Below are 133,831 nucleotides of genomic sequence, written 5' to 3' on the forward strand. Positions count from 1 at the left end.
GGGAGTGCGGCCACTAGATGCGGCTTGAAGTGGGATGTGGCACACTGCTGAGAAGAGTAGGATGTAGGCTTCACCCAAGTTCTGCATTCTCAAGTTACAATCCCCAAACCCCACTGTAAGGGCCTCTGGGGCTGCGTCAGAGAAACAGGAGGGCCCAAGCAGGTTTCCATAGACAGGGTCTCCGAAATGATAGTCCTGCCCAGTATGGCACATACAGGAACATGAGGAGGAAGGGCAGGCAGCTTGCCCAGGGCAGCGAGCGAGTAGGCGTGGGGGTCTCTCTCAATCCTGTCACCTCCAGTGCAGATTAAGGATGAATGTCCACAGATCCACTTTTCTGTCCACAGCAGCCATCAGATTCTACATGGGTGCAAAACTACAGAAAAGTGGAGTGGGTAAAGGGGCTGGGCCACAAACTGCGTGTGGTAGCACACCTGACAGGGTCCCAGCTTCTCCGCCCTTCCCCACCCCCAGGGAGAAGGCTGTTGGCCTCAGGGCATCCGGTAGGCCTTTTCCAGTGGTAGCACCCTGGTTTCCAACAGATGAAGGATCCTGCTGGCCTGACCCAGGGACAGAGAGAAAGCCCAGCAAGCCCCTGGAGCTACTGAGACGAGCTCGCCCCTAACTGTGCCCCAAGGGTCCCACACAAAGCCAGGCCTGAAGGTCTATGGCCTCGTTCGGGGCTGGAGGACATTTCTGGTGAGACAGGCAGGCTCTGCCCTTGGGTTCAAATTGTGGGTGTCGGCCAGGCAGGGGTCTTCCATGCTTCCACAGACTCCACAAGGTCCCATGTGGCTCTCACGGGCCAGTGATAGACTGACTGAACACAACAGCAAAGGGTGAAAATTAATCGAGATATTTAATAGACAGTGCAAACCATAATTTCATCTGAATATAAATGTGGGCATGTTTCCAATGAGTGATCTATCAGTTATCACAAACAGCAACAAGGACCTTCGACCTATGTTAGAAAGAGAATAGCAGAGACCAAGCTCTAACCACTGTGTCCGACCCGAGGGGAAGTCATCCATTTCCATCAGTCAGTGGTAGGAGGGGCAGCCGGGGCAGGGCGGAGAACATGGATGGTGGGCGGAATCCAGACCACCAGGAAACCAACCTCAGCTGCATCGCAGCGAAGGGGAAGGAAGGACAAGCCCATGGCTTAAGATCGGCGTCCCAGCCAGCCCACACAAGTCTTACAGAGAGTGTGCGTGTGACACCGGTCGGCGGGCTTCCAGGGTCATAGGCTACGCTTGTCCATCATTTCGACAGCCTCCGGTCAACCCCTTCCATTGCGGGTTCAGCAGTGGCGTTAGCGTAGTCCAGAAGCTCAAGGTTGGATTTGCAAATACAATTTATTTTACAGAAATTCAACATTATAAACAGCAGGCACCTCCCACCCCGCCGCCCGCCCCCCTCCCCACCCGCCCCGCTGGGTGCAGGCCATGCGATGCAGAGTGAGCAGTGATGTGGCGTGGGAGCGCAATTCAGAGCGATGGCAACCTGCCTGCACCATGTCCTGCCTGCCCTGCACACACATGCGCCTGCCCGCTGCCGCAGGCCACCAGTCTGTCTGGGCCTAGCCCGGGGCTGGACCGGTTACATGGACCCAGCCCAGGACTCCAATTCCTTCATGTCGTCATCTTCCTCTTCCTTCTTCTTGGCTGTGGAGAGGAGCAGAGGGTCATTCAGGAGGGCTGGAGGCTGTGCGCCCACCGCGTCCTGGCTGGGTGCCCGGGGCTGTGCGACATGGTGCTGACAAACTCATCCCGCCCCAGCCCCAGGTTGCACTTCTGGGCCCCAGCAGCCTCTGCTTTCCTGCAGCCTGCCCTTCCATCAGGACCATGCATGACCAGAAAGCTGCCTGAGAAAGGCAGGCAGATTTACAGAGCCCTCGCCTCCTTGGCGCCTCAGCCTGGGGGGGAAGGGAGAGCCCCAGGAGAGTCCGTCCGTGACAAGCCCCCAGACTCCACCCCCTGCTTCACAAGCCCAAGCTGCCCATGCATTGCTCCAGTGGTCGCCTCCCTATGCAGATGGGAGAATGTGTGACCACCACCTGGTCACCGACTCTCTCTCCACACCAAAGCACAGCTCCACCTCATCTAGAAGTTCTATGTCAGCGGTTCTCAACCTGTGGGTCGAAGGACGCCCGATTCATAACCGTAGCAAAATGACAGTGATGAAGTAACAATGAAAATCATGTTATGTGATGTATGTATATGTATGGATTGTGATAAGCGTTGTATGAGCCCCTAATAAAATGTTTTTTAAAAAAAGAAGAAAATAATTAGGGCAAAGAATGTACAGATGTGCTTTATACAATTGATATATGTATATGTATGGATTTTGATAAGAGTTGTATGAGCCCCTAATAAAATGTTGAAAAGAAAATCATGTTATGGTTGGGGGTCACCACACATGAGGAACTGTATGAAAGGGGAGAGGCACAGGAAGGTTGAGAACCATGGTTCTATGTGGAATATGTGTTCAGGGGTGGGGTAGGGAGGGGGAGGTTGAGGGAGAAGGTGAGAGGAAACGAGGAGGAAGAGATGAAAGTTCTGTTCTCTCAACAATGTCTATTTGCTAGTCTCTGAAGGGAGCCAACACGTCACAGCACCAAGCCTCCCTTTCTCAGTGGCCTCTACAGGCATGCACAGGGCAGCTGCTGGAGAAAGGGACAACCAAGCGCTATCCGAAGGGGGACTCTTACACACGCACACACAGACCCATAATATCTGGCAATTTCTGGAGAGTTTCTGGAAGGAAGAGTGTGTGACGAGCATCCAGTTGGTAGAAGCCAAGGATGCTCTAACACATCACAAGATAACCCCCACCCACACCACCCAAACGAAGAATTACCGGTTTCCCAAATGTCACTTGTGTCGAGGTTAAGAAACTCTGTTCTAGAGCGGGACTAAGGGCAGGTGGCATCAGCTACATGGCTATCACACCAGATCCTGCCCAGTCCTCAACCCCAAGCAAACTCAGGACTCAAATGGAAGCCAGCTGACCACCAGCTCGCTCGGCAGGGGGCAGTGGCATGGGCTGGACGCACAGTACTCACTTTGTTTCGATGGGAGGGTGACGGGAACATTTGGTAGGGGGACTGTTTCGGGTCCACTGATTTCCAGCAAATTCTTATCTAGTTCCTCCTGTTCTAGTTCCTCTAATTCTGCCATGAGTTCATCCTGTGAAAGGAAGCACAGAGTGAGGTCCACGCCGGTGAGGGCCAGCCCCTGCTGTGCTCCCGCACTGCCGGGACCTGCAGATGTCCTTCTGGGAAGATGAGAGTGGGAGGGAGGCAAACTTCAGGAGCTACGTTCTGTGGCTCCACCATGCTGGGGACGGCAGCACGCCTCTGAGCAACTGTCTGCAGGGACCTACAGACAGGGTCCTGCAATGATCTGATCCGTCCCATCTTACAAGCGGGCCCATGAGACCCAGGAAGCTGGAGCAACTGGCTTGGGGCGTCCTGAGAATGGTGGCAGCAGCAGAGCGGGGACCCAGGCTGGGTTCTGTCTGCTGTGGTTGGGCACAGGCATGTGCCGCTGTCGTGAGCATCTAGGGGAGGGACTGTGGTTTCCACCGTTTCAGAGACTCAGAGCGGGGCCGCAAGAGTAAGCACTCAGGAGCGCCTGCTGACGGGCAGCTCAATTGCTCAGTCCGCCAGACTGCAGACTCACGACAGAAAACCCTGTGCTGGGAGCCCAGGACAGGTCCCAGCTGCATTCTCAGCTACCCGATGTGAAGCCACAAACACAAGTTCAGCTCAGGGCAGAGGGCTGATCATTGGTGGACCCTCAACGAAGGCAGAATGAAATAAAGGCCTCCATCGCAGTCCCTGTATTTTATAAACCTGAGACTCACGTCGTGCCCAACTGCCACAGAACCCGGCAGGTGACTGAGACCCAGCCTGGTCCCTGGGGGGTCGGGCCATACGTTCCGTTGCCTGTGGGCAGACCCTGTCTGCCTTTCTAGGGTTCGGCATGGAACAGTGAGGGTAACTACTGACCTTTGTAGGGGTCTCAATAAAGGTGTCCTTGCTCCCCACAAGCATCCGCTTCAAACGAGGAAGAAACTCCTCAAAATCCGGACTGCATGGGGGTTCATACCCCTCCCTGTCCCAGTCTCTGGAGGGTGCGAGGTGGCGATGAGGCCAGCCCACAGGCCCGTCGGGAGGAGGCTCGGAAGTTTAGGCATGCTCCCTGCACAGCCACTCACCTCGTCAAACTCCTCTCCGAAGCCGACGGGCTTGGAAATCGCTGTTGAGATCTCCTCTGCAAGTTCCTGCTGGTCAGCAATGTCCTGCATCAACTCATCTACCTTATCGATGTCCCTAGAAACAGAATGGGCAGGGGTCACATGGCCGATCGAGCTCCCTAAGGGAGGTCTGCCAGGCAGAGGCCCACAGCCCCACGAAGAACCGGCTTCCCAGCCCCAGTCCTACAGTTACTTCCTGGGAGGGATAACCATATATGCTCGTGTATATAACGAGTTTTTCAGCACATTTTTAATACAGTTTTTGTGGTAAAATTAGGTGCCTCCGCTGATACTTGAGTATATACAGTACATCTTTTTCATCACTGCCTTCTGCCCCGATTTTAAAATACAGAAGCACAACATGAAGGCAGTGGTCAGACCCTTGGACATTACTTAGCCCAGAACCCTAAAGTAAGGCTTAGCAAAGTTAGGGCCAACAAAAAACCAAAGCCGCTACCATGGAGTCAATGCCGACTCAGCGGCCCTATTAGGAAAGGACCCTAGAACCGCCCCTGTGGGTGTCCAAGACTTGTAACTCATGATGGGCGTAGAAAGCCCTGTCTTTGCAAGTCAATAAACAGGGTAGGTGAGACCGTGGGGCTTTAACTCCTCTTTAATTACTTACGCCACCCTCGGCAGCTGAGTGTCTCTGATTCACCGAGACCCACAGGGCAGAGCAGAACTGCAACGCAGGGTCTCCAAGGTTGCACATCTTCATGGGAGAAGATGGCCTCATCTTTCTCCTAGGGAGCGGCTGGTGAGTTCAAACTACTGCCCTTGCATCAGCAGCCCAATACAAACCCATACCACCATCAGGGCTACTGTGAGCTCGTTTCTGAGGCCACTGCAAATGAGCAGCAGCCACGTGGAGGAGGAAGCACTGCTGAGGGAAAGGATACTGGCAACGGGACAGCCAAAGCCAGAGAGTCAAAGAGGAGCGAAGACCAGAGTGCCCCGAGGCCTTCAGCTCGGCATCAGGAGTCCTGGGCACGGACTCAAGTCCCACCTCTGTCCGAGCTCTCTGGGACTTTGCTTGCCCACTTAGATTATCAGAGGCCTGGGGGAGAGGACTTTCTAAGGACCTTTCTGCCTTGACACTCTCGGCTCATCACAGTAACCCGGAAATGAGTTTCATTCCAGGAGCTCTGCTTCTGAAGACAGCAAGGCAGAATCCACTTTAGAAAAAGAGTCCCACAAAACGAATGCCTATGAAACAAACTCAGGGGGCTGACTGGATATGCCTGACGGTCCACCCAAGGCCACGGCCTGGGCACAAGGTATTCCAGGGCCAGCAGGGCCCTCCCAGGCAGGTCCCATCCCCTCCCCCACCAGTGGGGGGCCACATACATGTTGTCGTGGGCAGCCTTCATGGCCTTGGCAGCGTAGCCCATGTTCTTGAGCACCTCGGTGTTGGTGTTGGCGTTCTCCAGGGCCTCCCGCTGGAACTCGATGGTGGACAGCGTGCCATCGATCTGCGCCAGCTGCTTCTCGTACCTCTTCTTGCGCTTGAGCGCCTGCAGGGCGGCTGCATAGAGAAGAGAGTGAGGGTTCAGAGCCCAGAGCAGGCATGAACCACGTCTGGGCTTCGTCTGCGCCCCAGTGGACCGGCCGCACCTCACTGTCACGGGTCATTGTCACTCCTGAGCAACCGACTGGCCCTGAGCCAATCCCACTCATGGCCACCCTGCAGGACAGAGCAGACCTGAGTCTGTAAAAAAGTCAAACTGCCTGCCTGCTCCCTTAGATTGTGAGGATTCAAAGAGACGGCGGGGCTTCACAAAGTGTGCGGGGAAATTCCAGGGTCTTTTCATTTCCCTTTTGCACACATTGTTGACACCCCTTCGTATGTCGTCGCCAAGCACAACATGAAGACGTGGAAAACCAAAACCAGCAGCTGTAACAATCACACAACTTTGAAAGACTACTTATTGTCTGCCAAAATGTAAAACTAATAATGGATGTGTTATCAAAGAGCAGGTCACCCAGGTGACACAGCTACCTCACAGCTCTGTAAACAGCTGAAATTGCCGTGAACAATATGATGACAACGCGTGGCAACGATGTCCCCGTCCTCCACCCCAGTATAAGTGCCCGTCAGTGTTCTTATTCAGGCTCCGCCCAGGCCCTGACACAGACACAGACGCATGCACGCACAGTGTCCCATCCCAGAGCTCCTGGCATAGACACACGCACGCCCCTCCCCCAGGAGCGTGGATTCTCCTTATGCCGCAGGAATGGGCCCGCCCGTGCTTCCTCCACTCACAGAAGCCAGCCTGGAACCCTGCCCCAGGGGAAAGCGGCCTTGGCCCACTCGTAAGCAGCCACATTTCCAAAACAGCAGGCAAAACACCAGGACAATTCCCGTGCCCACCCCCACCCCCCAACAAGTTAAAGAGGAAACAGAGCACACAGGGGTGCACGTTCAACTACGTCATTCTCTCTCTTCTGCAAAGAGCCCCAGCAGTTCCTATGCCTCCGTGGGGCGTAAGGAAAGTGCCCTGCAAGTCTTGGAGAGGGTCAGCCCCCAGCCCTTGACGCCGCCCCACCTGAGGCACGGTGTCACTAGGGCCGGTCTCGAGAACAGACTCTCAGATGACAGGCCCGCCTTGCTTTCCAGTGCGCCAACACACTGAAGGAGCCTGATCAAACGTTCATGAAAACATTTTACACCGTTGGCTACATTTACATTTTTAGACTGTCATCAATTCAGAATGACTTGCTTTTTCTCATACATGTTTTCATTCTCTGACCTTCATCTTACTTCAAAATCTTCCAGGCAACCCATGATCTAGAAGCGAGCCCCTAACCAGACCAGGGAGGCAAGCAAGAGCCCCTCACAGATGATAGACCAGTATCTGGCACAGTACCTGCCACCCCGCAAGTGCTTCATATATATTAAATTGACTCTCCAACCGGATCCATTCTGTGAGGTTTTCATACGCTCTATGCAGGTATGTATCTCCTACGCACCTGACTCAAGCGGAAGCAGCAACTCCTCGTTGAACACAGGCTGGAACAAGCATTTGGCAGGAAGCCCTTCCGGCATTCCTCTTGACCCATAAAGCACCTTTCCCCCACTCCAGTCTCACCACAGGAGCCCTAGTGGCGCCGTGGGTGAGGCACTGTGCTGCTAACTGCAAATCTGGCAGCTCAAACCCACCAGGAGCTCCCCGGGAGCAAGATGAGGCTGCCTGCTCCTGTCCAGAGTCACAGCCTCCAACTCCCACTGGGAGTCCGTGTCATTCGGAACCACTCTGATGACCGTGGGTTTGGGTCTTTTATTCTTGCCCTAAGATGTTCCACCTCAGCGACTGGGAAAATCCTGAGTAGACCTGCCAGGCCCTCTCTCTGTCGGTGACCGGCAAACTCCCTACAGGATGGGTCTGGCAGGGGAAGCTGATTTTTTTAAACTCTGCTCTCACTCCTGCATGAATTTCTCAACAAGTTGAGCACAGAGGCCCCCAATTAATTTTCTTCTGTAGAAATCCCTAAATATGACTCATGAATAACGTAGCCTTGAAAATAGGCCTGGGGTCGGCATGTGGGCTATGTAGTACTAATATAGGACTGATTACAGAAATATCCGCCCTTGAACCAGTCTGGGTCTTACGGACGTGAGACACTGTGGTGCACTGTACGTAATTAAACTCAAACCTCAATGCCTTCGAATCGATGCTGACTCATAGCAACCCTGTAAGACCCGGACAGACTGCTCTTGGGAGTTTCCAAGAATGTAATTCTTTAAAGGAGTAGGAAGTGTCCGTCTCTCTCCTGTGGAGAGTGGCTGGTGGTTTTGAACTGCTAACCTTATGGTTAGTTAGCAGCCCAACATGTGGGCACTACGCCACCAGGGCTCCTACAGTGTAACTTAGGCTCACACACGAAAGACTGGGAGGGATCAGCGTGATTCAACAAGTCAAGCGTCCACTCGTCCTGCAAGTTGTGACGCTTGTTGAATCCTCCCTTCCTGACCTTATTTCAGATCACTGACATCTGCTTCCTAGGCTGCCAGAGTCCAAAGAGCCAAGCCCATGTTTACATCGATTCTTACTGTTCCTAATGTCATTCCTTACACAAAACCACTGCACTGACTTGATCCTGATGCTCAGTGACATTACCCAGGACTTCCAAGTCTCTAACTCTTTATAGGAGCGCAAAGCCTCTTCTTTCTCCCAAGGAGCAGCTAGTGCACTTGAACCACCGACCTTAAGGCTTAGCAATCCAGGGTTTATCCCACAGCACCCCCAGGGCTCCTTTAATGTTGTGCCTTACATTCTGCACATGGCTAAATCTTCTTTAAGTGTAGGTTAACAAGGAGCTCACCTAAACCAAACATTCAATGAAGAAGTGCCCAAAGAAACCCCTTTCCTGTGAGGGAACTCTGTGTCACTCACACATGCAGTGGTTTACAATCTGAAATCTAATCTAGGCCAATAGAAGCTTAAAAGGTTGCTTTTAGATGGGGGGAAAATAGTCCTTGGAATCTCCATATTTAATTATGCCTTTGCTGGTTCCAAGAGAGTAATTACAGCAGCAATTACAGAATCTAATAACCAGCTTTATTGGCTCTGAAAGCTGAAGCAAAAACAACTCCAACCATGTTGAAATAAACATCGGTCTCCAGACAGTTGCTTCCTTAGATCCTCCAAACAGCTCTTCAGAGCAGAGACACAGCAGACGCCCTCAGAAGCACAGGGACCAGCAGTTCACCACGGAGAAACCATTTTCAGAGAACACATCAGTTCAATGCAACTAGATCGGAGGTTTCTTTCTCCTGGGCAAAGGCAGGCTCCACTTCTCTCTGAAGAGTTGCGGAGGATTTGCAATGTAAGAGAACATCACAATAAAAGCTCACTGCTATTGAGTCAATTCCAACTCACAGCAGGCCTATAAGGCAGAGCAGAACAGCCCCTGTGGGTTTTCAGACTGCCAAGCTACGGAAGTAGAAAGCCTCATTTTTCTCTTACAGAGCAGCTAGTGGTTTTGAACTGCTAACTGCAAGGTAACTCATTACACAACACCAGGGCTAGAGCAGTGGTTCTCAACCTTCCTAACGCTGAGACCCTTTAATACAGTTCCTCAGGTTGTGGTGACCCCCCCAATCATAACATTATTTTCGTTGCTACTTTGTAACTCTCATTTTGCTTCTGTGATGAATCAGGCGACCCCTGTGAAAGGGTCGTTCGACCCCCAGGTTGAGAACTGCTGCTCTAGAACATCTCAGTAGGTCCTACGCGGTCCTGATTGTGTTCACCCATTATTAAAGGCCCGGAATCGAGCACTGGGGGGAGGAGAGGGGCTCAGTCACACGCTCTCACTAAATGAATGTTAGGTGTCCTGGTGATGCGGTGGTTAAGCACTCAGCTATTAATCTCAAGGTCGGCGGTTTGAAGCCACCAGTCGCTCCTCTGGAGGAAGATGTGGCCGTCTGCTTTTGTCCAGATGGGAAACCTAAGGGACAGTTCTGCTAGGTCCTGTAGGGTCACTCTGAGTTGGAATCGACTCTAGAGCAACAGGTGTGTGGAGGTTGGTATCTAGTCCTTTCAGAACCAAGATTTCACAAGTGAGTTCATCTAGCAAAAGGGCTATTTTGGAGGAGGCAGGAGAAGAGTGGCCATGTTTGCTCACTCTCAGTGTGCTCCCCCACAAGCACAGATCCACTCCCGAGGGCACGCCACACAATGCACAACCAGGGCGCCCGGCTTTGCCAGCGTCCCGCTGCATGCACGGGAGGAACACCAGAGGGTCAGGGGACCTTCAGGCAGGAGAACCACACCAGACCCACAAGCTACTCACAAGCCACTTGGCTGGACCAGTGGGGGCCATCTGTCACCCGTTCTGTGTATGGGAGCAAGAAAAATTGCCCAAGTAAAAATGAGAGTTTACCACAATGCAGACAGTTATTAGTAACGGTTCCCTGCACCACATGACTTAAGAGATAGCTCCAAATGTTAACTCGCTAAGCGTCACAATCTGTTTCAGTGTCGCAGCCCTGGCAGCATTCTGTGCAATGGAGAGGTTGAGCCAGGGGCTGCTGAGCCTGCGGAGATGCAACTGCACTGAGCTGCAGCAGAGGCTGCTGCTGGAGAGCCTGGCCCTGAGAAGGAAGTGGCCCAAAACCTTCTGGACACTCAGGAGGTGGCGCCCCGGGCGTGGCTGAGGGGCAGCAGCTGGAAGCGGGGTTGCACAAAGCAAGCCAGGAGGACAGCACACCTGCTGAAGGTCAGCCTCCTGCAGCTCACCCCGAAGCTGGAGACAAGTGGACGAAGACACGACAGTCCCATCCCTTCAGCTGTGTACGTGGTGCAACTCTATCACCAGACCCATAAAACCAAGTGGGACCACCATTAAGAACCAGGTGCTCAATGGCACCCACCGCAGCCCCAGTGTGGCCCAGCCCATCCGCCCGGACCACACCCCGCCCTCCTGAAAGAACCCCAAAGCGACTCCATATGCTCTCCTAGGTTCCCCAGGTAGGGGAGAGAGAAAAAACAAAGAGACCATGGCTGGACTCTGCCTGTGTGCCGGGTACCTCCCCCGCCGCACACCCCAAGGTGCTGTGGCACCTGCCCGCAGGGGGAGAAGCTAGGGCCCTGCGATGTATACAGGGGTGGGTAGGTACCATATGGAGACGCCAGGCTCCTTTAGACACACTGCTCTCACAAACCACAACCGCACCTTCCACGCTGAGCCAGAAACCGTTCTCTCATCCCACCCAAATCACCACCCCACCGGGAGGAATTCAAGCCCGAGGTGCAGCAGGCAGCATGTCCAGAGCAGTCTCTTTCCCGGTGACGTGTTTCCCGTGGCCGGGCTAAAGTGCCCCACTTAGAGCTGGTCAAAGAGGCCCTTGTGTGGGACCGGGACAGCAGAGTCTGAAACCCCACTGACTACATACATAGCAAGCTCACGGGGAGGACCGTACTTGCCAGAACACAATTGGAGAGCAGAAGAAAGGAGCCCCACAATTAAGCACCCAGCCGACTATCAAACCGCTCCACAGTGAGCTGAGCAGCAGATGAGAGCAGGCACTGGGAGAGGCAGGTGAGGGCCAGCTGAGGCAGCTCCAGCCACACCGCTGCCCCACCATCAAGTGAGCCCAGGCAAATCACAGCACCTCACTCACCCTCAGAAAGGAAGACCCAACTCATCTAAGTGAAACAGCCAGGGGCCTTCAAAAAGCTCATGGGGAAACATCCTTCTTTTGACTCCCATTTCCAGGCAACCTCTGAAGCCCCTTGTGGATAAAGGCCAGTTGGCATCTGGTCAGCAAGAAGTGCTCACCACTGGCCGGCCCAGAGAGCACGAGGCTTGGTTGGAGACAAGACTGGGTCAGAATCGCTTGCCTGAGTGTATCTCATCAACTAAGAAGTGGGAGTGAGCCCACTGGCTAAAGGATAGACGAGATTGTTTTTGTGAAAATATCAGTGCTTTCTCTGCAGTTTGCCCGTTTTTCTCCCCCTTCTGTCCAGTCCCCCCACGCCCACCTTCCCCAGCGTCTGACACTCTCCCTGAACAGTCTCTGTGACTCCCCGCTCCTGTATGTATACAGGCATGTCCCGAAACTCAATGCCTCCCTTCAAGACAGAGCATACAGCTGGAGCCTGGGGAGGAAGTTAAACATCAACAGCTAACATTTCCAGGGGCTTCCTGGGGCCCGGTCTCGGTGGCTTCGCACTCTACACGCTATGAGGTAGGCAGTGTTATTAGCCCCATTTGCTAGCTCAAGAAATTGAGAGTGATCGCCAGCTCGAGTCTGTGGTCAGGCAGTATGAGGCTTGGGCTTAGAGCCAGGCCACCTGTCTACAAAGGGAGTTCTTACTCCCTGTAGAAGCTGCCCTAGTGGGGAGGGCCTCAGGCTGCTAAGCACACGGCGAAAGAGGAAGCTTTCGGCTCCCATGAAGAATTAGTCTTAGACACCCACAGGGGCAGGACTACTCTGTCCTGTGGGGTGTCACATGCGTCCACATGGACTCTATGGCAGTGCGTTTGTTTTGGGTTTTCTTACAGGAACAACTCCTGGGCAGGCAGTTGGCCTGCTTCCACCTAAGTAAGGCAGGGACCTAAGGACCTCTTGTGCCTTCCCCACCCCACAAGCCAATTCAGCCTGGCACCAAAGGCATCAGGGCGAGGGGGTGTCACTCAGCATTCTCAGCACCCCTCACCTACCTGGTAATCTATGTGGGTGAGCAGTGAATGCCTCTGACTGAAAGGGGCTGGGGGGGGGGGGGCACGGCATGCTGTTGTGAATTTTAAATTAGTTAAAACCTCAAGTGGTAAAACCCAACCCGTTTTATGGTCCCCTATGTACCTAAGTTGACAGTTCTACACCGCTGTGACTGTGCAATGTGCCTGCCCGGATGGAACCTCCATTTCAGGGCCCCTAACAGCAGAGATGTGGGGGTGGGAGGGACGCTCTCCAGCCTGGCTGCCCTGATAGGCTCAGTCATCCTCTCCTGCCTTCCTAGAATGGTCTCCAGATCTTTTCCCAGGGCCTAAAATGACCTTCCTTCTATACTCGGAAAGGCCCATGGACTACGGCAACAAGAACTTGGCGGGATTTCCCTAACTTCTGTCACATGTCCACTCCCCTCCCACCGTGTGAGCCTTCACTGGACTCACAGAACTTTACAACCAAAGGGTCTAGGGCTTGTTTTAGGGGTGGTGTGCCCAGGACCTCCTCTGTGACTACACCTGGAGGGAGATGGAAGGGACAGAGTGAATGGTTGGCTGCTGTTCTGGAGTGGGCCTGTGCCGGGGGTGGGGGGGAGCTGGTGTCATAAAGAGGGAGAGAAACTGGCCCGGGGAGTCAGGTCACTCAAAGAACAGTGGGGAAGCCTGTATAGCTGTTTCCCCCTGCTCCCTAGAAAGCAATGGATGGCTTCCCATGACTTGGAAGCAGGAAGGGAGGGGGTGCACTTCCCGGCCACAGCAGGCAGCCGGAGATGCGCTCTGGGTGGTGAAGGCCACCTAGGGCCAGGATAGAGGAGACGGGGTCCCAGGAAGGAAGTAGCTTGCTGTGGTGACTGAGGAGCCCGTCTGTGTGCTGGAATCCAAGGCCAAGGCTATTTCCTGCGCCAGCTGCAGAATTTCACCTCTGCAGGCTCAATCGGAGAGCCTGGGCCTCCCACAGCTGTATCTTCACTGTCCTGCATCTTACTGAAGGCGTGTCCTCATCTGCACCTCCGAACAGGACCTATTTCACACGGAGGTCCAGGTTTGGGGCTTTTTTGGCATCACGGAGTCCACACTTAGCCTGGCTAAGCAGCTCAGCAACACCAGTCTCGTGTGGAAGGACACATGAGCTTCTTCCAGTTCACTGGGCTTTCAGTGCTGCCCCACCTACCATCTCACATGTACCACGCACATGTCTAATGACCCTGACACCTGACATTCTCCGTGGAGTGTGATCTGGTCCCACCCTTTTCCTTCAGGCAGTCACCAACGTCAGTGACACAGCCAGAGGTCATGGGCATGCTTGTGCAGAGCGCCTTCTACTACTTCAGGTGAGACTTGTGCCTGGACAGAAGCTGCAACCTGGTCCTGTGATGCTGGAACTAGCTGGCTTCTGGGTCTCACTCTGCTGCGACCTAGTTATGTCACAGAGCCAGGACGTCAGCCAATGAAAGGAAGACTGCAAGCTCCCTCTAAACAAACAAACAACAGAGCTAGAGTCTGGGAAGCCCATGGGGGCAGTTCTACACCCAGTCCTATGAGGTCACTGTGGCCGAAATGGCTTGGATGGCGGCGGTACACATTAAACACACCTAACAAGGCCCCAAAGGGCAGCCTGCTAGCAAGAAAATGAAATGTGCGTAGAATGAAGGAAAAGAATATTTACAGAAATAGCCGGCTCCCAACAAGGTAAAATATACAACATCTGGCATCCCATCAAAAACCGCCAAGCATAAAAAGAAGCGGTGCAAAAGCAATCAATTGCAACTAATGCAGAACACAACTGCTCAATTAGCAAAGGCTTACCAGCATTGTGACTAGATCCCATATGTTCAAAAACGTACGGAGTAACAATGAAGATTTAAAACAAAAAGCAGAACTCCAAGAGATTAAAAGTATTAGATGGTATTAACCATACATCAGACGGTGCAGAAAGAGATGGGTGCACTTGAAGACAGCAAAAGAAACATCTCCAACGGAACAGAGAAAAAAGAATGAAAAAATTAACAAAGTGAAGATATCCATTCAAGAGCCCCGGGTTACAAACATCTGATTTATGGACAACCTGCAGTTAGGAACCAATCTTGTAAAGCCTACTAAAATTTCAAAGTACACACACAGATTCACAACCACGAATGGGTGCTGTCTGGTCAGATACAGCCACGCATGAATACTACTGTGTCTTTATGTTAAAGAAGGGTTGTGGACGCAGAAGAATCTCTTTAATGTTTTTTTTTTATGGCTAGGTACACTATATACTGCGTGAAAGCCAACACATTTGACTGACATTCAACAAACTATACCTAATTATTTAAACATATGTTCAAATTCAACTGAAGACAGACTTAGGAATGTAACTCACTAGTAATTCAAGGACTGCCTATACATGTAATTGGAGTTCTTCAAGTGAAGAGGAGGTATAAATTAAAAAATCTTTCAAGAAAAAATGGCTGAAATTTTCCAATTTAATAAAAACAATAAACCCACAAATCCAGGAAGCTCAATGGCCCCTGACACAAGAACCAGGAAGAAAACTACATCAAAGCACATCTTAATGAAATTACTCAAAATCAGTGATTAAAAGAAAGTCTGAGAAGCAGTCAAAGGAAAACACAGTGCCGTTACAAACAGAGAAACACGCAAGAACGGTAGGCAACTGCTAGCGGGCTGCTAATATTACTAGAGAGAAGCCTGCCGTAAGTTAGGGCGTAGACACATTGTCATGCACACACTAAGTTATCAAAACAAAGTGTTGGAGCTTATAAGTCAGGGGACCATTTAAACCTAACCCTGTCCATAAACACAATAAATAGAATTTTCTAGACACCCCAATTAAAAGGCAGATTGTCTGCTTGGATTGAAAAGAAGAGCACTGACTACGTCTACGCTGCCAAAAGGAACATACTGCGCCTGAAACACGCTTTGTAAGCTACAGTAGCTAGCCCATTACAGGGATAAAGAATGAAATTCCTGATGATAAAAGGGTCGGCTTTGAACAATAATGAAATTTATGTCCCTAAGAATAGAATTTTAAAATGCAAGAAGCAGAAGCTGACAGGGTTTCAAGGAAGCAGATACATTCACCACTCGAGTCGGGCTGTGCTATCTTTCTCTCAACAACCGACAGAACAAGCAGTCGGCAAAGCAGCGAGTGCCCAACAGACTGGCCGGTGCCGTCACCAAGCCTGGCCTGAATACCGCGTAGAGACAACTCAGCCACCAACAGCAGAATACTCATTGTACTACGTGTGCGCCGAGCCTGTACCACGATCGACCACACGCTCAGACGAACACAAGTCTCCACTCATGTACACACGCAATCCACACGGGGCCAGCTGTGAGGGCTGGAAACTGGATGGCTGCCTTGCACATTTTCTCCCTTGGACGGGATCGTCACTTTCCCATCGCTCTCCATTAGCAGAGGGTCTGAGCTCTTCTCTGACAGATTTCTCCCTTTTACAGGTTCCAAGCTTTGCCGGTTCTACTGTATGAAATGTGATTTCTGCCCACAATAGAATTAAATTAGAAGTGACAAACAGAAAGATCTCTGGGAAAATCTCCAAATATTAAGACTATAATAACCCCAGAAGGTTCTGGGTGGTAGAAATGGCTAACACGCTTGGCTGTTAACCAAAAGTTTAGTGGTTTGAATCCATCCAACGTCTGAAAAACTCGGTGCAGCACTGTTCTACTTTGACATACACGGAACTGCTATGAGCCGGAATCTACTCAACTACACCTGGGTTTTTTCTCTTCATTTTAAATAATGCATGGGTCAAAGAAAAAATAAATTTAAATATTTTTAACCAAATGGAAACGTAACAATTAAGATTTGTGGGATGCCATTTATGTCGCGTTTGGGAGAAATTTTATAACACTAGATATCTACATTGGAGCCCTGGTGGTACTATCGGGTACGTGTTAGGCCAGCAGTTTAAACTCACCAGCCACTTGTGGCAGAAAGATAAAGCTGTCTGTTCCCAGAAAGAGTTACAGTCTGGGAAACCCTACACAGGGCGGCCATGAGCTGGAATGGACTCGTTGGGAGTGGGCTGTTGGCTGTCATGACACTTCCTTAGTAAACCAAAGATAAAAATGAGCCCAACGAGCTCAGGGACCAGCAGGACGATGGACAATGGACTATGACAGGGGAGCAAGACTACCTAACCTCCGAAAATTATCACACCTTTTAAAGGATGGTAAGAGACTGTCAGGAGGGATAGACCCCATGCAGGAGAGAGAGAGAGAGAGAGAGAGAGAGAGAGAGAGAGAGAGAGAGAGAGAGAGAGAGAGAGAGAGAGAGAGAGAGAGAGTTGTGAGAGAATGGAGGATGGGACTCAAAAGGAGAAAGGCTTAAGAATAGACCTGCATGCTTTGCTAAAAGAGCTGCTGGCCTTGAGCCAGGGTAGTGGGAAGCCATTGAAAAGTCTGAGCCGCAGGAACATGATCAGATTTGTAATTCACATCAGGCTGCTGTGGGGAGAAAGGACTAGCAACTACTGAAATGCAGGAGGCCTGGACACCAAGGGCCTGATCTGAGGCGACACCAGCAGAGGGTGAGTCTAGAGATGCTCCAGGAAGGCTCCGTGGGCCCATAGCACCTGCTGGCACATGCAGGGGGGAGGAGGGAAAGGAGGGCGTCAGGAATGAGTGCTAAGTTTCTGACCTGAGCAGCTAGGTAGGCTAATGTCATTCAGAGAGATTAGTGCTTCAAGGGAGAGAAGATGGGATGGGGAGGTAGAACCCCTTCTTCACTGGGTCTGTTAGGGTCCTGGGTTCAAAATGCAAATTAGCACTTTAAATTTTAATGGACAGTCTATAAATCAATATGATCAATGAAGATGGAAAAGTTCAGGGACTTCTGGGCAGGCCCAATCTACGTAAATCATTCCTTGCAAAACTACAAAGAGCACAGGATTCCAGGTAACCTGTTACCATTTCTGTGTATTTCTGAAGCCCTACGCAGCTCCTTGTGGCACTGTGGTTAAGTGCTCAGCAACCAACTAAAAGGTCAGTGGTTCGAACTCACCAGCCATCCCAAGGGAGAAAGATGAGGTTGTCTGCGTCTATAAAGAGAACAACCTTGGAAACCCTATGGGGGCGATCTACCTTCTGTACTGTATGGCTGCCAGGAGTGGGAACTGCTTAGTCAGCAGTGGGTTGGGTTTGGTTCATGGGGGTTTGTAGGGAGAAGCTACAGGTACATGTTTACAAAGGCAGAGGGGAATCTCTGTACCTCACAATTAGGGAGGAGACTGGGTGAGAAAGGTACCTTTTAAACTGTTACCATTTATGTGCCTATCTAACCCAGTGGTTCTCAACCATCCTAATGCCCCAACCCTTTCATACAGTTCCTCATGTTGTGGTAACCCCCCAACCATAAGTTTGTTTTTGTTGCTACTTCCTCACTGTAATTTTACTGCTGTGATGAATCAGGCGACTCCTGTGAAAGAGCTGTTAAACCAATCGCTTCTCGGCCTTTTGGCTAAGATCAAGTGAAAGAGCTGTTAAACGCCCAAAGGGGTTGAGACCCACTGATCTAACCAAAACCAACACAAAAACAACTTAAAGATGCCGCGAGCAGCCATTTCTTCCCCACTCCCAGAAGTGGAAAGCAGTTATATTTAAGATAGCAAACTTCTACTATCACATTTAACTATGGCCTGGCCTCACCCACACTGGCCATGGTACTTTCTGCACACCTCCCCTCACGCACCAGGCCCCAGGCTTGATGCTCTTGCCAGGCTTACTGGGGATAAGCAGGTTCTTGGCCAGGGCAGCAAGGAGGCACAGCTCGCCCTTGGTTTCCGTTCCCAGGCTGGGATGCATGTGTTTCGTTTTGGACTGGCTTTTCACCCAGTTTCCAACAGAATCTACGCCAACAGGAGCCCCCTTCTTCCTGAACAAGCATGAGAACACCCCAGCAACTGAGAAGAAAGAGGGATAGGGCGACTTTGGGGGAGGCAGGAGTGTGTGTCACAGAAAGCACTTCCAGTATGTGTACCTGTTAGAAAAGCAAAGCAAAGCAAGACGGAAAACCAAAACCATCTTTTCTCCTTTTACAATCAGGGAGCCGTGAAGAGGGAGGCTGGAGGGAGAAGCCACCCTGCCTGCCCAAACGGCAGCCATGGCTGGAGGGCAAGTGGAGCGCCGGGGCGCTGTGCACTTCTGGGAAGAGGTCAGAGGCCTGGAGGCCTACTGTGTATCTCCATCTTCATACTTTCTGTAATGTACCTAGAAATGTGAGCGCCTAGGGAGCAGAAGCTGCCCTGTTTATCCTGGTAAATAGTAGGTGCTCAATAAAGAGTGGTTGGCTGGACAAATACATCTGTGGTGGGGAAATTTAGATCCAGGAAAGCACAGGCTCAGAGTAGGTGCCTAGTAAACATACACCTGCTGGAGGAAGCCCCACGGCAGGTACAAGTGGGACCAGAGGCCAAGTCTCCAATCCAGCAGGGATTGCGAGAGGATGGACGAGCAGGAGCAGTGAGGGATGCCAGGGATGCGGAGAGAACTGCAGGGCCAATTGTTTCCCTAAGGAGCAACCCCTTAAAGCCCCAAGCCATTGCCCACAGAGCGGACCTCGCTAACCATATGTGAGGCAGCCAGGATTCAAGCTGGGCCACAGAGTGCTCCCTCCCAGCCCACATTATGGTGACCAATCTAGTCATGGTCACAAGATCCAAGCAACAATCAGATTCCTCCTCTAGGGTTTTTCTAGTGGAGTGAGAAGAAATGGGGGTAGAGGGAGGAAGGCCCGCTTAGGCCCCTAAGCTGCAGATTCTTATTTCTACTGAGAGCACGGGTTCCTGAGGAAGTCAGTAGAGAGAGCCCAACATGCAGAAAGAGAAATCAGTTCTACCCTGCCCTTCCCAGTGACGTGAGTCAACAACGCCTCTTCCTTCCGCCTAAGTGGCACGAGTTGGCTTTGTCCCAGGCTACTAAAAGTAAACTGGTCAATTCAGAAATGAGATCAACAGAGAAATAAGGGGGAGCCTCTCCACCTGGCATCTGTGGATCCCTAACTCAACAGAGAAAAACTCGTAGCTTCAGTTTCTGTTGTTTTCTTTTTTTTCTTATTAAAAGATCATTTTAGGGACAGTGCCAACCCCAACTACTACATGGATACCTGCCCCTCCCCCGTCCACCTAGAAGAATTTATTTCAAAGGACCGCATTGAATCTGCAGCTCTGGGAGAGGGACATATCTGATTGGAGCACATGGGAGCAGATGAAGGGGGAGGAGGGGAGAGTAGAGCACATCCTGGCCCACCAGGTTGTGAAGATAATGTTCCTGATTACAGCAGCCAGTCCACAGAGAGGACCACATGGTCAGCCCCACTATGAGACATAATGTCCCTCACTGACCCATAGCCCTACAGGGGACAACACTGGAGACACAGTGTGGGAACTGCGACCGATCTGATCCCACCACACAGAGGCAAAACACTAAGGGAAGGCAACAGAACAGCAAGGAAATGGAGCCGCGAGGTCCCCAGGGAATGCTGAAGGTGGACTTTGGGGCCAGGGTGTGGTGCCCCAACAGACTGGACTGGAAAACACTCCTAAAGGCCAACAAACAGTCCTTGAACTAACTACAAGCTTTTCTTTCTTATGATTTGTTTTTTTGTCATTGATTTGTTGTTATCTTATTGTATATTGTTGTTTGGTTTTGCTCTGTCTTGTTTTTGTGCATATTATTATCTCCGCAGGTCTGTCTAAATAAGATAGGCTAGATGAACAATCTGGAGGAGAAAACAATGAGACCGACAGTTCTGGGGGGACATGGGAGAGGGGAAGGTGGGGGGAAAGGTAGTGGTGGTTAACAAACCCAGGGACAAGGGAACAAGTGATCCAAATCGGTGGTGAGGAGGGTGTAGGAGGCCTGGTCGGGTGTGATCAAGGGTAATGTAACCAAGAGGAATTACTGAAACCCAAATGAAGACTGAGCATGATAGTAGGGCAAGAGGAAAGTCTAAGGAAAAAGAGGAAAGAGCTAGGAGGCAAAGGGCATTTATAGAGGTCTAAATAAAGGCAAACATATATGTAAATATATTCAAATATGAGGATGGGGAAATATATCTATGTGCATATATTTATAGGTTTAGTATTAAAGTAGCAGAAGGACATTGGGCCTCCACTCAAGTACTCCCTCAATGCAAGAATGCTTTCTATTAAATTGGCATTCTATGATGCTCACCTTCCCGACACAATGGCTGAAGACAAAGCAGGTGAATAAGTAAATGTGGTGAAGAAAGCTGATGGTGCCCGGCTATCAAAAGATTAGCAAAAAAAAGATTAGCGTCTGGGGCCTTAAAAACTTGAAGGTAAACAAGTGGCCATCTAGCTCAGAAGCAACAAAGCCCATGTGGAAGAAGCACTAGCCTGTGTGACCACAAGGTGCTGAAGGGATCAGTTATCAAGCATCAGAGAACAAAAAAAATCACATCATTGTGTGCTCACCTCCCTGATACGATCACTGAAGACAAACGGATGCATAAGCAAATGTGGCAAAGAAAGCTGTTGGTGCCTGGTTATCAAAATATATATCATCTGGTGTCTTAAAGGGTTGAAGGTAAACAAGTGGCCATCTAGCTCAGAAGCAACAAAGCCCACATGGAAGAAGCACACCAGCCTGTGCGATCATGAAGTGTCAAGGGGATCAGGTATCAGGCATCATCAGAACAAAAAATCCTATCATAGTGAATGAGAGGGGGAATGCAGAGTGGAAACCCAAAGCCCATTTGTAGGCCACTGGACATCCCCTTACTGAAGGGTCTCAGGGAGGAGACAAGTCAGTCAGGATACGATATAGCCATGATGAAACATATAACTTTCCTCTAGTTCCTCAATGCTTCCTCCTCCCCCACTATCATGATCCCAGTTCTATTCTACAAATCTGGCTAGACCAGAGGATGTACACTGGTACAGATAGGAAGTGGAAACACAGGGAATCCAGGGTGGATGCTCCCTTCAGGACCAGTGGTGTGAGTGGTGATACTGGGAGGGTGGAGGGAGGGTGGGTTGGAAAGGGGGAACCGATTACAAGGATCTACATGTGATCTCCTCCCTAGGGGACAGACAACAGAAAAGTAGTTGAAGGGAGACGTCGGACATGACAAGATATGACAAAATAATAATTTATAAATTATCAAGGGTTCTTGAGGGAGGCGGGAGCGGGGAGGGAGGGTAAAAATGAGGAGCTGATTGAAGCCAGGAGCTTAGGTGGAGAGCAAATGTTTTGAGAATGATGAGGGCAATGAATGTACACATGTGCTTTACACAATTGATGTACGTATGAATTGTGATAAGAGCTGTATGAGCCCCTAATGAAGCGATTAAAAAAAAGATAATTTTACTGGGGGTTCTTACAGCTCTTTTAACAATCCATACATCAATTATATCAAGTATATTTGTACTTATGGTGCCATCATAATTTTCTAAAATTTACTTCCTATTGAGCCCTTAGTATCAGCTCCTTTTTTCCCTCCCGACCCCCACTCGTTTTCTAATAAAATAGCACTTACTGAATTTCAAAGGGGTCCATGGTCCTACCACCCTCACCCCAAACATAGGGGGCTAGAGAAAAAGATGAGAGTAATACGTTCTCAAAGCCAGGGACCTCTGAGGGGGACTTCTGGTGGCCCCACCAACTCTGGTCAGTCTTCCTTCCTTCCTCACTATTCCCATCCCCCACCTTGCTCTCCTTCACTATCAGAGCCATGCCTTCACCCCCCCATCACAGTCAACACTTTTAAAAGGAAGAGCCTCTACACAGATCGTCCTGCCTCCAGGGAAGTAACACAGAATTGCTATTTTCTCCTAGCCCTGGTGGCATTGCTAGTATCATGCTAACCCACCATGAGGGCAGCTGACTTCAAGGTCAGCAGTTCAAGGCCACTAGCTGCTCCTTAGAAGACAGATGGGGCTTTCTACTCTCACAAAGAGGAAACCCACAAGACTTGTACACTGTCCTATAGAGTCACTGTGAGTCACAATGGACTTGGTGGCACTAGGTCTGGGTGATTCTTTTTAACTCTGCACTTCTCACCTGTGCTGGGTTGTCTGTCTCCTTCCAAGTTCCCAGTGGGGTGACCACCTGGGGGTGGGGGCATGGTTCAAACTGTAAGTGGAAAAATCCCATTCTCTTTAATTCTATTTCACAGGAACTTTTTGAAGCCTCTTCACACATACGGTTAAAGTGGGGCGGTCCCAGTTTACACACCCTGTCCAGAGTGCTACAAATTGAACTGAGTCTCCCCAAAACATGTATTCTAAATCCTAACTTCTAGGCCTGGGGCTTTAAACCTACTTGGGATTTTCTGTTGTGTTAATGAGGCAGCATTGGTACAGGGTACATTTTGCCTTAATCTCTTATAAAAGATAAAAAAGCAAGGGAAAAATTCATGCCAAGCCATGTGCAGATCCACCCAGGTGCTGAAGCTCAAAACAAGGGCTGTCCTCTGAACCCACCGAAGAAGACTTCCCTAAACGCTGCACCCTGAATCCAGACTTCTGGTCTCCTGTGAAAAAAATCTGTCTGTCAAAGGCACTATGTGTGGGGTTTCTGCTAGAGCAGCTCTAAATAACTGCCAAAGAATTATGACTCCTTTCCCCTCAAGTCAACTGGTTTGAGTGATACAACGTAAGGGTACCCTAACCCCGTAAGGAACCACCTGGGAACACTCCCCCTCCCCTCCTACCACCACCCCAGTCACAGGGCCTGGTCCACAGCGAGGAGATACAGTGCTCTCAGTATTTCAGTGCAAAGGGGCGAGCAGAGGGGCACAGTTACTTCAAGAGGACACTTCCTCCTTGGTATCATTCCCCATCCCCAGTCCATAAGTCAAGGGATAAGGTGGGAGTATGTTACAATTCTTGTTACAAGTGTGTGCTCGCGTACACACACATTCCTGAAAAACCAGCACATCCCTGCCTTTGGGGGAATTTGCCTGTATTTCCTACTATCTCCCTGCCTGAGGAACCGGGCCGTCAACAGCTCCAGGCTCCTTTCCCTAGACCATGAGAAAGATGGGGCTTTCTGCTCCTGTGAAGAGTTCTGGTCTCACAAACCCACAGGGGCAGTTCTAGTCTGTCCTATAGGGTCACTATGAGTAGGCTTCGACTCCATGGCAGTGAGTTTGATATCACCCCACCCCCACCATAGGGGTTCTGGTGGCATAGCGGATTAGGAATTGGCTACAAACCACAAAGTTGGCAGTTTGAAACCACCAGCTGCTCTGTGGCAGAGAGATGAAGCTTTCTAGTCCCGTAAAGATTTGCAGTCTCAGAAACCCGGGGCGGCAGTTCTACCTTGTCCTACAGGGTCACTGTGAGTTGGAATCGACTAGAGGGCAGCAAGTTTTGCGTTCTCTAGACCTTGATCAAAGCTGGGACACAAAAGGCCACTTTAAGCCGCGCCCTTCTCAGGGGCTCCTGGGTCCACAGCAAAGCCGAAGTCCCTCATTCTTCCACCCAGAAGGCAGGCTCTTCCCAGCAGCGGGCGTGACCAGGACCCAGGGCAGGTCCCCTGTGGGGTGGGGTGGGCTGGATATGTGTCCCTGTGCTGTTTGCTTGCTCAGCACACTGTTGGTTGGGCTGTGTGAGCTGGGGAAGGGAGAGTCCATTTGTTTCCCTTCTCCGATTGTCTTTCAACAACTGGCGCTCCCCAAAGAACGGCCTGCTCCCTCGTCATCTGGCTAGTGCCCACTGGGCTTGCAGGGCTGTCCAGGATCCCTCCCCCTGATTGCCCCTCTTCCCAGGCTGAGCAAGGACCTCTCTCCTGTGGGTTCCCTTGCTGAAGGCTGCATGAGTACTCTACTGTACCAGACAGTCCCCAGACAGTGTGGGGAACCTTCTAGGAACAGAGACGGCCCCCAGTCCCTGGCACAGACTGTGTGTTCAAGGCCACAAGTCAGGTGAATGCACCGGAGAACGCACTATCTAAAGGAGCTCTGGTGGTGTAGTGGTTACTTGTTGGGCTGTGATCCACAATATCAGCAGTTCAAAACTACTAGCCGCTCCTTGGGAGAAAGACGGGGGATGTCTACTCCCATAAATAGTTACGATCTCAGAAACCCACCAGGGTCACTATGTGTCAGTATCGACTCAAAGGCAGTGAGTTTGGTTTTTGCTTGGTTTTGTTTTAAGGTTTGGCTAGGCACTCTGTCGTTGCCAGCTATTGTCAAGAGCCCCTGGCTTGAGTAAAAGTATCGTAAAAGTTTTTCAAACAATTGAGCATTTTTCTGCCAAGCAACCAGGATTTAAATTGCCTTCACTGCTCTTCCAAGTACGGTTTTACTTGAAGCTGACCTGCTAAAAAGTTTTAAAACCATCTCGATGGTCTAGAAACCCCAATGGCTTTCCAAGATCCTGACAACTTCAAGAGAGCTCTAATGAGACTTCCACCCTTGCCAGACTTTATTCAATTTATGAAATCGCAAGACCTCTGGTCTACCTTCCAGGGTCCATGAGATAAGAAATGAGTCTTCCTGGTCATCGTCTCTGTACCAAGTGAAGCTTTTGAACACACATTAGGAAGGCTCCTTCCTTCCACCTCCATGCCTTTTTTTTTGTGTGTGTGTGGTTTGGGTCAAATCCTAATGCTGGGATTGAATGAAGTTTTATCAACAACTGCTTGAACGAAGTGGGCCACAGCCTGAGGCTCCATGAGGTGGACTTCAGACAGACCTGTGTCCACAACTTGGCTCCATTTACAGTCTTCATGACCTTGAGTGAGCCTTGCGTTTCATCCCTTCATCTATAAGGCGCCCTGGTGGCACATGGTTAAGCATTCAACTGCCAACCCAAAGTCAATGATGGTGCAAGCCCACCAGGGGCTCCGTGGATGTGAAGGCCTGGTTCTCTACTCCCACAAAGATCACTGCCTCGGAAGGCCGTGGAGCAGGGCCAATGTGTGCTGGTGGGTTGGAGGGAGCTGTAGTTGACTCAATGGGACACCACATAAAATGACAACGAGACAGTAACCCTGGCATAAACACTACTGCCTGAGGCCTGGGAAAGGCTTAGCTGAACCTGAATCTAGATGGGGTGGAGGTGAGGGGAAACCTCCCCCTTTGGGAAGTAACCTAACAGTCACTGGCCTAAAATCATGTCTTTTCCACTGACGCCGTCGCTTACAACCATGATTGTGCACGGAGTGACCAGAAACCACAGCCCTGGGAGAGAGAATCTGTTCCACTGAACAACGCGCCGCAGAGCTAGGAGCACCAGAAAACAGGCTTCCTACCAAAGAAAATAATACCAAGGGCTGCTAAGTAGACAACCCCCCCCAAAAAAAACAACAACAAACAAGACACTACCATCACGTTAATCCTGACTGAACAGCAACCCTACAGGACAGAGTACACGGCCCCCTGTGCGTTTCCTAGACTGTACCAGCTTTACGGGAGTAGAAAGCCTCCTCTTTCTCCCATGCAGTTAACAAGAAAACAAAAAGCTGTGGCGGACAAGCACTAAAGATTTGCCAGCTGCTCAAGGTCCTTAATCCTGGCCACAGTAATCCCTAGACCATCTTGCTGAGGGGTAATAATCTTCCCTGCCTCCCCACACCCACCTCTCCCCCCATCAGCACCTTGCTCTGGGGCCCAAGTGTTAGAAGACCCATCATTACAGACCCATCACTCTCCTCCTCTCTACCACTTCCTCAGAGCCAAGCTTCCAGAATGTCTTCCTGTTCCAGCAGACATGAGACCTGGTTCTAGTTCTACCTTGGCTGCCAGTCAGTGGGTGAAGTCAAGGTCTTAATTTCATGACTCACCTGTAAAATAGGGGTAGGGCACAGAGCTAGATGACTGATCAAGTTCCTCAGACTCCCAAGTAATTCATAGACCTGTACAAGATCTGACCAGGCTGAGCCACACACCCTTCCTCCATTCCCATCTACTGTCTACATATGGACCAGGATCCACTTCTGTTATGTTCACATGTCCAAGAGCGCCACCTGTTCATGCTGGCCCACCTTGGGTGCTGATCTTGACTATCTCAGAAAGAGAATCTTTACGGAAAAGGATGCTCGCCTCCTCCACTCTGAACAGCCCCTCCTACCAACCACTGAGCCATATGCAATTAAAAACAAACAAAACAAAAAACCTTTTTCTTATACATGAAAAAGATCAGACAAAATCTTCTTGAATGGGACGCAACAACATGAAATGGCGAGAAGATGGTCATAAATTGTTAGTTGAGGTTTTAACTATCTAAGGAGACAGAGAAATTAATTCAGGCCCAAATGAACTCCCAGAGACTCTGGTTTTTTGAGTCCCAAGAGAGGAGAGAGATCAGCTCCATGGAGCCTCTTGGCTGGCTCCCTCCTGTTGCCCAGGGGAGAGGTGGAGGCAGAGCAAATACTGCAGCAGCAGATTTCATCTGGCAGCTGTGGGCCTTCAAATAAAGAGAACAGGCTTAGAGGGGGCGGGAGTCCATCATCTGGACCCTCTCCTGGATTGACAACGGGCAGTTGCAGGGCTGAGGAAAAATAATGTCTAAGTAAATACACACATCCCACACTCCTCCCTCCAGGCAAGAGGCAGCCTCTGCCTGCCAAACCTCCGCTTCTCCCTCCCCCTGGGGTCTCAGTCCCAGCCCTCTGCACATCGAACACCGAGGATGTGCACCCACCATCAAGCACATAACCAATGTCGCCCAACAATGTGGGCAGAAACTGGTGAAGAGGAATCTAAACTGCCCCACCAAAAATCCTGGGGGGAGATTGTTTTTTTTTTTAACGATACAGCTTGTTTATTATTATATCACAGTCAATAGGGGAAATACTTAAGGGGGTTCCAATGAACAGGCTCATAGACTGGGATTATGCTGAATTTGGGGGGTAGTTTAAGCGTAGTAAAAAATTCAGACAATTGTGCAATTACAGAAGAGTAAATACATTTCATTTGAAAACAGTGCAGTGTGAAACCAATACAGTTTCAGAATACAAACTCTGAAATATTTTGCATCAACTAATTTTAAAACATTTCCAAATGCCTTTTTGCCAAGTTAGAGAGTTCATGGGTGAACAGCTCATATTTGGGAAGAGGAGCCCGAAGGATCAATGGACTAAGAGGCTGGCCCAGGGCCTCAGTAATATTCAGATGTGGTTTGACCAAGGTGTATGACATCGGGGGCATGGCATGAAACTCGTACATTTCTTTGTTTCATTAAAAGAATAAACGGTAGAAAGAATTTGCAAGTCTGATATTCGGCTTTGCTCTTGGCAAATGGGCATTTAAATACCCCAAGAAGGTAGGAGCCAGAAAATAGCTAGGAAAGTCAACTCTGCTTTAAGAAATACCTTTATTTAGAATTCTCCTAAAGGGCATCTACACTGGTAAATTCTCTTTTGACAACTCAAATACCTAGGAAGGGGAAGGAAATGTTAGAGAAAACAGATAATTTTAAAACCTTGCTATTTAAGAAATAAAAAACAATCCTCCCAATAGACCAGAAGTCATGCTAGGATTACCCTTTGAAAACAATGACATATTAAACAAACACAGACTAGCACTTTCACAGGGTTAAGAGCCTAGTTAAAGTGAAAGCACAAAGCATGTACATACTGGGATTTGGCTGGTTAGCTGCGGTCATAATGCAACAGTGGTAAGTTACGTAGAATGCCAATCTCTGTCGGCTGTTGTCTCCTGGGAATGTAGTTTGATAAGCTTCGGGAGCTTCAGTACACAGTCCACGTCACTTGCTTTAGTTTTGGGGGGCCTACTAATTGTTCCAAGACTTCTCTGGAATGATCTGTTATCAGAAGAGCAATATACTTATCTGAGGGCAACAAGTAAGGACAGCTTCCTAGTCCCAACAGCCAGACTCACACAATGTCCCCTGTGAATCTGCTGACCTTGCCCCACAGGACTCCTCCTGGACAGCCATGATCTCAGCAGCCAGGACCACACAGAGCGCAGGCAGAGGAGAGGGGAAGAGAGGCAAGGGAAAGGGGGAAATTTTCTTTTTTTTAAATCACTTTAGGACATTTTTTAAAATTGGGTGAGAGTAAAACACTACTCTCTCCTTAAACACAGAGCTGCTACAAAAATCAAGTTTTGAGAATGATGAGGGCAACGAATGTACAAATGTGCTTTACACAATTGATGTATGTATGGATTTTGATAGTTGTATGAGCCCCTAACAAAATGATTTTTTTAATGTGGGTGAAGGGAGACAGTGGACAGTGTAAGATATGAAAACAATAATAATATATAATTTACCATGGGTTCACCAGGGGAGGGAACAAAAGGAGCTGATACCAAGGACTCAAATAGAAAGAAAATGTTTTGAAAATGATAATGGCAACATATGTACAAATGTGTTTGATATAATTGATGTATGGATTGTTATACGAGCTGTAAGAGCCCCCAATAAAATGAATTTTAAAAAAAGATGACTCAAAAAACCAGACAAAAAAAGAAGAAAAAAGAAAACGTTTGGAAACTGTGGTAGCAATTGTACAACACTGCTTCATGTGATTGAACTATGCAATGTTATGATATCTGTAAGAGCTACCAATAAAATGATTTAAAATTTTTTAAAAATCAAACTATCAAAAAAAATCCCCAAGACAAACAGGGTGCTGGCCAGGTGATAGCTTGCTCTGGACTGTGCTAACACATGAATGTACAATTGCAAACATTCACCAAGCTGACACTTCAGATGTGTCGCTTTTTGCCATCAATAAATTGTAAATTTAAAAATAGAAAACCAAGAAGCCCCCAAAATTGGCATTTGTAGACCAACTTTTCCCCCCAGGTCTCTCAACAGACTTTCCCAGCAGCCTATAAGAGGGGCCAAAAGGAGCAATTATGGCTCCTTGAACAGGGAGAAACTGTGGCACAGGAAAAGACGGGTCCCGCTCAGCCTGCCGCCAAATCGGTACTATCTCAGGACAGACGCTAGGGTTTGTGCTGCCGCACCCAGGCTGGGCCAGCCCACCAAACCACAAACAGCCAGCTATAACTCAAAGGAAAACAAGCCCCTAAAATAGCAACTGTTGGTTCCATCTCACCAGCCGGCTGGCTTTCTACATAACAGTTTAAGCTTGTTTTCAAAACTCTGGCAGGGTCGGGAACAAGCCGCCAGGGTCTGGTCTGCCAAGAGACAGTGAGGCAACAGCAGAACTCACTGGAATGAAGAAGCAGGAGCCATGAGTTCTAGCCCAGCTGGGCCTTCAATGAGTTCTTGTCACTTCTGACCTCACCTCGACTATCAGCCTGGGATATCTGTAGTTCTGGATGGCCAGGGTGGACCCGAGCAGGCGGAGATTTGCAGAGCTACTTGGGAGAGAGCAATGGGCTGCACCTGCTGGGAAAGGAAAGGCCCCAGAGGCAGAGGTCTGAAAGGCCCTCCTCATGCAGAGCAGAAGGCTAAGGGCTGCCCAGTTCCTCAGAGGCTGTGCTGCTTCTGGTGAAGGAGGAGTCCACTGTGCTTCCCAGGTATACCCACCTGAGCCCTCCACCCTCCCCAACCCACCAGCATAATTGTTTAGAAGAAATCTCAATCGCTACCCTACAGAGAATTTGTCATTAAAATTAGGCAAGGCAAGCCGCCTGTAGAAGACTGTCTCTCTCATCTCTACCTTCACACAGGGGCAAATCCCGAGGCCCCGAAGGTGGGTGGGTGGGTGGGTGCGTGAGGAAGCTGAGTGCTGTCACAGGGGAGCACCTCCAGGGCACTGAGCTGCTCCGTGCTGGGTTTTGGACCAGCAAGGCCGGTGCCTGCTTAGCCTCCAGGAGGGATTGCTGCCTGATTTGCCGGCAGGCTGGCAGTACCGGCAGAGGCAGGCTCCCGATCCAAAGGCGTCTCAGCCAGGAGATGCCCTCAAGCACTTGGCACTTGGGCTGCGCTCCAAGGTTGAAGCTCAGGGGAGCAACTAGAAACCTTTACAGTATTCAGCTCTGGCCTCTGAACTGGGGAATCAAAATGGAAACAAAATGTTCCTTCTAGGGAACAGCCAGGTGACTGCCCTCCCTGCCTGCAAACTGAGCAGAAATGTTCCCAAAGTGGCAGGAGCCACAATGGATGCTGACCCTGCCATCGTTTCTGTGCAGCTCCCAGGAGGAGCTGAGCTGTCGCATGGCACTTGTTGACTGAGAGCAAGTTGGAGCAGAAAACTTTTCCTTCCTTCACCTCCTTTCATTGTTGTGAAAACAAAGGCCCAGAGGTGGAAAATTCTCGTCTAAAGAACCAGAACCTGGATAGCCAGTGCCTCTTCTTCCTGCTCCACAGAGGGGGCACTCAGGGAAGAGGGACCCGAAAAAGGGGAAAACTGGTTCTCAGATCGCTGTGACTGGGATAACAATTAAGAGTCCAGGCTGCACCTGGAAAACAGGTCCTTGACATCAGCCTGAGCAGGTAAACCGCTCTCCCTGGGATCAAATAAGATTAAATAATCCGAGAGTCTGTGATAGTTTCATTACTGGTGTCAACTTGAGACCATTCAGGGTGAAGGGTAGGGGTCTAGCCTGTCAATCAGGTCACAGCTTGATGACCTCATTTGGAGGTGCAAAGAAAATAAATAGCTCAATGGAGGCCAGACACACTCTGTTACACATTCCTGTTGAGAAGCCACGTGGAGTTACAGCTGATGGAGCCAGAGCTTTGGAGCTGGAGGAGCCACGTGAATACCCACGCCAGCACTGAGATGCTTCCACCACTGGATCCACAAGACTTTCCACCCACTGGCCTGTGTTTTTGCTGCATATGGTGTTGTATGAGTCTGAAGAGAAATTAACAGACTGGTATCAGACATATGGGCTAATATTGGACTTATGGACTTGATCTGGACTGGGTTGGGATATTTTCTTAATATACAAGTACTTTTTTATATAAAGCTCTTTTTTATACACGAGTCCCCCTGGATTTGTTTCTCTGGTCAGTCCAGACTAACACAAAAGCTAATGGAGTAAGCCAACCAGGTGGCTGGGAGGAGGCAGCCAAAAAGCTACATAACGTTGGCTCAACCAGTGAGTTTAAACAAGGAATGCCTGATGGCCATCTGTGTGTAACCAGACAGCCTCAAAAAATAAAAATAAATAAAATAACTCACTGCCATTGAGTCAATTCTGACTCATAGCGACCCTATAGGAACAGGGTGGAACTGCCAGTGAGTTTCCAACACTGTAACTGTTTATGGGAGCAGAGCGCCTCATCTTTCTCTAGCAGCCCAATGAGTAACCACTTTGTCACCGGGGCTCTGTGAGATGCCTTCAAGGTGGAGAAGAGTGCTCTTCTATCCCCTACCAGATGCTGAGTGCGTGTCTGCCAGACTTCAGACACAGCAGAAGGGGGGAATCAGAGAGAAAGGTGACAACCTACAAACCCTACCCTGATGACACAACCCCTCTCCCAGCCTCGTTTCCTCCGGAAGTAGTGAGAATGAAGCCTACCAACAGGAAACCACACTCGAGTGAAGCCAGAGGAGTGCTGCTGGCCACCTGCACCCTGTGCTGACCTGACCTTGCAGCAACAGCCCAACACATTCCTCAGCTGGGCCCTCAGGGCCTGCTCAGGTAGGCCAACTCTCACCCCCACCCAGAAATCCACCCCATCTCCAATTACATACACTCTTTATCCCTTAGCTCCCACAATCCCCTCTGCCTGGGATGGCCCCACCCCACTTCCTTTGCCCTAAATCCAGCTAATCTGGCATGCCCGGCTCAGAGCCCTGACCTTCCCTGGCACAACCTTCCCTCGAGTCTCCCAGAGGGGATTCAGTCCCCCTCCCTCCTCTCAAGCATATTTGGGCTGAGTGCCCATGGCAGTGCGCTTTATATTCCAGTGTCCGTCTTTGTTCTGGGAGGCTAAGAGCTTGGAGAGCTGTTCCCTGCCCCGTACAACCCCTTCACGCGGGGCCTTTCCCAGGGCACACTCATGTTCACCCAACTGGTCGGAGAAATGGTTCTCCTTTTCTTTACACAAGCAGCCCTGCCTGGGGACATCAACTCAAGAGGCCTAGCTCATACACCTGGAAGCACTTGGCTCTTTGTAATGGTTAGGTTTTGTGTCAACTTGCTACACCTGTGAGAGGTAGGGGTGGAGTCCAACCTCTCAGTCAGGACACAAGCTCATAATATCTCGGGAGGGAGAGGGGGGCCATATCATAAGACGTTGTGGAGACAGGGCCTCACTCAACCCTCTTCTGCGTCCGGCTGGTATCCTGTGTGGGCTTCTGGGGCTGGTGGCCCAAGTGGCCTGCTGCTCCTGGGAGCTGTAGCTGCCACGCTCCTGCCAACCTTTGGATGCACGGAACTCTGCACCCATTGGCCTGTGATCTCTCAGCTTCCTGCTTCGTCAGCAAACAGCCATGTGGTCTGGAGGGGCCTCCAGCTAGCTTCTGACCCATGGGCCTGAGTTAGAGTGAGTTGAGCTGCTTCTTTGATGTACATTTCTTTCTATACGTTTATGAGGAGCACTCATTTAGTTGCTCTAGAAAACCTGAGTCAAACACATTCCGGGGCAATTTGTGTGGCCTGGCAAACTTACTTCAAAAAGAACAGGTTTTTTGTCAGAGAAACTAAGTACTTAAAGATGAGAGACTCTAGCAATACCAATTCTCAAGTTCAAGGCCATTATTTTAAATTCCCTTTAGATCAGTGGTTCTCAACCTTCCTAATGCCGCGACCCTTTAATACAGGTCCTCATGTGGTGGTGACCCCTCCCCTCCCCCGCCATAGCATTATTTTCATTGCTACTTCATCTCTGTCATTTTGCTACTGTTATGAATCAGGTGACCCCTGTCAAAGTGTCGTTCGACCCCCAAAGGGATCACGACCCACAGGTTGAGAACCACTGCTTTAGATCCATGCACCATTTACCAACTAATGCTCCAACCGTAAAGTTTGTTTCCAGCTAAATGTCTCTGCATTGCTCACAAATGTCCTCGTGTATACAGCTGCTGAGAGAGCTGCAGGGAGGGCCGGCGTCTAGGTCCAAGGTGTGGGGAGATTTCCATCTCCTGGGTGCAGATTCAGGAAAAGCCAGGAGTCGCAGGCCTGCTGTTCTCCTGGTGTAATGAATGCATCCAGTGGTCCCCGCCTGGGGGTGTGAACCACTCACAGTTACCACTCCTCGGGGTGTGAATGTGCCCGCCAAGCTGGGCCTGTGCACAGGAGGAAGAGCAGCTCACACGAGCAAAACAACTAACACCTGAGCACCTACTGCCACTTATGTCACACATGCAGAGATGGAGAACAGCACGTATTCCGTTTCAAGAGGGAATAGAAACATGCAAAAACATTTCTAAGTTCATAGAAAAATTTTAAATCTTTTTGTAATTACTTATCTTTCCAAGGGGTATCACTGACAGTTTCTGGAATGAGAAAGGGGCCCTCCAATCGGAAGAGACTGGGACTCTGAGTTGAGGAAAATGCCCTGGGTGGGCTGGAGCCCGGCTCTAACCAGCTGGGAAGCCTTGCTCGCCACCTCCAGACCTGGGCTTCCTCCACAGGACAACAAAAGGGTAGGATCCATAAGCTCCCCAGCCCTCCCAACTCTGCTGTTGTGACCTCCTAGCCCAAAGGCCAGCTTCTGAAACTGTACAGCTTATACCTGCCAAGGTGTAAGTCCTGGTGGCACAGTGGGTTATGCTGTGGGCTGCTACATACAAGGTCAGCAGTTTGAAATCACTAGCCGCTCCTCGGGAGAAAGAGTACAGTCTCGAAACCCCCAGCGGCAGTCCCATCCCACCCTATGAATCAGTGTTGACTTGATGACAGTGAGCTCTGGAGAGCTGAGGCGCACAGTGAGCAATACCTGCAGACCTGTCGGTAATCAGAGCAGGTGGGGGAAATGCAAGCGCTTCAGACATCGAGGGATGATGAAATGCATGATGCTGGCGCCATAGCAGACTGTGAATGAACTGTCGTTACAGCGTGCCGTCCAGCTGATTCCGATTACTAAGGCCACTATCAAGAGCAGAGTGGCCCCCGGCGTGTCCCAGGTAAAATCGGTCCGGTGCAGATTGCCACGTCTTTTCTCCCACAGAGCAGTTGGAGGGTTCTAACCACTGCCCTTTCAGGTAGCAGCCAAGTGCTTATCCACTGTGCTCCAGGGGTGGATAAGTTCCCAGGAATAACATCTCCCACCCCACGCTAGGTCACACAAACAGTCTCGTCTCTGCCTTCCTCTTGGCACTGGTCCTACTGTGCAGACATGATCCAGTCACTCTAAGGACCAGCCTTTCCTCCTGAGTCTGACGAGCACCCACTACTGACACACAGTCCTGCTGAATCCTGCAAGGGAATATGAGAGGGGCAGGACCCAGGGTGGCAGCGCAGAGGGCACGAAGGCATGAGATTTAGTACCTAAAGTGTTTTCCTTCCGACTTGGCCCCTGAGACCCAAACTACTAGTTACTGTTGAGTGGACTCTAACTCGGGACACCACACATGTATCGGGGGAAACTGTACTCCACAGGGTTTGCAGGGGCTGACCTTTTAGAAAGAGATCATCGGGCCTTTCTTCGGAGGCACCTCTAGGTGGACATGAACCCCCTACCTTCGGGTTAGCAGCTGAGTAGTTAACTAATAGTGCTACCCAGACAAACTGATAGTTCGTTTAGGCCTCCACCTCCTCTTTTACAAAATACAGCTAAAATCACAACCTGCTCTGCTTTACCTATCAGGCACTTCTGAATTTGAAAACAAAATTATGTAGGTGAAAATGCATTCAAAGCTATTATACCCTGTACAAATGCAACTATTCCCCTTCAGGTGGAGTAAAGACAGGTGCTCACACCGTGGGAGAGAGAATGTTCTACAACACGAGCTTCCAATGGCATTGCTGAGCACTCCAAAGCTGGAACCCTTGCCCAGTGAGACGCCAAAGACACCACAACCCACGGGACAAGCCACCTCGGGACTGCCAAGGCATAGAGCTCTGAACCTGGGCTTTCTCACAAAGCTCCTGACAACGTGTCAAGGTTCCCAAAGCCCATCTGTAGACAAGTGGACATCCCTTACAGAAGGGTCACAAGGAGGAGACGAGCCAGTCAGGGTACAGTATCGCACCAATGAAACATACAACTTTCACCTAGTTCTTTAATGCTTCCTCCCCGCCACTATCATGACCTCGATTCTACCTTACAAATTCCACTAGACCAGAGCACGTACACTGGTACAGATAAGAGCTCGCAACACACGGAATCCAGGACAGAAAAACCCCTCAGGACCAATAATGAGAGTAGCAATACCAGGAGGGGAAGGGGAAGGTGGGGGGAAAAAGGGGAACCGATCACAATAATGTACCTATAACCCCCTCCCAGGGGGATGGACAACAGAAAAATGGGTGAAGGAAGACAGTGGTCAGTGTAAGACATGAAAAATTTATAAACTATCAAAGGTTCATAAGGGGGTGGGGGGGATGAGCAACCCCAAGTGACTCAAGTCAATATCAGCTTATGGCAGCCCCACAGGGCAGTGCTGAACTGCTCCACAGGATTTCCAAGGCTATAATCTACATGGAAACCCCATTTTCCTTCCTAGAAGTAGCTAGTGGGTTCAAACTGCTGACCTTTTAGTTAATGGCCAAGTGCTTAACCACTGCACTCTCAGCTCCTAGATCTCACTGCCATGGACATATAGTGACCCTACACAGGGTTACCAAGGCTATAAATCTTTTATGATGGCAGATCGCCTCATCTTTCCCCCAAGGAGGGGCTAGGAGATTTGAACTGCTGCCCTTGTAGTTAGCAGTCCAACTTGCCCAACAGTGATAGAAACGCTGGTAGCATGGCTTCCAACATCTCAGCAACACGCCGGCACCACAGCACAACCACAGATGGGTAGTCAACCTGTCCTTTACGTACCCCACCCCCCGGAAAGTACTTCTCAACCTAAACATGAGAAGACTGTCTGCAGGCCATTTGGGGTTGGGGGCGGACGGAGTTTGGTGGCTTATAGGGTGAAAGAATGAAGCTGACACTCAGATTTCTGATGGGGGGAGGGGAAAGAACTGTCTGCAACCTCAACCCCAGAAGTCCAGTCCACTAGGAATAACAAGACTGATACTAGCTCCCTCCCTGGAGATGGCCAGCGCAGGCCACCAGAACCCACCACAGTTCAACACCCAGATCTTGATCTGCAGCTGCACGAATCCAGTGGACTGGATTCTAAAGGAAGAACGTGGGCAGCGAAGCTGACTGATCCACCTGGGAATTCAAGCTTGAGATGGAAGCTTTGGGGGAACTCTGTCAGTCGATGTCCCCAAGTCTAATGACCTCTGGGACACCATGCTGATCAAATCCATCAGCTGAATGGGAGTCCAAAAGTAAATGCCTCTCAGGTGCAGCAACTCCTGTCAGGTGCATGTATGTGACAAGTCTCAGTTCTGCTTTTACAACTAACATGTTATAAGAGCACAAGGTGCAATAAAACGGGGAATACAGGTGTGTATGCAATACAGCAGATTCAAGAGCTCCTCTCCAGGAAGCGTGTACCCAAAACACACACACGCCATGTACTCTGAATTCTGAACTTGCTTCTAGAACAGACTACACTGCACCCAGATTTAGTATTTGTTTGCTTTCCCATTACTCCAGCTACACTATGAGCTCCTTAGAAGCAGCGGCCTGTCTTCAGCAACTTGGCACACAGCGTGTCACTCATATACAATGAATCAAGTGTTGCACTGCTTTCCTTTACAATGAGACACTTGAAATTAGATGCAACAATATACGTTGCCCTAAGATTAAAACATGCTGAGATGTCAACATCATAGTCCCCCAAACCGTCCAAGATAATCCCAATCCGCTTCAAAATCCCTAGTGTCCTTTTCTTAAAATATGTTTCTCTGGACTCAAGAGAGCAAGGTGAAAGCAAAGGTCCTTCTGCAGCTTCTAAGTGCAACTGGATTTGGGGTGGTGTCAAACACCAAGCGTGAGTATTTACACCCAACTCCCACCTTACCCCCATAGCTGCCTGATCGTTATTCAAAGGATCTCACTGCCACCCCAGCCCTGAACTGAGGTGACTGCTGCTTTACCTCCACCCAGCTCAATCTAGTGGCACGTACAACACTGAGTGGCTTGTACAATTTCAGTCTTTAGAAACTCCTATCTAATACTCCTAGTCAACTATAGAAGCCTTGGCGGTGGAGTGGAGAAAGTGCTCAGCTGCTAACCACAAACAATCTGAGCCCACCAGCAGCTCTAAGGGAGAGAGATGGGCGGTATGCTTCCTTATAGATTTACAGTCTTGGGAACCCCCCCTATGGAGGCAGTTTTACTCTGCCTGTAGGGTCAAAGAGAGTCTGAATTGGCTTAGTGCAGTATATTTGGTTTGGGTTTTTACCAAGCAGGAGGACCCTGGCGAGGAAGAGGATCCTAAGGCAGAAAGTGCTGGCTGGGTGAATAACTGACTCAGGATTGGATGAGGAGACTTTCCTCGGCAGAGTGGACCAGGCCCTGGGCCTGGTGCCTGTAGCACTCCAGTGCTTGACCCCACTTTATTTGAGGGTGAAAAGAACAGTGTTCTTTGATATATTTTAACCTGATTAAAACTTCACTGTGGTACGTACATAATTTCTTGTCAACTTGAAGATATAAGTATCATTTATATAAATACATCTATATATCACATATATAAATATCTAATCAAGTAGAAAGCAAACATTTTGAGAATGATGATGGCAACAAATGTACAAATGGGCTTGACACAATGGATGGATAGATGGATTGTGATGAGTTGTTTGAGCCAATAAAATGATTTAAAAATATTTATTTTCAAGAAAATATCATTTTGCAGAATCAAGGCAGGTGGGGCGGAGTTTCCAGTATTGCTTCTCTCTGCTTTACTAAGCAAGAGGCACAATGGGTAAGGAAGAATGGCGTGACAAGACCATCAGGAACTCAAATCCCACCTGAAATGGGTCCAGCCTCACCTTCCCACAGCTCAGCTGCCCGAGCAGCACTCTCTCCAACCCCCAGTCACCCAGAGCTGCCTGCAGCTGGAGTCAGAAAGAGTGTCCTTCAGATGGGTGCGCATGCAGCCCTTCTCTGATCTCACCACCCGAGCCCGGTCAGAACACACAAGGCCGGAGAACTCTGTCCTTCGGCTCACTTGCCTCTGCAGCCCTTCTCTGACCTCCAGCCACCCAGAGCTGGTTCCAAGTTCACAAGTTAGAAGGACTCCATCTTTCGGTCTGATCCCTGCTGCCTCTCATTGGCCCCTAGGAGGCTCGGCAACTCCTTGAACAGTCCACAAAATTCAAGGAGAGTCTCGACACTTGCAAGCCAAACAAACACACATCCATGGAGGAGATTTCAAAGGATAAACATGATTTAAAAAAAAAACTTTTACTAATCCCACCCCAGTTGAAATTCATTCCTTGGATCTAAGGACATGATATACAAGTCTCACTGGGTTGAAATTCTGTCTTTACCAACTACACACACACCCCAACCCCACCAGGCAGGGGTCTCTCTCAAGAGCTGGACTCATATCTGACAAACATCAGTGACAACCGCCGGCCTGCCCGTCCGCTACCCAGATGATGTGCCTCTGTTATGTTGAGAACAGCTATCCCATCAGCAGAACACGTGCTGCGAGTTCTTTTCCATGGGGTCACGCGATTTCTACTGACCCTCCTCATCCTGCGGCCCCACCAGGTTTGGGGTGAGTGAGGGCATTGGGGAAGTGGTCAAGCTGGGTGAAGGGGAATCTCTGAGTAAAAAGCTAAGCATGGAGACGGCAACCTTGAGTGTCCAGGAAAAAAGATCAGTGTGGCCATGTGAACAGCACCCAACTTTCCCGTGGAATCCTCACCAGGGCACAAAGCGGGAAGCTCTTAGACGTCAAGGTGCAAGTCAACCACCTGGGGAGTCACATGAAATACAGAGTCAGATTCAGGAGGGTGGGACCTGAGAGCCTGCATTCCTAATGATGTCCCGGATAATGCCTCAGAGCCTGCTTTGGGTGTGAACACACGGTTGTACAGTACAGATTATTAGTTCCTGATTTCAGAACTAAATAAGTTGATGGTCAGAGATATAAAGTCCTACCCAAATCACAAAACCAGAGATGGGCTGTGAGCTCAGGGACCCTCCACACCCAGCACCTTTTCCACTCTAGCTAACTACTAACCTCCTGAACCAAACAAGTGCCCAGCTTTCCTGCAGCCCTCAATCAGCCCTTCAGCCAGCTCTGCCCTGGAAGGAAGGGGGAGGAGGGAGCGCTGGAAATATCAGCAACGGGGCAACCAGGCTGGCCATATGCTCTTGTTGAGATCTTAAGCCGGTCAAGCCTCAGCGAAGACTCCTTAAGAAGGGACAAACTAACTTCAGGAGCTCCTAGCTGCCGGCTCCTTTACTAACAAGAGGAAGAGATGAAGTGGAAAATCTGTCTCCAGGATGCAGGGTTTGTCAGATCCTAGAACACACAGAATGAAGGCAATTCCTAAACAATGAGTTGGCCCAGTCGTTGGTTAGAATACTCTGCTCTGCACACTGCACATCTGAGAGCGGCTCTGCTGAGGAAGAAGAGCAGCGAGCAGAGGAGGTGAACAAGGAGGCACCGAAATACAGGCGCTCCAACAGATGGCCTGGCCTAGTGAAGTGCAGACTTGAGAGAGAAGCCTCTGTCGGATGTGTCCTGTCAGAGGGATACTGGACCTGTTTTCTGTGGTCTCCAGAAGCAGAACCAGCGAGCTGTTTTCCCAAAGGAAGAACCATGGCTCGTGGTTGTCTGGCATCAGAGCTGGCACTGGCCCCGGTCACCTGCCTCCAAATCCCACGGCATTCTTTCCAAGAGTCCCAGCCAACTCTCTAGAGGAGCAGCCAACACTGACCTGCGAGGGGCGGACGGGAACGGCACGACAGGAGACAGACCTCAACTCCTCTAAGAAGGGGGCCTGACGGTCGGTGCTGTCCCTGCGAACTGCAGTGTTGCGTGGAGCACCCAGCGCTCCATACAAACGTTGGCAGCAGCAGGGTTCCGAAGGAAGAGGTGCATCATTTGGCAGGGATACCACTAAGGGAATTTGGCCACTACTGGATGGGAAGCGGATGCAAGGAACCCGGCAACCCTCAAAGATGAACCCATCTCTCCTTGCTGTATGTTCCTCTAACATTTCAGTTGTACACTTAACACGGCTGGCCTTCTGTCAGTTACTTATACACAAGTGTGTGTTCCTCACTGAACTGTGAGTCCTTGGGGGCCACAGGTAGTGTCCCATGCATCTTTACACCCCTTCCTGGGCCTAAGCCTATTCCTGGGAAACCAAGAAAATATGCATGTCCTTCCCATGTGCCAGGTACCCTGCTAAACCCAAAACTGAACTCATCAAATTGATTCTGACTCATAGTGACCCTACAGGATTGGGTAGAACTGTGTGGGTTTCCAAGACAACCCTTCATGGGAGTAGAAAGCCTCACCTTTCTCAAGCAGAGCAGGCTAGAGGTTTCGAATTACTGATCTTGTGGTTAGCAGCCTAACTCGTAACCAGTACGTCACCCTGCTAGGCATTTAAGTTTATCAACATATTCTAGAGTCACCCAATAACACTAGGAACCCACTACCACTGAGTCAATTCTGCCTCAGAGCAACCCATCATTTCCAAAACTTTAAATAATCTTTGCAAATCGTTAAGGAAACACACAGAACCTTAAGAAGTGCTCTCTCTTTGTGGATGGGAAAGCGAGATGGGGCAGGAAAACTGCCAATATCCCACTGGGGAGTGGTGAGACTGGCGTTCAAATTTTGTCTACACAACCATGCAGGCAGAACTCAGTAAAGGTCTGCTGATTTGGTGCACACATCTCAAACACGGAGCTGGCACTAGATCCAGCTCCATCCCTCGTTTTCAATTACAATATTCAAATCGCCTTAAAATGCCTAGTCTAAAATTGTTGCTCCTGCTTTTAAATATCCTCTTTCAAACTCTTTTAAAGAGCAACACGAGGCAAAAACATTTCTGGGCAAGAGAAACCAGGTTTTCACAAACCTTCCCTACCATAGGAATGTCCTCAAGTGGCCAACAGCTCCATCCCTTCCCCCACGTGGCCCTGGTTCCTCTCAGACCTTCAGAAAACCAAACTCATAGTGGAGTGGATTCTGACTCTGAAAGGCCTACAGGGAAGGGCAGAAGTGTCCCTGTGGATTTTCAAGACTTTAACTCTTCCCGGGAGTGGAGAGCCTCACTCACTTCTCTCCCACAGAGCAGCTGGGAGTTTCGAACTGCTTTAGCCACCCGGCGTGAACAGAACCAGGTCACAGGACTATTGCGGACCACCTGGGCTCTGGCCGCCTTCCTCAGGGCACAGACTGTCCTCAAGGCCTGCAGCCACGCTCAAATCCAACTCGGGACCATTTCAACTCTCCTTCAGCAGAACAGGCCAGCTCCACGCGTCTCACATTCTGTCAAAGTTCCAAGCAAAACCTATCTCGAACTTCAAACCGCATTACAAACCCAGGCACTTAAAAAGCTGATGGTGCCCAGCTATCAAAAAGATATAGCGTCTGGGGTCTTAAAGGCTTGAAGGCAAACAAGCGGCCACCTAGCTCAGAAGCAACAAAGCCCACAGAGAAGAAGCACACGGCCTAAGCGAATACAAGGCGTTGAATGGACCATGTAGCAGACACCAAGGAGCAAAAACAATCATTGTGTGATCACCTTCCTCACATAATCGCTGAAGACGAAGGTGTGCATAAACAAGTGTGGTGAAGAAGGCTGATGATGCCCGGCTACTGAGAGATCTAGCGTCTGGGGACTTAAAGGCTTGAAAGCAAACAAGCGGCCATCTAGCCCAGAAGCAACAAAACCCACAAGGAAGCAGCACACCAACATGGGTGATCGTGAAGGGCAGAGGAGACCAGGTCTCAAACAACAAAGGTGGGGGGGTGGGGGGTGGGAACCACATCACCGTGAATGAGGGGGGGGTGCGTGATGGGGACCCAATGCCCATCTGTAGACAGCTGGACATCCCTTCCACAGGGGTAGGGAAGGAGATGAGTCACTCAGGGTTCAGTGTAGCAACAATGAAACTCAAAACCTTCCTCTAGTTCCTGAACGCTTCCTCCCCTCCCAATTATCATGACTCCAATTCTACCTTGCGGACCTGGTTATACCAGAGGATGGACAGCGGTGCAGTAGGGATCTGGAAACACAGGGAATCTAGGACGGACGAACCCCTCAACACCAGCGGTAGGAGTGGCGACACCAGGAGGGAAGGGGGTGTAGAAAGGGAGAACCGATCTTGGAGATCTATGTGTAACCTCCTCTCTGGGAGATGATCAATGGGAAGGTGGGTGAAGGGAGACGCCGGGCAGTGTAAGATAAGATATAATAATTATTTATAAACTATTAAGAGACCAGGGGGAATGGGGGTGTGGGGAGGGAGGGGGAAGGGGAAAAAAAGGGAAACCGAGCTGATTCCAGGAACCCAAGTAGAAGGTGAATTATGAGAATGACGAGTGCAACAAATGTATAAGGGTGCTTTGCCCAATTGATGTATGTACGGATTGTGATAAGAGTTGTATGAGCCCCAATAAAAAGATTAATAAAAAACCCAACTATTTAATCTCCCTGCCAAATGAGGCCACGAGAGATTCTGTCATTCAAATCAAAGGGGCCAGCATGCTTGGAGGGCCATCACATGGGGCCTCTCTGGTACTCCATCTGCCTTAAGACGTGACCAAACCCCAGTCTGGCCAACCATTTCTTCGAATAAGAAACTTAAGCTTCACCAAGGGAAAATCCCCTGGGTGAGTGTCAGGTTTCCATCCCAGGCCTCTGTGTAGACGCACCGGTGGGCACACGCACCATTAAGATGCTACACTTTTAAGCCTGGCATCTTGAGTCCAGAGACCAGAAAGGCCACATTAACTATCAATTTAACTCATTAAGGAGTCTTCCCACCTGCTAACACGTTAGAGCAACTTTATTAAACAGGAAGGAATCACCAGGCTCCAGCCAATGAGCAGAACATAATGAAGACATATTTCCCGTGAGCGCCTGGCCTCTCTGCAGTCATCAGGCATTTTCAGCTAAACCTAAATTAACCTGTAAATGAACTGATTTGCATCCATAAATCCAACAGAAATGGACTTGTGCAGGGGGTTTCAGATACTCTGTGTCTTCATTTTCCAATCTCATTCGGAGTAAATGACAAACTTCTCTCATTAATTTAGAAATATGATTCTGAGTACAAACGGTTTTGTCCCTATTACACCAGGGAAAGGGGAGAGCTGAGCTACCTAGGGCAGAGCTTTCGTACCCAGTACAATGGCTTTAAAAGCCAGAACCTGTGCTGTTTGGTCATCTTTTGGAAGAAGAGAATTAGCAGGGCACCAGTTTAGAAAGACGCCCAAAAGGCCTAGGGGAAGGGGATCTGGTTAGTCCACCCAGGCCCTTCGCCTAGTTTTCCATTTGGCTCTTCATGAAAGAACTTGTCCTTTCTGATAACCCCCAAAACTCTGATCCACAATTATGTCATCTGAAAAGGAAAAAACACTTAGTCCTTCCATATGACGAGTTACTCAACATCACAAAGTGCCGCAGCCTTTCCTATAGCCTCTGGCTAATCCTCCCCATGTGGTTTCTGCGGAGTCCACTCCGACACACGGCGGCCCACCAGGGCAGGTGCGACTGCTTCACACCATTTCTGAGGCGGTCATCTGTGCAGAAGCGGACTGTCACATAGTCCTCCCGCAGAACACCTGGTGGCTCACCCCACTAAGCTGCTGCCTTGAATGCTGCACCACCAGGAATCCTCAAACCCTACCATCTACCCACTGCTGCTGAGCTGATGCCAACTCACAGTGACCCAGGAGGGCAGAGCAGAACTGCCGTGCAGTGTTTCCCATGCTGTGAAGGTCACAGAAGTGGAGAACTTTACAAAAGCAGATTGTCCCATCTTTCTCTCACATGAGCCTGGTTGGTGCGTTTGAACCTCTGACCCGTTAGTTAGCAGCCAAGCACTTCAGCTGCTGGACCACCAGGGCTCCTTAATCCTTATCGTGTGAGAGTATTTCCATCTTAGAGACCAGGAGTGCAGTGATAGTTAGGTCTCTCTGATGGCAGGGAGCATGTCTGGTCCATCGCTATAGACCCAGCTCCTGGCATGGGGCCAGGGACACAGTAAGAGTGTGCCACATGCCTGAGGATAAACATATCATCAAAGGAAACCGATGAGGAAAAGACATACAACCCAAATGCTCCTTTAGGCCTCTGACTCAACTCTGCCTGGGACTCAGGCTTCCGAGGTCTGTGTCAATTTACCACCTTTCTATCGAGACACCATGACAGCCGGCTGCCCGCGCCATGGAGCTGGGCAGGGTGGGACTGGCTCACTGCTTCTGCCCAACACAGAACCACACCTTAGACAAGCGGGGTATACAGTGAGTCAGGTGGTGACAAAGGTCATGCTGCCCTCACCAGAACAACCGGTCTCAGGGCCAACCCCTCGGGAGCCTCACTTTCTTTGGTGTATCGTGGGATTAACAGCACAAAGATCATTTTACTTCACTACTGAACTTGGTCCCAGGCCCTTGGCGATGAACATGACCATCACATCCAGTTTTCAAGTCTGCTGTGAGGCTCACAAACAGAAAGGAGTTTGATCACCTTCAAAACAAACGCACTGCCGTCGAGTCGATGCTGCCTCACAGCAACCGTGCAGGACAGGTAGAGCTGCCCTGTGGGTTTCTGAGACTCACTCTTTGCAGGAGTGGAAAGCCTCGTCCTTCTCCCACTCACTTCAAAGGACTGCCCAATTCTCAAGGGATGCTGCTCTTCCTGTTTCCCAGCTTGGCTAAAGACCTCCTCATCAACTCGGCTGGCCAAACTAAATCTGGGAGTCAGCCTCAATTTTGCCCCTTTCTTCTTCCAGCCCACTCCCACAAACCCAATCAGCAAGCCTCTTTCAATTCTCCTTCAGCCGTGTCTGACGTGTATTACCCCTCTGCCAATTGTCAATATCTCCACTCTAGGACCTTAGTTTCTATCGGATAATTGCACGGCGCTTAGTAATACTGATAATGGCAAGTACTTATCTATAACTTACGATATTGTGCCACTAGCTTTGCCAGCATAATATATGTTAATTCTGTAAGAGAGATACTCACACCAAAAGCATTCGCACTGCCATCAAGTCGATTCTGACTCATAGTGACCCTGGGGGACAGGATAAGGCCCCTATGGGCTTCAGAGACTGTGACTCCACAGGAACAGAAAATCCCATCCTTCTCCCACAGACAGAGCGGCTGATGGCTTTGAACTGTTGGCCTTACAGTTAGCAGCCAACTGTCACCCACTATGCCACCTTGGCTGTAGACAATTGGGCATCCCTTACAGAGGGTCATAAGGAAGAGACAAGCCAGTCAGGGTGCGCAGCAGGGTAGCATCGATGAAACATACAACTTTCCTCTAGTTCTTTAATGCTTCTTCTCACCGTCCTCACCTTCCCCACTATCATGACCTCAATTCTCCCTTACAAATCCAGCTAGACCAGTACAGAAAGGAGCTCATAACACAGGGTATCCAGGACAGATAAACTCCTCAGGACCAATAATGAGAGTGGCTATACCAGGAGGGGAAGGGGAAGGTCGGGGGAGAGAGGGGGAGCTGGTCACAATGATCTACCTATAACTCCTTCCCAGGGGGATGGACAACAGAAAAGTGGGTGAAGGGAGAAAGCAGATGGTGTGAGACATGAAAAAAAAATGATAAATTATCAAGGGTTCATGAGGCAGGGAGGGTGGGGGGACAGGAAATGAGGAGCTGATATCAAGGGCTCAAGTAGAAAGGAAATGTTTTTAAAATGTTGGCAACATATGTACAAATATGCTTGACACAATGGATAGATGTATGGATTGTGATAAGAGCTATAAAATGATTTTTAAAAGAAAAAATAAAAACATTTGTAACATGATTGTAAAGGAGGCATCTCATGCACAAAGTATCCTGCCCAAAGCACCCAGCTAATAAATGGGAGGGCCCCGGCTCAAATCCAGGTCCCTGAGGTTGGTTTCATTCTCTCTCTCTCCTCTCTCTCTCTCTCTCTCTCTCTCTCTCTCTCTCTCTCTCTCTCTCTCTCTCTCTCTCTCTCAGTCGCTGAGTGACTAAATGAGGGGTGCATGCAGGTGCCACTCTACCGAAAGGCACCCGACACTGCTCCAGAGGACTGGAAACAAGGACAGGTTGGCGTCGCTCCTGTTTTTGCAGGCAAATTCAAGAGGACAGACTGCTTTCAGTAAAGCTTATTAAAACAAACCGGGAGCATCTTGGTCCTCCAGTCTGCTGGCAGCCTCTCTTCACACCTCTTGAGAGCCAACTCAATCACTTGGGAAATGGCAGACACTTCCTAAGCTCCAGGCCTAGAGACCACAGGAGAACTGCCCTCTTAATGGGCGAGGTGTCCTAAGCTGACACCCTCCCTCCTCTTCTACCCTGCAGACCAGGGGAAACCAAAATGACTCTCATTACCACCAACAGCACAGGCTCCCAACTGAGGGAGCAGCACCAGAGAAAAAAGTTAAGACACAACAAAACAGAAGCCTGCTCAGTTTCCAGAGCCCAGGCCAGAAATGGGTGACTGCAACTGCCTTCTCCCTGGCCTCCTTGCTCCCATCCTCAATACCCACTGTCCAAAGAGCAGTCAGGTCACGCTTTTAAAACTCTATCAGTGATGCTGGGCCTAGAGCCTCAGGATTATAGTCTCGGGAGACACCAGCGTCAGTTGGCAAGGTTGGCAAAGGCTATGTTAACGTCCTACTTTGCTGAGTACTGACTGGGCGCTTCAAAGCGAGTGAGCTGCTGCCATCTGAGGTGCAACGACTGGGCTCTCCCTGACCAGAGGAAAGGAGAGGGATGAGAACCAAACACACAGGGAACAATTAGTCCAACGAACCACACAAACATCAGCTTCCACCACCCTGAGCCCAGAAGAACTAGACTGTGTCCGGCTACCACTGCAATCACTGCTCTGAAAAGGTTCACATCAGAACGTCCCAGATAGAGGGGGAGATAACAGGCTGAACAAACTCGTAAAGGAGACCAGGCTTCCTGAGGCCTTTAACTGAATAGCCCCTACCACTCTGCTCAATCTGCAGTCAAAGAGTAGACAGGCCTGTACGGGAGGGAGTGAGAAGCGTGTGGTAGCCACGACTTAGGATGAGCAAATCATTTAGGATCAAAAGGGAAGGACGAAGCTCAGAGGGTTAGGAAAAGAGAAGGAATGGCAATAGGAAACACAGGGAGCAAGTGGGATAAGTGATGGCGCCCTCATGGAATGGTAATAACAAACATATGCATTATGGAAGGTAAAACTGATGATGTGTCTGAACGCCTTCACCCAAAGTCACAAAGTAAGTTTAAAAATAAAACAAAACCGACCACTGATTAAGACAGCGGTTCTCAACCTGGGGGCCGAACAACCCTTTCACAGGGGGTCACCTGATTCAAAACAGTAGCAAAATTACAGTGATGAGGTAGCAACGAAAATGATTTTATGGTTGGGGGGTCACCACAACATGAGGAACTGTATGAAAGGGTCTCAGAATTAGGAAGGCTGAGAACCACTGGATTAAGACATCTAAGCAATTGTAATATCTTCCAACTGCTTTCCAGCCACTTGGAGTCAGTTCCAAACGCTATTAGAAAGTTTAAAGGTTACCCCTCTCCCTAATTTTATATCACATCCCCCTTCAATCATTACATTCCAGAGACAGGGATTTCTTTCCGTTTCTTGAAAAGCGACCACCTCAGGGCCTTCTCACAGGCCGTTTGCCCTGGCTAGGAGTTCCTGGTGTTTTTCTGTGAAGCTGACTGCACAATTCACCTCAAAGCTGACCTTTTCACCAAGGAGGCCTGCCCAGTGACTCCAAAGTAGCACCCCTCCCCCATGCCATCACACCACTCCCTGACAGATCATCTATTTCTTTAGCTCTCATCATCACCGGACACTCACTCTTTCCTTCATTTGCTTTTCTTTCTATCTCTGGCCTTGTCCTCCCCCCTGGAACCCCCCATCAGAGATTGGCTAGCTTTTGTTCAACCCTGGGAATACAATGCACATAGTCGACGCTCAGAAACACTGTCCCAGAGCTTGTTGACTCTCGGCAGCGGAGCACCCTCGGGATGACTCTGGCTAGGAGCAAGGAAGCATCTGCTCTGTGCAAGAACAAATTAATGACCTGGCGAGGTAAACAGACCCATGACCTGGCCTCCACGCCGGCGGTGGGTAAATGAACCTGCTCAGGGAAACACAGCTGGGCCTAGCAGCCTGGCTGGGTGCAATCCTTGTCCCAAAGGCACCTAGATGCCTCTCAGCGCACAGGAGGATTTGTTCGCTTCACAGCTATGAAAGCATCCTCACATTCACCTGAGAAAAACCCAAAGCACCTGTCCAGAAAGCCATGCAACAGGAAGTAGCCGTGCATGGAAACCCCAGCCTTGGGGGGAGGAGACCGGCGAGGCGGGGGTGGCTCCGAGGGCGAAGAGTCCATATTTCTGATTGGGAGGGATGACGGTGAGTCACGGGGTGAAGGCTTGCGCTAAGGGAAGCAATGATAAGGCCAGGATCTGAAGCAACAAGAAGTGAATCACAGAGCTGGGAGCCACCTCTGGCCTCATGGGACACCAAGCCCGGGCTGAGGAAAGGGGAAACTGAGGCCCCAAGAGGAACTTGCCTAAGTTCACTCAAGTCCGTGGCAGCAGCGCAGGATCCGGGGTGGGGGTTCCTCTGCCTGTCTCCTCCTCTCCCTCAGGGAGACTTTCCAGGAGAATTCTGAGTGAAGGATTCGGGGTGGCCATGAAAGGGTCGAGAGGGTGGGGTGGCACTAAAAGGGGCTCCAGTATCAGGATCGGGGGCAGAAAGGCGCCGGGGGCAGACGGAGGCAGAGCCTGGGAACCCGGAGGGAGGAGGAAAAGGAAGTACGAGGAAGCAGTGACAGAGTGAGGGCCGAAGAAAAGTCCTACCGAGCAGGGTCGGCGGGGCCTGAGGGGTGAGGAGAGAGAGTGGGAACCAGAGTCTGGGAGACGGTGGAGGGAGATCGGGGTTCCAGGTGACACCCAAGAGAGAGTCCGGGGTCGGCCCCGGACCCAGACAGGCCTGCGTCTGGTCTAACCAGGGAGAGGTCCGGGGCCGCGGCGGACCGCAGGCGAGTTCGCCGGGTGGAGTCCGGGCCCCGGGAGCCTGGAGGGAGCCTGAGAGGGCAGGGCCGCCTCACCGCGTTTGTTTTTGGTGCCGTGCTTCTTGGCGGCGGTCAGCTCCTGCTCGATCTTCTTCTCCAGGAACTCTTGCTTCTTGCTTAGCATTTCCTCCGTGTCCCGCAGCCGCTGGATGGCCTCTTGGGGGGTCGGGCCGCCCTTGCCGGCCTTACCCCCTCCGGCCCCGAACAGTTTCCCGAACACCGACATGGTGACTGCTCGCCGCGCCGGCCTGCGCCGCCCGTTCCGGCTCGGCTCGGCTCGGCTCGGCTGGCTCGGCTCCGGCGCCCGCTCCCGGCACCGCCGCTCCCCGCCGCCGCAGGCCTCTCCGCCGCCTCCGCCCCGCAGCTGGGCCCAGCCGCGCCGCCTCCCACAGGCCCCCACGCCCGGCCCGGCCCGGCCGGCGTCAGGGCAACGCGCCGCTGACCACAACTCCCGGCAGGCAACGCGTCTGCCCCGCCTCAAAACGAATGGAGAGGGGCGCGCTGCATGCCGGGAGGCTGTAGTCTTCCGGCTTGAGGCGCTCGGCGGCGCACTTTTCTGGTCTAACTAGGGTCAAAGGGTGACGTGGTAGCCTGGGAAGTGTAGTCTCCTTGGGGCTCGCTCTGCAGAGGTTACAGGAGAGGAAGAGAAAGTTTCATTCAAAACAACAGGAACTAAGACCTAAGAGAACAACAGGAATCTACAGAAATTAATTTAATTAAGAACAACAAGAATTAATAGCAATTCTACGACCCAAGGATTGCTAAAGCATTACATTTAATCCTCACAATTATGGCTGAGGAAACCAAGGCGCCGAGACTCAGTGACTGGGCTAGCTCCCAGTGCAGCCTGCTTTTGCATAAGCTTCATTTGTACTCTTTATTTTATTATAGCGATAAACCTACAATAAAACAAGCTTTCATCAACAAAACAGCACGTGCATTTCGGTGACACTCTTCACGTTGTGCAACCATGTTTGCTATCTTTTTCCAACACTAACCCACTTCTGTTATAAACTCAATTTAAACCAAAACCAAACAATTTCCACCTCCCTCCCACCCCTCAGAACACTAATTACTGTGGCTTCTTTATAATTTCCGATTTGATATAAATGATATAACAGAGTAGCTGTCCTTTTGTGTCTGACTTATTTCAATCAGCATAAAGTGCTCTAAGTTCATCCATGTGGTAGCATGCTTTAGGATTCATTCATTCCTTCCTCTGGTTGGGTTATACATCATATTTTTTTAATTCATTCATCAGTTGACAGGCATTACATTTGTTTACATCTGGGAGCTATTATGAATAGTACTGCAATCAACATGGGTGTGCATAGTGTGTTCATGTCTCTGTTTTCAAGTCTTTTGGAAGTACTGGGTCATAGGACAGTTCTGAGAGGAGAGGAGGGCAAGACTTCCCCTTACAGACTTTGGGCGTATTGTCACGAGAGACCAGTCCCTGGGGAAGGACATCGGACTTGATAAAGTGGAGCAGCACCGAAAAAGAGGAAGACTCTCAACAAGATGGGATGACACTATGGGCACAGCAACAGGCTCAAGCATGGGGACAATTGGGAGAATGGTGCAGGACCATGCGGTGTTTCATTCTGTTGTGGTATGATCACTATGGGTCTGGACTGACTGCAGGCACCGAACAACAGCAACAGTCGTAGTACTGAAAGAACCCTGGAGGCGTAGTGACTTAACTCGTTGGGCTGCTTACCTCAAAGCCAGCAATTCAAACTCACCAGCCTTTCTCTCAGAGGGAGAAAGATGAGTCTATCTACTCCCATAAAGACTTACAGCCTGCCGGGGGCTTGGGGGGAATTGATAATGTTCTCTAACATAAAATGATAAGGATGCCTTTAAACTGAACCAGAGACTCATATATACAATAGATACATGAATGGATTGGGGCTAGCCCTTAATTCTAGCCCCAATCTAAGAACAATTAGTTCTTATGACATGGCCCTACTCAATATTTGCCCCTGTGAAGAGATCAATGAAGATAAGAGAACCATAGCAAAGTATGGTGAAGAAACTAGACAGGTTCCAGCTATCAGAGAGAATAGTGTTTGGGGTCTTAAAAGTCTGTCTTCAAACAAGCAGCCATCTAAGTGAGGCATCAGCTAAGTTCACATGGAAGAAGCACACCAGCCTGTGTGATCCAAGGTTGTAATAATAAGATCAAAATCTGGAGGAGGGAATGGTATCAGAGCCTAAATTGTGAACACCAATGTGCAGAAGGCTATGGATGACAATGGAAGCCCTAAATCCATTTGCAGGGTGGACTAAGCCTCCAATAAATTCCCTCTGAACATAGTCCAGGGCTCCAAATAGCCTTGCTGTCAAACAGAACACATTGTAAAGTTGATGATGGCAGACGAATTAGGTCAAAATGTAATACCTTATCATTTGACCTCCATTGTGACCAATTATAAAGTTGCTTCCATTTTTCATGTTTTCTGTTTTCTTTTCCTTTGAGGTTTTTCTATATTTTGTCTAGTCATTGTTGTTAGGGTATTTTATATTCTTCCTCCTGTTTTGTGTTTTGCATGATTTTCTGTACATTACATTGAGAATAGGTAAATATATAGACAGTTGTTGGGTTAATAATTATCTATGAACATGGCAGGTGAGGGTGGGAGAAATGGGGAACGAACAACAAGTAAAAGAAAATGTTCTGTAGTGGATTGTGGTGATGACGGCACAACTCTTCTTAATCTGATAGAATGATTTAATTGAATCATACATGAAATATAGGACAATAAAACTATCTTGTTTTATTAAAAAATATTTACAGCCTTACAAAGTCACGGAAGCAATTCTAGTCTGTCCGACTGAATTTCAATCAACGCAGTGGCAGTGGGTTGGCTTTGGGTTTAAGGTAGTTCTATATCCAACTTTGGAGGAACGGTCAAATTGTTTTCCACGATGACTGTGCCAATGAACAAGCCCACAGAGCTGAGGGTTCCTGTTTCACCACAACGCAAGATATCATCTTGCAACACAAGATGTTTTCCTCGTGTGTGCGTTTTTTTGGTGTTTTTTTAAAAATCGTTGCCATTCTAATGAGGGTAGATGGCATCTCATTATGTTTTTTAATTTGTATCTTCCTAATTGCTAAAGGAGGTACCCTGGTGTTGTAGTGGGTTACACGCTGGGCTGATAACTGCCAAGTCGGCAGTTTGAACCCATCAGCTGCTCCACAGGAGAAAGATGAGGCTTTCTATTCCTATAAAGAGGCTCCATCTCAGAAACCCACAGGGGCCATTCTACACTGTCCTACAGGGCAGAATCTCTTTACCCGCAGCGAGTCTGAGAACATTGCTAGCAGAGGTGCCCTGGTAAGGCAATGGGCCAAGCACTGGGCTGCTAAGCTCATGGTGCAAACTCCCCAGCCTCTCGGGAAGAGAGGGACACGAGGCGGTGTGTCTCTAGGCAAGTTTACAGCCTTGAACCCTATGGAGCAGTTCTACTTTGTCCGACAGGGTCCCCAGGCTTTGGTACCAGCTTGACCGCAGTTCCGTTTGGGAGGTGAGCATCTTCTCCTGTGCTTTAGCATCCTGCTTCATGAACACTTGGTTCCGGTCCTTTGCCCTGATCAACCTTTTCTTTTTTTCACATCAACCTTTTTGACCAGGTTGTCTTTTTGTTGTAGTTGCTTTGTGCCCTTTGTTTATCTAACAGGTTCTTTGAAACCTAGTAAAGCCTAAGAGTCAATGGCAAAGGCTTAAGATCCCCCTTGGCTGTTTATTGGAGCATGTTACTTCCCCTGCTCTGTGGGCCTCCCTTGAATAGAAATGTAGGCAGGGGGTAAGGTAATAATAACAGAACCACCTATTTAGGTTAGCTGATACCAAGGGCTCAAGTAGAAAGCAAATGCTTTGAAAATGATGATGGCAACAAATGTACAAATGTGCTTGACACAATGGATGGATGTATGGATTGTGATTGGGGGCACGAGCCCCCAATGAAATGATTAAAGGAAAAAAAAAACCCTTAGCTTAGAATAAGCCTGGCACACGGTTACCACTGTGAGCTGCCATCAAGCAGTCGCATAACAACACTTGAGCCACCCCTGACAGAGGGCCAGTGACTGCCCATGAAGGGCCAGGAACTGAACCTGTAAGCCTCGAAGCATGGAAGGCAAGAATTCTACCCCCGAGCCTCCTCTAGTCGGTGCACCACAATGTGTATTTCATCCCTAAGTATTTTTGAATCATGATTATTGTGATGAACTGAAATTTCTTCATATGACTCTTCTACCCAAGTCCTACAGGGTCACTATAATAAGTCAGTACTGACTGAATGGCAGTGAGTTAAGACTCACGTCTCCAACTCCCACCAAATGGTTGGGTGGGGTCTATGCAATAGGGTAGGTGTAACCCTAACAGAGGGGACTGGTCAGTGTTCAGGAAACCAGTGCAGAAAGACTGAGGATCAGAGAGACTTGACCAGCTGAGGAACCAGCTGTGCACCAGTGGCTGGATGCTTATTGTTTGCTGATCCGACTTGGGGTAACCTTTAAGCTCCCTGATAAGGCCCGTAATTGTGAGTTGTGAGTGCTGTCTGGGAGTTCTGCGTGGCTGTTGCAACCAATGAGGGAACACATCGTAGAAGCAGAGCCCCTGAAAGGACGGTGGGCGTCTGAATGGGTCCAGGAAGATGGAGTGTGGAGCCTATCTGACCCCTGACCCCTGCCTCATGGCAATAGGAAAGGCAGAGGAGATCCGACCTATCTGCTCCCGTGCTGTTTATTGCAATTATACCTAGTAAAATTCAGACCAGGATAAGACACAGAACTCTGTAAAGTAACAGAAATGGTAGGGATTCTTTGCTCCCACACTAAGCAGATCCAGCTGATTGAAGGGGGGTGGGGTGTCACGCTTCATGTGTTTCCCTGGTCCTTTGCTCTCAGGGCTCAATTCTGTACCCATTAGCAGTGCGGCTACTTTCTCACTGTTAGTTTGATGAGAAAGCAAAGGGCCACCCAGCCCTGAACAAGGACCCGAGTGTTCTTCAAGGAAGGAAACCATGACTTCTCCAAGATGCTTGAGAATCGTTTCCAATAGATGAGTGTCTGACTGAACCTTGTCTTACACACTTTGGACATATTGCCAGGAGAGACCAGTCCCTGGAGAAAGTTACAGCGTGCTTGGTCAAGTGGAGGCTCAAGCCTAGGACCGATTGGGAGGATGGGGACGGACAGGGCAGTGGTTCGTTCTACTGTACATCAGGTAGCTCTGGGTCGGTGATACGGATTCGATGGCACCTAACCACCACAACTGGACAATTTCTCTCTAATTTCACATACATGAGTCTTGGCTCCTCCTCCAGAGGTAGAGAAGGGGGAGCTCCATGACAACAAAAGCCATGTCTTAGATGCTGCTGTTTAAGCTCCCACAACCCCAGTCTCCACGCACAGTACAGCTCACCACTCCCAGCAGACGGGGAGAGTTCTTTTCCCTCAACTTTTCAGATTGGAAGAACAGTTCGAATGTGAGAGACACACTAGACCCATCAAGAATCCACAGCGGCATGAACCTGGCAACCCTGAGTCACAGTGTGTTTGTTCCAGAACCGGACCAACATTTCTGAAAATGAAAAAGGCAGGTGTTGTTGAGGTCACCCCCACCAGCCCCATGGAGGATGACAACTGATCTCTTCATGTCATAGCTCTGGAAGCCTGGGAAAACATCTTGGAGGTATGATATAAAAAAAAATCCAATTTCATCTCAGCACCAAGTCGAAGCAATTGGTGGTGGCTATCTGAAGAGCTGGGTTGAGAAGAATGAGGATTCTGAGAACTAGGATGCAGGACTCCTTGTCCAAAAGTGCTGCGATCCATTTGTGATGTCTGCTGAGGGTGTGGGGTGAGGAATGGTGATGTGTAAGCAAGGTAGCTGGCATGCATGCTAAGCACCCAATTGCCCTGGCAGAGTCACGTGGTTGATTGTCGCAAGACTGGGACTGTTTTCCCTTAGACTCATGAGCATATACACCATCTTTTCCAATCTTGACCAACTAAGCATTAGAATCTCATTAAAACCTCAGGGGAGTTTGTGCATTTGCCCAAACCCACAGAGCATGGGTCCTAGCTAAACTAGGGACTTCGGTTAAAAATAGCATCCATGGGGTTTGGTTTTTCCATTGTAACAAATGTCCCAGCCTAGTTAAGGCAAGACATTCATAATAAGAGAAACCGGTGGTGAAGTGGTCTGGTGTTCGAAACCACTAGCTGCTCCCCGGCAGGGGAAACGGGGCTTTCTCCTCATGTAAACAGTCCCGTCTTGGGAGCTTACAGGGCAGTTCTACCCTATCCTGTAGGGTCACTATGAGTCAGCATTGACTCGAGGGCAGTGAGTTCAGTATGGGATTTATTAACAGTAGGAGGAATTGTATACGAGAGGTAAGGTTATATGAGAACTTTATTTCTTCTGGGCACTTTTCTGTGAACCTAAAAGTACTTTACACTATCGAGTACACATATGAAACAGAAATCTAAGAGAAACTTGTCAGAAACGTCTTAGCAACTGCATGTGGCAGAGGAAAACTGTCCCGAAGGGCTTTCCAGGCTGGACTCTGTACAGGAGCAGATAGGTCTTCCTCCGGCAGAGTCCCTGGGTGGATGGGAACCACCAACCTTTCACTTAGCAGCGAGCAGATAACTGTGATCCCAGCAGGGCTCCTGAGGACACTCACTACACAACAAGAGAAGAAGGAGCCGTCAGGACGAGCCACTTCAGTGACTCACAGTGTGAAAGAAACCAGACATGCACTTTGGTGTGACTCCACTGATACAGCTTCGAAGAACAAACCGCCTTAAGTTGTGATGACAGGAGCAGGGCAGAGAGCACAGGCCAGCTTCCTGGAGTGGTCACAGGAGGGTATAACAAAACAAAAACAAACAAACAAACAAGCTCACTGCCATCCAGCTGATGCCGACCCACAGGGCCCTAGAGGACAGGGCAGAACTGCACCTGTGAGTTTCCGAGACTGTAACTCTTTTTTTTAAATCGTTTTATTGGGGGCTCGTACAACTCTTATCACCATCCATACATACATCCATGTGTCAAGCACATTTGTGCATTTGTTGCAATCATCATTCTCAAAACATTTGCTTTCTACTTGAGCTCTTGGCGTCAGCTCCTCATTTCCCCTCCCTCCCCACGCCCCCTCACTCACGAACCCTTGATAATTTATAAATTATTGTTATTTTGTCATGTCCTACACTGTCTGACATCTCCCTCCACCCACTTTTCTGTTACCCATCCATCCCCCAGGGAGAAGTTTATATGTAGATCCTTGTAAATCGGTTCCCTCTTTCCACCCCACCTTCCCTCCACTCTCCCGGTATCGCCACTCTCAGCACTGATCCTGAAGGATCATCTGTCCTGGATTCCCTGTGTTTCCAGTTCCTATCTGTACAGTGTACATCCTCTAGCCAGATTTGTAAGGTAGAATTGGGATCATAATAGTTGGGGAGGAGGAAGCATTTAGGAACTAGAGGACAGTTGTATGTTTCATCGTTGCTACACTGCACCCTGACTGGCTCGTTTCCTCCCTGCAACTCTTCTGTAAGGGGATGTCCAGTTGCCCACAGATGGGTCTTGGGTCCCCAATCCGCACTCCCCCTCATTCACAATGATTTGATTTTTTGTTCTGATGATGCCTGATACCTGATCCCTTCGACACCTTGTGGTCACACAGGCTAGTGTGCTTCTTCCATGTGGGCTTTGTTGCTTCTGAGCTGGATGGCCGCTTGTTGACCGAGACTGTAACTCTTTACCGGAGTAGAAAGCCCATCTTTTCTCCCTTGGATCGGCCGTGGTTTCGAACTGCTGACCTTGTGTATCGCAGCCCAACACAGAACCGCTGTGCCTCCAGCGCTCCTACAGGGGGCGTCCACAGAGGAAACGTCATCAGGGTTTCTCCTTCCCATATCTCATGGGCTTTAATAGACACAATGTTTCAGCACGATTTTAAGAACCCCTCTAACTAGAACAGCCGTGAGAGAATGGTGCTGTTTGTCTTGTTCTCAGGGAGTCCCTTTTCCCTACAAAAATCTCAGCTTCTCTCTACCTTTTACAGCCCTGGTAAATAAGCATTGCTGCGCCACTCCCTCAGGTACAGTGGAGGAAACTGAGACCCACCGAAGCACGAACAGACCAAGGTACTTGGTGAAGACAGTACGTGGTTAAAGACAGTACCAGGTCAAATCAAGTCAAGCTGAGTCCATAAAACCCGAGTTGTTATGGAAAGGCTGGAAAGAGATGGTGGGAAATGCCCTGGCCCACTGGGTCTCTGGAGGTGGGGGGCATATGCCAAGTGGGGGTACAGCCCAGGCAAAGACATTCTCTGCTGTTGAAAGGTGCTTGATGCTCTTGAGGGGGCTGGACTGAAGGAATGAGGGAGTTGGAAAGAAAGGGGAGAGAGGTGGCCAGAGAATCATGCCCCCTCTGGGGGGCCTTGAGGGGACTTGGGTTTTGATTCTGAGAGACATGGGAGTCACTGGAGGGATTGGGGCAGTGTATGGCCTAGATCTCATGTGTCTATTGTAAAATGACCTTCTCTCCCAGCAATGCTGCAGGAGGGAGGCCTGGCAATCCGCTTCAGGAAGGATGACAGGCAGGGAACCCCAACGGAGCGGTTCCACTCCCTCCCACGTGGAGTCGCCACTAGCCTGATCCCAACTGACAGCACAGGGCTGGCCTGGGCGTTTGGGTTGCCAGGCGAAGAATAAATCTACGTGGTGAGGTGGCAGTGAAGTGGGGTATTTGTGTCTTATCACTGCTGTGGCAAAGGACCCCAAACTCAGTCACTAAAAGCAACATACGTTTTTTATCGTATGGTTCCTGACGTTAAACGTCTGACCTGGTCTCAGTCTCACTGGACTAGTTGTCTGCAGGGCTGCATACTTTATGAAGGTCTTGGGTAAATGCTTTTGCCTTGCATATATACATATATACACACATATACATATACAGTTTGATCACCATATAATTCATGCTCCATACAATTCAATGGCTTAAATATATTAAAAAAGAGTGGCGTGTTCATCACCACAGTCCAATTTAATCCCTTGCCTCTTCTAGCTTCTAGAAACTGCATGCATTCCTTGGCTCGTGGCTCCCTCCTCCAACTTCAATGCCAGACGTGGAGCAGCTACCAGTCTCTCTCAGACTCTGACCACTCTGTGGTGTCCCTCTTACAAGGACCCGCTAATGACCTTGGTCCTCCCTAGATAACCCAGGATCGTATCCCCATCTCAAGATCTCTAATTGACTCTCAGTGTAAAATCCACATTAGAACAGGGGCATCTTGGGGAAGGAGGGACCTTATTCTGCTTACCACTGGAGGCCACAGCTTAAGCTGATCGTCAGGGGGGCAGCAGTGAAGACAGTGAGAAGTGGTGGGGTTCTTGATCTATTTAGAAGGCAGTGTCAAGAGAGCATCCTTAGAAGTGAGATACTTGACCAGGAGGGGGTCAATCCCTGGAGAAGGACATGATGATTGGTCAAGTAGATCAACAACAGCGGGAGACCTCCCATGGTTTCCCCCCTGTGATGGGGACAGCAGGCTCTAACCTACAACGGTGGTGAGGATGGCAAAGGACCCTGTAGGGTTTCATTGTACGCAGGAGTCAGAGCCAACTCAATTAACACCACCACCAACAGCAGAGCCCAGAGGATGCTCTAAGGATGTGGGCCTCTAGTTTGTGTAGAAGGGACTGTCTATTTGAGCTCTGCCTATGATCTTGGCCGGGGAGGATGTGGATTTCCCTGGGATGGAATCTTAGGAGTCACCGTTATTTCTAAAAGGCTAGTGGGTTCTGTGTTGGGCTGCTGACCACAAGGACAGCAGTTCAAAATGACCAGCCGCTCCGCAGGTGACGGATGCGGCTTTCTACTCCTCTAGGCAGACAGTCTTAGAAACCCACAGGGCCATTCTTCCTAGTCCTACAGGGCTGCCATGAGTCTGAATGGCCTCAGTGGGAGGGAGGGAGTGTGACCTGAGGAGGCACAGTGCTTGTTGCAAGATCTGGATTTTAAAAAAAATCAAACTCGCTGCAGGGTAGAACTGCCTCAGTGGGTTTCCCAGGCTATAATTCTTTACAGGAGTAGAAAGTCCCATCTTTCTCCTGTTGAGCCGTTTTGACCCACTGCCCTTGTACACTACAGCTCAATGCATAACCTCTACACCACCTTCCAGAGCTCCTATGAGCTGTCCACTCTCAGTTAAAGGGGTATGTAACTGACCATTAGTTCCAGGGCAGGCCTCCCTTCATCGCAGTCCATCTCTTCCCTCTATCCACCCTTCTCAGATTCTCCCCTCAGGGTGCTGTGCCCGGCCTACACTAGCCAGCCTTGACAAGTAGGAAGCTCCCTCCAACCCACTGTCAGAATCTGCCAACCTCCCTGACAATCACTTTTTAGTCTCTCAAGAAGCGAGGGGGCTCAACTTGTTGGAAGAGGGCACCTCCACCCTCATTTCCCATTCGGGAGGCAAAACCGGTCCAACCGGTCCTCCTGGGCCACCTGCTCTGTCAGCTGAGACTTCCAGGCCACCGCCTTCACATTTTTCCCAGATACTCTTTGAACATTGGATGTGTCTTTCATATCAGAAGTTGCCTCCCAGGTCTCTAGGTCAGCTATGTACCCTACACAGCAGATTCTTGTCGAGGAATTCAACTTGACCTCCCTGGGGTGGGAGGAGGAGGGGAGAGAGCAGACCTTGTGTTCTTAGCTTACTGATGTCATTCATTTATTCAACGTTAATTGAGCACCTACTGTGTGCCAGGCATGGTTCTAGGCACTGTAGAACTAATTACAGGTCTTGTGAGCCTTTTTCATCTACCTAAAGCAAAGAGTATAATATCTAGTATGATGTCAAGGGTGACTAATTAAAATAAAGCGGGGTAAAGAACTAGAGAGGGATAGGGCGGAGACAGGGACTACTTTAGACAGCTCAGACAGTGAAGGCCTTTACAAAGAATGACTTCGACAAGGGCAAATGAAACAAGGGAGCCAATCATGTGAGAGTCAGGAAGAAGAATATTCTAGAGAGAGGAAACAGCAAGATCAAAGGTCCTGTGGCAGGAACTAGCTTACATGGTATAAGAACAGCAAGAGGGCAAGAGCAGAATGTTGGGAGAACAGATTGGAAAGATAGGCAGGGGCTAGATCATGGAGAGCCTTGAATGCTCTAAGAGACCTTGGGTGGCTGGGGCAACCTGGAAAAATGTTTAAAAGACCCCAAAAAAAAGGTTAAGCATACTTACAGAGACCTCAAGAGAAGAATATGTCCGGTAGTGTGTTCCTAATTGGACATCTTTGACTTTGTTTCTAACCAGCCCATAGTGACCCAGGCTGTATGCTAGAGACAACTAAGACTTTAGACTCTGTCCTTTCTGGGCACAAAACATCCTTCATAGGTCACACCAGAAAGATCCAGTTCGAAAGCCTCACAGAGGCTTTACCTTAAACTCACCTGTAGCAGATTTAAGGAACTGACAAACTCCCTTGGACTTCGGCTCAAATCCCTGGTGTGAGGAGCAGCAGATGACCGCTGTCTCAAGGCTGTGGAACTGGTGGGCTTTGGACTTTGGCTCAGATCTCTTGCTTTGTGGGAACCCAGTGTACAGTAAGTAGCCTGGAACTACCATATATTTAATATTTTCATGCTCTCTTTGCTTTTTGATGCAATATGGTAGCTTGGCAGGCATGGCTCTGCCTTTGGGAATGAGTGTAATGGAGAGTTTTGCCCTATCCCCAACCCTCATCGTTCATATAAATAGTGCCCAGTCGCTTAAGCCTTTAACCTGTACAAGTCAACAATTTATGCATTCAGTCTGAAAAGCCACCCTATGCATGTATAATTTTATTTTCTCAACCATGTTTAAAATTCCACACTAATTAACTTAATGATACTATCAATGAAATTACTGATAAAATGATAATGATGTCTCTAAAGTGAACCATATCTATCTAGCTATAGCTGTATATGCCGTGGATACATGGATGGATTTGGGGGCTTGCATGTAATCATAGCTTTAATCTAAGAACAATCAGGTCTTACGACATAGCCAGACTTGATACTTTCCCTCATAAAGAGATTAATAAAGATATGTGTGCTATAGCAAAGTGTGGCTAAGGAATCAGAAATCCAAAAGAATAACATCTGGGTCTTAAAGGCTTGTCTTAAAACAAGTAACCCTTCACCCCCCAATATCATGAACCCAGTCCTGCCTTTCACTTCGGGCTAGACCGGAGCATGTACACTGGTACAGATATAAGCTCACGACACACAGAACACACATCAGATAAACCCCTCAGGAACAGAAATGAGAGTAGTGATACCAGGAGGGGAGGGGATGGGGAGAGGAGGAAGAAGATGGAACTGATCACAATGATTGACACATAACCACACACACCCCTAGGGAGAGGAACAACAGAAACCACCAGGGAAGGGAGACAGCAGTCGGTGTGAGATATGAAAATAAAAATAATTTATAATTTACCAAGAGGTCATGAGGGGGGAGATGGAGGGAGGAAAAAAAAAGAGGAGCCAATACCAAGAGCTCAAATAGAAAGTCAATGCTTAGAAAATAATGATGGCAATAGACAAATATGCTTGATACAATTGATGTATGGATTGCAATAAGAGTTGCAAGAGCCCCCAACAAAATGAGTGAGGCATCAACTAAGTCTACATGGAAGAAGCACACCATCCTGTGTGATCAAGGATTGTGAATAAAAGTCATATCCGGCAGAGGGAACAGTAGCAGAGCTTAAAATCTGAATACCCAGTTTACAGAAGGCTCTATAGATAACAGTGGAAACCCAAATCCATTTTCGGGGTCCCCACATGGATTGAGCCTCTAGTGCATCCCCTCTGATCACAGTCAGAGGGATGTGGATAGCCTGGCTATCAGAGAGTATTGTGAAGTCAATTGTGGTAAAAGGGGTTAAGATGAACTATGACACCGTATCATTTGGCTTCCATTTATAGGAGCCCTGGTGGCATAGTGGCTAGGAGTCGGGTTGCAAACCAAAAGGTCAGCCATTCAGAACCACCAGTTGTTCCGAGGGAGAAAGATGGGGCTTTCTATTCCCATAAAGAGTTATTGGCTCCCCGAGATAGCATTGGCTTAAGAATGGAAAGAAGTCAAGAATGATACACACATACACACATGAACAACACATTAATGAGAAAGGAAAGTAGAAAAACACCCAACACAAAGGTATAAGATGACATCACAGAGTCCACAGATGGAGATAACCCTGACTATCAATGGCCTGAACTAAGGTATTAAAAGACTGAAACTAGCAGACTGGCTTAGAAAACACAATCCATCAATCTGCTGCCTACAGGAAACACATCTCAAGATTACAGACAAAAATAGACTGAGAATCAAAGGCTGGAAAAAGGCATACCAAGCAAACAGCAATTCAAAAAATCAGGGGTTGCAATCCTAACCTCGGATAAAATTAACCTTAAAGTGCAAACCATAAAAAGAGATAAGAAGGAACACTATATAATGCTGAAGGTAATGGTAGACAAAGAATGACATTGTAAGCATTGTAAACATATATTCCCCGAATGAGAGACCCTCTGAATAAGTCAACCATACACTCCAAAAGATGAAAAAATAAATCACCGCATCAACAATTACAGTGGGTGACTTCAACACACAGCTCTCTGAAAAAGATAGATCACAGGAAAAGAAATTCAACAAGGAGGCTAGAGATCTAAACACTACAATTAGACGATTTGACCTGATAGATATTTACAGAGCTTTTCATCAAAATTCACATTCTTCTCAAGCCCACATGGTACATATTCGAAGACAGACCATATGCTGGGGCATAAAGTGAATCTACATAAATTTAAGCACACTGATATCATACAGATCTCTCTCTCTGACCACTGTGCCATAAGACTGGAAATCAACAAAAGGAAGATGAAGAAAGCAAGAGCAAACAATTGGAGGATGAATAACTCTCTGCTGCAAAAGGAGTGCATACTGGTGCAGATCAGAGATGAAATTAGGAAATTTCTAGAAACCAATGAGAATGAGCACACGACATACCAAAACTTATGAGAAACAGCAAAGGCAGTTCTCAGAGGAAGTTTGATAGCAATACACGCACATCTGAGAAAGGAAGAGAGACTCATGATTTATATACTGGCACAAAATTTATAACAACTAGAGCAGAGTCAGCAGGACAATCCTACTAATAGCAAAGGAAAAGAAATAATAAAAATCAGGGCCGAGATTCAGGAGAGGGAAAATAAAACTATGGAAAAAATTAAATGCTGCTAAAAGTTGGTTCTTTGAAAGGATAAACAGAATCGACAAACTATTAGGACCATCAATGAGGGAATTGGGACCAACTTGAGAACTTTGGCACAGGGAATACACAGGCTATCAGAAATAGGGAAGGACACACACACAGAGGAGGCACAAATTGACAAATGGGATATATTGAAGATAAAACACTTGTGTACATTGAAAGAATTCACCAAGAGAGTAATAAGAGAGTCCAGAGACTGGGAAAACATCTTTAGCAATGACACAACAGACAAAGGCCTTATTACTAAAATCTGCAATACTCTGCTAGCTTCCAAAAAGAAAAAAACTAATAACCCACTTGAGAGGTGGGCAAAAGACTTGAACAGAAGCTTCACAGGGGCAGAAATCCAAATGGCCAACAAACATATGAGAAAATGTTCCCGATTTTTAGCCATAAGAGAAATGCAAATTAAAACAACAATGAGGTACCACCTGACACCCTCAAAGGTAGCCCAATTCAAAAAATCAGAAAGCAACAAGTGTTGGACGGGCTGTGGGGAGACAGGAACTCTCATCCACTGCTGGTGGGCCTGTAAGTATGTACAGCCACTATGGAAATCAATCTGGCAGTATCTAAAACAGATGGAAATTGAGCAACCATATGACCCAGTAATCCCCCTACTGGGCATATACCCAGAAGAGGCAAGAAACAAGCCAAGGCCAGACATCTGTGCTCCAATGTTCATTGCGGCACAGTTCACAATTGCAAGGAGCTGGAAACAACCCAAATTTCCATCCACTGATGAGTGGATTAAAAAAGGTGTGGTATATACATACAATGGAGTACTATGCATCGCTAAAAAGCAGTGATGAATGTATGAAAGCACATCACTGCATGGGAAGAATTGGAAGAAATCATGCTAAGCGAAGTAAGTCAAGCACAAAAGGACAGGTACAACATGAGTCCACTGAGGTAAGCTTTAAAAGAAAAATACAAGAGGCATATAAAGAAAAAGCTACTATATACAAATATTCCTGGGGTGAGGATCAGATAATATGACAGGGACCAGACAAAATACAGGGATGCATATGGTAGACAACTAAAAAGGAGGTGGGGAAAGGAAAAATTAATAATAATAATAATAATAATAATAATAAATAAATGGGTAATGGGGGCAGTGGGCACTAACCCATCCAAGGGGAGGATTTTATTTATGTCTCCACAGGGAAAGAGGGACCAGACTTCAACTCAGTGCTCCAAGATGTGAATGCAACATGCCGGCGTGGAGTAGGGAACCAGTGGAGAGGTCTGAGGGACTGGCCCCAATCCGAACTACTACGTGGACACTTGCTCCTCCCCCCAGAAGAATTTATTTCTAAGGATGGCATTGAAACTGCAGCTCCGGGAGAAGGACATATCTGATCGGAGCACATGGGAACAGATGAAGGGGGAAGAGGAGAGAGTGGAGCACATCCTGGCCCACCAGGTTGTGAGGACGATGTTCTTGATTAGAACAGCCAGTCCACAGAGAGTACCACATGGCCAGCCCCACTATGAGACATGACGTCCCTCACTGACCCATAGCCCTACAGGGGACAACACCGGAGACACAGTGTGGGGATTGCGCCCGATCTGATCCCGCCAAACCGAGGCAAAACACTAAGGGGGGCCAACAGAACAGCAAGGGAATGGAGCCCCACGGTCCCCAGGGAATGCTGAAGGTGGACTTTGGGACCAGGGTGTGGTGCCCAATAGACTGGACTAGAAAACACTCTTTAAGGCCAACAAACAGTCCTTGAGCTAACTACAAGCCTTTCTTTCTTGTGTTTTGTCTTTTTTTTGTCCTTGGTTTGTTGTTGTTGTGGCTTTGTTATATAGTGCTGCTTGGTTTTGCTCTGTCTTGTTTTTGTGCATTTATTATCTCCGCAGGCCTGTCTAAATAAGATAGGCTGGATGAAAGGGGAGGTGGAGGGAAAGGTAGTGGTGTTAACAAACCCAGAGACAAAGGAACAACAAGTGATCCAAATCGGTGGTGAGGAGGGTGTGGGAGGCCTGGTAGGGCGTGATCAAGAGTAATGTAACCAAGAGGAATTGCTGAAACCCTGGTGTGGACGGAGCACGATAGTGGGACAGGAGGAATAGAGGGAAGAGCTGGGAGGCAAAGGGCATTTATGCAGGTCTAGATAAAGACATGTACATATGCAAATATACTTATATATGAGGATGGGGATATAGATCTATGTGCCTATATTTATAGGTTTAGAATTAAGGTAGCAGAAGGACATTGGGCCTCCACTTAAGTACTCCTTCAAAGCAAGAATCCTTTCTTCTATTAAATTGGAATTCTATGATGCTCACCTTCCCGACACAACCACTGAAGACAAAGTGGGTGAATAAGCAAATGTGGCGAAGAAAGCTGATGGTGTCTGGGTATCAAAAGATATAGTGTCTGGGGTCTTAAAGGCTTGATGATAAACAAGTGGTCATCTAGATCAGAAGCAACAAAGTCCCCATGGAAGAACACACCAGCCTGTGCGATCACGAGGTGTCGAAGGGATCAGTTATCAGGTATCAAAGAACAAAAATCATATCATTGTGTGCTCACCTCCCTGATACGATCACTGAAGACAAATGGGTGCGTAAGCAAATGTGGCGAAGAAAGCTAATGGTGCCCAGCTATCAAAAGATACAGTGTCTCGGGTCTTAAAGGCTTAAGGTAAACAAATGGCCATCTAGCTCAGAAGCAACAAAGCCCACATGGAAGAAGCACACCAGCCTGTGAAATCATGAGGTGTGGAAAGGATCAGGTATCAGGCATTATCAGAACAAAAAATCTTATCATAGTGAATGAGGGGGATGGTGTGGAGTGGAGACCCAAGGTTCATTTGTAGGCCACTGGACATCCCCTTACAGAAGGGTCTCAGGGAGGAGTGCTATGTAGTAACAATGAAACATACAACTTTCCTCTAGTTCCTCAATGCTTCCTCCCCTCCCCACTATCGTGATCCCAATTCTGCCTTGCAAATCTGGCTAGACCAGAGGATGTACACTGGTACAGATAGGAACTGGAAACACAGGGAATCCAGGACAGATGATCCCTTCAGGACCAGTGGTGAGAGTGGTGATACCGGGAGGATGGAGGAAGGGTGGGTTGGAAAGGGGCAACCAATTACAAGGATCTACATGTGACCTGCTCCCTGGAGATGGACAACAGAAAAGTGGGTGACGGTAGACATCGGATAGGGCAAGATATGACAAAATAATAATTTATAAATTATCTAGGGTTCATGAGGAAGGGGGAGCGGGGAGGGAGGGGAAAAATGAGGAGCTGATGCCAGGGGCTTAGGTGGAGAGCAAATGTTTTGAGAATGATGAGGGCGATGAATGTACAAATGTGCTTTACATAATTGATGTACGTATGGATGGTGATAAGAGTTGTATGAGCCCCTAATAAAACGATTTAAAAAAAAAGGAGTTATTGTGTGAGAAACTCACAATGGGCAGTTCTACCCTGTCCTACAGGGGCACTATGAGTCAACAGCAACTCAATGGAAGTAAGTTCCATTTTAAGGATGTTTCGGTCTTTACTATTTTCTGCTTCCTTTTTGATTTGGGGCTTTTCTCTGTTTCATTTTGTCATTGTCATTGTTGCTTCTGTTATATATGATTTTCTGTATGTGAAATCCAAGAGAGACAAATCTATAGAGGCAGTAACTGTATTAATAATTACCTGGGGACATGGCAGTGGAGGCTGAGGGGAAAGGAGGAGCTGGCAACCCTGAGGCTATGAGCTGATTGAAGTTCTAGAAAGACCTGTGCGGCTACTGTCAAGAGAAGGAGCAGACGGTCATGTGCAGAGAAGAGAGGAAACAAGCCCACCAGAGAGACGGCTTTGCTGCCTTCCACGCAAGAAGGTGGTGGCTGAGACCAGCCTGGTGGGGATGGAGAGGAGAGTAGCGGTTGGAGCCGGAGGCAAATGTCTCCAAATAAAATCCTGGCTGGTTGGAACCAGTCAGCCCTTGAAAGACCCTAAGGCAAACCACCACCACTCACCTGTCAGTGTGGTGTACTGTGGTGGCTCGCATGTTGCCGTGTTGCTGGAATTGGTGCCACTGGCATTTCAAATACCAGCAGAGTCATCCCTGGGAGACAGGTTGCAGTGGTGCTTCCAGACTAAGACAGACTATGAAGATGGAAGAGATGATCCACTTCTGAAAACTCAGCTAATGGAAACCTTAGGAATAACAGTTGCCCGTTGCCTAATACAGTGCTGGGAGAGGAGCCACTCCTGGTGGAAGACCGTCAACAAGACCCTTGGGAAAGAGGTGTCTCCTCCAAACAGTCGATCTGAACACACCCACTGGGTTAACACAGTAGCTGCAACAACGTGTTCAAACAGGACAATGGTGAGCTGACCCAGAACCGGGCAGTGTTCTGTTCTGACAGTCCCAACCAACTGATGGCCCCTGCCCACAGCCACACTCAAGGGAACTAAGGTACTTTGGATCCCCGTAGTCCTGGGTTTGAGTCTGAGCTCCACAAATTGGTCAATGAGTCTGGGGGGGGGGGCGGGGAAGGGGGAAAGGAGGAAGGGAGGAGTCTCCTTCATCTCTCTAAAACGTGGTTTCCCTATCTGTAAAATGAGCGCGATAAACGCACTTTCCTCCAAGGTGGTCTTGAAGAATCAATGACACGGAATAAAGGATGTAACTATGAGGCAAACATTAAATAAAATAAGCTGTGACTCAACTTTCCACAGTTGTTGATAAAGAAACAGAAGCCAACTAGCTTAGAGTGTCTTTGAGGAGGAGGAAGGAAGGAAACAAATTTATAGGATTGCAAAAGTCAAGTGCCCAGGGTCTAGATCAGGGGTGCTCAATACATCAATCGCAATCTACTAGTCGATCACAAATGCAGTGTGGGTGTGGCATTAAAAAAATAGACATGCGCCTATCATCAATCTCGTCACTTAACTGAAATACAGCGCAGCCAATCAGATGTAATCGTGGGTGTCAAACGCATGCGTAAACAACTGAGCTAAGTGCAGCAAAACTGACAAGCTAAGTTATTGCCAATTTTTAGACCTTGGTTTTTTGCTCTTAAACATAAGAAAGGGTATTAAAATAAGTGAGGGATTTGGACCAAGTCAGAAGACAAAAACGTATCACTTTTATACGGAATGGGAGATGTTGACACTACAAGCCGACCTTCAGCTGAAGTCCACGCGCAGGAACAGGTCTGGAACTTACTCGCAGAGGGAAAGTACCCAAACATGAGACAATGCGCTACCTCCTTGACTGCGTTATTCGACTCTGCTTATTTATGTGAGTCAGCCTTTTCCCACATAAAGATCATGAAGTCCCAATACTGTTCTGCCATGACTGACAGTCATGTGGAAGTGTGCTTGAGGCTGGCTGTCAGCAGCTACTGTCTGGACTAGGCGTCCCTGGCTCATTCCATTCAGTGCAAGTCATCAGAGTCAACGCAGGTCATGACCAAAAATGTACATAGTTCATTGTGTTGTGTTGCGCACTATGGACTCATGCGGTTATGCAAGGTACATAAGCATACATTGCACATATAAAGAATTCTCAATGCAGTTATGAATAAATGTTTGGCATTTTTGCAGTTGGTGGATCATTTTGACTTGATCATCTTATAAGTAGCTCGCATGCTGAAAAAGTGTGAGCCCCCTGGTCTAGATGGCACATTGGGCGGCTAAGGGGACTGGGAACAAGAAAGCCACGTGGCCTTCCCGGGCCGTCTTGTTTCCCGTTTGAGGGACATGGTGTCTTAGTGCTGCTTTAGTGGCTAGACCACAAGGGGGGGGCTTTAACAGACAGAGATTGGCTCTCTCTGAGTTCAGGAGACGAGAAGTCTGAATTTGGGGTGTCAGCTCTCGGGGAAGGCCTTCTCGTCCTCTCTGGAGGGTGGCCCTGGTCTTCTGTGAGCTTCTGCCCTGGGTGAGCTTCCTGTGGCTTGGCAAGCGCTCCCCGCAGCCCTGCTTGATCATTTGTGTTCATGGTCATCTCTTTTATATCTCAGTAGAGATTGGCTCAAGATGTACCTTTCATTTTAGGAGATGCCACACTTTTATCCATAACACATGGGAAGTTAGAACGATTTCTCGATCTCAATCAAAGGACAGTAAGTAGCAACTGATGCCATCAGCTGATAACAGCAGGGGAGAGGGAGGACCTGGCCATTGGACATGCCTAGGCCCATCTAAAGGCGCTGGCCTCCCACAGCACAATGACTGCAGTCCCACTGCGCCAGCCAGGTACCCGATTTTCCATAGAAGTCAGAAATCCAGATGCTTACGTGAAATCGGTGTTCAGTTACATTTCCTAACTGCTTCTGAGGTAGAGAACACAACAGAGGTTTATACATTGACCTTGAATCCAGTACCCTTGCTATCATCTGATCTTGTATTACATTTTTGCCATTTGTGATGGTTAACAGTATGTGCCAACTTGGCTCAGGAGCCCTAGCGGGGGAGTGGTTACACTTTGGGTTGCGATCCGCATGGTCAGCCGTTCCAAACCACCAGCTGCGTTGTGGGAGAAAGGCAGGCTTTCTACTCCCGTAACAGTTGCGGTCTTAGAAACCCAGAGGGTGGTTGCTATGAGTCAGCATCAACTGGATGGCAGTGAGTTTGGGGTGTTTGCCCAACTTGCCTAGGACATGATTCCTGATATTGAGTGGTTGTCCGCCATTTTGTGATCTGGTGTAACAAGCCCCCATTTTATGTTATACATTCTAGCGTTTAGATGTTAGTGAGGTAAGAATAGTGTGGGTGTTTCCTGAGTCACAGCGTTATAAGGGGAATAACTCAAGTCCCATCCTTACTCTGCCTTATGCCCAAAAGGAGTTTTGTTAGGTTTGCACCCAGGATATATGGCTTGGATGACAAGCATCTGGTCACCAAGTGGCCTCCAGTTCTTGGGACCTGAGTTATCAGACTGGAGTCTGACCTGCCAGTTCTGGGATTTTCCAGCTTTTACAGCCCTGTGCTCATCAAATAGGGTTGGCACGGGATTGCAAGGAGTTGGAATCAACTTGATAGCAGTGCGTTGGGTTGTGTTTTCTTGTTTGGTTTTGCAGCTCTGTGAGCTACTAGCCTGCATCCGATCATCAAATTTGGGATTCATTGGCTTCCACGGGTCTGAGAGTCAGCAGTCTATTGCATGAGCTGCCACTTGGGGGTTGTAAGTGCCTACAGAGTCAGGAGAAGCCTCCTGCCTGACACCTGGCTGAGGATTTGGGACCTGCCAAACTCCACAACATTGTGAGTAGTTTTCTCGTGATATCGCCTCTCTGTGTTTTTCTCTGCTAGTGTGTGTGTGTGTGTATTTCATTAGTTTTACTTCACTAGAAAACACAATGTAAGACAGTTTTTTCTTGCCTTATTGCTGTATGCCTCCAGCCATGATAGCAGGTATCCTTGTCTTGTCTCTGACCAATAGAAGGAATTGTGCCTTGCTTTTTACCATTGCTGTAGATTGTTTTTAAATGTTGGCTCATTGTTTCAAGCATTTTGAAAGCCAAATAAAGGCCTTCTCTAGGCGGGCTTGAATGTGTGGCCTCTGCTTTACACAGGCGACTTGCTGGTGGTGGTCATGGACAAGCAATGGACTGAGTGCAGGAAATTCGTACCCGTGGGAGAAATAGGAGGCTGTCTGTTCCCATAAAGATTGACAGCCTCAGAAACCCTATCAAGTATTGGAATTGACTCATTGGCAGGGAGGTTTTGGTAGCCAACCTTTACTGTATGTGCAGTTTAGTGACGGTGATGGCATTCTTCAAATTCACACCATGCTCGCCCTCCCTTTCTGAGGTGTTCCTCTCCCCACCACCCACTCACTGCTCCCCAAGGTTCCTAACTACTCTTTGTGAAGGATCTTCTCATGTCTCTGGTGGCCATTTGAGCATCCTCTGTAGTGAAATGTCGACTCATGCTTACGATGGATTAACCTGTGTCTCCTCAAAGTGTGTTATAAATCTTAGTCCCACGCCTGCGTTTATAACCCGTCTGGGAAAAGTTTTCTTTGAACGTTAACGAGGCAGTATTAGAGTAAGGCGTGTTTAGAGTCAACCTCCTGAGATAGAAAAGGGGCAGATTAAGCAGGGTGAGGGTCACCAAGCACGGAGGGTTTTCCTGAGAGCTGGCAGAGCGAGAAAACCCTTTGCTTGGAGCTGGTCCTCTGGATGTAGACGTCTGGTCTCCTAAACAGTAAAAAAATGTATTCTTCTGTTTGTTAAAGGTGCCTACTGGTGGTATTATGTTTGAACAGAATGAGGTACTTGATAGGGTTCTCCTAGGCATAGTCTTTGTAATTTGCGCCAAATGACTGGGTGGGACCAAGCAAACGGGGTGTATAGACATCTAACCTGACGACTGTCAGCCTTGCTATCCCGGTGGGTTTTAAATGAGCCATCTCAGAAGCAAGAGCCTCATTGCCATCAATAAAGAAGACTCAGGAGCACAGCATATCTTTGGACCCTGAGACCCAGCATGATGAACCTTCTCAGTCCAGTCGGCAGAGCTATGACCACAAAGAAATGACAGAGGAGCATCAGCAGCCGAACCACAAGCCCGAGCAGGAGAGAGATCAGTGGGTTTCCTGGCAAGTGAGGCTGAGTGCCTTAGGGCAGGCGGTTTGCTTGTGGGAGTGGGGTGCCTCCATACGCTTAATTGGGGAAGCTGCCCTGGTGACATAGTGGACTATATGTATGTAGGGCTGCAAACCACCAGCTGACCTAAGGGCTAGAGATGAGGCTTTCTACTACTGTGAATAGTTACAGCCTCAGAAACCCACTGGACCAGTTCTAGTCCTGTCGGAGCTGAGTCAGAATTGACTTAATGACAGTGAATACGTTTTGCTGATGCAGAGCTAGAGGCAAGTACCTTTCGAGCGAGTCTTATGACAGAGTAGAGTGCCCTCTGGGCATGTATTGGCAGTGCTAAAGGAGCTTTGCATTATTGCCTGAGCAGGACAGAGACCAAGGGACTGCATGACTAAGAAGCCAAAGACCAGAGAGAGAGGCATGCCTGAGCATTTCTGATCCTGAATTTTAAGATGTTTATCTTCCTAGTAAATTCCATAATAATTATGAATACTATTCGTGAGTTTCACATGGCCACGGAGCCCAGGTGGTGTTGTGGTTACGCACTGGGTTGCATCCTCGAGGTCAGCAGTTGGAAAACAACAGCCACTAGAAGTGGAGAAGACGGGGCTCTCTACTCCCATAGAGTTGGTCTACTCTGCCCTACAGGGTCACTGTGAGCCAGCATCAACTGGATGACGGTGAATCTAGCCATTTGAATGAATTCTCAAACCCACCAGGGAAGTAGTGTGTCTGAGGAAGAACAGTGGGTTGGTGTCAAAATTAGTTGAGGAGTTTGGAGGGTGGAGCCGTATCAGACCTCTCCCTCAAGGGCATCAGCCTGGACTAATGTTGAGTCATCCTTCTCCTTGTGAAGTTGGAGGTCAGACTACCCCATGCCATTCTTCCTGAAGCACTAGATAATTAAGACCAAGTCTTTTGCTCATTTTATGATTATTTTTAGTTAAGTTATACAAATTTTAAATCTATTTGGGTTATTAGATTCTTACTGGGTATAATTTTCTGAGGATATCCACCTCGTCAGTAGTTTGCCTTTTAATTTTTTTTTCAAAATTTTTTTTACTATGATTTAAAGTTTTACAGAGTAAATTGGTTTTCCATTCAACAATTCGCACATTGATTACAGCCCGTGAAATGCACCCGCCCTCTTCCCACTTCTGCCCTCCCTGTCTTCCATTATTATTCATCCTTCTTTCCAGTCCCTTCTTGCTTTCGAGTCTTTATCCATTAGCAAGTGTGCCTGGTTATTGAGGCGTGTCTACTTCTCGGGCGCTATCTTCCCCTCCAGCCTGTAGATTTTTGGCTGCAAGTTGAGTCAGAGACGAGAGTCCAGTTCCGGGAGTGAAGAGTTGCTAAGGGCCATTGCCGGGATTCCGAGTCTCCATCAGAGCAGTAAGCCTGGTCTATTTGATGATTTGGGGTTTTGTTCCACTTTGTGTTCCCAGTCTATTCGGGTCCCTTTTGTGATCCTTTTCAAGCAATTGGCAGTGATGGCGTGGCACCATCGAGTTCTTCTGCCATCTTACTTTTTGGTTAAGCCTTTGATTTTATTTTTCCATTTATGCTTTTAGTCAGCACAAATAAAACTAGCAAATGGGCCATCTATTCATTGTCTTCACTGCACAGCCTGGCGTTGGGATTGGCGACTCTGATGGCCAGTGGGGCTGCTCTTTCTACGATGGCTTTGCGATTCTTGGAGGAAACGCGGTGAACGATCTCTGCACAGTGAGACTTGTTGCACATTAGCAGCACTTCCAGCTCCTTGACATTGTAGACCAAGAAGTTGCGGAAGCCACTGGGCAGCATGTGGTTGGTTTCCTTGTTGCTCCGTAACCAATGTTGGACTTCAAAAGCTGGCCCTGATAAAGCCTTTTAATAAGCAAAATCAAAAAAGTTAAATTTTGTGAAGTTCTAGTTAATCACTAATGACTGTTGTTTGCAGTTTGTGTGTTCACAATTATATATTTCATTGTTGAAAGCTGGACTCAACTGCAGCACAGCCCTTGCATTTCCTGAGAAGTTTATGGTTTCACAATGGGTGCAATGCACAAATGGGCTGCACAAATCTCGGCTCCCACAACCCAGAGAATAGAAGAATTAGATGGTGCCCGGCTACCACTGCCGGCTGTTCTGAAAGGGATCACATTGGAAGATTCTGGACAGAGTGGGGGAAGTAAGAAGCAAAACTTCAAGCCATAAAGAGACGAGGCTTACGAGTTGGAGAGACTAGTGGAACTCTAGGAAACTGTGGTCCCTTAGTCACCCTTTAGGCGTGTAACTGAACTCGCCTCCATTGTCAGCTCCAAAATAAACAGTTCTAGAAGGTGAATCACAACACCAAGGAGGCAGGACTCCTTCCAATCGGCAACCATTTACCACTTGCTATCAAAGGAGCAGCATTAGCCCAAGGACAAAGTTCAGAAGGGTCAGACAAGAATAGAAAGAAAACACCGGAGGAAGGGAAATAAGAGATGTCACACTGTGGGTACGAAAATAAATGACAACTGCAATGTGTATGAACAAAATGGAAATGAATTGTTGGATGAAAAAAATGGATTCGCTCTGTAAACCTTTACCCAATTTACAATAAAGGTTTTCTGGTTTTTTGAAGATAATTTTGTTGTTTTAGGTGTACATTTAGGTCCTTAAGCCATCATCTTGAATTTGTCTCTTGTGTTTGGTAGGAAGCCAAGGCATAATTTTGGGTGTTTTTGTTTTTAACATTTCCTTTAATGTCCTTGTTATAGTTTTAAACACTCCATATAATGGAGAATAAAGTCCAGGACCCTTCGCCCAGTATCCAAGGCTCTGATGCCCGATCAACCCACATGTCAACACAGCGCAGAGGCGAAAAGCACATGGAGGCTAAGAGGCAGCCACTTTTTAGCTGGGTGAGCCCTGGCAAGGAACTTAGCTGCTCTGTGCCTCTGGAACCTTCTTGGTAAAACTTGAAAAGTAAAATACTCGCCTGGCAGGGAGCCCTGGTGGCATGGTGGGTTACAAGTTGAGCTACTAACCTTAGGAGCGGCAGGTCTCAACCACCAGCAGCCTACCGGGGGAAAATGAGGGGTTCACTCCCCTAGTAGGTGGTCTCAGAAAGGCATGGGGCAGCTCTTCCCTAGCCCATAGGGCACTCTGTTGGCATCAACTCGATGGTAGTGTTTTGGCAGGGCTAAGGCAAAATGACATAAAAGACTACCTACCAGGAGAAGCTTGAAGAATCATTCATGTTTATCCCTAACTCCCTGGGCATCCTGGACCGTGGCCTATCGCTTACATCACAGCCAGGGAACACGATGGGCTTTCAGGAGCGTGTGCCTATACTTTGCTCCTTCCTACAAGAGATGCCTCCCCTGTTTATCTAGTGGAGTCCCTGGTTAAACACGTGACTACTACCTGAAAGACTGGTGGTTCTAATCCGTCAGGAAGCACCTCCGAAGTAAGACCTGGTGATTTGGTTCTAACAGGTCACAGCCTCAAGAACGGGATGAGTGGACTGCAACCTTTTTTTTTTTTTGGTCCTGTTTATCCATCCATCAAAGAACTGTGTGTGGAGGCCCAGCTCTAATGCCACCTTCTCTGGGGAGCTTTCCCACCTCTCACCAGCATCTCCTCTGGCCCTTGTGAGGGCTGGGTCCATTTACAGCCAGCACCCCCATCAGCTGGGTACCCGTGCCCCACACCCTCCAGGAGGCCGGGCTGGGCTCTGGACCAGCCTTCACAGACTCCAAGCTGGACAGCTCTGCTGTGTCCTGTAACAGCGGTCACACCGTCAAGGCAGTTGTTTCCCTTCCTTCCGATGCTCCGCCACGTGTAGTGGGAGGTGGGGATGGGCGGTGGCCTTAACCATCCCACTGCCAAGCAGGGAATGCTGGACTTGTCCGGCATTACATCATCTTGCAGCCTACTCCAGAGGACCTTCCGACTCTGGGAATTCTCTGATCCTGAATTTCCAAAGCGAGCATAAGCCCCCTCCCCTGGATTTCCCTGGACCCCATTCTAAGCAACCCTGTTGGAAGCACAGAAGAGGCAAGCAGGCAGGTGGGCAAGGCCCGGCCCCGCCCTTGGCCAGCAGCTTTGGAGAGGAGCGTGCTGCCACCCAGGGGCCGGGAGAGAAACTGCGGGGGGCTCGGGCCGGAACCTCAGGGACACGGGCCTGGGATAAATGCATTTATTGAGCGCTTTCCCAGTTGTCAGGCATCATGCCAAATCCTTGACACATTTCATCAGTCTGTGACAGCCTGTGAGGTAGGACTCTGCGGCCCCAGTCCACGCAGGAGGAGCATAGGACTCAAGAGAAGGGGGGGGATTTGCTCAGTCACACAGTGAGTGGCAACAACTGGGGTGGGACGTCTGATGGGGGCTGCTGCTTGCATTTGGGTGTCACCGAAGCACGTACGCCACAGGGGTCTGGAGGATGCTGTGAGGAACCACGGGTTAAATGGTCCCCAAGATAGGGCCTGGGGCTCGGGCCCCATCGGGCCTCTAAAAAGACCAAGACGTGATCCAGGTAGCCCGGTGGGCGGGAAGGTCCACCTCCTCTCAGGTTGCCATCCCCCAGGCTGGACCAGCCAGATCCTGAGCTGCTCCGGCTCCGGCCAGCTCTCGCCCCACCCCACTCCCCACGATTCGGTGGGGCTCTCAGCAGGCCAACCCAGGGCTTATCCATGACACCGCCCCCCAGTATTTCTGCCGCAGGCGGCTTCCGGCGAATGGACGTCTCTGGCGTCCTCTGGGGTTCCAGCCCCGCCCCGAGCAGAGGTCAGCCACCGGCCCATCACTCGGAGGCCTGGATGTAGACTGGCACCGCCAGCATGGCACAAGGGCCCTCGGCCCCCGCCTGCAGCTCTGCCAGCGCCAGGTTGGAGCCCAGCCCCTCGGCATGCCCGGGGACCACCAGCTCGGGCTCGCCGCCCACCGCGCCGCCCACCACGATGGACAGCACAGCATCCGGCTCCGCAAAGGGCTGCTTGCCCGGCGCGGCCTCGGGCACTGCCGCAGCCCCGGCGTCCTTCAGCTCCCCCAGCCCCAGCGGGTCAGGCAGGGGCGCGTCCATCTTGCCCTCGCAGCCGTCACGGGGGCTCGCCCTCCTCCGCGCAGGCCGCCGGGCTTGCAGGTCCTTGTCCTTCGGGGGGCCAAGGCGGCAGCGGTGCTCCTTGAGGTACTTGTGGCGGGAGAAGCCCTTGGCGCAGCCGGCGCAGCGGAACTTGTAGTTGCCAGTGTGGGCGCGCTGGTGCTCGGCCAGGTGGGCGCGGCGGCTGAAGGACTTGCTACACAGGGCGCACTGGTGGAGCTTCATGCCTGGGAGGGGGCGGGAGGCAACTGAGGGGCACGCACAATGGGGGCTCATGCCCCTGAACTAAAACTCAATCTTCCGTCCTGGCCTGCCAGCACCCGCTCTCTCCCTACTCCCATGGGACCCCTTTCCCTACAACCAGCTCTCTCTCCTCCTCTGAACCTCGGCACTGACTGCCTAGAACATGACTCTCAACTCCCAAGCCGTCAATAAGCTCACCAGCCCCACCATGGCCCTCCTGCACAGCCAGAGAGGCAGGCTCCTCTGGGGTCCGCTGCCTTCCTACCCCCAGGCCAGCGGGAGACATACAGGCCAGTGTCAAACACACAGAAAGCTCCTGGCTTCAAATCCTCCAGGGGCTCCCCATGGGGTCCAATTCCCCATCCTTCCCCCTGTCCCCCCACCCCCCCCACACCCTGTTCCTTGTGCTGCAGGCCCTGAGCCCCGTCCTTCACTCTCAAGTGACCCCCATCCTTCCCTGCCTCAAGCCTTCATGCTATTTCCTGGGCTCTTCCAATCCCACATGGAGCCTGGTGCTGCGGTGGATTTTACACTGTCCCGCTGCCCATAAGGTCAATGGCTCCCTTGAAGAACTAGCCTCTGACACCCACAGGAGCAGTTGTCCTCTGTCCTATAGGCAGGTGGGATTGGGTAGTCCCATCCCTCAGGACTCGGCTCTCATGTCACCTTTGGGAAGCAGCCCCTGACAGCCCCTTTACATTCTCTGGCCCATCACCACGTTCATTTCCAGCACCCCTGTTATTTATGTCTTTGCTCCTTGTTTATTTTCCGTCTTCTCACTAAATGCTAAGCTCCCCAAGAGGGCAGAGTGGGGAAGGTTCTGCCCATGTGATTCCGTGGCATGGCCAGGCTCCAGGTCAGATCTCATTGAAGGGATCACTGTTCCCTCTGCAGCTACCAAGAGGTCAGGCCAGGCACCTTCGGCCCCTGCCCCCCACCCCCTGGAGGCTCAGAGAGGGCAAGTGCCCTGCCTGAGGGCACCCGGCAGGACAGTGAGTGCCCCAAGATGCAAACCCACACCCTCTGCCTCAAGCCCTCCGTTTACTCTCCGTGTTCCAATTGTTAAGTCACTGAGTCCTTCGATGCAGGCCTGGGGTTCTTAACCAGAGAAGATTTTTGAGCACCCCCACTCTACCCCACCCCCGCCTTGAGGCATCTGGCAATGTCTGGAGACATAGTTTGGACAATGCTACTAGCATCAGGTGGGTGGAGGTCAAAGACTCAGAGATCACCCTTCAGTGCCCCGGGGAGCCCAGCACTGCACCTCCACCCCAAGGAGCAAGAGCGCCACAGTGGAGACAGAGTAACAAGTGGGCGCCAGTCAACCTGCTCTGGCGGAACCTCTGGGACCCACAGAGATTTGGAGACCCCCTCTTCTGTCCTCCACCCGCACTGCCCTACAGGTGGACCAAGGAACTTCCTGGCCATGTTCTGAGCCTGGTCAGACCGTCCTCACTCCATATCTGACCCACCCCTCTCCCCCCAGAGCTCTACGAGAGGAGAGGGCTGTGTCTTCTCAGGTCGCTACCCTCCTCAGCCTGGAGGGACTGTGTCTGATTCCCCTCCGCCCTCCCTGAGCACACATGCAAGCCTCCTGGCTAGACCGCCCCAAGCAGAACTCTCCTCTTGGCAGAGCTGTCTCCAGGGGCCTGGGCCACACCGGATCCTGCCTGGCAGACCCACAAGCAAGCTGCTTACCGGAATGAGAGAGGATATGGGCCTTCAGCTTGTCTGGCCGGTTGAACTCCTTACTGCAGCCCGTGTGTGACCTAGAACCCAAAGCCACTCGTCAGGGCAGCTCACCAAACGTAGGCGCCTCCTACTAGTCCCTCTGCTGCCTCGTCCACCCAAAGGCTGGGCAAGAAACAGGCTGGGGAGTGAGGCAGGCGGGCCCAGGATAAGATGGAAGGAGAGGAGGCCTTCAGTCCTCAAATGAGACGTCTTTCCATCCTGCCCTCCCCCGTGCCAGCCTCGTCTACTCACGAGAAGGGGCATTTGTATTTTTTGAATGGCTCATGGATCAACATGTGTCTCTTCAGTTTGTCCTTGCGGTTGAAGGCAGCCTCGCACAGAGAGCATTTGTAGGGCTTCTCACCTGCAGAGGGAGACAAACACAGGGGAGAGGGGAGAGATGGGGCCGCCAGAGGACATCTTCATTGTGTCCCTCAGAGACAAAAGGGCTGAGTGAGAAGAGTGGCCAGAAAGGGCAGTCTGATGAAGCAACAGAGGAGCTGCGACCGGAGGCCTCACAGAGCAGGCAAACTCCAAACCCAACTCAGAGCAACCCTGGAGGACAGGGTAGACCCACCCCGGTGGGTTTCTGAGACTGTTTATGAGAGTAGAAAGCCCGTCTTTCTCTCCCTTGGTGCTGCTGGTGGTTTTGAACTGAAGACCTTTCGGATCGCAGCCCAAATTCATAACCACTGTGCCAACAGTTGAGGGGGGGGGATGTCCCAGACAGAGGGAACCACTGGTACAAAGGCCCTGAGGTGGGAATACGCCTGGTGTGCGGTCACTGTGACTGGAGTCAGGAGGTTGGGATTGGAGGGACCAAGAGGCAAGAGGGGATGGCAGGTGGGGGGAAGGGGTATTAAAGGGAGACAATGTCAAGGGGGCAAGGAAAGAAAAGAGTGTTTGGAAACTGATTGTGGTAGTAATTGTACAATTCTGCTTGATGTGATTGAACTATGGAATGATAAATGTATAACAACCAATTTAAAAAGAGGCAGGGGGGGGGTGCAGCAAAGAACCTGGGCCCAGACTGGGCAGACCAAAGTAGGAACTAGGAGAAAACGAAAAGCCACCTGGGGGTCTAAGCCAGCAGTTCTCAACCTGTGGGTTGCAACCCCTTTGAATCGGAGTCGCCCGATTCATAAGAGTAGCAAAATGACAGTAGCAAAATGACAGTGATAAAGTAGCAACGAAAATAATGTTATGGTTGGGGGTGGGGGTCACCACCACATGAGGCACTGTGCTAAAGGGTCACGGCATGAGGAAGGTTGAGAACCGCTGGTCTGAGCAGAGGAGGGACAAGATATGCATATGTTTTTAACAAGCTCCCCTGGCTGGGTGAGGGAGAGGAACAGCCTCGGGGTGTGGAGGAAAGGGGCAGGCGGGGGAGTGGTTGGGTCCAGGCTATGTTGGAAAGTTTGGACTTCATAGCCCTTGCCAACGGATGGCTGCGGGTGTGAGAGAGAGAGACTTCAAGGGGGCGCCTAAGGCATGGCAGTTATTGGAATAAAATCCACCGGGGGCGGGGGATGGGGAGAAAAGGGCAGTCGTGTCTTATGCAACTGAGCTCTTGTCAAAAGCATGAAGCAACACAGAACCGCAGGCTCAGGAATTCTCTGCCAGGGAGACATCATCCAACCATTGTCTAAGTGATTTGAACGCAGGGACCCGAGTGGAATTTGTACACCAGCGCTCAGAGCGGTAATATTCCCAAAGGTGGAAACAACCCAAATGCCCATCAACGTGAAACAAAATGTGGTACATCCACTCAAAGGACCACTTGGCCATAAAAAGCAAGGAGCACTCATACATGTTACCACGTGGAAGGCCTTAGAAGCATCGCCCTCGGTGAGACCAGCCCGACACAAACAGGACAGACTGGTGCCAGCCATTGTGTGGACGTTTCAGAGCAGACTGTAAGCGGATTAGAGGGCTGGGAGAGGGGTCCGGGCAGGAAGTTATTGCTTCAGAAATGGAGAAATTCTAGTTTGGGGTGAAACAGATGGTGACGGCTGCAGAATAATGTGGGTGTGATTAATGCCACTGAATTGCACCCCTGAAAAGGGGTGATCATGGCACATTTGATGTTGTGTACATTTCAACAATTTGAAAACCCATGCAGTCATTAAGATCTATCATTGAGTCGGAAAACCGAGGCTTCGTGAGATGAAGTGATTTGCTCAAAGTGGACACCTCGTGGTTGTGGGGGAGCTGGGGTCCTAGCCCAGCAGGGTGGTCCAGACTGTTCGACTGCTGCAGGGGCAGAAGGAGCCCTGGTGGCACCGTGGCAATGCCCTTGGCTACGAACCAAAAGGCCATCAGTCTAACCTCACGAGCTGCTCGGTGGGGGAAGAGATGAGGTGTCTGCTGCTTGAAAGCCTGTGGGGGCAGTCCTGCCCGGTCCTGGGGGTCGCTCTGCGTGAGAAGCTCCTCAAAGACAGAGGAAGGGAGCTAAGGAGCCCGCAGAGCTCTCACCCAGGCGAGGCCGGGGGTCCCGGGGGGGCCCCACAGAAAAACAAGGGCGGTGCCTACAAACTGTTCTGGTCACAACCGGTCCTTAGGCAAAGGGCTGCTTCTGGGCTCTCCCAACTTCCTGCCAACGTTTCCTCTATCGGTTCCCTCTGGAGTGAAGAGAGTGCTTTTGGAAAACGCCAGTGCGGGTCAAGGAAATTCTGGTCCACACAATGGAACGCTGTGCCGCCCTCATAAAGGCTAAGGTGGCCCTGGGTTTCCTGATCTGGAAAGATCTCCTGGACCGATTGCTTGGAGGAAAAGAGAACTGTACCCCAGCTTGGTGCAGGTCCATCTCTGTTAGAAGAAAATACCATCTCTGCCCCACCCCCCAAAACAAAACCCTAGTCATGTGTGTTTGTGGCTACACAGAACATGCAGGGAGAAAGCTGGGGGGGGGGGCGCATGCCCATCTGCTGGGAGCAACTCGGATTTGAAAGGAGGAGCTAACATTTCACTTAGCTCCTTCGACCTGCCTTCTCTGCTTGTAACAAGCTGATATTACTTTTGAGAGATGATAATTTTTAAAGCTACGGCGAGAGCAATTTGGTACTATCTATCAAAACTGCCAAGGCATCCATTTTAACCTAGTGTGGTCCATCGCTTGGAACATGTGCCGCAGATAACGCCGAGACCCACCCAGCAATGTGTCTACGCAAGCTAACAGTGGAGAAATAGCATGAGCTTCCTTCCATCCACAGGAGGCTGCTTAAATGAGGACGGTAAAGCCATCCAGAGGAAGACTGACGGCTATAAAGGAAAAAGAAGGTGCGATTGGGAAACGTCTTCAAAAGTATTATGTCCTGATAAGTGAAGAAAACAAGGCACAGGATTCGGTGTGTGTTTTGTGCTTGTTGCTGCAAGAATAAGCAAACAAGTTGCACAGACAAACCACAGCACAACCACTGCCGTCCAGTTAACACTGTCTCCTGGCAACTCCCCGTGGGTCGGGGGAGACCTGGCGCCATCAGGTTTTCAAGGCCCATTTTCTGAAAGCAGACTGCCAGGACTTTCTTCCTCCAAATGTGCAGTGAATAGCTGAGCACATTAATCATTTGCACCAGCAGGGCCGCCGCCGACAAAACACTGGGTGAAGAGTTGTTTGGAGTCCCTGAATGGTGCAAGCAGTTAATGGGGCTCAGCGGATAATGGGGAGGTTGAAGGCTTGAGTCCAATCAGATGTGCCTCTGCAGAAAGCCCTGGCAATCCGCTTCCAAAAAATTAGCCAGCGAGAGCTGTATGGGGCATGTTCTCGTCTCACATACATGGGACTCGATGGTCATCGTGGACAGCTGCTGCCTTTGGGATTGGAGCCCTGGTGTTTTAGTGGTTACATTGGGCTGCAAGCCTCAAGATCCACAGTTCAAAACCACCAGCAGCTCCAAAAGAGAAAGACGAGGCTCTCTACTCCTGAAGAGTCACAGTCTCCGAAACCCTCAGGGGCGGTTCCATCCTGTCCTGCAGGATTGCTTTGAGTTGGAATCGCCTCAAAGGCAGTGGGTTTGGTTCTTTGGTTACCTTGGGGGAGGGAAGTGTCAAGGTTTTACAAAAGGCCAGCGGCCGGCATAGCCTGATTTGAAAAGCTGGAATTGGAAAACGGAAGTTGAGCAGGAGGCTAGGCAGCATCATTTCAGGAAGCTTTCCTGTGAATATATTCTGTAGTATACGTGGATACTGTGTTGCAGCGTTGTGGTGGTGGTGGTGGTGGGTGTGTGTGTGTTGTGTGTGTGTGTCATGGGTCTTAGTGAAAAGAAACTGGAGAAACGACTGACATTCAGGTGGCCTGAGGGAGAAGCCAGCTTGTCATACATGCTTTTGCTAAGCATTTTCTCTTCAGGCTTTCTCAGGCTTTGGATCTTTTTCAATACTGTTTTCAATGTAAAAAACTCTTTTACTAGTAAAAAAAAATGTAAAGACTAAAAGAAAACGTGTCAGCGAACCAAGGAGAGGGCTTTTCTCTGAGTTTGGGTAGGAATTCTTAGTGTGTATGGTGGCCCCAGGGTCCCAGAATGGTCCTAGCAGGGGCTGACTCTTGTGGCGGGAAGGGAATAGCAGGTTATGTAAATCAGGCAGGATGCACGCTGCAGGATTGGGCTGTAACTGGAGTCATTTTCTTTTGAGATATAAAAGAAATTAAATATGTGACCAGATGGACCTACTACCTCCAAAAAACACAAACAGCCAGGATCAGAGCTCATCCTTTGGACCTGGGGTCCCTTGGCTGAGAAAGTCCTAGACCTAGGGAAGCATTGCTGATAGGAACCTGCCCCAGAATCAACAGAGAAAGCCTCCCCTGTGGCTGGGGCCCGAACTTGGACTTCTAGTCTCCTAAACTGTGAGAGACTATATTCCTGTTGGCTAAAGTACAGCCACCCACTTGTGGCATTTGTGTCAGAGAGACACTGGATAACTAAGGCAGAGGCAGAACCAAGAATCCCCCTGCCTACTCCGGGGGCTCCCCTCTGTTCTCCTGTGGGCAGGAAACCCTGGCTCATGAATGAGGGCTGGTGGGGTGGGGGCCAGGAAGGAGAGGAGAAGGGGTTGGAGAAAGGGCTGGGGAGGAGGTCATGAGGGGGATGGGGCGAGGGCCAGCAGGGATGTGGGTGGGAGTTGGGTGAGGCAGGGACACCCACCTGAGTGGATGTGCGCATGTAGCTTGAGGTAGTGCTCCCGCCGGAAAAACTTCTTGCACACCTGGCACTTGAACCGCCCACCAGTGCCGTGGGTGGGCAGGTGCCGCCGCAAGTAACGTTCACAAGGAAACACCTGGCAGAAGAGAGGCGTCAGCTTCAGGTCTGAGTGACCGAGGAGCAGAGGAGAGGAGACGCAGGCACGTCACCAGACCTCCATGTTCTTGACAGCTCAAGTTCAAGGAGTCCCTCGGTTCTAGTCCCTAAGGAACACAACCCTCTCTGCCCACCAGCAGCCAGGGTCCTCAGTGACTCCGCCATTCGGGTCAAGCTCTAGAACCTCATGGCCTTCTCTGCTCATCCATAGGCCCAGCCCAAACAGGCTTTCTCTGAGCTTCTGCGCTTTTGACCCACGGGGCCTTTCTTTCTTCGCCCGAGAGCCTCAGAGTCATGGTCAAGACCCAACTCAGGTGTCACTGCTCCCGGGAGGTCCTCTCTGACTCCTAGATGCCCCTCGAAAGACCACCCATACCTGACAGTCTTCTGGCCCCGTGTGGACCCCTATTGACCTACACCTGCTTGCTCACATAGGGAACTCCAAGGGGCGGGGGGGGGGGGGTCTCTCGTTCTCTAGTCCAGGGCCTGAGTCAAGTGACCAATGAGTGAAGAAGCAAATGGATAAATGAACAAATTGTTCAGGAAACGAAGGGGAAGACAATAAACAAAACTGGGGAGGGCCAGATTCTCTCCCTTCCCTAGAGGGAGGGCATCCATTCGTAGTTTCTTTTCATTCATTTAGGACAGGAAAGTGATCAGGAACACAGACCCCACTGACTCTCAGCCCCACCCCTGCCCAGCCGGGCCTCAGTTTCCCCTCCTGTACCCTGACAAAAAGAATACAGCCCTCCTAGCGTTGCTGTCAGTTGCAGAAATCAACTTGATGGCAGTGATTTTTTTTAACCTCCTAGAGTTAGGGTGAGGAATACATTACACCTAATCTCCACTTCTCGACTAATTTTGCTAGGTGACATCTTACAGTCACAACAACAGTAAGTAGTCTATTTCACGTGTGAACGATACACATCTGGCAGTGATGAATGCCAAGGTGTGAGGCGAGACTACTACTGGCTGTACTGGTTAAGGTTGCAAGTGAACTGGCTGGGCTTGCTTCTCAATGGTTTGGCCACCACGTCATGATGCAGTTATCCTACATGTAGTGATCGGATGGGGTCCAGCCCACCTTCACACATGGGCCCACCTGCTTTTTGGAACTTTGCCTGGCTGATACGTGAAGGGTGAGCATAGTCAATCCGCAGAGGAAAACGATCGGAACAGCCTCTGACACACCTTGAGAGGCCTGCTGGGACCGCATCTCCCAAAGGCCCCAATGGAGGTCTATCATCAGAAACAGCTGCAGTGAGACCGGAGTCGTGAAACGACCAAGTGGCCCTGCACCAATCTGCCACTGGCAGGTTGTAAGAAACCACAAGGAAGCCAGTTCAACACACCACGTGAGGCAATCGGCAAAATCCAGTCGGCAGGACACTCCACAGGTGTGATGACCCAGTTTCTTCCAGACTCAAGGGTAGAGGGATCAGGGGGGTCGGAAGAAGGCAACGATGGAAAAAATCTACAAACTACTAGAAACTCTGTCCCTGGAATCAGTCATTATTTGTAGACCTGAGTTAAACAACCTTTTTTTTTTAAAGATGGTGTTTTAGGACCATTGGAAATTTGCAAACTCTGTAGGTATCTGATGATATTAAAGACCAGGCTTCAGTGAGGGCTCCCAGATTCGCTGACAAGAACAACTATTAGCACGGAAGGGTGGGAGGCAGCTGTAGGCCGGGCTGGCCTGCCCGGGTCTGGGAGGACAGGCTGGCCAGGTGTCGCTCCACCTCTTCAAAGAGAAAGTCCCTGTGCCCTGCCTGCATGGGCTGAGGCAGAAAAGGGGGGAGGACGCGGCTCGCCACCTCCTCACCCACTATGACCACCCTGGCCCTGGGGAGGAGGGCGGCAGTACCCACCTTTTGGCAGTGCGGGCAGGGAAAGTTGTGAGTGGCGGTCTGCAGATGGTGGTCGAGGGCTTCGGGGGTGGAGTATTTGTTGACGCATTGGACACACCTGAGTGGGAAGGAGCAGGGGAGGTGAGAGAGGGGCCGTTGGGGGACTGGGCATGCAGGAACGAGCCCATGCCCCAGCACCACGTGACCGAGACAAACCAACCAACCCAGCTCACTGCCATCAAGTTGATTCCGACTCACAGTGACCCCATAGGGCAGGGCAGAACCGCCCCTGTGGGTTTCCAAGACTGTAACTCTTTACAGGAGTAGAAAGCCCCGTCTTTCTCCTGAGGGGTGGCTGGTGGTTTTAAACTGCTGACCTTGTGGTTAGCAGCCCAATGAGTATCTGAGAGGGAGGGGGAAAAAATCCCATCTTTAATGCATCCTCAAATCCACTCATTGTTCTTCCTTGCCATCGCAGGCTTCCTGGTTGGAGCCGGCCCCATCCTGCACATAAGCAGACGACTCCTCACTGGTCTCCCTGCTTCCACCCTGATTCCTATAGTCCGTTCTCCAGAAGGCAGCCAAAGGGAAACTTTAAAAATCAGACCAAGACAATCCTTTTGTTTAAAATTCCCACCTCAGCCTACAAGACCCTGCTGATCTGCCCTCTCCCACCTCTCAGACCTCCTGTTTCCACTCCCCACGTTATTAATTTTGCTCCAGCCGTCCTGCTCTTCTGCGGCGCAAACGCACCACGTTCACTCTCACCCCAGGACCTTTGCACTCGCTACTCGGGTTACCTGGAACATTCATCCCTGGGTGGCAAGTCAATTGTCACCTCCTCCCAGAGGTCATCCTTTCTTGGACACCTCATCTCAAGTTGCCTCCCGTACCCCGATCCAGGTCATTCCTCAGGCATTCCCCAGGTATTCCCAGTTTTATCTTCTTCTTGCTGTTGTTAGGTATCATCAAATTGGATCCAACCAATACCCACCCTCTGTACAACCGACCAATCGTTCCCATGCCTGAGCCCGCTGCTGCAGTCCCTGCGTCCATCCATCTCCTTGAGGGTCTTCCTCTCTTTCTCTCTCTCACTCACCCTCTACTTGACCAAGCACGACGTCCTTTTCCAGGGACCCATCCCTCCTGGGGACACGTCCGTCTGAGGTTTGTGAGGCCACGTCTTGCCACCTTGCTTCTCAGGAGCATTCTGGTTGTACTTCTTCCAACACAAATTCATTCGATCGTCTGGCAATCCGTGGTGTAGTCAAAGCCCCTCCCCAGCACCATAACTGGACTATCTCAGTTCTTCTTCCTTATTCATTGTCTGCCTTTCACTCCTTCTTCTCCAAGTGACATCTTTGCTTTTGAACATATGCTAGAGGTCTCGTGAAGCAGATCTCCCCAGTGGAACACCTTCACTAATTTTCTTCTTAGCACTTAAGACCTGTGATGGTTTCATTTCATTGACTTGCTCACGTGGCTGTTATCTATTTCCCCCACGAGCGAAGGAACACTGGAGGCCGGGGTCCTATCTGTCCTGTACACACGGGTTCCGAGGGAGACTCTGATGGGAACGACTCACACAGGTAAGAACCAGGCCTCATCCTCCTTTTCCTCGTCCATAAAATGGGGGTAAAAACTCCAAAGGGGCCCACCTGACATTGATTTTTAAGATTGTCCCAAGAGTCAAAGAAGATGCATGTGTCAAACAGCCCGTGAACTGCACGGCCCTTATCCAACATGCCCACGACCCACTCCGATGAGAGGAAAGGCCACTTCCCCGCCACGGCAACCTGTGCCAGTGAGGAATGCCAGAGTTGGGTGAGCAATTCACGCCCCAAACAGAAAGGCAGGCCCCGCCTTCTGTACCCCAGTTTCACAGTGGGCTAGGCAGGTCCAGAGGATCTTGGCCTTGCGAGCACGGCCGGGAACCACACACAGTGCTTCCAGGTGGAGAGGGAGTGAAAGAGCATGCGCATGCTTCTAGCTCAGCAGTATGTGTTTACAGCATGCTGGTGAGGGTGACTCATTTATGATGACAAATGTGAATGTGGTGTGTATTCGCAGACATATCCCACAGTGGGGAGGAGATAAATGTTTGTTTGGAGGGTAGATTAGTAACAACCAATAAGATGCTATGCCAGAGATGTTCCCTTAATGAAATCAACCAAGTTATCATCTCCAGTAAAGGGCTACACGGCACGCTGGGCCTGCTGACCCACTGCCCTGAGACAGCGCCGCCGAACAGGCTTCCTATCCAAAGAGCTCATCAGACCAACCCAAACAGGTTCTTCTACAAGACAACTAGTCCGCCCTCTTTCAAAATGCCAAGGTCATGAAAGAGGAAGCGAGAATGAGAAACTCTTCCAGCTTAAAGGAGGGAGGCTACAGAGACTGAATGTGACCTGTGATCTTGGCTTGGACGCACGCGGAGCCAGAGAGCAGCATTTCTTCCCCTCTCCTCCTTTCTTTATAAAGAATATTACTGGAAGACTAGAAAACACTTGGTTAAGGTCTGTAGCTTCTCACTCACTGCCATCAAGTTGATCCCGACTCATCGTGGCCCTATAGAACGGGGACGAACCGCTGCGGTGGGTTTCCGAGATCTTTAAGGGAGTGGAAAACCTCTTCTTTCTCCCTCAGTGACTGGTGGTTTCAAACCTATGACCTTTCGGTTAGCAGCCTAACAGGTAACCACTGCATCACCTGGGCTCTTGTTCTTCAGATACCAGAATGACGCTGATGTTGATGTCCTGCTAGGATAAGTACATAAGTTTATCCTTGTTCTGAGGACCACGCAATAAAATTAAAGGGACTTCATGCCTGCACATGACTCTCAAATGGTTCTGAATATGATAAAGTCAGTGTCGTAAAAAGTTAACGAGGAGGAGATCTGGGTGAGGGACGTGGGTAGGAGTTTTACTCATTTTGATACCCTATAACTTTTCTGCAAGTCTGAAGTTATTTCCAAATAAAAACTTGAAAAGAGCGCTTCCTGAAAGTGATTGCTTGTGGGACGAGGAAGTGAGCTAAGGCCAGTCGGGAATTCCTTTCCTGTTCATGCTGCGCCTGTTGATAACTGAACTACAGGCACATTTTAAAGTAATTAATTACTCTTTTTAAACCCCTCTTTGATCTTTCTAGAAACCACTTCTAGAAACATATGCAAATGAGCAAAGGTATCTGCAAGGGGAAGGAGGGGGAAGAAATGGGGATCTGATATCAGGGGCTCAAGTGGGAAGAGAATGCTTTGAAAATGATGATGGCGGCATATGTGCAAATGTGCTTGATACAGTGGAGGAATGCATGGATTGTGATAAGAGCTGTAAGAGCCCCCAATAAAAGTATTTTTTAAAAAAGGTATCTGCAATTGTTCCTTTAAAAAAATTTAAGTAAAATCATTCCTTGTAGCAGCATTTACAATAATGACAAACGGAAAACAACCCAAACAGCCAGGAATAAAATCAAAACCCAAGCCATAGCCATGGTATCCTTTTTGATTCCCAGTGATCCTATATAGGTTGCTAATCTTCAATGGGAACAGAGAGCCTCATCTTTCTCCTGAGGAGCGACTGGTGGGTTTGAACTGCTGGCCTCATAGTTAGTGTTCCAAGGCTCACCCAACAACGCCACCAGGGCTCTCTGTCCAGCAAGCAGGAAGCAGTTAAATAAATTCAGATACAGCCACGTGCAACAGAACACTAAGCAACTGTTTCAAAGAACATGGCAAGCTTGTTTGGGCTAAAATGCAAAGATGCCCATCTTATAGTTAGAACTGCAAAAGTCTTAAGTGACAGCAAATGTCTACAATGATCCGATTAAGTTTCAGTCTGCGTGTTGCAAGTTAGGCAACAAGAAGACAGTGTGATGGCGTTTCACTAGCGTCAGTGACTGGGATGACATGTCAGTTTTGACTCAGAATGACCTTATGAACAACAGAACAAAATACTATCTGGTCCTGTGTCCCCCTCCTCCTCATTCTATATTTGAAATATTCTTGGGGCCACTGTGTCCATCCATCTCCCTGAGGGGCTACCTCTTCTTTACCAAGCACGATGTCCTTCTCCAGGGGCTGCTCCCTCGTAATGATACATCCAAAGCCTGTGAGGCCAACTCTCCATTCCTGTGCATACTGGGAGGGCGCCTTCCACGGCAGGTTCATTTATCCAGAATATCACCTACAGCATTTACTTATGTCTAGCTCCTTAGGTCTACACATATTTTACCCAGATGCAATCCAAAGGACACATTTTGAGGTATCTTTGAGTGGTAGGCTTTTCTTTTTTTCTTTCCCTGTTTTTATTTATTCATTTTCTCTATTGTAACGTGGCTAACTTTAGTAATCAGGGAAAAAAACAAATTGTTTTCAAAGGAAACATGAAATATATTCATATAGAGTGGCATACATGAAATTCACTAGGGAGCTTTGGGAGGCCCCTCGAGGAGATCAAAAGTGAAGCCAAGGATGCTAAAGGGGTGAGGAAGCTAGAGCAACCAGGTCAAAGGCCAGGGCCTCTGAAAAGGTGGTGAAACCACCCCACCCACTCCAACGTTTCTGTGAGAGAAGTAAATTCTCAAGCTGTTCTAAGCCACTATTATTTTCAGTCTGTAACTTAACTAATAGTCATAATTATAGCAACATCTATTGAGGACCTAGTATGCGCCAAGCATCATGCCTACGTGAACCATGTTTGATAATTTAACGGGGTCGGTCCAATTATTACTTGCACTGCAAAGAGGAAGCAACAGGCCCAGATGACTTGACGCCTGCCAGCTTTGCACTCAGCCAGGAGTGGAGCAAGCCCTTATCGACGATGCCATCTGCCCTCAACCCTCAGGCTGCCAATTCTAAGACCAGTGGTACAGGCTTAACCCTCAGCTCTGTGCTAACTAACCCCTGGTGGGTAGCTGAAGCGATCCAGGGTCTCAGAGATCCTGCAGAGGGTCACTGTGAGTTGGAATCAACTCGGTGGTAGCGGGTTTGGTGTTGTTTTTCCCCAGGTTTGCAGGGATTGGTCTCCCTAAGTCAGAACGTCGTGCCCCTGCCGCTTAGTCTCTCTTGAGAGGGCTACACAACCAAAGGAATATGCAGATAATCCCTAAGTTAAAAAGCTAAAAGCAAAATTGCTCCCTGAGTGAAAAAGGCCAAACACTTGTGCCCTCCTACCCCACTACTCTGGTTTCATTTCCCAGGAATGTCGGCCTCCCCAGAGGAAGTTGCCCTCTGCTTCATGTCTTGTCAAGTTGCCAGAGCTCATGTGATCACTACAAGGCTCTTCGTGCCCTGGCCCCCTTCTCCCCTGGCCCTTCGCACTGCCAGTCTGTACAACTCACTATTTCATTGTGTATCTGTGTCCCTGCTGCTCCTTCTGCTAGGAATGCATTCCAGCCCAGCCTCTGTCTACCTAGAAAACGCCCACTCATCCTTCAGAACCCAATTTGTAGGTGACAGTTCCTGAGACAGCTTCCCTACTCTGCACATCATCATCAAATTTCTACACCTTGTATATACAATGGGACTTCAAAAAGTTTGTGGGAAAATTGAATGAAATAATAATAAGAATAATAAGGGTTCTTGGGGGAGTGAGGGGGAATAAAGGGAAGCTGACATCAAAGAGTTCAAGAAGGAAGGAAACGTTTGGAAACTGATTGTGATCTAATTGAACCATGGCATGTTATAATATCTGTCAGAGCTCCCAAATAAAATGATCAATGAATTTTTTAATTGGATGAAGCTAGTAGAAGTTTTCCATGAGGTCATCGAAGCCTCTTTGTACAACTATATTTCATTTGGTCACAGTAACTTGTAAGCACTTGTTGACAAGCTTGTCCCACTGAGCAGCCTCTACATTCCAAACACAAGATCTATCTTTCTGAACTCTATAAACCTTACCCAGGTGCCACAGGGTCCCCACTAGTAGAGGTCATTGGCCAAATCCCTGTAGGGAAATGAGAGCCGTTTGAACATGAAAACATTCCCTAATGAAGTGAGTGCTCAAACAGCCCTCTTGGCTCTTCTGTGACATCGATCCCCTCCCTGGCTGTGGGCTCTGGTGGGCCAGCAGCTCCGGCATGACACCCAGGCCAACGCAGGGTGAAAATGGAGGAGTTTATGAAGATGGTGATGGAGCTGTATAACAGCACCACTGACAAAGGAGGGTCAGGCAAAGGGACCCCGCCTCCTGTTCCAAAAGAATAACCAAGGAAGAGAGTCAGCATGGCTGGGAGCAGCAGCGGGAGCAGCAGAGGAGGCCCCGGAGGTCTGAGGAGCCTTAACAAGCAACCACTGTGTGCCTGGAGAGGGCGGCCCATTTGGAGGGTGGTGTTAACAGAACCCCGAGAGATTCGCTAGAAACTAGGGGGCAGTGAGCAGTGTTAATGGCTCGTTAACTGGGGTGGGGGGCACACTCATCAAAGGGGAACTGGCTGTGCACCACTCAAAGACGCACGGGGAGGTCCCTGAAATGGCCATGGAAAAAGTGGTAGGAGACGAGGATTCTGGACAACAGCAAAAGAAATCAATAAAAGTATTTCCAAGGAAGGACAAAAAACAGGAGCACGTGGCAAGGAAACCCAAACTCTCTGGAGCCACGGAGACTGGCGGAACCCCTAAAACGATTGCCCTGAGATCATCTTTCATCCTTAAATGACAACTACCCCTGAAGCCATCTTAAAACCAAATAATAGCTTAGCTTTTCCATGCACAGGGTCTGCCTGGAGCCGGGATGCTCTCTTTAAGCACCGCTCTAGGGGATCAACAGGACAGCCACGCGCATCTCTAAAAGACGCTGTCGGAATCTCGGGGGAGGATGGGAGCACCCACAGAAACTGCTGAACCGCGTACGGTTCAATAGCCGCAACAGGGATGGAAGCAAAGGAAACAAATCTCCTATAAAGAGCATGTGGCAGAGGAAGCCTTTTATTTCTGCCAAGGGGACCCTCTTCAGGGCGGCCAGGGAGGGGCAAGGCTGAGGGAAAGGGCGGTGCCTTACGTGTGTTCCTACTTTTTGCCTGAAGAAAAGGACGCCACTTTGAGAAGCTGTCGAATGCCACCATGATGATCTGTTAACTCTCATCGAACCCCAATAGAAAGTTTGAAAACGTAAAACACCCCCGCCCCAATGGCACCTACTCTTGATACATTCCTTCTTCATGCTATGACGCAGCACATAAGCATGAATCCTGACCTAAACTGTAGGATCATAAAACAGACGAATCTTCTGTCTGCGACTTTTGTGTTTTTATCCCCCTTCTTCTTACCGTCAGGGCATCATCAGTGTTTGCTTCCAACTGTCCTCCACATTTTGGAGATTATTAGCCAAAACTGCAATTTTCATTATTATTATTTTTTAACTTTAGTGTAGAAAAACCCAAACCTTCCTGCTCCTCCTATGAATGAGGAAATAGGGATTTCCCTTTTTTCTGGATAAAAAGGCTTCCCTTCCTCAATAAACCCCTGCCAAGTTAAAGAAGCCCGGAACAGACGCCGGCCTGTACCCCGCCCTGGCTTCCAGTTTCCCTCTGCGTGTCTCACTGGTTGTGAGCAGTCAGAACCACCAAGACCACAGGCACGGGGCTCCCAGCCTCCCACAGGGACCGGGAAGCGGGGGGATGCGTACTTGTAGACAGCGCTGTCCTTCTTGGGGCTGTGCTGTGGCAGGAGGTTGTGGGAGTACTGATGCACCCCCAAGCCGTACAGCGAGGGGAAGTCCTTGCCGCACAGGTGGCAGCGGTAGCTCAGCTCCTCCTGGTGGCTCTTGATGTGCTCCAGGAAGGTGTCCAGCTTCGGGAACGTCTGGGCACAGCTCTTGACCACGCATTTGTAGACCTTGAAGGAAGATACAGCGACGGTGAGCAGAGCTGCTTCCACGGCTGCACCCCGCTGCCCGGCGGCAGGCACCTGAGACATGGCGCTGGACCACCACATCCCTGGTCCTGTGCCACCGGAGCCCTGGTTGCCCAAAGAGTTTCCTCCTCCAAGGCCACTCACGATGGCCCTATGACCCTGGCTTCTGGGTGGTGTAAACATGTTTACCAAAGTGCTCTCCCAAGTGGAGACTGAAAGCCCATGTGTAGGCCACTGGACATCCCCTTACACTAGGGTCTCAGGGAGGAGACGAGCCAGACAGGGGTGCGATGTAGCAACAATGAAACATACAACTTTCCTCTAGTTCCTAAATGCTTCCTCCTCCCCCACTATTATGATCCCAAGTCTACCTTACAAATCTGGCTAGACCAGAGGATGTACACTGGTACAGATAGGAACTGGAAACACAGGGAATCCAGGACAGATGATCCCTTCAGGACCAGCAGTGAGAGTGGCGATACTGGTAGGGTGGGTTGGAAAGGGGAAACTGATTACAAGGATCTACATGTGACCTCCTCCCTGGGGGGGCGAACAACAGAAGAGTGGGTGAGGGGAGACATTGGACAGTGTAAGATATGACAAAATAATAATTTATAAACTATCAAGGGTTCATGAAGGAGGGGAAAGCGGGGAGGGAGGGGGAAAATTAGAAGATGATACCAGGGGCTTAAGTGGAGAGCAAATGTTTTGAGAATGATGAGGGCAATGAACGTACAAATGTGCTTTACACAATTGATCTATGTATGGATGGTGATAAGAGTTGTATGAGCCCCTAATAAAACGATTTTTTTTAAAGTGCTTTCAAACTGGGAAGTACGGCAGAAAGATAACTGATGTCCTGTCCGTGTCCTGCAGGCGGGTGGAGTGACCCAGACTTGAGGAGCACCTGGAGGACAGCTTGGATGTTTCATTTTCACGGTCGCCTGAGAACGTGCCTTCTTTACAAGTTTCCCAGGGATGTGAAGCTGCTGGTCCAGGCTCCTGACTTCGTGGACCAGGTTCAGAACACTGCCTCGCAAGCCTGCCCGAGGGGCACCTGTGGGGCACACTCGCTCTCCCTCACTGTTTTCATACGCCCTCGGTCGTCACCGATTAGCATCCAAGCTCGCTACAGCTAAATGTCAACTTTGACGAAGCTGAGCAGAAGCGCATGATCTCGTGAGGCAGTTCAAGGCCAAAGGCTGGACATAAAAAGAACCCTGGTGGTGCAGGGGTTAACATTCTCGGTAATGAAACGGTTGACAGTTCAAACCCACCAGCCAATCTGTGGGAGAAAGATGTAGCTGACTGGTTTCGTGGCGAGGTTCAGCCTTAGGGGAAAAACCCCCAGGGGACAAGGTCGACTCTGCTCTGCAGGGTCACTCTGAGTTGGACCTGATTCGTTGGCAGTGGGTTTGGGTAAAGCACGAATGAGACATCCATCTAGCTCCGCAATCTTATTTAAGAATACATCAGTATATTGATCCAGAGGTATTGGTTATTTCTGTACTGTTGGCAACTTCCTGCATATTTCTCATTATTTCATAAATAAATTTGTTTTTTTAAGAGCCTACCTAAAAATAACAGTGGCATAATTCAAAGTTATCTGTGCGTGCGTGACCCTAATGATACCCGTATCTCTCTGTGTTGTACTGCAGATGCTCCAGAAACACCCTGGGCTTGGCGCGGCCGGGCCGGCTTTGTTTCCGGATGGTGTGTGACCACGTGCCCTCAGGAGCACAGACGAGCATTGCAACGGAGCTGATGGCATGGGGCTTTGAATTCTGATTCGCCCACAGATTGGCAGTGAGGCTTGGGTTGGGTCAGCTCACCTCTCTGAGCCTCCGTTTCCTCGTCTGGAGGACAGATGGACTGAGGAAGCCCACCTCTGAGGCTGCTTGGAGAATTCAGCATTCAATGTAAAGCATTGAGCAGGATGCCCAGCCCATGGTGAATGGACTCCTGGACTGTGTGAGTCTCCCAGTTCTACATGGAGGGACTTGGCACTTTTATCAGGAGGAAAATCTAACCATGAAATTTATTTTAAATAATATAAACAGCAGCTGTCTTTGGATAGGACGCCAAAGCCAGGTGCTGGCACAACAATAAAGTTCTTCCAAAAAAACAACAACAAACTGGAAGAATGACCCCATGACCCAGCAGCGCTGCTCCCAGGGACACACAGCCAAGAGGACGGAAACACGTGCTCACACAGAAGCCGCTGCCCGAGCGTTTCAGAAAGGCAACACGGGGGGCAGCCCAAGGGCGAGACAGCCCAAGGGGCCGTCAACAGGCGAAAGGACGAACAAAATGCGGTATGTCCAGATAATGAAACCTGAGTCTACCATGGAAAGGAGTAACGGTGAGTGGGTGAAGCGTGGATGCATGCGACGGCACAGATGCACCCACTGAACTAGGTACACGCAGGCAGGCGCCGAAGGGCCCGTGCTGCATGAGTCCACTCGTCCGAAATGTCCGGGGCTGAGCAAAGCCACAGGCGGACAGCAGAGCGGGAGGCCCGGGGGCTGGGGAAAGGGAGGCGTGAGAAGTGGCTGCGGAGGGGCACGGGGCTGCTTCGGGCAGGAGGAAGGGTGCAGGAGTGTGGGGCTGGCTGCACAGCCTTATGAGCAAACTATGAGCGACAGACACGCACTTTCAAAGAAGAGCGCGTAGACAGTGCACCACAGCTCAGGAAAAGATCTCGGGCTGTCAATGACCGTTCTCCCTGTGCCCCACTTCCTTCGTCACCCCACCCTCAGGAGGAAGGCTTTCTCCCTAGCACCCCAGGGGCTCAGCAAGCTGGCCCTATGCAGGGAGAGGAAGTCCGGCCTCGCATGAGGGGTACCATGGCACCCAGGGCCTGCCCACCGCTCCCTTCTAGGCAGTGTTCAAAGGTCCAAGCACCCGCCAGGGCTCATGACAGGGTGGCTGTGCATGGCTGCCACCTGCCTACCTGCTCGTTTTTATGCTGGGTCATGTGAGACTTGAGCTGGAAGTAGGTGCTGAACTTGCTGGGGCAGAACTGGCACAGGTAGGAGCTGTCGATGAGGACCACCTGCTTGGTCTCCAGCTTGCCCCCCTCATCCTCATCTTCCGTAGGCAAGGCCTGGGGCTGAGGGGCGCTCGACAGGGTCCGGCCCAGCCCTGCAGGAAAAGCCAGAGAGCAGTCACTGAGAGGACAGAGGGAGTCAGGACACGGAGGACTCAGAGTGGCTCCCGCATGTCCACCCCACCACCTGCTGCGTGCTTGGCACAAGACACAGGACGCGGGACACTCAACAGAGATGCAATGAGCAGGCAGGCTGATACCGAGGGTAAAGGACTGCAATATTCGCATAGAACCGAAAACCAAACCCAGAGCACTGAGTCCGTTCGGGCACATAACCACCCTATAGGACCGAGTAGAACTGCCCCCATAGGTTTCCAAGGCTGTAAGCTGTAGGGAAGCAGACTGCCCTGCTGTTCCCCTATGGAACAGATGGCGGATTCAAGCCACGGACCCTTTGGTTGGCAGCCAAGTGCTTTAACCACTGTGCCACCAGGGATCCTTGAAATATCAGCATGATGGTGGTTAAATAGCTGTAGCCTGAAGCCCTCCCTCCCTACCCTCCCTCTCAGACCCTGCAGCCCTCCTCATGGTAGCGCTACTGACAGTGCTTCTGCAGCTTCCTGGTTTAATCATCATTTTCAGGTGCCCATCCCGCACCTGACCCTTCTTCACGCTCCTTGAGGCCTGGGGACCCTGCGCCATCTTGGAAAGGCCAGCGGCCTGCCACACTAGCGGCCTGCCACACTAGCGGCCTTCATAGATGGTCACTAGAGGGCTGAACCCTGGGTCTCAGGCACTGTGGAGTTTTAAAAGAAATGTTGTTTCCCCCGAGAGCTCCCAAGAACTCAGAGGGCACACACTGACCAGCTAGCCACAGGGTGGGCTAGTCCCAACAGGGGCGCTGGAGGATGGCTATATACAAGCAGCCACACATTGCTTGAGCAGCACAACTGCCTCTCCGGGCTGGCCCTGCTCATTCTTAAGTTCCACAGCTAGGCCACTGTCCAACGTGCAAGCCACAGCCACATTCGCCGGCCGAGAACGCGAAACAGCGAGCCCAACTGCAGATGTGCTCTCGGTGTAAGATAGACACCGCACATCGGAAACTTGGCATGAAAAATAAAAGATGTAAACTATGAATGATTTCTTTAGTTCTATAGAAAACTGTAGTCAGGAGGAGGCAACTGGCTGTCAAAATCCCATGGCATCAGCATCAGAAACTGTGGAGGTAGCAAGTGTTCACCTGTTGATGCAGTCTCAACAACAAACATAACATAAATGTTATAAAATGTCATTCTACAGCATGCTTGACTATTTGTAACATGCTGAAACAGACTATGAAACTTAACTTCACCACCACCTCCCGCCCCTCCACGTTCTTCTCTCACTGTTCCCAAACATTCTGAATGATAAACATCATCCTCTAGCTTGGCTAGGGCTCCTCCACATCAGCAAGCTCCTCCTCCGTGCAAGGACCAGGACAAGCGATAGCACAGATGAGGAGCCCGCACGGTCTGAATGGCCTTGTCCACAGAGGACCTGATCAACCGATAATGACTGCAAGGCACTGAGAATCCATTCTGGGGTGGGATCCAGGCTCAAGGAGAGATAGGTGATTGGTTAAGGATGTCTGCCATGGTACAAGATTAGCATCGTTTGGTGTATCTGTGGTCCCTCCTTTTACATCTCACTTTAAATAAAAGCAGAAAGAAGCCACCGAGGTCAAGGGAGATGCCTAAAGACACTCGGTTAGCAACCCAACCTACAAGGCTGCAGGGGAGAGATGGAGGGAGGGAGGCATTCCCCACCTCCACCCACCTGTGCTGTCCTCGTCCTCCTGCCTGCTAGGGTTCAGGGCCATGACCTGCACGGTCACAGAGTTCCGCGAGACGGTGCCACCGCTGCGCCCCGGGGGCCACACCTTGTGGGTTTGCATGTGTTTCTTGACGTTAGACTTCTGGGCAAAGGCACGGCCACAGGCAATGCACTGGAAGGGCTTCTCACCGGTGTGGCTGTGGGAGAGAGGGCCTGTCAGCACGCTCCTGCAGGGACAGCGATGTGGCCTCAGCCCAGGTGCTCTAGCCCCCAGGAAGGCCAAGCCGGAGCATCCGGTGCTGCTGGCAACCGTGTGGAAGCACTCAGCAGAAGCCTTCTCGCCGAGCAACGCAGGCCAAAGAGCTGGAGGCACTGGGGCCTCTCCTTGGCATTGTGGGGCAGCCGCGTCCACCAAGACCTGTGGATGGACACCTCCCACTAGGAGAGGGCATCTGTCTTCCTGGTTCAGACGCATCTCAGGGGGGGCTGCTGACATGTGCGGGAGAAAACATCTCCATTGCTACACCCACCACCCGGTACCATTATGTAACTCTTCTCCTAATCCACTCACTTTCCCCAAAAGGGTGGTGGATGAAAACCTTAAATAACTTTAAAAGGAAGCTTCCTGTTATTATTGGATTTGGAAAGACGCTCGCCCCAAGTACAAAGTAGCTAGAACCCCAAAGCAATCATGATAAAACAACGCAGTACGACCTTCATTGGCTAATGTCGTAGAAGACACAAGTCACATGAGATTAACTTTAAAAACAGCCCAAGTTCAATAAGATATGAAGTTCGGCTCTTCAGTCGCACCAGCCACACTGCAAGGGCTCAGTAGCCACCCGTGGTTAGTGGGTACCGTGCTGGACAGCACAGGCTGAGGTATCCCCAGCAGTGTAGAAAATTCTACAGCACAGCACTAGCCCAGGCCAGAGGTTCTAATCCGTGTTGGTGCTGTCGCCCGGGGTCATCTGGAAACGTCTGGAGACATTTTGGACTGTCACTGCTGAGGTACGGGGGAGGGGAGTGCTACTGTCCGCTGGTGGACAGAGGCCACCATGTGCTAAACAAGGCACAGAATACCCTCCCCACCCCACCACCCACGCCCGACCGCCCAGCAAACAAAGAGTTCATCTACGTATCAGTATTGCCACAGCTGAAAGTCCACGGTCCAGAGAGAAACTCTTGCCTGTCGTGGCTAGAATCTGAGGCTCCCTCCCTCTCTCCCCGCGTCTCTGTTCCGGAAGGAATCCCTGACGTGAGAGGTGCTAAGGATGGAGAGGAACTGGAAAAGCAAGCCCCTGCCCTCTCTGCCTCTCAGGACTTTCCAGCACCGCCCATCATCTCACGAACCCGCTCTGCGGGAAACACTGAACGAGTCTGCCCCTTGCATGTTCATAGGGTTAGTCCTGAGCCTGGCAGCCCCTCCTACAGAGGTGATGGGGCTGGGGGGCACCTGTCACAGACCAGCACACCTGCTGTCTGTTCCAGCAGTGTGTCTCCCACTGCCGCGGCCCGCCTGTCACAGTGGGCAGGACTCTGGACTTCCACCGAGCCTTCCCACCGCTCCCGGACGGCAGGCCTCAAAACCACGACAGGGCAGAGCGCGGCCACCACATGGCCCACAGGGGGCAAAGGGAGTCTCGTGTCCACTGCACAGGGTCCCCGCACAGGGATTCCAAGGGCCCTCCACCCGAGCAGGCCTGGGTACCTTCGGACATGCTGCTGCAAGTCAAAGTTTTTGGTGAATGACTTGTCGCAGTAGGAGCACTTGAGCTTCTGCGCCTTTGGCTTGCCGGCAGCTGGAAGGGAACAAGGGGAGAGAGGGTGGGGAGAGAAGAGTCAGTGAGGCCGGGGACACAGCTGAGGACACGACCCCTGAACCTGGAGCCAGGCAGCACAGACCCCAGGAGGTGTGCGGCCAAGGTGGCAGGCATGGGAAGAAGCGAGGGGTGGGGGTATGGGTGCACGGGTGCCTCTCACTGCCCTGGGGAGGAACACCCAGGCCAGCTCCAGGGGAAGCCCCTCAAAGGCTCCCCTCCCAGTGGCCTCCCAAACTCAGCGAGCTCAGCCCGTGCCAGCACCTTCCATCTCCTCCAGCCGGTCGGCTCCCCACGGCTCCCTGAGAAGTCCCAAGCATAGCTGCACCCTGATACCGAGGCCTGCTATTCCCCGTACTCATCCCTCAGCACCCCAAAAGGCTGCCTTCCTCATGCTCGGGAGGTCTTTTCCAGGTAATATCAGCTCCCAGCACCCCCCCCCACGGTGATCCTCCAGCACCCACTCCCTGCCATCAATTCCAACCCACAGTGGCTGCAGAGGGCCTAGTAGACCGGCCTCATAGGGTTTCCACGGCACTGAATCTCTCAGGACGCCGGCTGGGGCCACATCCTTCGGTACAGAGGGAGTGGTCCGCAGTAGAGCGCTTTAACCACTGCGCCCCCAGGATTTCTTCTCAATCGCAGTCCCTGTGCATCTCCTTCCCGCACAATTCCACAGTTTATATATACTTATTTCTTCCCTGCTCATCTCTCTCACAGGGAGCCCTGGTGGTGTAATAGTTTCATACTTAGACTGTGACCCATTGGTCAGTGGTTCGAAACCGCCAGCAGCTTCACAGGAGAAAGACGGGACTTTCTACTCCTGTAAACAGTTAGTCTCAGAAAGTCACCGGGGCAGTTCTACCCTGCCAGGGTTGCTGTGAGCCAGTGTTGGTCGACCTGATGACCATAAGTTGTCTCTCTCATGAGATGTCTTACTGGTACCTTTGGGCAGGAGTCCTGCTAACCACAAGGTCAGCCGTTCAAACCCAGCAGCCGCTCCACAGGAGAAAGATGAGGCTGTCTGCTCCCAAAAAGATTCAGAGCCCAGGAGACCCCACAGAGGATGCCCATGAGTTGGAACTGACTCTGTGGCGGTGGGTCTGTCGCTCTCAATCACCTGGGCCTCGCATGAGGGCAGAGCGGGGTCACGGGGCTGGATCCTCAGTGTCTGACACCATGCCCGGCACACAGACCCTCCACACGCACTTGTAGAAGGAGGAAAACACACGGGAAATCCCCTTTCTCTCTCTATCCCCCCAGAGCCTGCTGCCTGCCTTCCCAAGGTCTACTCTTCCCCTCCTGCCTTCTTCCCTCACAAATCCCTACTTAGCAGGCACATCAAGATCCCTGGCTAAGATCCCTGGCTCAGCTTCCTTTGCAGCTGAGGAGGGATGCCCTTGGGGGCTGGGGGCCCACCTTCCGGTAGTCCACTGCCACCTTTGGCCCGCCGGGTCTTCAGCGTCGGCGGAGAGTCAAAGGTGGCCACGGTTCCCGCGGTGGCGCTGGTCATGGGGGCAGCAGGGTTTGGTCCTTTCGGTTTGAACCCCTGTTTGCCCGGGCTGTACACCGGGGGGGTGGCATACACTGGAGCCTCCACACACTGGTTTGGCACCTAGAAGGACAGGGCAGTCAGGGAAAGGCCTGGGCATGGAGAGAGCTGTCCCAGACGGGGGGGATGGGTCCTCAGTGGGGGCCCTGGCTGACCTCAGCCACTCTAACCCCTCACTCCCAAGACCCCTTTGCATGTCATGAAGCCAATAGGCCAGATGCCGCTTTAGAGTCCTGGCTGCCTGGGTTCTCATCCCAACCATCACTGACCAGCTAAGTGACCCCGAACAAGTCTTTCCACTGCTCTTGTCTCCTCCTCTGTAAAATGAGGCGAGTCAAAGTACCCCTGACACAGGATTATTGTAAAGAACGGATCTGGCCTGGCACCACACAGGAAAGGTCAAGCTCACCCACGATGACCATCACCCATTCCCCCAAACCCCCACCCCACGGTGCTTCTGCTCACCTCCAGGGGCGGGTAGGGAGGCATCCCCAACGCCTGGATCTCCACCGTTCCGCTCCCGGCCAGGGACGCAGTGGCACTGTAGACCTCCACCACGCCATTCCCGCCTGGGTTGGGCCGCCCAGGGGGGCCCAGGCTTTGGGGTGGGGGGGGCGGGGGCTGAGGAGGTGGGGGCGGGGGCAGAGGCGGAGGTGGGGGAGGTGGAGGCGGAGGCTGGGACAGGTAGCCGGGCGCAGCATGCATGTTCAGGCTGCTCTGAAACCAAAACAGCGAGTAAATGTGGGCTTGCCTCTCGACACCCACTGCCTTGTTTCCCAAGCAGCCAGGTGGGTGACCTCACGGGACAGTTCAGAGGATGGGCCACTGAGAAGGGACCGAGAAACGAAGCCACGCGAGAATTCAAAGGCGGCTGGTGCTGCGATCCTCAATCTCCCTGTGCAGGAAGGGGTTCCAAGGGCAGGCCTGCCCTTTTGAGAAAGGCCAGTGAACAGACCTGGCCCCTGACTGCTTCTGCTCAGATACGGTGGCTTTGCCCACACTTGGCACTCAGTCACACGACGCCAGCTCATGTAAGATGCTGGCATGTGCAACGAGATCGGCAGCACACCCCTCCTTGCCCTCCTGGAGGCAGGAGTCTCAGTCCTGGTGGCCCCCACCTATAAACCCTATCTTCCCTCAGAACCATGGACTGGAGTCTTGAGCAGGCTTCCCTGGGCACGGCAACTCCTGTCTGCTTCCCGGGGAGACATTCCTGATGACAAGCTATGCTGATGGAGCCAGAGTCCTGGAGCTGGAGGAGCCACGTGGAGACCCATGCCAGTGCTGAGATGCTTCTACCACCACTGGATCCACAAGACTTCCCACCCACTGGTCTGTGATTTTTCTGCATTCGGCCTCACTGCATGGCTGCATGAGTCTGAAGAGAAATTTATAGATTGGTATCGGACTTATGGGCTAATATCAGACATGGACTTGGTCTGGACTGGGCCAGGATGTTTCCTCAATATACAATTGCTCTTTCTTTTTTTTTCAATTGCTCTTTCTTATACACATGAGTGTCTATGAATTTGTTTCTCTAGTCAGCCCGGTCTAACACAGTGACTGAGGACTCTGACACACCATCCCTGATTTCTACATACTGATTTTACAAAAATAACCAAGTAGGTCAGTGAGTACATGTTTAATGCATGGGTGATTACCCCCGTGGGATTGATGAGAGCAGGAAAGGGAACTGACCACTCTGCCCACCACTTAGCTAAGTTAAGCATGGCCTATCCACACAGTGCAATTCTCTGTGGTTGTTGAAAGGATGTGTGCGCCTATTAATGGTTGGTCCTTGGAGAAAGAGATTCCACCCTCAAATATACTTGGGGCCGGGGGGAATTAAAAAGTATTCATTTACTGTAGAACGTACCCTCAGATTAGAATGCTTCCTGAGTTGGATTAACCAGGAGGCCTTTGTCGACTGGAAAATCCCAAGAGTCACTAAGATGTCCCACAGAGCCCTGCCCTGCCACTTCTTTCTGCTGTAGAGCGCCGGTGGGTTCAAACCACCCTAACTACGCACTGGAGCACTGAGCCACCAGGGCTCCCAGGAGGAAAGACAGGTCATCCATTTGTCTATTACTTTGTTGCCTCAACTTTTGAGTTTGAAAAATGTCCACCCTAAGAAAGGCTGCAGGCAGAGGACAGTGAACAGCCTTCACAGTTCACCTAGTCCACTAGTGGATCATGTGCCACATCTGCTTTGTGTGTGTGTGTATGTGTTCATAAGCATGTACATATCACATATATACATAATAATTATGAAAGAGGTTTCCCAAACTTCAGGGGAAAAAATCCCTATAATCTTTTAACTCCATTTTTCCACTAACTTCTTAAAACCCCCTTGACATAGTTAAAGTTTATTGTGCCAACCTGGACGATAAACACATGTGGGGTTAATTGAAGGGCGGAGGGATAAATGGTTTGGTGAGCCTCGCCTTTCAAGTTCTTGGGTCTTTTGCTTTGTGATGGTCGGACCAGGGTGCAGCTGCCTTAGCCAGTTCCCTGCTTCAGCTGGCAAGGTTCACTTCCTGCAAGACATCCCTGAGAAGAAGCCACATGGACCTACCCCAATGCAGCCCTGGGTGCTGGAGCAGCCATGTGGAGACCCTGCCAGCACTGAGATGCTTACACATCCACTGATTCGGCTTTCCTCCTGCAGTTGGCATCATAGTGTGTGTTTTGTGAGATGGAGGAGGGCTTTGTGGATTTGTGTTGAACATATGGGCTAATGTTGGACTTATGAGCTTGGGCAGCATTGGGTTGGGATATTTTCTTGATGTGCACTTACCTTTCATATAAAACTGTTTCTTATACATGAGTTTCTGTGGATTTGTTTCTCTAAAGTACCCAGACTAATACAATCCTTGTGAATTCTGAGAGCCCCTTCAGCATTAGTTACAAACATAAGACCATTTCATCTCTCAGGACCATCCTCGGGGTGCATGTCCTAAGAACAAGGATGTTTGGCTCCCAAACCAAACCAAATTCACTGCCATCGAGTTGATTCCAACTGAGAGTGAGCCTGGAGGATGTGGGTTTCCAAGACTGTACTTCTCTGTGGCAGTAGAAAGCCTCGTCTTTCTCCTAGGGAGCAGCGAGTGGTCTCAAACTGACCCAACGGGGAACCACTACTAGGCCTACATAGCCAAGATGCAGTGATCACGCTCCAGAACTTTAACACTGACTCAGACGTCCTTAGGAGCTGACAAGTCAGTTCCAATTCACAGGGACACCACGTGACAGAGCAGAACTGACCCATGCACCTGTTCCCTGGGCCGTCACCTGGACAGTGTGCCTGGTCTTTCTCCTGTAGAGCAGCCCAGTGGGGGCTAGCTGTCAGCCTTTTGGTTAGCAGCTTAGTGCTTGACCCTTGTACCGCCGGGGCATCTTTGGATCCATTAGGGTCCAATCTGTTCAGCTTTGTCCTGCTTTCTGTCCTATCCAGGATCTAGCCTAGAATCACACATTGCAGGTGCTTGCCATGATGCTTTAGTTTCCCGATTACAACTCTATACTTCAAAAATTAAACTTTAAGCTTGTGTATTTTCTAATGTTTTTTTCTAATGGACATGAACCGCTTTGGGAAAGAACTGCAAACAGGAGTCAAAATAACTGGGCTGTCCTATGAAAACATTTGGGAACAGGTGAGGGGGCAGCTGAGCAAACTCACTCGTGTTGCTGAATTTCAACAAGAGAAGAGAGCAGAAAAGGCAAATGTTTTTTGTGACCTGTGTCTACCACACACACCAAGCAGCCGGACCCTGGTTAGAAGCCCCAAGGACAGGTGCTGGTTCCCTTCCTGAATGTGGCAGCTTCCCACCCCGCGCAGGGCAGGCCAAGGGCCAAGCTGCCAACGCCCCCTCCTGTGAGGTGGGCTATGGCCAACTCCCTTTCTTTTCCCAAGGTTCTGAATCCACAGCATCAACACCCAGGCCTGGAATCTAGCACTGGTGAGCAGCCTGCCCCTTCCTTACCTGCACAGGAGGAGGTCCTGCAGGCATGGGCTGGTCCAGGGACGTGAAGGCCGACATGGCAGACATGAGCACGTCATCGCTCACCAGGATGTTACCCTGCACCAGCGTCTGGATCAGTGGGGACGGGGGCACAGTGATGTACGTGGAGATCTGGACAGAAAGAGACAGAGAGAGAGAGAGAGACACTTGTCTGCAGCCCTGTACAGGAGTCCAGGACATGTGCAAAATAGTTCTGGAGTCTCAGCTCCACTTCTAAAGACCCCAGGAAACCACACCCCTCTCTGAGCTTCCACTTGTTCACCAACCAAATGAGAGCAAGTCTCACCCCCCTATATGATACAGAGCCTGTGACGCAGCGGCCCTGCTTCCTGGGAGCTGCTCCAGGGAAATACCCTTACAGGCCCAGGGAGTCTGAGGAGAAGATTCTACATGGTCCTGCTTTTACCAATGAAAAACTGGAAATAACTTCAGGGGTCCTCAATGAGAGAATGGGCTTCAAATAGCCATCGAGGCACGCAATAGAATACTATACAGCTGATAAGATGGTTGCTGTCAAAGCAGACCACATAGTATATAGATTATGTGGATTTTTCCCCTCTCTAACATATATATCGCAAACAACATGTATATATATATATATATATATATATATATATATATATATATATATATATATATATAAGCTGAAATCCAGTTGATTCCAACTCATGGCAATCCCATTTGTCTCAGAGTAAAATTGCTCCAGACTGGTTTTAGTAGCGCCGAACTTTCAGAAGTGCAACCCCCTTGGGGATTTGGCAAAGCTGGGGGAAATAGGGAGCTAATAACAGTGTGTGCAAGAATGAAGAAAATGTTCTAAAACTGACTGTGGTGCTGACTGTATGACTCTTCTTGATGTGACTGAACTGTTGAATGGTATGATATGTGAATGATATGCCCATAAAACTGTTTTTTTTTAAAGAAGATCACCAGGCCTTTCTTCCACGGTGCCTCTGGGTGAATATGAACTGCCAGCCTTTGGGAGAGTAGTCGGGCGTTTAGCCATTTGTGACCCCCAGGGAGTCCCTCTAAAACTGCAATACTCTATGTAACTCTGGCGGGACGTAAGTCAATCTGTGACGGTATGGCATCAGGTCAAGACGGGCACCGCCAACCGTCCCCTGGCAGGAGGCGGGGAGGAAGGTGCCAGGGGAGCTGCTGTCCGTCACACTTAACTGTCTCCAGGGAGAAAGCAAGCACTTATTACTCGCAAACGTGCAAAGCTGTCGTGAAAGCAGTCACACTGCTCTGGGCGTACAGAAGGATGAAAGGCCTCGTTCTTGAATGCTTCCTCCCCCCACTGTCATGATCCCAATTCTACCTTACAAATCTGCTAGATCAGAGCATGTACCCTGGTACAGATACGAACTGGAAACACAGGGAATCCAGGGCAGATGAACCCCTCAGGACCAACAATGAGAATAGCCATACCAGGAGCGAAAAGTGGGGTAGAGTGGGGGAACCGATCCCAAGGACCTACATATAAGCCCCTCCCTGGGGGATGGACAACAGAAAAGAGGATGAAGGGAGACATCGGACAGTGTATGACATGACAAAATAATAATAATTTATAAATTACCAAGGGTTTATCAGGGAGGGAGGGTGAGGCAGGAGGGGGAAAATGAGGAGCTGATACCAAGGGCTCAAGTAGAAAGCAAATAGTTTTGAGAAAGATGATGGCAACAAATGTATAAATGTGCTCGACACCATGGATGGGTGTATAGACAGTGATAAGAGTTGTACGAGCCCCCAATAAAAGGGTTTTATTTAAAAAGGATGAGAGGCAGACTTCATGAGAAAGTGCCAGTGTACAGTGCCTGCTTCTCTGGGTAGAGCAAGGGCATCTTTGTTTTCCTTCATTGCATCTCCCCTGCTCCGTGGGAACTCTGGGGACAGCAACCACTAAGCCTCAGGCCCCAGACTTCTGGCTTTGAAACAGGACTTGCTAGGTAGCCCGGGCAGATTGGGACATGCCCCTCGTCAGGGCCAAGAGAGGCTGTGGCAGTTCTGGCCCGTGACAGTTTCACCGCGTCCCATGCATTAGGCCGAGAGAAAGCTAGTAACATAGGGCAGGTTTACTTGGTTGGGAAACGTTCACCCGACACTCACTAACAGGTAATAAAATACAACTACGTGGAGCAATCCCCATCTCTAGAGTGAGACAGATGTCCCTCTCCCTTTCAACAGAAGAAGAAAACAAAGGCGGGGCGACAAGGCTCTGGTGAACAAAATCCATCGTGCGGAGGAGTGAGAACATCACCTTCTTTCATCTTGGCCCTTGGGTGGCGCCGACCCCTGGGGGCACAGGGCTTGCACGCTGGGCTGCTCCCGGGAAGGTCAGCAGTTTGAAACCACAGTGCCTCCGGGAGACAGGCCAGGTTTTCTAGTCCCATCAACAGTGACCGTCTCGGACAGACCCACGGGGGCAGGGCCACCCTGTCCTAGACGGTGAGAGGGGTAAGTCTTGACTCGATGGCACTGACTTTGGTGGTTGTTGTTGTCGTTATTGTTTCTGAGGTTGAGATTCTTTCCCAACAGCCTCAGTCCTCTCCCTGCCCCCCCCCGCCCCTGCCCCCAGCCAACATTCCCTTGCAAGTATTTTTTTTACAGATGAAGAAATGGAATTTGCAAACAGTAACCAATAAGTGGGCACATGGAGCTTCCCCTCAGGACAAGAAGTAATTTACCACCCTCTCCCCACCCCAAAGCCCCCCAAAGTAACTGACTAAGTGGGCTGTGAGGGGTCACTTACCTTGTTATAAACTGGGGCAAGGTATCACCACACCTATTAACAGACACACACACATACACCCCCCCCCCCCCACACACACACACACACAGAACGAAATGGTGTTTGCGACAACAAGGAATGAAAAATAACCTAAATCTGATTCTAGACTGGAGTTTGAATGTTCACACTTGGCTAATAGTTGCAACATGACCTTCAGAGAAAGAGGGTCACAACAGCTCACTATGTGAACACAGCAAGCTGGGGAACTGGCACGCAGAAAGCAGCCCACCGTAGGTTACGGGGAAAACAAATGACACTTCTGCATATTTTTGGTAGGACAGGTCATGGTGGGATTTCTGGGGACCAACAATTGAGGAAAGATATTTTTGACTTTGTACGCTGCCGTAGCGTTTTATTTTATTTATTTACAGTGAGCAGGAATTGCTTTTATAATCAAAAAGGGGGGAGAGAGGAGAGCCAGCCACACACTTTGAAAACAGTGACGCAAGTGAGAGTACAGAGAAGGAGGATGTACCCGCTGGCCTGCCCTCTGGACAGTCAGTCAAGTGGGCAGACAGGAAGGATGTCCTATGAGCTGCCCCTGGAAGTGTCCTTCTGGACTGTGAGTTCCCAGGAGGGGAAAATCAGAAGAGAATTCCTGTGTTCCACTAGAAGGTGTCTGCGACCATTGGAAAAGTTCCTGTCTACATGGTCTAGGGGTCCTGGGGTTGAATGCTTTAATTTGGACGGCGGGGAGTGGTCTACACAACGGATGGCAATAATGTCGTCAAGGAGTAAGGGCAGAACGGGGAACCAGCAGGAAATACGGTTCCCTCACCCACCATCCTCAGCTATGTTCGGTTGCCCCTCTGTAAGGCCCTCCCCTCGCTGCCACCGCCCAATATGCTCCTAGGGACTTTGGAAACTTCTCCAGAGACCTCCCGCTGGCCCTCCCCTGGAAAGGACCTCCCCGCTGGTGTATCTGTCTGCCTCTTTGGCCAGCCCATCGAGTCTCGCTGGACTCCTGACGTTCCCCTCAAAGTCTTCTTCGCAGAGTTGTTCCAGTCCAGCCCTCCGCTCTTCATCTCACGCCCCACACCCGATCCCTCCAAACCCTGCTGGCTCCATCTATAAAAGACTTACCAAATCCCAACCCTTCCCATCGGCTCCACTGCCCAGGCCGAAACAAGCCCCCTCAGCCGTGGACTGGATCTGTACAACAGCCCCCTAATAGAGAAGGGAAAAAGCTATTCTCCAGACAGGAACTGGAGGGACCTGGCTAAAGCGCAAACCAGGACATGTATCTCACCGGCTCAGATCCCCTCCTCATCAGGGTCCCCCCAAGGGTCCCCCCCAGGGCAGGGGATCTGCCAGGATCCTTCCACTGTCTCTCCACGTCAGTGCCTCTCACCAGCCTCCTCATGCCATCAGTTCCAGCCACTCCCATCGCCATGCTGTTCCTTAAATCAGCCCAGCACACTCCTACCCCAGGGCCTTTGAACTTGCAACATTCTTCCCCAAATTGGCTGCACGACTTATTCCCTCACCTCTTTAGGTCTCTGCTTAAGTCGTCAGCTCTTCACAGAACCCTACCTCAAGTTCCATATGTAAAGCCGCCAAGCCCACCACCCCTGTGTGAGTATGCCCTATCCAACTACAATCATGTCCGCTCGCCTTGGCCCCGGTGTTCAGTACAATGCCCGGCACATAGTCGTTGCTCAAAAAAGACCTGCTGAGTGCACAAATGAACGAATGAATGAATGAGAAGGTGCATGAATACCTGGCGGTTGGCAGGAGGCGGGACCTGCTGAACGGCTGTGGGCGCTGCTGAAGGGGTGTAGATGCTATTGGTGGCCAGCGAGACCGTGGCCAAGGGTGGGGCATTCCCCTGGCACTGTTCCCGCTTGTGGGTCATGAACGCTGGCAACAAGTTGAACTGCTTCTTACACTTCCCGCAGAGAAAGACATCCTCATCATCTAAGGGTCACGCCGCAGGAAGGGGCCGCCGAGGGAGACAGGGAGGGGACGAGGAAAGAAATGGAGGCAGAATCAGTCTGAGGGCATCACAGTGGAGAGCAGGTGGAGACCTGGAGCAGGTCCAGGAGGAAGGCAAACCCGAACACACACACACCCGCATGTCAAATAGCAACTGTGGCAGTTACGCATTCTGGTGTCAATTTGGGACTTGAAAGGATGAAGGGTGAGGGGTGGAGTCTAGTCTGTCAATCGGATCATAGCCAATGAGGCCTCAGTTCCTGGGTTTCCTCCTTGGAGATGGGAGGCACTTCCCTCTCTCTCCTCCCTCCCTGAGAGATGCCCTACTGACAAGACACATGGCGTTCCGCCCTGCGAGCTGGAGAAGCCACATGGACCTACCCTGATGCACCGGACCTCTGGAGCCAGAGAAGCCACGTAGAGACCCCTGCCAGCACGGAGATGCTTACCACACCACTACTGGATCCAGAAGATTTCCAACCCATGAGCCTGTGATCTTCCTGTATTCGGCGTCATTGCATGTGTTTGATGAGTCTGAAGAGGCCTTTATAAATTGGTATCGGACATATGGGCTCATATCAGACTTGTGGACTTGATCTGGACTGGGCTGGGATGTTTTCTCATTCAATTATAAACAATTGCTCTTGTATATAAACCTCTTTCTTACACATATGAGTGTCTATGGATTTGTTTCTCTAGTCTACCCAGACTAACACAGCAACTCAGCGCTTCCTGGGAGCTGCTAAAACCACACAGGCCCTGGCAAGAGGGGGATCCAGCCATGTGCACCTACATTTTATATGGGTAGAAATCAGGAAGCAGTAAGGTGGGTTCACTGCAAAGTTGAAACATCTGGAATCTTATCCTGATGAGTTTACCCAGCATCCCCCAGTGAAGCCCTGGTGGCATAGTGGTGACATGTTGGGCTGCTAAGCGGAAGGTGAGCGGTTCAAAGCCACCGGGTATCCCAAGGGAGAAAGACAAGGCTTTCCAGGCCCGTTAAGAATTAACAGTCTCAGAAACTCACATCAGGGGTAGTTCGTCCCCGTCCTATAGGGTTGCTTCGAGTCAGAATCGACACAAGGGCAGTGAGTGAGTCCCCCACCCCCCGCCCACCATGCAACTGCACTGCCCTCTACCAAGATGCCTCTCAACACAGCCCATTTTGTGAGGCTCAGCTCTGATGTCACCTGTCCCATGGCAGTGGCCACAGTGCCTTGTTCTGGCCTCCAATAGCCCAGTTTTCTCATCACCACCAGACTGTGAGTTCCCCTACGGGAGGAACTCCCTCCCCTTCATCTGCATAAGGATCATCTCTCCTGGGTGTGGAGCAAGTCCTCCAGGGCCATTTGTTCAGTGAATAAAAAATTAAATGCATGATGAGCTAGCTGTAGAGGTGGCCCAGACACTAGACAAGCCGTGCCTCAGGTTCTAGTCTCCCTCAGTGCCGTCAAGTATATTTTCAATCCGTAGGTCCATTTGCCCCTTGGTTTTTCCTAGGCTGTCATCTTTATGACCATCTTTATGACCACTGGAACCATCAACCTTTGTGTTAGCCAAGAAGCACTTAACCACTGTGCCACCAGCTCCTTCCCTTCTTACAGGTCCACCCATCGTCAACCAGTCCATGAGGGCACTGAGCGACCGACCCTCTGGGACAGGGTAAAGCGGCCCCATAGCATTTCCAGGCTATACATCGTTACAGATGCAGACGACCCCTTGTTCTTAGAGAGCGGCGGGTGGATTTGAACTGCTAATCCTTTGGGTTAGCAGCCAAGCACTTAACCTCTGTGCCACCAGGGCGCCTTCTGCTGTATGCGGAAAAACCTGCATTAAGTCAATCTTCAAAGCGGCTTGACAGGACAGAGTACTGTCCTTAGAGACACAGACTGTGTCCTCCTTCCCTTATGGGGCTTCCCTTGTGGGCTCAAACTTTGACTGACCCTTAGGGTGAGCAGTCAAGGGCTTAAACCACTGCACCATTAGGATGCGCTCTTCTGAGATTTGTTAAAAAAAAGACTACCGCCATCAAGTCAACTCTGACTAACACCAACCTTACCGGACACAGTCGGCCTGCCCCCTTGGGGTTTCCAAGGTTCATGGAAGCAGACGGCAGCGCAACTGGTGGATTTGAACTGTCAATCTTTCAGTTAGCTGCGGAGAGTCTAACCTGCAGCACCAGGGCTCTCCCTGTTCTTAGACAGCATGACAAATTGTAGTCAGAAGCGTAACTGCCTAACGAAAGACATTTCCCAGCCTTCCGAGTCAGACGGATGAGGTGAGTACGTCCTACACCCAGTAAGTAGAAGCAACCTTCTCTTAAAGGGGGCGTGACCTCTGCGTCCTCCTCTTCAGCTGCTGGCTGGAATGAGGACATCGCCGTGGAAGCTCCAGCACCCCTCCTGCGCAGCAGGCTGACGGCAGCAGACTGCAAGGATGGGTCTCTCCAAACCGACCTTAGATGCACATCACGACTTTCAGGGGACAGAGATCAGCTTCCGTCATAGACAAACCACTCTTTTGTGTTTCTCAATGATGAGAGCCGAAGCCAGGCCCCAGATATGCTCTGCAAGAACCCTAGCAGGCAACTATCTTACCCCGATAGTATAAATGGGGAAACTGAGGCACGGGGAAATGAACTCTCTTACCCAACGTCCAGGAACTCTGGGAGCAAAGACCCACCCCCAGGTGTGGTTCACAGGACATGCTCAAAAAGTCTGCGGAATGACCGAATGACCACATGGACTCCCAGGGGGCTCCCACCCAGGCCCCGCCCTCCCCGTGTCTCTGGCACACCTGGCCCGCAAATTGGAGAGATGCATGTCTAAGCCATTGCTTCCACCAAGAGGAGGAGGCATTACTTCAGGTTAAAGGGACACAAGCCCTGACGGGCCCCAGGGGCGCCCGGTCATTCCCCGGTGTCCTGATTCCAGCACCCTGCAGTCACCAGGCAACCCGGGGAGGCTCTCCTCGGAACCCAACAGAGAAAGAACAGCATGAGCCTCATGACCCAGACCGGAAAGGGGACACACTCCAGAGGCCGTCATGGGGATCCAAGAGGGTGGTTCACTCCTACACCCCCACGAGCCCCACTTGCTCCTGCTGACCCAGAACTGATTCGACTCATTGTCTTAGTTGTCCAGTAGAGCTAGAAATCCCACAAGTGGAGAGTTTTAACCAAGAGGAATGGACTCCCTCACAGTTGAGGAGGTTGTAAGTCCTAACGTGCGGAGCTGGCTCTGAGAGAAGGGCCTTTCTTTTCCGATTCTGTTTCTTGGTTCTTTGAATGTGACCTCTATCTTCCCTCAACTTACTTTTTAAATTCGTTGGGTTGTTCACTCCATCTGCTCTTTAATAGGTCAAAAGAAACTAATTGAAGGTACCCCGAACCACACCCATGGCCGTCAAGTCGATTCTGACTCATAGCAAACTTACAGGACAGAGCAGACTGCCCACGCGGGTCCCCACGGGTGCACATCTTTATGGGAGCAGCCAGCCTAATCTGTCTCCCAAGGAGAGATGAGTGGTTTGAACTGCTGACCTTGTAGCTAGCAGCTCAAGGTAACCCACGAAACCACTAGGACCCCTGGTACCCGTAGACTGCTGCAGTAAAATCATAACAAGCCCTTCCCGAACGGGATTCGAACCACAGGTCTCCGGATGAGGAATGACGACGGCACATATATTGGGGAGTGGACCCAATTCAACTCACAGCACTCACCTAGGGGCTGGATGGCAGGAGGCGCGCTGACGCTCTGGCCCGTGGGATCAGGAACCCCTCCTTGGCCATCCAGTAATGACTGGACAGCCAAGACAGTCTGGTTGTCCATCCCTGGGGAGGGGGGCAGAAAAAAACATTTATTGGAAGGCAGGCCCAGGACCCATCTCAGGCTTCCACTTACTGGCCAGTGCCACTGCAAGACCTGGTGGCAAAGAGGGCAGGTGTGCCCAATACACCTTCTCTTCTACTTCCATTAGAGCAGACCCCCAAGATTTGAGGTTGGAAATACAGCTTGATAATACAGATGAAAACACTTTACTGTAGCTAGCGTGACAAAACTTCTGGCCAATGGGACCTCAATGGCAACTTCCAGAAGTTGTCTTCAAAGTCACATGGTACATAACTTTCTTCTTTGTCCTAACCTCTTTCCTGCTTCCTGGAGTGAGAATGTGATGTTCAAGCCACCACCCTGGACCACGAGGGCCACACCATGGAGACCACAGAGTCAAAAGCTAGAAAGATCTCAAGCCTCTGAGAACGTAAGCCATCCTTGGGGTCCTGGACTGCCTTTCTCTGGGCTTCCGAGAGAGCACTGGCATCTAGTCTGCTAGGAATTGGGGTTCTCTCTTACGTGACTGACTAATTGTGAGAGATTCCCACAGCCCCTGCAGAAACTGTGTGACCAACCCTCTTTCATTTACATCCACAGGTCCCATAAGCCTGTTCGAATGGGGCGTCCTGACTTCCCTTTTCTCTAAGGTTTACTGATCGTCTCTGCTCCTTAACACACAGCATAATTTGAGTTTATGGGTGGAGGACTCTTGAGAAGCCAAGTTCCAGGTTGTGGGTTATCTGGGATGAATGAGGCCCAGCTGGTCTGTCGCTGAGTTGGTCACATAAATAAGGCGAGGCCAGCAGAAAACCACTGAGTTGAGCCTGGCCCAAATTGCAGACCCACAGAATGGTACGCTCTAATACATACTTGCTGTTTTCAGCCACTACGTTTTGAGATGGTGTATTACGCAACAGTAGATAAACTGACCAAGTGAGAAAACAAATCAAACCCACTGCCATCGGGTTGGTTTTGACTCGTAGCAACCCTGTAGGACAGAGTAGATGTGCCCCCTTTGGATCTGGGAGGCTGTATGTCTTGATGGGCACAGAAAGCCCCATCTTTCTCCCTTGGAGCAGTTAGTGGGTCCTAACTGCAGAGCGTGTGGCTGGCAGCCCCACGGCATACCTGGCAGGCAATGCCCGATCTCTCCGTCCAGCCCCCAACCTTCCACTGCAAACATCTACCTACTTGGTGCCATCGCCACGTAGGGATCGTCAGGATGCAGCCTACTTGGCTAGATCAGAAGACACAGAGCAGTCTGGGAGAAAACAGCTGCAAAGCACACTGCTGATACAGACTAGTATTCAAAATATACACAGAATCTAGAATATAGGTAAAACTCTCAAAACTCAACAACGAAACAATCGATCAATCCAACTAAAACAAATGAGCCAAAAGACACGGACAGACGTTTCACCAAAGAGACTGTACAGATGGCAATTAATCATGTGAAAAGATGTTAGAAGATTCTACAGAAGAATCCTGATCCAAAGGGGAAGAAAGCAAAACATCAAATTCTCCTGGACTCCAGGCTCTCTGGAGCCACAGAGCTGGACAAACCTCTAAAACAACTAGCCTGAGATCATCTTTCTTAAACTTTATTTTAATAAATCATTTTATTGGGGGCTCTTACAGCTCTTATAACAATCCATACATCAATTGTATCAAGCATATTTGTACACAGGTTGCCACCATCATTTCCAAAACATTTTCTTTCTACTTGAGCCTTTGGTATCAGCTCCTCATTTTTCCCCTCCCACCCTCCCTCGTGAACCCCTGATCATTTATAAATTATTTTTATTTTCACATTTTACACCAACTGCTGTCTCCCTTCACCGACGTTTGTGTTGTTCATCCCCATTGGGCGGCGGGGGGCGGGGAGTTGTATGTCAATCATTGCAGTTTCCCCTTTCTTCCCCTTCCCCTCCCGCCATCTTCCCCCTCATGGTATGGCTACTCTCTTTATTTTTCGTGAAGGGTTTATCTGTCCTGAAGTCCTTGTGTCAAGAGCTCTTATCTGGGCCAGTGTACATGCTCTGATCTAGTCAGATTTGTAAAGTAGAACTGGGGTCATGACTGTGTGTGGAGGAGAAGCATCGAAGAACTAGAGGAATGTTGCATGTTTTGTGGGTGCTATACTGCACCCTGGCTGGCTCATCCTTTCCTGGTGACCCTTCTGTGAGGCAATGTCCAATTGTCTACAGATGGGCTTTGGGTCTCCATTCTGACCCCCCTTGTTCACATCAAAATGGTTGTTTGTTTGGGTCTTCTGGTGCCTGTTATCCAACTGAGATCATCTTTAAACCTTGAAATACAAACCAAAAAGATCCCCTGAAGTCTACTCATGGGCAGCCAGTCATGTAGCTGACCCGGTAAAGGTTTGCTTTGAGGAGTGTGCCTGTGCCGGCCGATGGGGCACGGGCTTCCAGGCCTGCTGGGGTAGGTGGGTGGGTGTTCTTGGTGGGAGACCAGAGGGCCCCCGCCCCGCTCCCCCCAGGGTGAAGCCGTCGAAGATGTAAGGCCCCTTTCAGAGTCTGGACACCATGTACAAGGTGGCCAAGGTGTGGGTGGCACGGCTGGAGTGGGCAGGGCCCGGGCTCTCTTGGCTGCCCTGGCTCAACCCATAGCTGCTGGAGACCACCTTCATCAGCTTCCTGCTGTCCCGCCCTGCTGCTCGCCATCATCAGCCTCAACACCGAGGCGGTGAAGGACCAGACGCCCATCTGACTAACGAGGTCCGGTCATTCCCCAAGCACCCTGAGGCCAGGTGACCACTCTGGCACCAGTGATGCTGCCATGTTTAGATGTGGCCACTTCCTGTCTTCAAGACTCCGCACGGAACAAGCCCAGGACTGCTGCTGGTCCTCTGTGCCTTTACAGCCCCCCCCCCCCACCGCCCCCACAAGGTTTCCAGGGGACATCAAGTTCTCCCCGAAGCCAGGCCAGGCTTTTTCCTTTCCAGCAGGCTGGAGGGGGGACACCGAGCCACACAGACCCCACTCTGCTCCCAGATTAGCCACAGGCTCCATAGCAAAGAGACACTAGCCCCGTTCCCATGTCACCTGGACCCCCAGGTTGAGGCCAGGTGCAGCCCCATCCTGAGCCTATACAGACCCTCCCTCCATGGTCCCCAGGGATCTCCCACGAGCTGTAGCCGGAGCCTTAACCGGCTGGAACTCTTACCTATTCTTATGCAACTTGTTTTCACAAACGGGAAAAAGAAAAAGCTTGTCTTGAATCATATGCTCTCTTAAGAACTATCTAGATGAGAGCCAGGTGACAACAGGGACCCTAATGATTAGAGAGAAACCTCAATCCCCAAACCAAACTCCCTGCCATCAAGTCAGTGCCAACTCATAGTGACCCTAGAGGACAAAGCAGAACTGCCCCTGTGGGTTGTGCAGATTGGAGCTGGTAATTAAATCCTGGGCATTTATCCCAGAGAATGAAAACTTTATCTGTATAAAATGTGTGCACTGATGTTCTCAGCAGTTTTGTTGCTCGTGGGCAATTGCTGGAAACAACCCAGGCCTCCTAAGAGGGGCGGGTAGTACACACAATGGCAACACTCCTTCACCCTGGAATACCACGCAACAATAAAAAGGAAGGAGGAAAAATCTTGATATACACAAAAAAATTGGATGAATCTCCAAGGAATATGCTGGGGGAGGGTGGGGGGGCCAACTTCATGAAGTTATATACTAGATGATTCTCTAAAATCATTAATCATTAAAACACACGTGTATGCACAAAACCCTGCCATTCAATTCCTACTCAATCGCAACTTTGTCTAGGACAGAGAACTGAGCCACAGGGTTTCTAAGGCTGTGATGTTTTCTGGAAGGCACATCTCTCTCGCGCAGAGCAGGCCGGAGAACAATTTTCAGATAGCAACAGAGTGAACTGCAACGTCACCATATGTCACCCGGGGCACTTCCCAAATAAACCAAATCCCTTCCATCAATTCAGACGCATAGTAACTTTACAGGACAGGGCAGAACTGCTCCAACAGAGCTTTGGACGCTGCAAATCTTTACGGGACAGACCGCCTCATCGGTCTCCCTCAGAGTGGCTGGTGGGTTCGAACCACCAACCTTTCAGTTACCAACCCAATGCTTAACCCACTCCACCATCAAGGCGGCTTCACGAATTCTTGAATCAAACTCACAGCAGGCCTGTAATACAGAGGACAATTGTCCCATCGGGTTTCCAGGCTATAATCTTTCTGGAAGCAGACGGCCGCATCTTTCTCCCGTGGAGCAGCTAAGGGTTCCAACCCATCCACCCTCTGACTAGCTCCTAACCACTGTGCCCCTAGGTTCCCAGTCCATTGTTGCTATTGCTAGAGGCCACTGACACAGAGCAGCCCTAAGTACAAACACCTGTGAGTCATGCGACAGAAGCAGTGACGGAAGGTCCAGAAAGCTTTGCTCCATCTGAGTCATTAGGGTTCACCTGCTGGGAGCAGCCAGCTCTCCCCTGGTTGTATTTTAAGTCCCTTCCAACCCGGGGCAGCTCATCTTCTGGCGGTATATCAGACAAGGTTCTGTGGTTTCTCCTCGGGGTGTGAGTGAGTGATCTTTCAGACCACGTCTTTCATCTTCCTAGTCTTCGACTGAAGGCTGTGCTGAAACTTGCCCACCCTAGATGACCCTGCTGATATTTTCAACACCATCGGAGTAATGTCTAGCACCACGGACCACACAAGACACAAACAAACAGATGAGTGCTGGTCACTAGCGATTAGGGAAATGCAAATCCAAACTACAGTGAGATAGCACGTGTTACTCACCAGATGGCACCCAGCAGAAAAACCAGGGATGTACGTGTTGGGGAGGGTGTGGAGAAATTGGAACTGCCGACTGTTGGTTAAATGCAAAACAGTGCAGCTGCTGTGGAAAACAGCTTCGGAGGGTCCTCACAAAGTTAAGTATGAAATTACTGTAAAAACTGCCATCGAGTCAACACCGACTCACAGAAACCCACTAGGACAGGGGAGAACTGCCCCCATGGGTTTCCCAGACAGCAATTCTTTACTGCATGTGGCAGTTCCAGAATCTCCTGCCAACTGGAGTGAAGGGTGGAGTCTAGCCTGTCAATCAGGCCATAGCCAATGAGGCCTCTATGTGGGCATGGCCTTCTCCTGAGGATTCTGGGAACTCCCGTCTTCTCCAGCAGGCAGGCAGGCAGGACACACAGTCTCCCTTCAAGACATTCCTGTTGACAAGCCACGTGGAGCAACACTGATGGAGCCAGAGCCCTGGAACTGGAGGAGCCATGTGGAGACCCATGCCAGCACAGAGATGCTTCCCCCACCACTGGATCCCCAAGACTTTCCACACACTGGCCTGTGATCTTCCTGCATTTGGTGTCATTGCATATGTTACGTGAGTCTGAAGAGAAATTTATAGACTGATATTGGACATATGGACTAATACTGGACTTATGGACTTGACCTGGGCTGGGCTTGGATGGTTTCTTAATATACAATTACTCTTTGATATAAAGCTCTTTCTTATACACGAGTGTCTATGAATTTGTTTCTCTAGTCTACTCAGACTAACACACAGCAATTCCACTCCTAAGCAGTTCATCAAAAGGAACAAAAATAGGGAATCAAACACTTATACACCAATGACCTTGAAGCATTATTCACAAAGCCTAGAGGTGGAATCAAAGCCAAGGTCCATGAACAGATGAAGGAATAAGCAAAATAGCAAATAGACACGATGGAATGTCACTCAACCCTAAAGAGGAACGAAGTACTGACAGACACTAAAATGTATGATCCTTGAAAATACTATGCTCAGTGAACTAGGCACCAAAGGGCAGATACTGTATGACCCCATCTCGGAAACACTAGAACAGACAAATGCAGAGACTGCGTTTTCTTAATGGTTACCAAGGACAGAGATGAGGCGTATTCCTTAAGGGCCACTGAAATTACAGAAAATGAACAAGATTGTAAATGGCAAGCAAATACCTTGAGGATGATGATGGCAACAAATGTACAAATGTGCTGGACACAATGGGTGGATGGAGGGATTATAACAGTTCTATGATCCCCCAATAAGATGATTTTTAAAAAAGATTGTAAATGAACAGTGGAGGTGGCAACACCACACCGTGAACGCAATTCATATCTTGGAACTATATACTTGAAATATTACACTGAGCCATATCAACCAATCACAAAAGGATAAATATTGTATGAGCCCACAGGACGAGAAAAAACAAACACACGGAGACCCGAGTTTATTTAGTGGTTACCGGGTGGAGGTGGGGGTAGAGAAGAGGTGCTCACAGAGATGGAAAGATGGCACTGACTAAAGGCAAGTTTGCACCATCAATCATAGCATACTGTCAGCATGTTAAACATCTGTGAAAAGTGGACTTGGCAGAGCTTAAGGGAGAGGGATATTTACAAGTGGGAGAACTGCTGCGGAGACTGCCTAGTTAGAGCAAATATCCCACAGGATTCGGCTTCATGGTTCCGAGGTTTAGGGTGATACCTTCTTAGAACATCCCGGTGAATTGACCCAGCAAGTTATGCAGTGCTTCTGTTCTACCTCTGAGTTCCTTACGTAGAGCTTGGGGTCTTAAAAGCTTTCAAGCACACCCCAGGCACAATTGGTGTCCATTCACCTAGACCAGGGGTCCTCAAACTTTAAACAGGGGGCCAGTTCACTGTCCCTCACACCGTTGGAGGGCCGGACTATGGTTTTTTAAAAAAAACTATGAACAAATTCCAATGCACACTGCACGTATCTTATTTTGAAGTAAAAAAAACACAAAACGGGGTAAAAACACAGGAGGACCGGACAAATGTCCTCAACGGGCTGCATGTGGCCCACGGGCCGCGGTTTGAGGACGCCTGACCTAGCCTCTAGGTTCTAGAGCAACAGAGGAAAGGGGAGTCCGGGACAAGAGGAGGAAATGCACCCTGCAACTAAAGGCCTCCACGTACAACTCCTTCGCCACGCCACCAGAAGACGGCGTGGTGTCTGCCTGCCGTTCCTGGACACACCGGATCTAATGGGAAATCTTGATCAAAAAGAAGACGCGTGAAACAGAATTTCAGATTCTTGGGCACTTTTGACTTCCTGGAGCCACGGGAAGGGGCAACCCCCTGAAATGAATGCCCTGAGATCATCTTTAAACCTTAAATCAAAAGACCCACTGGCCTCGTCTTAAAACCGGATTGCTGTTTAGCTTAACCAGTGAAAAGGGTCTGCCCTGAGCAGGCGGTTCTTAGAAGAACCATGGATGTGGGTCACATTGACAACAGCTCCTTGAACGTTAGGGGGCAGGGGTGAGGAGAGAAGTGGGAGAGAACGCTAAGCAACTGTAGGGAGCCAGCGTCGGTGAACTGTACACGCAGAAACTGCCCCACTGCTGTGTGGTTTGCTGTGCAGGGTCTCAGTAACGTGTTTTTTAATTAAGTAGAATATAAAAATGAAACAAATGAGTCTTAAGTACTTTTAATTAAATACAAAATGCAATTTTAAATGGCCAAAACGCAAATGTTTAGTCACATGCATTTTATCAAAATAGGAAAGGTTAATAGTGTGATTCCTTTTGCGCAACATTCTTGAAGTGGCAACATCTTTTAAATGAAGATTGCCCGGGTCGGGACCAGCGGGGGAGAGAAATGGTGGTGGGTGTAGCTATGAAAAGGGCAGCACTTTGTAGGGAGGAAACTGTTCTTTACTGATTCTCTCACTGGTTGATACAGCATTTTAGGTTTATAAACACTAAAGATTTGTAACAGGGGCCCTGTTAGGTTAATGGCTCACTGAAAGGTCAGCAGTTCAAAATTGGCAGTGGCCCTCCTAGGGAGAAAGGTCAGGCTTTCTGCCCCCATAGGGATTTTTCCAAGGGTGCAGTTCTACCCTGTCCTATAGGGTCAATATGCGGCGGAATTGACTGGAGGGCATTAAGGTTTTTTTGTTTTGTTTTAAATAAATGTACAATGGAGGTGGGAGAATACATGGCGTCCTTATTTCTTATACTTATTCCTCACTTAGTGATTATCTCCTTCTCTGACTTCCCATTTACAAAAGTAAAGAAAAACAAATCTACCCAACTATTTGGGGCATTCATGATACCCATCTGGTAGTAACAAACACGGAGCCCACAGTGTCGGATCGACAGCAACAGTACCGACGTGGTTTGGGTTTGATGCTTTTTCTATGTTCTGTTACTCCCCTCTCCCCCTCCAGGCTGTGAGGTAGGGGCTGTGCCTGGCTCAGTGCACAGACCCAGAAACTGGGGTTATCCCCCAGTTCATGGCGAGAACTCTGACCCTCCAACAAATGAGGAGATGCAGCTGAGCTCTCACATGGCGCTGCTGGACTCAGGCTCCGGCCCCACTTTTTGTGTGCGTTCTCATAATCCACTCAGTTTACCGCAAGGTGCTGAGAATCGTGCTTGCATGGCGCTCCTGCCCCAAGCCTTCCGCTACATGCCATGGCCCAAGTCCCTGAGGCCAGCAGGTACACCTGCAGGCCTGCGAGTCTCTGGGCCGGAAGGCCAACCCACCCCAGGCCGTCCCCGGCGCACGAGACAATGACTCCTGTTTGCGGAGTTGAGTCCTGGAGCACGGTGTCCTGGCCTAAGGGGCTCCCCGTCTTTCTTGGACCTAAGGTCACCAGAAGGTGGTAGCCCAGCTAGTTGATTCGACCACCAGCCACCTCCCGTCTCCAAGGTGCCCGCGCTCAGCCCCGGGCCTCGGCTGTTCCCGGTCGGGCTGCCCCCCTCCGTCCGTCCGTCCGTCCGTCCATCCCTCCCACCCCCCTCGGCTGTTCCTTCCCGAGCCGGGCCCAGGGCAGGCCGAGTCTCGCTCGGCTGCGGCTCTTCCAGCCCTGTCCCCGCTCCTCCAGCCTCCGCTCCAGGGCTGTTCCCGTCCCGCTCCCCCCCGCACCCCACGCCGCCGTTCCCAGGGCTGTCCCCCCCCCCGCACCCCACGCCGCGCTGCTGCTCCCAGGGCTGTTCCCATCCCGCTTCCCCCCCCCCCCCGCCGGCCGCCGCTCCCCGGCTGTTCCCGTCCGCCCCCTCCGGCCCCGGCTCTTCCGGCCCCGGGCCCCTCCGCCCCGCGGCCGCCACGCGCCCTGGGCCCGGCGCTGGGAGGCCGCGGCGGGAGGGGCGCGGCGCGGAACAGCCGGCTCCCCGGGCCCCGTTCCCGCTCACCCTCCAGGGCCTCGAAGATGGTCTGCGCCATCTTGGAGCTGCCTCCGCCGCCGCCGCGGGAGCCGAAGCGGGGCTACGCGAGCATTGTGGGAGACGCGGCGGCCGGGCCGGGGCCGCCAGGGGGCGCCTGGAACTGCCGCCGCCCCCTCCTCCCACCCGCTCCGGAAACCCCGGCGTGGCTTGCGGGCGGGGGGGGGGACCCCCAGCTTCCGTGGACGCCCCGGGCTCCACCTTGGTGACCCGGTGCCCTGTGCCCGTGGACGATCATCCCGCGCCCCCCCCCCGCCCCCCGACTCCCAGTTAACCCTGACTCCAGCCCCTCTGCCAAGTGGACGTCCCTCCATCCTGGTCTCAAAAGCCTCCCCCCAACTCTGTGACCCGGACTCCCCCATTCCCGCCGCACGTGAGACCACTCGGCAATCCGATGCCATCGTGCAGGGTCCAGCTTTGCAAGCGCCCTCTCCCCCTGCCAAAGTGACCACCGTCTTCTCCACCTGCCCATCAACCTCATCTCCCAGGGGTCCCACCATTCTATCACTCTTATTTCCGTCTTTAGGGACTCCATTTCCTGTTCATACTTCCCATCCCTGCCTCCTCCCTGCGACTCTGTGTCACACGAAGCCACCCCGCTGACCCTGGCCCACCTCGGGTCTCACAAGGATCTTCCCACAGCTTAGGGAAGCATCTATCCCACCCAGACCCCTCCCTCATCTATCTCCCAGCGGTGTTTAATGAAGGTCTGTACTGCATCCAACCCTACAATGGATCTTGAAATGCAATGGTCCCTGCCCATGAGCTTGGGGGTGGGGGGAGAAGACAGACATTATTTAAAAATAAATGATACTAAATTTTAAAATTTAAAAATAGTAACAAGGTGTGATAAGTCCTTGTGGCAATTACATAATCTCTTTTCAATTTGAGTGAAGGGGTGGAGTCTAGCCTGTGAATCAGATCATAGCCAATGAGGCCTCTGTGTGGGCATGGCCTTCTGAGAATTCTGGGAACTCCGTCTTCCTCCCTGGAGGCGGGACACACTCTCTGTGGGAGATTCCTGTTGACAAGCTACATGGAGCTACATTGATGAAGCCAGAGCCCTGGGGCGGAGGAGCTATGTGGAGACCCATGACAGCATGGAGATGCTTCCACCACCACTGGATCTGTTAGCTCACTCGTCAGAGAGATATACCTCGGACCTTGGCTCCATGCAAGAAAGCATTCATGCCGAAGCCTGGTTTGTGATCCAAGTGAGTTTTATACAAGAAGTTTCAGGTTTACACAGGGACCCTCACTCCCGGCAGCCTGCCTAGAAGCTGCTCTGGAAAATCACTTGGTCGGCTCCGTGAGCCTGCCTTTTTCAATTATTCCACGGGGTGGCGTGGTTGACAACCCTGGTCAACCCCATTGGCTCCACTGAATTCACCTGGGTTAGGTAGGCCAATCCAGGTGCAGCACCCACCAGGTGTACCTCCCCTTCCTGGCCGGAAGCCTGAACCTCTGTCCCTAAACTAAGCTACCTAACATTTCCCCACTGAAGAGATAAGGATCCAAATCTTTGGGGTCCTGGGTGACGACATTTCTAGCTACTTCCTGCTGACCAATGGGATGAAGTGGGGATTTGGGTCCACATCCTTCCTACTCTGTTGAAAGGGATTGTCCATTCAGGGCCCAGGACGGTAAGGTTGAGGTGGTCCAGAAGAAGGCATATTGGTTTAGAGGCCTTGGTAACCTGAGAACTTCTGGATAAACAAACAAACGGACAAACAGGTGAACTGTTTAAGGGAAACCAGGGTAAGATTGTGAGGTTATAGTGCCCTTGGAGCTAGGTTATTATCACAGGAAATAAATAAAAATCTTAGGATTAACAGGCATGAGTATTGGTTTGCTGTAAACACAGGAACAGGGTAAAATCATTCACAATTACCCCTAGGAGGGTATAGGGATTTGACACTACTGGGTGCAGTGGGATCACTGCTTCCTTTATTATCCTGAAGTCTTGGACCAGCCGATAAGACCCGTCTTTCTTTTTAACTGGTAATATGGGAGTTTTACAGGTGGAGTTAACAGGGACCAAAAGTCCATGTTGGAGGAACTTACTAATAAGGGGTTGTCATCCTTTGATGGTTTCACAGAATACGGTTGCTGATGGGGAACTGGGTAGGATCTTTTAGGAAAATCTTTACAAGGGTAGCATACTTAGATTTTCCGGGGACTCTCATATCCCAAACTTCAGGGGTTATGGCTTGTTCCCAAGGTTCCTGTGGAGGAATCTGTGGCTCCTCCACCGTGAGGAACATTTGGAAAGCTGTAGAGGGACGAGGATGAGGCCCGATGACTATGCAGGTGTGTAGCTTAGACAGTCTATCTCGGCCTAGGAGAGGAGCTGGACATTCAGGGACGACGTAAGGAAGCTATGAGAAAATAGAAGTTAACCCATAGGCACCTGAGGAGTTGGGTAAAATGTTTAACTACAGGTTTTCCTGACACTCCCAGGGTGGAGCAGGTGGGGTGCCAGAAGTCTGGGGAAGGAGAGGGATAAGGACAGAATAGGTGGCCCCTGTATCTAAAAGGAAATTTACTGACTTACCTGCCATATTGATGCTCAACCTAGGCTCCAGACCAGTAACCACTATCTCCTGCTGCTGGGCCATCTAAACTGGGTACCTTCAATCCTCCTCCCTTAGCTGCTGCACGTTGGCCTGTGTGTTTCCCTCCTCCAGGTTGTTGGCCTTAGGACAGAGGCCAGCCCAGTGGCCTGTCTGCTCGCAATGGAGACATGGAGCTCAAGGAGGCTTGTTCCAGTTAGGGAAGTTCCTAGCCCAATGGCCTGGCCACCAACAAATGTAGCACTTGGTATCTGGTTCGAATGTCTGAGAAACCTGGGAGGCATTCAATGGGCGTCAGTTATTAAGTGCAGCCAATACATGAGCATGCCGGATGGCCTTCCTTCTCTCCTTTTCCCAGGCTCAAGCCTCCCCTTCCTGCTCCCTATTGTAAAAGGCCATCTTAGCACAAGCAACCGTCTCTTCTGGGGTAGCTCTTTCAGGTTTCTGCACTAGTTTTTGGAGCTTCTTGAAAATGTCTGGTGCAGCCTACATGAGAAACTTGTCCCTGAGTAAGACTTGCCCCTCATAGGATTCTATATCTATAGCAGTGTGACTCTTCAGGGCCTCCTGTAGCTGCTCTAAAAAGCTTTCAGGAGACTGCAGGTCCCTGATGAATTGCTGTCATTTTGGCATAAGTGATGCCCTTTTGCCTACTTGACCTTAGTCCATTTGTGACATACACCAAGAAATGTTCCTGCGTCCACTTGTCCTGAGGCTCAGTATCATTCCAAACAGGGTCAGATAAAGGTACAGTAGTTCCCCTACGGGGTAATTACCATTCATCACATGTAACTCCTCTACAAACTTCCGAGCCCCTTTGAGCACTCATTCTTTCTCAAAAGTCTGTCACAGTCTATTCCAGTATAAAGCATAGGCTAGGGTGAGGTGCTGGAAGTGTTTGATGTACTGTATGGGTTTGTTAGAATAACTGCCCAAGTCTTTTTTAATTTGCTTGAGTTCAGTTAGAGTAAAAGGCTTATAAACTGCCTGGGAACCAAACTCCCAGCTGCCTCTACTATTGGTAGAATGTTCAGGGGTGGGGGACATTTTGACCCTAACTCCAGGCTCCTTTAGGGGATCCTGGGTGCACTGGGAACTAAGATCTCGATTGCTACTCAAAAGGAAAAATGCTCTAACATATGGGATCTCCGCCTACTTTCCCATGGTTCCACAGAAATGTTCTAGCTGAATCAGGGTTGGAAGGGAAAGTATACCATTCTCTGGCCGATTCTCTTTTTTCTAAATGATATTGTGGCCAAATAGAGTTGCAAAACGAAATCAGCTTCTCTTTGACCAGCCTCTCTGGATAAAATCCATCCCAATTAGACAGGATACATCCGAGGGGGCAATACTTGGGTATCGAGCTGGTAAGTCCCATCTAGAAAACACACAACAAGGAGACTATTGAGGGCTTGATGCCTCAAGGTCAATAACCACAGCTTCAGCGTGCACCTCTGGGGTGCCTTGAATCTGAGGCCTCAGGCAGGTGCCCGCCTGAGGAAGGGTGTCAAAGACCAGATGCTGTAGCTGACATTAGGTCCAACCACAAGCTAGGAGGCCACTGCTTGGTGTGGTCCCATGCATGGCCTTCAAAGACTGGTATTGGACATATGGGCTAATATTGGACTCATGGACTTGATCTGGACTGGGATGTTTTCTCAATATTCAATTGCACTTTTACATAAAGCTTTTTCTTAAGCACATATAAGTGTCTATGAGTTTGTTTCTCTAGTTAACCCGGACTAACACAGTAGTTTCAAAGCAGTACAGGTGGAGGGAGGGGGCAAGGAAGAGTTAGGAGATTTGGGGCAGGGACCAGGGAGGTGCCATCATGATCATGTCTGTATCATTACATAACTGGATTATCACATCAGATATTCTCTTTGTTTTTACTTAAGTACCCATTTCAATTAAAGTGATTCAGGTGGAGTTTATGGGATTTAACACAGAAATGCAAGGTTAGCTTAACATTAGAAAGTCCATCAATAAAACTCACTATAGTAATAGCAAAAAAACACATGTGATCATTGCAATAGATGGAGACAAAATATTGCACCCATTCATGATTTAGGAAACAACAAAAACCAAAAAAGAAAAGGCAGAAAACTACAAATAAAAAAAAGGAAACCTCAACTTCACAAAGAAAACTGTAATTAGCATCATCTTTAATCTACTAAGATCTCAAGACAAGTATATCCACTTTCAGCCTTCTATTTATTAAAAGCCTTGACCCTTGTAGCAAGGAAATGTTATAAACAGTAGGGAAAAATGTAGAATGGTCTACATTTGCAGATGACCTGGTTACCTAGAAAATCCTAACTGAATCAACAAAACAGTTAGTAGAACTGGAGTGAAATTACCAAGGTTGCAGGTTATAATTTCATTTTCATAAATCAACTCTCTCATTTTTTAATCATTTTATTGGGGATATATATGTTTATATATATATATATATATATATATATATATATATATATATATATATATATATATATATATATATTCAAAAGAGAAAGAAGGAAGTCAAAGACAGAAGGAGGCTACAGGACAAATCTACAGCAATCATGGCCTCATCTACCCTGAGACTAGAAGAACTAGATAGTGCCCAGCCACCACTAGACCATTGTAATCAGCACAATAGATGGACCTGAATAGATGGGAGGAAAATGTGGAACAGAACTTCCAATTCCTAAAGGAACAACAACCAAAACAGACCTGCACTAGTTGAGGCTAGACTATCGCCCTGGGACAATCTTCAAACCTTGAACCCAAACTAATTCTTGAGGTCCCCTTGTAGCTAAATCACAAACTGACTCAAAAAAATAACATCGCTGGTAAGGACAAGGCTCTTGTATATATTTTTTAAAATCACCCAAATGAGACCAAATGACCAACAATTACTTTAAAACAAAGATAAGGATGTAGGAGGGCAGGAAAACGAGCGCTCCTCCAGTTCCGTGTCTCTAGCAAAGCTCCATGTGTCTTGTCAACAGGAATGTCTAGCAGGACTAAGTGAGTGTCCCGCCTCCAATGAGCTCTTGATCTCCTTGGCTCCAAATGAGGTCATCAAGCTGCGACCTGTGTGACAGGCTAGGTTCCACCCCTTCACTCCGAAGTCTCAAGTTGACAACAGATGATGTAACTACCACAGCATTTTTTCATGCGTTTCCATACGCCCCACGTATACATGCACAGAGTCAGTTTTTGCCTGCCCTCCAGGCCTTTACGCCTGTTGTTCCCTCTTCCTGCCATCCTCACTTCCATCTGAATACTAGGGGGGCATGGAGCTTGCCCGTGTCCCTAATCCCCCAGGGCAGAATCTAGCCCTCCCCCAAACTCTAGCTTGTTACAGTGCCCGATGACTCCCGCTCTAAGGTGGAGTGATTTCTGCAACACTTTCCTTTTTTCTCACCCCACTCACAGCAGAGAGCCCCCCGAGCAGGGACAGACCACGGGATAGACAAGAACCTGGCACAGAGGTAACCTTGGAGCTGCTTGTGGACTGACAGCCTCACTGACAGAACGGACTGTACATTCAGAGCTGTGCAAGTCCCCCAGACAGGCTGCCCGCTGGTCCAGACGTTCAACAACTCCCCTCTGGCTCTTCCGGCACCGAAATCCATCAGTCCTATGTCCCATCCCTGAGAGCCAGCTGGCTGACACTGCTCAAACTAACGAGAACGTAGAGCCACCTGGGATGGTTAATGCAGTCATTCCAGAAGTAGAGCCAAACGGGAAGGAGGGAAAGTTGGGGAAATGTCCAGTGTCACGCTCCGTAGCTGTGAAGGGGAAAGCTGTTTGCTCCTTAGGCAAACGGAACAGGGCCACCACCTTCCATGGGAGACTGCTGATGGTTCAGCCGTGGGAATTGATGACAGCCTGGCCCTGAGTTTCTGTTCTCCCACTAGGGTTGCAGAAGGCTATATAGTCTGCTAGCTTCTCAGTGACTTCATGTTCCAAGCCCCTCCCTCTGTGACTCACTTGGCTGATGTGTTAATGCTTCTTTGTAAACCTTTCAAGAATTGTGAACGGTCCCTTGGTGCCAAACCTGTCATGTGTTGCAGACCACGTGCAGGAGATGTACTTAAGCCTGCCGAGCCCTGGAGTGTCTAGGCTTCAGGGACCCCTGCTCTCCACGCTTTGGCTGCTCTTTTTCTTATCTATAGTTTCCTCTCGAGCCTGTTAGCAATACGATAAGAGCCGGTCTCTGCGTTACCTTACAAACAGTGGATTTTCCAACCCCAAACCAAACCCACGGCGGACTCAAAGCCGCTATAGGACAGAGTGGAACTGCTTCCTTTGGTTTCCAAAGCCGCCCATCTCTGTGGGAGCAGAAAGCCTCATCTTGCTCCCACAGAGGAGCTAGTGGATTCAAAGCACTAAACTTATGGTTATAGCAGTCCAACACGTCACCCACGGCACTTCCAGAGTTCCTTATGGGAAACTTCTCTCTAAAGAGAGGACAATCGCGAGCAGCTGCAACCAAACGTGTAGCTAGAAGGAGAAGGAAGACCCACCTAGAGTCTTGCTAGGTTTCATGGATGTGAAATATGAGGCCACAGAGGACGGTGGTTATGATCAGAGACTCTGCTGGCAGAGAGCCTAGGTTCAAGTCTAGCCTCTAACGCTTTGTAACTATAATACGTTGAATAAGTTCCTTCCCTTCTCTGTGCCCCAGTTTCCCATTGGTTAAATGGGCATCGTAATAGTGCCTACCTCATAGGGACACTGAGAGAATGAAGTGGTTAAAAAATACCAAACACTTAAGAAATAATGCCTGACCCACAGTCAGTACTCTGAAGGTCCCTTCTAAAGAAATAAACTGGCATATAATAATTATTTATAAACTATCAAGGGACCAGGGGTGGGATCAGGGAGGGAGGGGGACGGGGGAAAAAAAGGGAAACCGAGCTGATTCCAGGAACCCAAGTGCAAGGTGAATTATGAGAATGACGAGTGCAATGAATGTATAAGGGTGCTTTGCTCAATTGATGTATGTACAGACTGTGATAAGAGCCTTATGAGCCCCAATAAAAAGATTAAAAAATAAATCAATTAATTAATTTTTAAAAAACGCATACATGATCTTCTCGTGTCCCTCCAGAAAATCTGTCAAGATTACCTTTTTGGAATCTGGAAAATGGTCACAGAAATGTTATGAGCTAGCCTCTCTGTTTTGAATAAACTCACCCAGCAGATCCCCATTGGGAAATAAAAAAGAAAGAAACTGGCTTTCTCTAGACAGAGGTGAATTAATGCCCTCTGCCCTGATGAACTTAGAGTTAGGTGAATTTACAAAGTAGTACCAGGCATGGTGCCCAGCTAACATGGAATCAAAGTTTGAGCAAAGTTTCCATAGAAACATCCTGACCGCAAACTGGAAAAATAAAAAGCATAATGTCAACTTCACATGGACTTCAAACTTCTGGAGGCAGATGAACTCTGGAAATTAGTGCCGAGAGATAATCTTTAAACCTTCACCCCAAAATGATGAGCTGATTTTAGGGGTTGATACTAGAAGGCAAATGTTTTTAGAATGATGATGGAAACAAATGTGCTTGACACAATGGATGTATGTATGAGTTGTGATAAGAGTTACATGGGCCCCTAATAAAATGATTTTTTTTTAAGAAGAAAAAACCTTCACCCCAAACAACTCCTAAAGTCTTCTTAAAAATAAATAATAGATTGATTGTGGTTAGGAGCATGCAATTCTTCTTGATATGATTGAATTATGGAATTGTGTGATATGTGGATAAGAGCCAAATAAATAAGTAATAGGTTAAGAGATGCTCTCTTTGACAAATGGTATTGGCAAACTGGATATCTATCTTCAGAAAAATGAAACAAGATCCATGTCTCTAACCATATAAAAAATGAACTCAAGATGCATCAAAGACCTAAATATAAAACTGAAAGCAATAAAGGTCACCAATAAAAAAATAGGGACAAACTCGGCAGTCCTAATTCATGATATAAATATACTACCAAACACATGAATACCATAAGACAGACTAGATAACTGGGATCTTCTAAAATTTAAACAATTATGTGCATCAAAAGATTAAAAAAAAAAAGGGCGCCCATTGGCTGGGGGGAAATTGGCAATGACATGTGAGACCAAAGACTAATTTCTAAAATGTATTGGAAATGTTAACACGTCAACAACAAAAAGACAATTGGGGACATGAACAGACACATAACCAAAGAAGGCAATAACCAGGCCAAGAAACATATGAAGCAATGCTGGAGATCTGTGTGAATCTGGGTGGACTAGATCAACAAACTCATAGACACACTCATATGTGTATAAGAAAGAGCTTCACATACAAGAGCAATTGAATATTGAGAAAACATCCCAGCCAAGTGCAGTTCAAGTCCTTAAGTCCGATATTAGCCCGTATGTCCGACATCAATCTATAAAGTCCTCTTCAGCCTCATGAAACACATGCAGTGATGCTGAATGCAGGAAGATCACAGGCCCGTGAGTGGGAAGTCTTGTGGATCCAGTGGCGCTGTCAGGATCTCAGCGCTGGCAGGGGTCTCCACGTGGCTGCTCCAGCTCAGGGCACTAGTGTAGCTCCATGAGTCTTATCAGTAGAGAGTCTCTCAGGGAGTGAGCAGAGAGAGAGTCTCTTGCCTCCAGGGAGGAAGACAGGAGTTCCCAGTATC

General features: G+C 49.9%; 2 protein-coding genes across 2 annotated transcripts; both read right to left on the reverse strand.

Annotated features, from left to right (window-relative positions):
* Positions 1–1,427: 1,427 nt before the first annotated feature.
* CHMP4B (charged multivesicular body protein 4B) lies at positions 1,428–49,952 on the reverse strand. The gene is made up of 5 exons (XM_075563767.1): positions 49,615–49,952; positions 5,608–5,785; positions 4,222–4,336; positions 3,065–3,188; positions 1,428–1,664 (listed from the first exon to the last, which is right to left on the reverse strand). Exons 1-5 carry the CDS (start codon positions 49,802–49,804, stop codon positions 1,600–1,602), a joined length of 672 nt encoding a protein of 223 aa, XP_075419882.1. The 5' UTR covers positions 49,805–49,952; the 3' UTR covers positions 1,428–1,599.
* Positions 49,953–76,567: 26,615 nt separating this feature from the next.
* ZNF341 (zinc finger protein 341) lies at positions 76,568–124,647 on the reverse strand. Its single transcript, XM_075563768.1, has 15 exons — positions 124,557–124,647; positions 115,253–115,363; positions 111,317–111,513; positions 106,767–106,916; positions 103,249–103,500; positions 102,651–102,846; positions 101,123–101,213; positions 99,415–99,608; positions 97,501–97,691; positions 94,321–94,529; positions 86,720–86,816; positions 84,696–84,828; positions 79,804–79,915; positions 79,519–79,589; positions 76,568–77,804 (listed from the first exon to the last, which is right to left on the reverse strand). Exons 1-15 carry the CDS (start codon positions 124,585–124,587, stop codon positions 77,281–77,283), a joined length of 2,559 nt encoding a protein of 852 aa, XP_075419883.1. The 5' UTR covers positions 124,588–124,647; the 3' UTR covers positions 76,568–77,280.
* Positions 124,648–133,831: the final 9,184 nt, after the last annotated feature.

Source organism: Tenrec ecaudatus, chromosome 12 (assembly GCF_050624435.1).
Source record: "Tenrec ecaudatus isolate mTenEca1 chromosome 12, mTenEca1.hap1, whole genome shotgun sequence".
NCBI classification, from domain to species: Eukaryota; Metazoa; Chordata; class Mammalia; order Afrosoricida; family Tenrecidae; genus Tenrec; species Tenrec ecaudatus.

Coding starts and splice junctions, on each gene's coding strand:
- CHMP4B (XM_075563767.1), bottom strand. CDS start 49,804: ATGTCGGTGTTCGGGAAACTGTTCGGGGCCGGAGGGGGTAAGGCCGGC. Junction 3,189..4,221: donor TCGGAGAGGAGTTTGACGAG/GTGAGTGGCTGT, acceptor TTCCTTTCACAG/GATGAACTCATGGCAGAATT. Junction 1,665..3,064: donor CACCCTCCCATCGAAACAAA/GTGAGTACTGTG, acceptor TCCTCTCCACAG/CCAAGAAGAAGGAAGAGGAA.
- ZNF341 (XM_075563768.1), bottom strand. CDS start 124,587: ATGGCGCAGACCATCTTCGAGGCCCTGGAGG. Junction 115,364..124,556: donor CATCTTCGAGGCCCTGGAGG/GTGAGCGGGAAC, acceptor CCCCCTCCCCAG/GGATGGACAACCAGACTGTC. Junction 102,847..103,248: donor CTCCCTACCCGCCCCTGGAG/GTGAGCAGAAGC, acceptor CTGTCCTTCTAG/GTGCCAAACCAGTGTGTGGA.